This window comes from Scyliorhinus canicula, chromosome 2 (assembly GCF_902713615.1).
Source record: "Scyliorhinus canicula chromosome 2, sScyCan1.1, whole genome shotgun sequence".
Lineage (NCBI taxonomy): Eukaryota > Metazoa > Chordata > Chondrichthyes > Carcharhiniformes > Scyliorhinidae > Scyliorhinus > Scyliorhinus canicula.
This window is the reverse complement of record NC_052147.1, coordinates 267,207,518-267,351,696: the sequence shown is the minus strand read 5'-3', so window position 1 is coordinate 267,351,696 and position 144,179 is coordinate 267,207,518. Positions and strand designations below refer to the sequence as shown.

Here is a 144,179-nt window from a genome sequence, read left to right as displayed (position 1 = left end):
ACTACTTGTAATTATGTACACAAATAAAAGGTGAAGTCACCATAATGTCTGATAACCAGAGGCATCCCTTTGAAGGACAGAGCTGACTGGTGATGATTTAACCTGAGGATCACCACACATCAGGTGAGAGGCAAAGTTGAGAAGGCAGGCCTTCCAAAATAACCTCAGCTGGTATAGGAATTGAACCTGCGCTGCTGGCTATCACAGACCAGCTGAGTGAGCTAAAGGGCTTCACCAAATGACATCAAATTATATAGCATGGCAAGAGGTCATTCAGTAAAACCAGTACGTGTTTGTGATTATACTTCACAGAGGCTTCCTCCTAGTCTACCTAACTCATTCATATTTTTAACAGAAGATGTAGAAATAACTTTAATTTAAACTGCAAAATAGGTTTTAATACTGTGTTCATGGTAACAAGCAATTAAAGTAGAAGAATACTGCAATTAACACAGAAAAAAGAAATGGAAAAATAAACTTCATTCAACAGAATTCTTGTTTGTACAGCTGTTTTGTGTCTGAAAGTTACTTGAGGTGAATGGAGCTAACGACACTTTTATGCAACTACGTTTCTCATGGGTGGCACAGTGGTTAGCACTGTTGTCTCACAGCTTTAAGGACCCAGGTTCAATTCCGGCCTCAGGTGACCATCTGTGTGGAGTTTGCACATTCTTCTTGTGTCTGCGTGGGTTTCCTCCAGGTGCTCCGGTTTCCTCCCACAATCCAAAGATGTGCAGGTTGTGGTGATCCACTGTGTGCACCTGTATTAGGGGATGTAAGGTAGGACTTGCACTACAGGTTCGCCAGTAGCCCCTGCCGGCTAGCTCCGCCCACAAGGAGCCGTATAAATATGCATGACCTCGTCCTGATCTGAATGGGCGTGGACTACAGCCAGACCATCAAACGGTACACGCAGCTCAATGCTTACCCCCTCCCTTGCATATCTGGTCAATCAGATTGCACAGTACCGGGTCTTCTCAACGATTGACCTTAAGTCCGCCTACCACCAGCTCCCCATCCCTAAATCTGACCGTCCATACACCGCCTTCGAGGCAGACGGTCGCCTCTATCAATTTCTTAGGGTTTCCTTCGGCGTCACTAACGGGGTCTCGGTATTCCAAAGAGAAATGGACCGAATGGTTAACCGGTACGGACTGCGGGCCATGTTTCCGTGCCTGGACAACGTCACCATCTGCGGCCACGATCAGAAGGACCACGACGCCAACCTTGCCAAATTTCCCCACACCGCCAATCTCCTCAACCTCACCTACAATAAGGAGAAGTGCGTGATCAGCACCAATCGCTTAGCCATCCTCGGCTACGTAGTCCAAAATGGACTCCTGGGGCCCGATCCCGACCGCATGCGCCCCCTCATGGAGCTCCCCCTTCCCCACTGCCCCATGGCCCTCAAACGCTGCCTTGGGTTCTTCTCCTACTACGCCCAGTGGGTCCCAAACTACGCAGACAAGGCCCGCCTACTTATACAGTCCACTCAATTTCCCCTCACGGCCGAGGCACAACATGCCTTCGCCCGTGTTAGAGCAGACATAGCCAAGGCTGGGATGCACGCAGTAGATGAGACACTGCCCTTTCAAGTAGAGAGCGACACTTCAGATGTCGCCTTTGCCGCCAATCTAAACCAGGCAGGTAGACCCGTGGCATTCTTTTCCCGCACTCTTCATGCCTCTTAAATTCGACACTTGTCTGTTGAAAAAGAGGCCCAGGCTATCGTTGAAGCTGTGCGGCATTGGAGGCATTACCTGGTCAGCAGGAGATTCACTCTCCTCACTGACCAACGGTCGGTAGCTTTCATGTTCAACAACACGCAGCGGGGCAAGGTCAAAAATGATAAAATCTTGTGGTGGAGAATCGAGCTCTCCACCTACAATTACGAGATTTTGTATCGCCCCGGCAAGCTCAACGAACCCCCAGACGCCCTCTCCCGAGGTACATGTGCCAGCGCACAAGTAGACCAGCTTCGTGCCCTGCACGACAGCCTTTGGGGGTCACTCGGTTGTACCACCTCGTCAAAGCCCGCAATCTGCCCTACTCCGTCAAGGAAGTACGGACAGTCACCAGGTACTGCCAGGTCTGTGCAGAGTGCAAGCCGCACTTCTACCGGCCGGTCCGTGTGCGCCTGGTGAAAGCGTCCCGCCCCTTTAAACGCCTCAGCGTGGGTTTCAAAGGGCCCCTCCCCTCCACTGACCGCAACACACATATCCTCAGTGTGGTCGATGAATTCTCCAGGTTCCCCTTCCCATCCCATGCTCCGATATGACATCTGCCACCGTCATCAAGGCCTTCAACTCCATCTTCGCTCTGTTCGGTTTCCCCGACAACATCCACAGCGACAGGGGATCCTCATTCATGAGCGATGAGCTGCGTCAGTTCCTGTTCAGCAGGGGTATCGCCTCCAGCAGGACGACCAGCTATAATCCCCGGGGAAACGGGCAGGTAGAGAGGGAGAACGGGACGGTTTAGAGGGCCGTCCAGCTGGCCCTACTGTCCAGTGGCAGCAGGTCCTCCCAGATGCACTGCACTCCATCCGGTCTCTACTGTGCAGCACCATAAAAAACACACCCCATGAACGTGTTTTTACCTTCCTTAGGAAGTCCACATCTTCCCGACTTGGCTCGCAGCTCCAGGACCGGTTGTTCTACGTAGGCATGTCTAACTCCACAAGGCGGGACCCTTGGTGGACAGGGTGCACCTGCTCCACGCCAACCCCCAGTATGCCTATGTGGAGTTCCCCGATGGCCGCCAGGATACGGTCTCACTCAGGGACCTGGCTCCCTCAGGTTCCACTCCCACACACCTCCCCACCCACGTGCCACCCTCCCCTCCCCCGGCGCTCCCAGCATTAGCCCCACCAGGTCCATCTCTCCTTCCCCTGCCCACGCTAGAGGACGATGAAGATTTCGGCACGCTCCCGGAGTCACCCAACTACTGGCCAGCACTAACACCGCCAGCACTGACATCGTCGACGCCGACACCGTCAGCACCAACATTGCCGCCACCGTTACGTCGCTCCCAGCGAACCATCAAATCACCGGACAGACTTAACCTCTGACGGACACCAGACTACAAGATGGACATATATTTTTCCCCCTCCCCTCTGTAAATTATTTATAAATCTGTATATAGTTCCATGCCACCCCCGCCGGACTCATTTTTAACAGGGGGTGAATGTGGTGATCCACTGTGTGCACCTGTATTAGGGGATGTAAGGTAGGACCTGCACTACAGGTTCACCGGTAGCCCCTGCCGGCTAGCTCTGCCCACCTCTGACCTCCTCCTGATCAGCCATTTCGCCAGCTGCAGCAGGAGGCCACGCATCTGACTGTAATAAAGCCACAGTTGGACCAATCTGAGTCTTTCGTGCAATTGATCATGCATCACAGGTTAGGTGAATTTCCCATACCAAATTGCACCCGAGTGTCCAAAAGGTTAAGTAGGGTCACTAGGATGGAGCGTGGGCCTAGGCAGGGTGTTCTTTCAGAGGGTCGGTGCAGACTTGATGGGCTGAATGGCCTCCTTCTGCGCTGTAGGGATTCTGTCTTGCTTTAGCCTTGTTCAGGCAGGTGTATCTAATCTGGACGAGTATGGCGAACAATCTGCTGATTATGTCCACGTTGAGACTTACCCTGGTATGCTGTCTCTAGGGGAAGATATATTCTGTTCTTCAGCACAGAAGCAAGCTTATTCGGCCCATTGTGTCTGTGCTAGCTGTGTGCAAGTGCAATTCTAAACTAATCCCACACTCTCTCATGATCATCCTCCGTCATTCTCTGATTCAAATACTTATCCTAATTTTTCCAAAAGACAAGAATCTGCCTCAACAACTCCCTGTGCCAAATTATTTAGTGCACCAATGATATGTTGTTAAAGAAAATTTCCCATAACCTTCCTCCTCACTCAAATATTGATTATATTAAGATGATGGCCCCTTAGCACCAACACCAATCATTCAATTTTTTTATTTTATCAAAACATTTTATAATATTAAAAATGTCATTTAATCTCCTCTTCGCTTCCATTGCCCCAGTAACAACAGTCCCAGTATTTCCAGTCTCTATTCATAATCATATTTTTTCGATCTTTTGTTTTTAAATAATTTAAAAGTACCCAATTTTTTCTTTCCAATTAAGGGGCAATTTAGAGTGGCCAATCCACCTACCCTGCACATCTTTGTGTTGTGGGGTGAGACCCACTCAAACAGGGGGAGAATGTGCAAACTCCCCACGGACAGTGACCCAGGGCCGGGATCGAACCCTGGTCCTCAGTGCCACTGTGCTGCCCTGTAGTTTTTCCAAATATGACACGCCCTTGTGAATCTAGCTGAATTGCCAAAGTATTTGCAGGCCATCAGCCCATGTCAACATTCATGCTCTACTGCGACTACCGTCCAGTGGCCTTGACATCTATCATGATGCAGTGCTTCGGGTGGGCGGCACGCTGTCTCACGGCGCTGAGGAGCGGGTTTCGGGTCACTGTCCATGTGAAGTTTGCACATTCTCCCTGTGTCTGCGTGTGTCTCATTCCCAAAAGATGTGCGGGGTAGGTGAATTGGCCACTCCAAATTGCCCCTTAATTGGAAAAAAAAAGAATTGCATACTCTAAATTTATTTGTAAAAATGAAGTGCTCCGAGAGGTTTGTCATGATGAGACACATCAACTCCATACTCCCAGAATGCTTTGCTGTAATGAAATTTGCATACTGCCACAGCTGGTCCACAGCAGACGCCATCTCCCTGGCCCTACACTATTCCTGGAGCATCTCGACAACAAGGATTCCTACACCAGTCTCCTATTCATTGACTACAGCTCCGCCTTCAACACCATAATCCCAGCCAAGCACATATCAAAACTCCAAATCCTCGAACTTGGTTCCTCCCTCTGCAGTTGGATCCTCGACTTCCTGACCAACAGACCACAATCAGTAAGTATAAACAACAACAACTCCTCCACAATACTCATCAATACCGGGGCCCCGCAAGGCTGCGTACTTAGCCCCTTACTATATTCCCCATAGAAAAACAATTGTGTGGCAAAACGTGGCTCCAACTCCATCTACTAGAACATAGAGTGCAGAAGGAGGCCATTCAGCCCATCGAGTCTGCACCGACGTACTTAAGCACTCACTTCCACCCTATCGCCTTAACCCAATAACCCCTTTTGGCCACTAAGAGCAATTTATCATGACAAATCCACATAACCTTTGGACTGTGGGCACCTGGGGAATCTCATGCAGACACGGGGAGAACATGCAGACGCCACACAGATAGTAACCCAGCAAGGAATTGAACCTGGGACCCAGGCGCTGTGAAGCCACAGTGCTAGCCATTTGGGCTACCGTGCTGCCCAGTTTGCTGATGACACGACCGTAGTGGGTCGGATCTCAAACAATGGTGAGTCAGAGTACAGGAGGGAGATATAGAACCAACAACAATCTCTTCCGCAATGTCAGCAAAACCAAGGAGCTGGTCATTGGCTTCAGGAAGCAATGTATCATACACACCTCTCTGCATCAATGGTGCTGAGGTGGAGATGGTTGACAGCTTCAAATTCTTACGTGTGCATATCATCAACAATCTCTCCTGGTCCACCGCGTCAATGCTACGACCAAGAAAGCACAACAGCACCTATACTTCCTCAGGAAACTAAGGAAATTCGGCATGTCCACATTGACTCTGACCAATTTTTACAGATGCACCATAGAAAGCATCCAATCTGGCTGCATCACAGCATGGTATGGCAACTGCTCGGCCCAAGACCGTAAGAAACTACAGAGTCGTGAACATAGCCCAATCCATCACGCGAGCCCACCTCCCACCCATTAACTTTGTCTACACCTCCCGCTGCCTTCGGAAAGTGGGCAGCATAGCCACAGACCCGTCCCACCCGGGTTTTTCTCTCTTCCAACTTCCTCCATCAGGCAGGAGATATAAAAGTCTGAGAACACGACTAACAAATTCAAAAGCAGCTTCTTCCCCGCTGTTACCAAACTCCTGAATGACCTTCTTATGGACTGAACTGATCTCTTCACACATCTTTTCTATCGAGTAGCATTACGCTCCGTATGCCTGTGTCTATGTATTTACATTGTGTATTTATGTATGTCCTATGTTTTCTCATGTATGGAATGATCTGTCTGGACTGAACGCAGGACAATACCTTTCACTGTACTTCAATACACGTGACAATGAATCAAATCCAATCCAATCCAACTTCTTGTTCATTGAACCCTATAAATAAATCCCTCTATTTTATTCTTCTTCATTTATTTATCCATCTTCCCCTTAAACATATCCATATCATTTGCATCACACTGTTCTATGCTGTCTCACATTCAACCACTCTCAAAGCAGGAAAGACTCTCCTGAACTCCCTACTGGACTTAGCAGTGACTATTTTATTTTCAAGACCTTGAGCTCCCACATCAATCCTTTCGTCATCTTAAAGACCTCTGTCAGATCATCTCTCAGATTTCTCCTTTCTGGAGGAATATTCTCCACGCCTTCCTGGATTTCATTCAATAACGGGGTGTCCAAAGTGGTCACCTCCTTGAGACCTAAGCAACATTTTGTATGAACTCAACATCATCATCATACTTTTATATGCTATGGCCCTATTTGCAACCAAAGTTTTTTTGGCCTTTTTTAATAACCTTTTTTATATGCATCCTAATTTGCAAGGAATTAAATGCTCAAATCACTGAAACTTTCTGTTCAACCATGCCCTACAGTATTTCTATTATGCGTTCACATAATTCTTTGTTTTTCCACCCAAATATGTCAGGCCAGGGTTCCTCCATCAGCGCAATTAGGAAATTGTGGCCATGCCGAGGTGAAATTATAGCCAGGTTTCTGTACAAGGCCAAGAAAAATCCACCTGAATGTTCAAATTCTCGTGAATCAGTGGAATTTTTAAAAATTCTCTCATGTGACGTTTACAAGGCACCGTTTGTTGCCCATTCCTAATTGCCCTTGAACTGAGTGGCTTTGCACTCAGAGGACAGTATAACGTCATCCACCTTGCTGTGGGTCTGGAGTCACATGTAGGCCAGACCAGGTAAGGATGGCAAATTTCCTTCCCTTAAGGGCATTAGTGAACCAGATGAGTTCTTGCAACAATCAATGACAGTTTCATAGAACATAGAACATACAGTGCAGAAGGAGGCCATTCGGCCCAGCGAGTCTGCACCGACCCACTTAAGCCCTCACTTCCAACTTATCCCCGTAACCCAATAACCCTTCCTTACCTTTTTGGTCACTAAGGACAATTTATCATGACCAATCCACCTAACCTGCACGTCTTTGGACTGTGGGAGGAAACCGGAGCATCCGGAGGAAACCCACGCAGACATGGGGAGAACGTGCAGACTCCTCACAGACAGTGACCCAGCAGGGAATCGAACCTGGGACCCTGGCACTGTCAAGCCACAGTGCTATCCACTTGTGCTACCGTGCTGCCATGTTTCTTTTCTCCCAATTCCATATCATTTATTAATTGAACTTAAATTCCACCCACGTGGGAATTGAACCTGTGTCCCCAGAGAATTACTAGTCCAGTGCACTACCACTACCCCCCCACCATCTCCACCTAAATCAACCCAAAAAGTTGATTTGTGAATGGAACTGGACAAATTCAGCCTCACTGTGCGAACATGGCGTAATGGAGAAAGTGAGGGGAATAAATATCCTCTTTCAGTTTGGGGCTATAGACCACAAGGTAAGCAGCACCTATCGCCCCTGTCACTGTAATTTTACAGTAATAAATATAATAACCTTTCATTATCACAAGTGTGAAGTTACTGTGAAAAGCCCCTAGTCACCACATCCCGGCACCTGTTCGGATAAGCTGGTACAGGAATTGAATGCGCGCTGCTAGCTTTGTTTTGCATCACAAACCAGCTGTCTAGCCCACTGAGCTAAACCAGCTAACTAATTTAACTTTCTTCTCCCTGCAGAGGAATAGCCAGAAAATGGGCAAAACTTTCAGATATGTGATTTCTATAAGTGCAAGGCAGGTCAGGTGTCTTTAATTCACCGTCACCCACTGATTTGCATTAGAGTCATGTGATCACTGATGACTGCTTACCCATGAATATGAGTGCAAAGAGTTAATAAACATCCTGAATAAGTGGAATTAGAGAAAACCATGTTTTAGTGGTGGGGCAGTGGCCAATTTTGTAGGTGGGAACACATGCAGGTACTGGGCTTAACGAACTTTCTAAAATCACCATGGATACTTGGGAGCATACTGTAGCTATGGCCATAACTCATTTGCGCCCAAATTTCAGCAAATCTTTTGTTCTAACTGATCTATTTGTGCCCAGAATAAGCTTGCTCTTTCAGAATCATTACCTCATGCTTACCCACTTTAAATTGCATTCACATGTGTCCATTCCACTGCCGTCCTGAAATATGTTATAATTCCCCTCGCTGCTCGTCAAACCTCTTACTTTTTTTTGTGGTTGTATTCCCTATTTTCCAATCTAAATCGTATATACACCCTAAGTGCAGAAGTGGACATAGATTTGACGGTCTAGTTCCAATCCTTGTTCTGTTTGATTACACCCATTCGCTTCAATTCCCTTGTTTCTCTGTGGCAACCAATTTTCTATCCTTGCTGTATGTTCTCCCCGTGTCTGCGTGGGGGATTGGGAATGGTGGGTACTCTCTCAGAGGGTTGGTCCTTGCTGCTACACTCCCTCTTATGCTACATGATAGTTTTTTCTCCAATGAGCCTTTTGTAAGGTACTTTATTGAACCCCTTCACAAAATTCATATGCCTTACACCTGTTGCATTTCTTTTATCCATCTAGTAGATCACTTCTTCATAAAAATTACAAGTAAATTTGGCAAGTATGGGGTGGAATTCTCCGCAAGGCCCGACGCCGTCGTGAAACCTGGAGAGGTTCACGACGGCGTCGGAAACCTCTCCCGGCCCCCGATCCTCCCCTACCCGGGGGGATAGGCGGGCCGTACCGGGAAACTCGGCGGCCGGGCCTTGTCCCTGGCTTCAAGGCCCGGCGCGCCAAGAATGATGCGGAGCCTAATGACGTCAGCCGCGCATGCGCGGGTTAGACAGCTCAAACCCGCGCATGCGCGGTTGCCATCTTTCCCCTCAGCCGCCCCGCAAGACGTGACGGCTTGATCTTGCAGGGCAGCGGAGGGAAAGAGTGCGTCCCCTTGAGACGCCGGCCCGACGATCGGTGGGCACCGATCGCGGGCCAGTCCCCTCCAGTGCACGGTCGTAGTGCTCGATCCCCGATCCGCCCCCCCAGGCCCCACACTTACCTGGCGCGCCATGTTCACGACGGCAGTGACCAGGTGTGGTTGTCGCCATCGTGAACAGGTCGGGAACGGCAGGCCGATCGGCCCATCCGGGTCGGAGAAGCGCCGGTCGCCGTGAAAAACGGCCGCCCGCATTTCTCCGAGCGGCATGTCGGAAAACCGGACACGCCATTTTGGCGGGGGGGGGGGGGGGGGGAGAATAGCGGGAGGTGCTGGAGCGGACCTCCCACTATTCTCCCACCCATCGTGATTGCGGAGAATCGCTGTCATGATTTTTCCTTAAAAATCCATTCTGGTTATTTGCTAACTTACAATCTCTACAGTGCAGAAGGAGGCCGTTCGGTCCATCGTGTCTACACTGGTCCTCTGAGAGAGCACCCCACGATGCCCCATCCTCCACTCTATCCCTGTAACCCACCTAGCCTTTGGACATCAACATGAAATTTATCATGCCCAATCAATCTAACCTGCACATCTTTGGACTGTGGGAGGAGATCGGAGCACCCGGAGGAAACCTGCGCAGACATGGGGCGAACATGCAAATTCCACACAGACAGTCACCCAAAGTCAGATGCGAACCCCGGTCCGTGGCGCTGTGAGGCAGCAGTGCTAAACACTGTGCTACCCTGCTCACTATTCCACACATTTCTAAATGCTTATTCTGCTTATCCTGAATTATGTATTCTATGAATTTTCCCTCACCTGACGTTAAACTAATTAATCTTCAGTTACCTAGTTTATCCTTTTCTTCCCCCTTGAACAAGTATGTTCCATCAATTCCTCTCCAGTCCCAGATCATAATTCAAATACCTCAGATGATTAAAAGAGTGTGATCATTAGGCCTTGATACCTACTCACGGACTCCGCCCAACAGCCTAGATTGTTACTATTGCATACCACGCCGGCCTGGAACTTATCTGTCTTGAGTATCTTGAAAACTGATTTTTTTTTTAAGGTTAGCCTTCTCATTTATCAGTAAGTAAAGTATACGTTCTGTACCTGCCCAAAACAGCCTGGAAAAAAAATCACAGTAATATATATTACAATACATGTATGCGTGGTGGGGGGCGGGGGGGTGGGGGGGGGGGGGGGGCGGTGGGGGGTGTATATAGATAGATATATAAAGCTACTTTGATATAGGAATTAGGAGCAGATGTAGGAAATTCAGCCCTTAGAATCTGCTCCGCCATTCAATCAGATCATGGCTGATCTCTTCCTGGTCTCAAATCCACCTCCCCACCGGTTCCCCATATCCTTTTAACCCAGAGATATATCTATCTCCTTCTTGAAACCACTTAATGACTCAGATTCCACCGCACTATGGAGCAGCGAGTTCCACAAAATCACCACCCTCTGCGAGAAGTAGTTCCTCCTCTTCACAGTTCTAAGTCTACCGCCTCTCAGCCTATATCTGTGACTCGACCTATATCTGTGACAAAGATATCGTTCCTCTATTACTGTATTTCCAATCTCTCGGCAGGTTACACAAATATATTTGTGACTATGGCTGAGAGCATTCTGCTTCTAAGGATGTGATTACATAGTTTTATCATAGAATTTACAGTGCAGAAGGAGGCCATTCGGCCCATCGAGTCTGCACCGGCTCTAGGAAAGAGCACCCTACCCAAGGTCAACACCTCCACCCTATCCCCATAACTCAGTAACCCCACCCAACACGAAGGGCAATTTTGGACACTAAGGGCAATTTAGCATGGCCAATCCACCTAACTTTCCTTCCACACATCTTTGGACTGTGGGAGGAAACCGGAGCACCTGGAGGAAACCCACGCAGACACGGGGAGGATGCGCAGACTCCGCACAGACAGTGACCCAAACTTGAATCGAACCTGGGACCCTGGAGCTGTGAAGCAATTGTGCTATTCACAATGATACCGTGCTGCCCTACATCATATTGGCTGCCACTTTAATATAATATTACGGGGATACTACATTATGAGAGGCTTCCAAACAGATGATGAATGCAGGCCATGTCAGTCACAGCAATGAACATAAAAGATCCTGTGGGACTACACTTTAGTCTTAATGATTTCAATTACTTTGTACAAAGAGAATTAACTAACTAGTAGTTTGAATCAAGATGCTTAAATAACAATGGAAATAAGAATGCATCAACATAAGAAATGGGAACAGAAGCAGAAATTGGAGATAGAAATATTCAATTATTGGAACGTTTGATGTAAGTGTGAAGTAGGCGGCGACATATTGGCAACACGACTCGATTAGTAATCCAGAGGCCCGGAAAAATGTTCTGAGGCCCAAAACGTTTAAATCCCACCCCGGCAGTTGGTGGAATTTAACTTCAATGAATAATCTGGAATTGTAAAACTAGTCTAATGATGACCATGAAACCGATGTTGATTGTTCTAAAAACCCATTTGGTTCACAAAATGGAAATCTGCCATCCTTACCTGGTCTGGCGTACATATGACTCCAGACCCACAGCAAAGTGGTTGACTATGAAATGGCTGAGCAGTCCAAGGGCAATTAGGGATGAGCAGCAGCACATGCTGGCCCTCTCCAGTGAAGACCACATCCCACGAAAGGATAAGAAAGAAGTAAGTGATCTTGGGAGATTAACTTTAATCCAAAGATCGGTGAAGTGATTCATTTTTAGGTTGGAATTTTTTTTTTTAAATATATTTTCTGACCAACATGTATCAAAACTGGTAACACATAAACACCCCAGGAAACATACTCCCCAGCAATAAACGATATTGTCTGTTCAACTTTTTCCCCTTTTTTATCCTACCCCTTCCCCCCCCGTTTACCCCCCCCCCCCCCATGACGAACAGCTCTTCAAATACGGTCACAAAATTCCCCCACATTTTCTCAAACCCTTCTGCAGAACCACTTAACTCAGATTTTATCTTCTCCAACCGCAGGAAGTCATACAGGTCACCCAGCCATGCCACTCCCCCCGGTGGCAATGCAGACCACCAGTCCAGCAAAATGAGCCGCCGAGAGGTGAAGGATATGGCATTGACCTTCCTCCTCTACATGAGCTCCGGATTCTCTGAAACCACAAATATCGCCACCAAAGGGTCCAGGTCCACCTCATTTCCCACTATCCTGGCTAAGACCGCGAACACTCCCACCCAGAATCTTCCCAATTTTTTGCAACCACAAAACATGTGCCTGAGTTTCGCTGGCCCACACCTCTCACACTCATCTGCTACCCCCTGAAAGAACCCACTCCCTGGGCCTGCCTCTAGCCCATTCGGCGCGCCTCCATTGGCCCGCCTCCTGGCAGCCCCCATCCGCGACCTCCTCTCTGTCTGAAACCTAAGTCCCTCCCTCGTCAGCAGAGAATTTCCCCCCCCTCCCAACACCACTTTGCAACCTTTGCAGCACGGTAGCATTGTGGATAGCACAATTGCTTTACAGCTCCAGGGTCCGAAGTTCGATTCCGGCTTGGGTCACTGTCTGTGTGGAGTCTGTGCGGGGTTTCCTCCGGGTGCTCCGGTTTCCTCCCACAGTCCAAAGATGTGCATATTAGGGGGATTGGCCATGTTAAATTGCCCTTAGTGTCCAAAATTGCCCTTAGTGTTGGGTGGGGTTACTGGGTTATAGGGATATTGTGGAGGTGTTGACCTTGGGTAGGGTGCTCTTTCCAAGAGCCGATGCAGACTCGATGGGCTGAATGGCCTCCTTCTGCACTGTAAATTCTATGAAACCCCGGCCATATATTGAACATATATAGGGCAGCGCGGTAGCACAAGTGGATAGCACTATGGCTTCACAGCGCCAGGGTCCCAGGTTCGATTCCCCGCTGGGTCACTGTCTGTGTGGAGTCTGCACGTGGTCGGTGCAGATTCGATGGGCTGAATGGCCTCCTTCTACACTGTATGTTCTATGTTCATTCTCACACAAGTGCATCCTGTGCAAACTGGATCAGGCTCATCCTTGCTCAGGAGGAGGTCCCGTTTACCCTATGCAGTGCCACACTCCATACTCCCAAATTGATCTCTCCATCCAACTCATTTTGGTTGGAAAAATAAGCCGAGGCAGCATAAACTAAATGGTACAATTTTAAAAGGGGACACAGGAACATGTAGAGAGTCCTGGGATTGTAGGTAGACACATCTTTGAGGAAGACAGGAGAAGATGAAAAGTCTGAGAAAAATGCATTTAGGATCCTTGACTTTTAAGACTAGAGTCCTGTGTAGAACACAGAAGCAAGGACGTTTTGCTAGTTCTATCGAGATACTGGTTAGGCCCCTTGCTGAAGTATTAGAACCAGTTCTGGGCATCACAAGTTAGGAAAGATTGCAGGGTCTTGGAGATGGTGCAAAGGAGATATGTTATGGTAGCAGGGATGTGAAATTTCAGTCGGGGAGAGTAGAGGAACTGGGATTGTTCTTCTTAGAACAGAGGGGGTCAATGGGAGATTTAATAGAGGTTATTCAAAATCATCAATGGTATTGATAGAATAAATGGGGAGAAGCTACTTACAGTGGCAGCATGACTGGTAACCAAAGGACACAGATTTAAGGTAATTGACAAATGATCAAACCAGAGGTAACATGAGAAAAAAATATCGTATGCAGCGAGATGGTCAGGCCTACACACCCTGAAAGGGTTGTTGGGTAAGGTTCAATTGGAGCTTTCATGTTAGGTGGATTGGCCGTGATCAATGTGCGGGGTTACAGGGATAGGACAGGGGAGCGGGCTGAGGTAGATTGCTCTTCCGGAGTGTCAGTGCAGACTCGAAAGGCCAAATGGCTTCTTTCTGCACTGTAGGGATTCTGTGGAATTGGACAAATGTTGGAAAGGGAAAAAATTGAAAGGGTCAAAGTGAAAGAGCTTAGGAGACAAATGAATTGTTCAGCTCTTATAAATAACCAGCAGAGTCACGGCGGGCTGAATAACCTCATTCTATTGTTTTATCATTCTCTAATTCTTCAGGAAGAGGAGATTGTATTCCAATATCCTCCCCTCACTTCATTACACCAAAATAACTCATCATTCATTAACAAAAAAAATTTAGAGTGCCCAATTCATTTTTTCCAATTAAGGGGCAATTTAGCGTGGCCAATCCACCTACCCTACACATCTTTGGGTTGTGGGGGCGAAACCCACGCAAACATGGGGAGAATGTGCAAACCCCACAAGGGCAGTGACCCAGAGCCGGGATCAAACCGGGGACCTCGGCGCCTTGAGGCAGCAGTGCTAACCCACTGTGCCACCATACTGCCCGTCATTCATTAGTTAATGTTTCATTGGGTAGTTTCTTCAAAACTAACAGCCCATAAATTACACAAAAATATCAATCTTGTGAAATGAATTTCCTAGTTAAGTATATTTTCATACCCAACAGATTCTAATTAAACTATTATTGGATTCACACCAATAACTCCAAATTTCTTTGGAAATAGAATATTAGATTTCATTAAATATTTTGTCATTTTGGTTAGATTGATTCAAATGAATTAACAAATTCAAATGAAAGAAAGACTTGCATTTATTGAGCAATTTTCAGGACTTTAGGGTGTTCCAAAGTGTTGAGTAGTTATCAAAGTTAAGTTGAAAGTGTAGTTAATGGGCAGGATTCTCCATTTGGGAGACTAAGAGCTGAATTCTCCGGCGTCGGGATTCTCCTTTTTACAGGCAGCCCAGGGACTTCCCGACGGCAATGGGCTGCCCCACAATGGGAAAGCTCATTGACCAACTAAAAAAGCAAAAGGGGGGAGAAGATGAAGTATGAGTGCAAGGCAGTTAGTAATATAAAGGAAGATAGGAAGAGTTTTTTTCAATATCTAAAAGATAAGAGAGAGGCAAAAATAGACATTGGAACACGAGAAAATGTGGCTGGAGAAGTAATAATAGGAAACAAAGAAATGGCAGATGAACTGAATAGTTACTTTGCATTAGTCTTCACGGTGGAAGACACCAATGGGATGCCAGAGCTCCAGGAGAATCAGGAGGCAGAGGTGAGTGCAGTCACCATTACTAAGGAGAAGGTTGTGGGGAAACTGAAAGGTCTGAAGGTAGATAAGTCACCTGGACCAGATGGACTACATTTCAGGGTCCTAAAAGAGATAGCTGAGGAGATTGTGGAGGCATTGGTGATGGTCTTTCAGAATCACAGGAGGCAGGAAGGGTCCCAGAGGACTGGAAAGTGGCTAATGTAACACCACTGTTTAAGAAGGGAGGGAGGCAGAAGATGGGAAATTATGGGCCGGTTAGCCTGACTTCGGTCATTAGTAAGATTTTAGAGTTTGTTATTAAAGATGAGATCGCAAGGTACTTGGAAGTACATTGTAAAATAGGACTGAGTCAGCACGGCTTTGTCAAAGGGAGGTCACGTCTGAAAAATCTGTTTGAGTTCTTTGAGGAGGTACCAAGGAAGTTAGACAAAGGAGAACCAGTGGACGTGGTGTATTTAGATTTCCAGAAGACCTTTGACAAGGTGCCGCATAGGAGACTGCTAAATAAGTTAAAAGCCCATGGTGTTAAGGGTAAGATCCTGGCATGGATAGAGGACTGGCTGACTGGCAGAAGGCAGAGAGTGGGGATAAAGGGGTCTTTTTCAGGATGGCAGCCAGTGACTAGTGATGTGCCTCAGGAGTCTGTACTGTGACAATATACATTAATGATCTGGAAGAAGATACATTAATGATCTTTGCAGATGGTACAAAGATCTGTAGAGGGACAGGTAGTATTGAGGAAGCAAGCGGGCTGCAGAAGGATTTGGACAAGCTAGGAGAGTGGGCAATGGAGTGGCAAATGAAATCCAATACGGAAAAGTGTGAGGTTATTCGCTAAATGGGGAAATGCTTAGGAAATCAGAAACACAAAGGGACTTGGGAGTCCTTGTTCAAGATTCTCTTAAGGTTAATGTGCAGGTTCAGTCGGCAGTTAAGAAGGCAAATGCAATGTTAGCATTCATGTCAAGAGGGCTAAAATACAAGAACAGGGATGTACTTCTGAGGCTGTATAAGGCTCTGGTCAGACCATATTTGGAGTATTATGAGCAGTTTTGGGCCCCATATCTAAGGAAGGATGTGCTGGTCTTGGAAAGGTTCCAAAGGAGGTTCACAAGAATGATCCCTGGAATGAAGAACTTGTCATATGAGGTACGTTTGAGGACTCTGGGTCTGTACTCATTGGAGTTTAGAAGAATGAGGGGGATCTTATTGAAACTTACAAGATACTGCGAGGCCTGGATAGAGTGGATGTGGAGAGGATGTTTCCACTTATAAGAAAAACTAGAAACAGAGGACACCATCTCAGACTAAAGGGACGATCCTTTAAAACAGAGATGAGGAGGAATTTCTTCAGCCAGAGTGTGGTGAATCTGTGGAACTTTTTGCCGCAGAAGGCTGTGGAGATCAAATCACGGAGTGTCTTTCAGACAGAGATAGATAGGTTCTTGATTAATAAGGGGATCAGGGGTTATGGGGAGAAGGCAGGAGAATGGGGGATGAGAAAATATCAGCCGTGATTGAATGGCGGAGCAGACTCGATGGGCTGAGTGGCCCAATTCTACTCCTGTGTCTTATGGTCTGTGGTCTTGACTGGCCGGCGAAACGGAGCTGCAGCGGGACGGAGAAACCTGCCCTTTGTGTAGACACCAAGATGAAATTGCAGGCGGTTCATGTTCCCGTTGGGGGCGCTATCCGGGGAGCAGTTCAGGACATGCTAATGGGCCAGCACTCTGCCCACATGAATCTGGAGCAATTTAACCCCCCCACCCACCCACCCAGCTGTTTTACTGAGACTGACCTGCATAGGATGCTGGACGCAGCGAAGGAGAGACGGTAAACCCTCTTCCCCAGGGTGGGCAGGATGCTCCAGCCTGTAATGGTAACTGGGCCTGGACAGTGGTGTCCGAGGCACTCAGCATGGTGAGCCTCGTCAGGCAGACCAGCAGACAGTACCAGAGGAAGATGAATGGCCTCCTGAGGGCAGCCTTGCTGAGTCACCACCTCTGTTTCCCCTCGCATCACTCATGTCCTTCACTCCTCCCATCCACCACCACCCCAACCCCCCGCACTCCCATCGATCTCAACTAAAACCCACTTGCCTGCATTTCCCTTACATCCCACCCTCCACCAAACCCTACACCTGTATCCACCAGTTGCAGCCCCCCCCCACCCCCCCCCCCCCCCCCCCCCCCCCCCCACACACCCCCCCCCCCCCCCCCAGTAGAACTCCATGCATCTCACCATTTTCTTTATGTGTCCCCGAGGAAAAAGTGGCCCATAATCGAAGGTAGCCGGAGAAAACCGGAGGGGACATCTGGGACCTCAGCGCTCAAACCCCCACAGAGCAGAGGGCACAGGAGGTAGCCAGAGAATTCCACGAGAGAGCTGTCTCTGAGACGAAAGTCGGCATGTGTCAAACAAGTCAGGTCCTAATGCAAAATGATGTCCCTATAGCAAGTGAGGCACTCCTCCCCCATGGACCACTCTTTCCCAAGATCTCACCATGTCTCTTGTATTTAGTCTTGCAGGGTCACCATCAGACCATGCCAGGCAGTCTGGGGTTCCTTGCCCCCAGCCAGATTCCCAGCACACCCCAGAGCACCAGTCCGGGGACAGCACCAGTGTCTCGGCATTCACCATCGCACCCTCCACCATCGCAGAGACTATCACTTCGGTGGCTAATTTTAGTGATGAGGCTCATGGGTCACGTTCTGCCAAATTATGTATTTCCCTTTTCTTTTAACTAAATGATCTGTTTTGAGCTGCTTGCAGAAAAATATTTTTCACTGTACCTCGGTACACGTGACAATAAATAAATCCAATCCACTCCGGATGGGTATCGTGCTTCTGGAAAGTATGATTCCATCACTGGTGGAGATGCAGACGCAGGGCTGGATTTACAGGAAGGAGTGTCAGACGCATTCCAAGTGAAGCTGGAGGAGTCCAACTGCCTTCAGGTGCAGGAGATGGTGCCGACAATGCGTGGTACCCAGGCCAACACTGCACGGGTGACGTCTGCAGTGGAAGGCTTGGGGCGAGGTCAGAAGCATGGGTCAAGACGTCCAATCATAGATCATAGACTTAGGACAATCTATGCGGTTGACATCTGGGGTTCAGGACTGGGGAGTCCAGTGACAGGCAGACATGTACCGGGTCCCCATGGACATTGCTGCAGCACTCCGGTAATTGGCCCAGTCACAAAGGGTCAAGGATGAGGGCGTCAAGAGCATTGGCCGGGCCTAACAGACCTTGGCCAGTCTCAAAGGGACATTGCACAATGCCTGAGGGACACGAGCAAGGCAGTGAGGGAGATGGGTCACTCGCTGGGGGACTTGTCCCAGTCTCAGAGCTCCATTGTTGAGGGCATTGAGGCACTGGTTCAAATGAGGGCGGGCCTCCAGGACTGGCAGTGCCAGGTGATGGTGGAGCCTCCGGAGCTCACTCCGCTGTCACCTCCCTCCCTTGGAGTAGCCAAGGGGTCTTGAGCACCTCAAGGAAAGAGGAAGTGATGGGGCCATGCCTCCCACAGGGGAGGTGCTGAAACACATCAGCCCTTCTGAATCGCCCCCACCTGGCACTGTCGCATCTCATGAGTAGCAGGCAGATCAGGGTGGCACTTTGTCACCTGTGACACCTGAAACTCAGTTGGGCCCATCCAGGTACAGGCCACGCAGAGGACAGTGGCCAAAGACATCTCGGATCAGAGGATGAAAAATGCTCCATGTCTGATGTGCTGTCTGGGGTTACACCTAGAAGGAGCTCATAAGATAAGAAAGTTAGACACCAGTTAAATTGGCATGGATGCAGTACGTAGGTGAGAGTTAGGGGCTAGGGTACATCAATGTATATTGTAAACATTGAACACTTTGTCTACAGCAACAACAACTTACATTACACCTTCATATCACATTACATCTTCAACTTAGTGAAACACCTCCAGACACTTTGCAGAACCTTTATCAAAAAAACTCTCAGTCACTGGGCTGGAGATATTAGCCACATGGAGATATTAGAACAGTTGACAAAAAGTATGGTCAAAAAGGTAGGTTTTAAGAAATGCCTTAAAGTAGTGGGAGGGACAGAGAGAGAGAGAGATAGAGAGTTATAGGGACAGAATTCCAGGGCTTAAGGACTTGATAGCTGAAAGCACAGTGGGAAAGGAATGCATAAGAAGTCACAATTGGGTGGCACAATGGCACAGTGGTTAGCACTTCTGCCTCATAGCGTCGGAGACCCAGGTTTGATTCCAACCTTGGGTGACAGTGTGGAGATTTCATGTTCTACCCGACTCTGCATGGGTTTCCTCCAGGTGCTCCATTTCCTCCCACAGTTCAAAGATGTGCAGGTTAGGTGGATTGGCCCTGCTAAATTGCTCCTTCTCGTCCAAAGGTTAGGTGGGGTTACGGGGGTAGGGCGAGGGAGCAGACGTACGTAGGGTGCTCTTTCAGAGGGTTTGTACAGACTCGATGGGCCAAACGACCTCCTTCTGCACTCTAGGGAATTCTACGATTCTATGATTTCTATGAATTGGAGAGTGGATCGAGATGGCATTCTGCATCATCTTCCCGTTTAGAAATATTGCTACCCAAACACAGACACTGATCGGCTCGTTGATTTGAAGAGTATATAACTAGTTTTTCCTGCTTGATGCATGACAAAGGTTTGCAGCAATAATTTACATCTATAGACTTCCTCTTGGTCATCCAGTTCTGGAAGCAAGATGGCTCCGGAGCATGGCGACTCTCTGTGAGTTCTCTCACACAGATCCTCTTCTTACATCTCCTATAACTGTACTAATCTCTTAAAACTTAATTCTAACACCAGCACTACCACTAACCTTTCTCTTTTATGTTCTTTTGCCCTGCTGTTACCAGACCCCTAAACAACTCTCTTATTGGCTGATCTGATCTCTTCACATATCTTCTCTACCGAGTAGTACTACACTCCTGTATGCTTCACCCGATGCCTGTGTCTATGTATTTACATTGTGTATTTTATGTTTGCCCTATGTATTTTCTTTTTATGTATGGAATGATCTGTCTGAGCTGTACGCAGAACAATACTTTTCACTGTACCTCGGTACATTTGGCAATAAACAAATCCAATCCAACATGAAACAGAGCCTAGTTTTATGATCTATCTTCATTGTATGAACTTGAGGTTGAGGATTGATTGGCCTTGTGGCTTTCCTCTGAACCAACTTCAGGGTTTGAATGTTCCTCTTCCAACTTGGCTATGAAACCAGGTCACAACATTCAAGCTGTGGTCATGCTAAGGCTAGATATATAATTTTAGTGTAACCTCGTCGAACCTGTGTTCCATGGTTCAGTATTATGTTTGTTTGTTTCATTGAGAATACTAGTTCAGAATCTATTTCTGCCCAGTGAGTACAATGCCTTTTTTTATGCTCACTGTGGCTGGGTCAAATTCCTGAAACTCAGCAGTACCACCCGGGTGTTATGATCCCAGTTGGTTTTATAACTGGATGGGAAGATCCCAGAATGGAATCCCGACTCAAAAGACTGTAACTTTAACTTTTTAAAATAAAACATGGAGGAACAGTCACAGGCCCGCTGATTAGTTTAGCAACAAGAAAAAAAAACATTAATTAAACATAAAAATGGTGGATAATGATACAATATACTTTTACTCCCTCCTTATCTTGACAATTACACACAGATTTTAAGATTAAAATGGATTACAAAGCATATTAAACTACAATGGTCTCAATAACACCCAAAGTCCCTTTTAAGCACACAAGGTGACTGTGGTAAGACGCACTCTTCTCTGAACCCAAGTGAATGTCTGTGGATTTCTCCTCAACATCACTCCAGGTGATTCTTATACCGTGAGCCAGTTAGTCTCACTGAACTCCGGCTTCCACACGAGTGATTTCAAATTCCGCTTTCAAAAGTCACACTTTCAAATCTTCAGAACCATCACTAAGCATCCCCACCAGTGAGAAAACCAGGGTGATTCCTGTTGGCACTCGGAGTGATCTCGATGTGCCGTGCTATGGCACTTGGAAGTTTTTTTAAAATAAATAGATCGGCTTTTCTGTGCCATTCCACGGCAAACTGTGGTCTGCACACCTATCTCAAAAGACTGCTGCACCCCCTTTCCCGGATCACTGGCAGGGCACTCCCTACCGCCCTATTCACTGGCAAGGTCCCCCCCCCCTCAGAACCCCCCTTCAGCCCCCCCATTTCATAACCCCATTCAGCACCCTTCCCTCAGTACCCTTTCTAACACCGTCCCCCCCCCAGTCCACTCCTTCAGCCCCCCTCAATATCTCACTTTGAGGAAGTGAGCAAACGACAGCAAATGAAGAGGATGGACAGTAGGACCCTGAGGGTAATGTGTTCACAGACAGAAAAAAGGAGAGAGCAGAGCAAAGCATGGCTCGGGGGATGGGAGCCTCGTAGTGAGCATGCTGAAAAGGATGCTGGGCACAATGCAAAGTGACCAATTAGGATATAGGGCCAGGTCAGGAGGTATATAGAATGACCAATGGGAAGCTTATATGTGAATCTTACTGTGATTTTGAATATATCTATAGAAAGCTTTTGTCTCGCTCTCTCTTACTCCTGGATGTTGCAGAAGACAGTATGTGTGTCCTGTAGCTCTATGGATTGATGCAGCCTTGCAAGTTAGTTATTATTAAATGATATGATACCTGCAAATCCATCTCAGATTTTATTGAATCTAGACTGACAGCAAATTAATCAGGAATTAACACCTTCAGGCCCCGCCCCTTGATAATAATCTTTATTTGTGTCACAATTAGGCTTACATTAACATTGCAATGAGGTTACTGTGAAAATCCCCTGGTCACCACACTCTGGCACCTGTTCGGGTACGCTGAGGAAGAATTCAGAATGTCCAATTCACCTAGCAAGCACGTCTTTCGGGATTTGCGGGAGGAAACCGGAGAACCCGGAGGAAACCCATGCAGACACGGGGAGAACGTGCAGACTCCGCACAGACAGTGACCCAAGCCGGGAATCAAAGGGTGTCATGGTAGCACTGTGGATAGCACAATTGCTTCACAGCTCCAGGGTCCCAGGTTCGATTCCAGCTTGGGTCACAAGCTGCCCTAACCCTCCTCTCCCATGAAGGACTGACCTCGGCACCCTGGAGGCAATTGTTGGGAGTGTACTTAACCTCTTGCCACTTAACCTCTTGCCACTCCTCAGATTAAGAAGTCTTACAACACCAGGTTAAAGTCCAACAGGTTTGATTCAAACACGAGCTTTCGTGTTTGAAAGCTCGTGTTTGAAAGCTCGTGTTTGAATCAAACCTGTTGGACTTTAACCTGGTGTTGTAAGACTTCTTACTGTGCTCACCCCAGTCCAACGCCGGCATCTCCACATCATGACTCCTCAGATTGAAAGCTGTCAGGTCCAGGTTTCTCAATATTTGTACCAAATCATGCCCACGTGACTCCCAGTTGGCGGGGGGGGGGGGGGGGGGGGGTGTGTGGTGTGGTGCATCACGAGTTGAGGTAAATCGGTGCTTCCAGCTCATTGATCATATTCAAATGAATGCTTATTAGCACTTTGCATGTTCCCACTGGCGCAGGGTGGGAATCCCATATGGCTGAGGGGGCAAGCCTGAAACCATGCGATGGGTGTGACTTCCACTTTGAATTCAGATTTTGGCTCGACTAATTATTCTGTGGCCATTCATGAATCCCATTTCTAGGGTCGGACCTGGAAGATCATAGCCTGTGTCTCCAAAATTGTTGTAATTGTTGTAATAACTACTAAAGATATATTTCTGGCTTTCTATAATCCGTTGCCTTTTCAACTCTCTGTGACATTATTGAAAAGAAATCTGTTCTGGTTCCGTTAACACCAGGCTTCTTGGAAACTTCTCTATATTTCTCTAGTTTCCTTAACTTGCTGGACTTTTGGTTTCTGGCATCTGTATTCTAACGCATTTCTCCATAGTATGGCTTTTCTTCTAGCAAGGCTGAGAGAGATGTTCCTGCTTTAGCCTTCTAACAACTGATTCTCGGAAAGCTGTGATACCTGCTCTCTTTCTCACTGCCTATCTCCCACTGAAATCAAATTCAGCTAAACCAAAACTTGAACGTTTTGCTACTTTACAAGGCCCCAGTTGATAAGCAACCACTGCTGGTTTATTTACCTTTCATGCCATAGCCCTGTCTAAGCACAACAGAATCACAGTTGGAATTGGGCAGCGTGGTTGCACAGTGGTTAGCACTGCTGCCTCATAGCGCCAGGATCCCGGCTTCAATTCCGGCCTCGGATGACTGTCTGCATTGAGTTTGCACTTTCTCCCCGTGTCTGCGTCGGTTTCCTCCAGGTGCTCCAGTTTCCTCCCACAGTCCAAAGAAGTGCAAGTCACATGGATTGGCCATGCTAAATTGTCCCTTAGTGTCCAAAAGGTTAGGTGAGGCTACTGAGCTGTGGGGATAGGGTGGCAGTGTGGATTTAAGTCGGGTGCCCTTTTCCAAGGGCCGGTGCAGACCCAATGTGCAGAATGGCCTCCTTCTGCACTGTAAATTCTATGATTCTATGATTCTAATTGAAACCAACCCCCACACACGCAAATACCTTTGTCCAACATGAATATAAGGGGATCAGGAGTTATGGGGAGAGGGCAGGAGAATGGGGATGAGAGACATATCAGCCATGATTGAATGCGGAGCTGTCTTAATGGGGCCAAATAGTCTAATTCTGCTCGTATATCTTATGATCTTATAACTGTAGGTTTTCCCCTTTCAGGCACATAAACATTAAATTAAATCCACTCTATTTCTATACTCTATTTCGAATGTCTATCAATACAAATATAAATCCCTTAGTACTACATTTATTTCCCCAACTAGAGGACCATCTCCACCATAAAGACTGCTGTTATTGGATCAAGAAGACAGCCCACACCCATATTCTCATGACAACTAGGGACAGACAATAAATGCAGATGTCCAACATCTTTTTTAAATAAATTTAGATTTATATATATTTTTTTTAATGAAGGGGCAATTTAGCGTGGCCAATCCACCTACCCTGCACACCTTTGCGCTGTGGGGGTGAGACCCACGCAGACACAGGGAAAATGTGCAAACTCCACACGGACACTGACCCGGAGCCGGGATCGAACCTGGGTCCTCAGCGCCGCGAGGCAGCAGTGCTAACCACTGCGCCGCTGTGCTGCCCCTGCTGTCCGACATCTTTCAAATAACATTTTTTTAAATGCAGGAGAGATGGGGCGGAGGATCCCGCAACAGAAAACAGGTGCAGCAGGATGGAGAATCCCGCGCAAGGAATCGAGATAAGCAGCAAGTGATGTGTTGGCTTGTGTAGACTTGAGAGATGAACAGACACTTCCAACACTGATGAAGGTTCAACTCAATTTTATTAACTACTTCTAACTAACTAAGACATGATGACTGTGGGTCTAAATAATGCTAACTTGAACTAGAGACCTAAGCTTTGTCCGAACCAGTTGATTCTCTCAGCACGTGTTGTGAGTCTGTGCTGGGCTGAATGAGTTCCTGTTACACTCAGAGGCAGCACCCAGAATGAGCGGGAACAGTGGTGCCCTCTGTTTTTATAGTGTGTGTATTCTAACTGGTGATTGGCTGCGGTGTTTGTATATGTTGATTGGTCCCTGTGTGTGTCCATCAGTGTGTGTCTGCACCATGAAATATTGGTGTATATTATGACAGCAAGTGCTTTAAAGTGTTGTGCAACTCAGTAATTTGTTGAGACTTAAAAAGCTAAGAACCAATTTCAAAAATGTGGGTGCTCCTCCCCCCCCCCCCCCCCCCCCCCCCCCAGCAATTTTGGTGACGATGGGGGCATAATGGTAATGTGACCAGTATCTTTTTTAAATTCTTTCATTTGTTGCCCTTCCCAATTTTGCCCTTGAAGGGCCGTTTCGGACAATCACATTGCTATAGGTCTGGAGTCACATGTAGGTCAGACCAGGTAAGGATTGCAGATTTCCCTAAATGACATTCGTGAACCAGTGGGTATTTGCAACTATCGTCAAAGGTCCTCTTCAGACTTTTAATTCCAGATATTTATTGAATTCAAATTTCACCATCTTCCATTCTTTTAAGGAAATCTACCATCCTCACCTGGTCTGACCTACATGTGACTCCAGACCTATAGCAACGTCGTTGTCTGAACTAACCCTCAAGGGCAATTAGGAAAGGGCAACAAATGAAAGAATTTTAAAAAGGAGTGCTTAAAGAGTTCACGTGGTCGAGCTCACCATGTAAAGCCGAATTTCTATCACTATGCATTATGTTGAATCTCAACCCACAAATTGTAGGTTTGGGGTGAGTGAAGGGGTTAAGGTCGGGAATATCTGTTTCCTGACGCAAACCAAGACATTTCTGCCATAATATGAGCAGACAGCCTCCATTTCTACCTCCCGAATCCAGATTCCTGCCTGAGAAGCCAACGTGGTTGGACATCTGTGCACAACAATACCCCCCAGAGCTCCAATCCCCTTTTCCCCTCAGCTCTGGGGCTGGATTCTCCGCACCAAAATCGTGTTTGACGTGGGGGCGGAGAATGGGCATTCGCATGGAAATCGTGCCTGGCGCCGCTGAAGCGATTATCCGGTCCCCGGAGAATCGCACAGGAGTTGCGTGCACAATCTACGTGGCGCGGGTAGGAGGCCATTGATAGGGGCCACCCCCGCGATTCTTCATGCGCAACTGGCCGAGTTGCTGGCAGCGTGGTTCTAACCACGTATCGGCCGCCGGGATCCGTGGGAGTCTGCAGCCGCCATGGTGGGGGGTGGGTGAGGGGGTATCAAGTACCGGGGGGGGGGGCTTTTGGGCGGCCGGGGGGGTGGGTGATCCGGCAGGTAATATGGAGCGGCACGGGGCCGATCTTTCAGACTTTCTTTCCTGGTCCAGGTCCGCCGGCTGAGTCCGCCATATCACATGGGGTGGCCGCCGCAGGCCGTCGCCATGCGCATGCGCAGACTCCCGACAGGAAGTGCGGGGCCCCATATCCACAGCCAGAGTTGCGAGAAACACTCCAAGGCCCTGCTAGCCCCCTGCAGATGGGAGAATCACTCAGGACTTTCTCAAGGAAGGTTCAGAGTGAAACGCCAGCGTTTTGACATAGCCCCATTTTTGGAGAATCCAGCCCCTGATCTCTAACAGTCTTTGCTGGTGCTCAGGTGTTTTAGTATTCTAATGATTGTCTGGACTCTCAGCCAAGCATACATAATAAGGCTTGTGTCATGTGAGAGTACCTTTAAGAAATGTAGCAGCTCACATTACTGAAGTGATGTTAGAGGGTGGGGGTAGCTGAGTTGATCTCACTTCTGCTTTTAGTTTCAGTTTGAGAGAGCAGCTGAAAAGTGTCTGGCTGGTTTGCTGTGAGCTGTTTGAAAGGAGAAAGCCAGTTTTGAGAAAAAGAGCTTGGGTGTGTCTGTGTTTTGCAGTGAGCTGGATTCTGCTGTGATCTCTGCCACGAAAGACTATCTCTGAATCATTTGGGAGATTTAAACTCATAATAGTAATGTCTTTAACCTGATGTGTTTCTGTTTAAAGGTGTTAAGTCTTTTGGAGGTTTGAAGGAACATTTTGAGGGATTATTTAGCGTTGTATTATTTTCAGGGTTATCTTTGAAGTAAGGGGTGGTTAGGGATCCAATGTTTATTTAAAAAGGTTAATTTGAGTTCATGGAATAAACATTGTTTTGTGTTTAAAAACCCACGTGTTCATAATTGTAATACCACACCTGGAGACCAAGCCGTGTGCTTAAAAAACAACAATACATTAAAGGGAGAGGTTGGTTGAACTCTATGATACATTTTGGGATTCTGAATACGCCGCTCCCATAACACTTGTCTGATAGCCTAGACACACATTGAGCTTGTTAAAATAGCCACACCCCAGTGAAAACATTGGTTGATTGATAGTTCAGGTTCTCTGATCCCTGCTATCACTTTCACAATGTTTGTTTATACCAGTTTAAGTGATTTCAAGGGCTTGTGGTTTTTGTTATTGACACTTGAAAGGGTCGGGATGATTGGCACTTTTCTTAGCTTGTAGTGAAATTACTTTTCAACGTAGGAGTACGTTATGAACAAATTACTTTTCTCAATTGTTTTTTACACACCCTATTGTCACTGGTTTGACAGCGAATGGAAGTGCCATTGTTTGGCATGGGGGGTTAGAGAGTTCATGGGGTAGGTCGAAAGACAGAGGTTGGCATAGCAGGCATGAGGGTCCATAGATTTGAGTGGAGGCATGAGGTGGCATGGATAGAACATGGGGATTGTGAGGGACTGTGAAGCGTGAGAGCTGGAGGTCCTCAGTGTTTTTATTTTACCTGGGACAAAGTCCAATGGCACCAATGTGGGCCTGATAAGCAGCCTGACTCCATACCCAGCAGCCTCTGGAGCTGCCTCCAAACCCTTTCCCAGGTAGGCTGGCCTGACCCCAGCCCGCACCCACTCACAGGCAATGAAGATTGCACCTTTGCGGGTACTTCCTCCCGAGGCAGGCGGACTGAGGCGGGAATTTTCTTGTCTCCCGCTACCTTCTCCAGAATGAAAATCCAGGCTTATGGCTTGGTTTCGAACTGAACAACAATTGCATATGTACAAAAACAAACTCTGTCATTGTGATCAGGTGCCAGGGGTGATACTGTGGAACAGTGGTTTGCACTGCTGCCTCACAGAGCCAGGAACCCAGGTTCAATTCCAGCCTTGAGTGATTGCCTGCGTGGAGTCTGCACATTCTCCCCGTGTTTGCCTGGGTTTCCTCTGGATACATGGGTTTCCTGCCACAGTCCAAAGATTTGCAGTTGAGGTGGATTGGCCATGCTAACATTGACCCTTACTGTCCAAAGATATGCAGGTTGGGTGTGGTTGTGGGGAAGGAGTGTGGGAATGCACCAAGGTAGGGTACTCTTTCAGAGGGTCAGTGCAGACTCAATGGGCCAAATGGCCTCCTTCTGCATGACAGGATTCCATAATTCTATGACTTAGACAGACCTTGAATGGAAAGAAAAGGGAGGATTTCCCCCATGTGTCATGAATGCATTTTGTTTTGTCACAATTAATAATAAGAGTAAATCTCTCTACCTGGTGTAAAATGTGTGTCGGGATAATATGCAGACAAGGCCAACAGCACGGGTTAAATTCTCGTACCGGCTCTCAACCTTGCCCCTCGCCTGAGGTGTGTAGCCACCTGAGTTGGCCACTTCCTAGTTAAAATGGAGAAACACAAGGAACGCAGGGAAAATTGGACAATCCCAGAGAAACAAGCAGTTTGCAGACTCTTCCTGTGTATTCTGCCTGCAAAGAAAGCATACAGCACTGAAACCAGCAGCCATGCATATAAATGAGCGATTCCCGGGCACAATAGTAACAATCAAAGGTGATCGAAGTAAAGCTAGACTCCTCGGCGCCAGCAGGAGTCCAAGACAAAAGAAGCAAATGGGCACCCAAGGACCGCCCGGCGATCGGGAAACAGCCCCAGTATTGGGGAATTCAAACCAATCGATTGGTATGGGATCCAATCGATTGGAAGTAAGCTTGGGGTCCGCCCAAAAGGGCGTGAAGCCCTTGAGGACTATAAGATAGAGCCCCTAAGGTCAGTTCGCTCTTTTAGCTGGCCCTCCCAGCAGAACATCTTAGCAGCTCTCGAAGAACTTGATCGTAAGAAGGAGAGGCCTGGCCAACTGCTGCACCATCAAGTAAGTGTCCAGTCAATGCACGCTACGAGATAGATGCTCCTGCCCCTTAGTCCGTACCAGCTGGAAGCCTGCAGACTCAGGATCGAGCAAGAGGCCATTGTTCCCTGACCCAGCGGGTTCCCTTATCCAGATAAGTATTGGCCTGTTAGTGGTAGGAATAGCCTAGTCTTTTAGTATTGTATGCATGAGTAGCGATTAACTGCGTATTAATACATGTGTTGTGATCTGAACCTTACTAATTGGTGTATTGAGTCATTGATCTGAACTTGAACTTGAACCTCGTGGTGGTATCATAAGGATACCTGGCGACTCTAGAGCTAAGTAATAAAACAGAGCCAATTGAGTGTAAAGCACACTCACCAGAATGAGCAACATTTAGTGGCGACTCCGCCGGGACTCGACTAGAAGTGGCAGCACGGTAGCATGGTGGTTAGCATAAATGCTTCACAGCTCCAGGGTCCCAGGTTCGATTCCTGGCTGGGTCACTGTCTGTGCGGAGTCTGCACGTCCTCCCCGTGTGTGCGTGGGTTTCCTCCGGGTGCTCCGGTTTCCTCCCACAGTCCAAAGATGTGCGGGTTATGTGGATTGGCCATGCTAAAATGCCCGTAGTGTCCTCGGGTGTAGGGTGGATATGTGGGTTTGAGTAGGGTGATCATTGCTTGGCACAACATCGAGGGCCGAAGGGCCTGTTCTGTGCTGTACTGTTCTATGTTCTATGTTCTAAGTGGCACCCCCACTCCGAGAGAACCCAACAATTTGAAATTAGAAATCCAATTGGGAACAGAAACAATCACAAGTGTTCAAGCAGTTCTTATCAATCCTCATAATTCGGAAGTGTGTTTTTGCATGCGTAACTAACAGGGTTATAAGGTAAAACTGATAGATTTTGTTGCGAAAAACTGTCGGGAGTTTATATTCCGGAAAATAGCGAAAGCCGTACCCGTGTCTATAGCACCGCCTTAGTATCCCTCGTTCTAAATTTAAAGAGAGCACAGATAGAAACGATGGCCATGCAGCAATGGAACGCCTCATGAACCCTCAAGAGTTTGTGGTCGCAGCGACTAGCAGCAGAGTAGGACAGTGTCCCGTTTGGGAAGTCGAGATCAGAAAGTACCTCAAAGGGAAGGGATGGCCCCTTTGGAGCGAATTCTGTTCAAATGAGGAAACAGGTCCCGGGAGTATAGGACGTACTTGGTGGGAGAACCTGAGTGAGATTCATAAAAAGAGTTTAGGGAAAGCTCGTAAGCCGATGGCAATCGTGTCGTGTTTGGCACAATTGCGAGGCACAGAGGAGGTCGTTCGGATGCTCCGCGCAGAGTTAGAGGAAAGAAATAGGATGAGTAAGGTTGATGTCAGCGATGTAGAGAGAGAGAATATTGAATTGAGATGGAGGTTAACAGCAAAAGACGTAGAGGTGGATGATGCCAAGTGGGCACACCAGTCTTGTCTGGCGCACTTAAGCAGCTCCCAAACCCAGTATGAAAAGGCCTATCAGGACATGCAACGCGCATAAGAGAAGAATCCGAGAAGGAGGTAGAGGCATTGCAGAAGCAATGCAGCGACTTAAAGGCAGCTTTAAGAGCACTCCATGCTGCCACCACAGAGCAGAGGCAAAGCTCCGTGGACCACGCGAAATGCCGGAAGCAGATTGCAGAACTGTAGTCTCTGCTTTCCGTATAGAATGGGTTCCAAAGCACCTTTGGGACAAAGTTAGATGAGGAAAACGGCCCCCATTGGCAGAAATTAAATGAAACAACACAGAGATACATCAGGGAACATGTGCGCATGAGAAACCGCAGAAGAGGAAAGCACCCCAACCCCCCCACAGAGCAGATAGCACCAGCACCCATGAATCCAGTCACCACCCAACGCAAAGCATCCACAGACGGCGCACCAGATTTCACTTATACCACCCCCTTAACCGTGACCCAATTATGGGACGCGTGCGACAAAATCACACCGTCCCTCCCCACCTCAGACCCCCACCAATTATTTGCGAGAGTAAAGCAGCAGGCGACCATGTACGGCCTGGATGAGCGAGAGCAAGTGAAGCTCACGGTTTTAAGTTTAGACTCTTCAGTAGTAGCAGCCCTTCCAGACCCACAGAACGTTGGAGGAGGCACCCTAGAAGAGATGCACACATCGATCCTCGATGCGATCGGATATGATAGAGGTGACCCCGTAGAAGGCCTGAACAAGTGCAGGCAGAAAAAGACAGAACACCCCACAGCGTTTGCTGGACGCCTGTGGATCCATTTCACAGCAGTGTTTGGAAACTTAGACCGTGCCCATTTGTCCCCACAGAGGCAGGACAGAAAGCGTGCGCGAATTTGACTCGTGCAGTATTTTTCCTACATAACCGGACTGAACCCCATCACGATTCTGACCGAACACACCCCCACACAGCTTTTGTTAGACGGACGGCTAAAGGTCGGAACTGTTAGTCAAATTAGAGCAGCTAGATGGACCCTTCTTTTGCAGTGATGGGACAACACAGTAAAAAGGACAAAGACCCACACTTTTTTGGCAGATAACCTCCAATACCCAGGCACGTGGAATGTGAAATCATCTCCCCACTTAATAACACAGGCCCCTTTATCGCAAAAACGCCCCCCAGAAAGATAGGAATTTCACCCCAAAGCCCCAAGCACACAGACACGTGCGCACCTTTAAGGATTTATGTGGATGGTTCGTCCACCATTTTAAATGGAAAGCGCATTACAGGATGCGGCATCTATGTTGGGGACGTGCAGGGACGCACACTAGATGAGATTGCATTGAAATTACCAGGTCACTTAGGCGCACAGGCAGCAGAGCCCGCGGCCATTGAGTACATTGTTGAGCACCCAGATTCCTTCCCCAGCCCGGCAGACATCTACTCAGATAGCCTTTATGTCTGCAACAGCCTTACGGAATTCCTACCCCTGTGGAAAGCAAGAGGTTTTGTTTCCGCAGACGGTAAACCCCTTCCTTCAGCCGCATTGCTCCGCCACATTTTAGATAAAGCCACAGAGAGGACATTTGGAATTATAAAGGTAAGAAGTCATCACTGTTCATCCCCCACTGGAAATGTGAAAGCCGACACACTGGCTAAGGCAGGTTCCAGACATGGACATTTTTGAAATCCCCCCATAAGCGCCCCAGTGAATGCAGTTCAGGTCTCGCAAACTAATATTGAAGATTTAGTACAGGCCCAGAAGCAGGACAGCAATCTCAGGGAGATTTTAAACGGAAAATTCCCAGCCCCATTTGATAGGTTGAAGAGTGCACTGACCACACATGATGGTGTGGTTCTCAAAGACACCCTTTATGTGGTTCCTGAACATAGATAGGAATCAATTAATTTCCTTGTTCCATGACGGTCATGGACACCAGGGAATTGACCCCACCACAGCCCACCTGAGACAGCTCTGTTGGTGGCCAAATTTGAAAGAAGATGTTACACATTACATAGAGAATTGCCTTATCTGTGCCCAGAATAATCCGGACAGATATGCAAAGAAAGCGCAGCTTAGCCACACCCGCCCCATTAATGGCCCCTGGACTAACCTCCAAATTGTTTTTATAGGACCATTGCCCCCTTGCAGAAATGGTTATAAATATGTCTTAGTTGTGATTGACACTTTCACGAAATGGGTAGAAGCATTCCCATCTAGGACCAATACGGCAAAAACCATGGCAAAGATTTTGACACACCACATCTTTACGAGATGGGGACTCCCCCGAAGCATTGAATCGGACCAAGGTTCCCATTTTACGGGACGTATCATGAAGAACGTCCTCACGATATTTGGCATAACACAAAAATTCCACATTGCATACCACCCCCCAGTCGAGTGGTATTGTGGAGCGCATGAATCGGACTCTAAACGCTACCTTCCGTTAAATGGTCCAAGAAAATAACACGACTTGGGATTCAGTCCTCCCATTCGCGCTAATGTTTTTGAGAAACACTGTTTCGACTTCTACAGGTTCCACCCCACACGCACTCATGACCGGACGCCCCATGAAAAGTACAGAATTCCTTTTATAACTTGACTTGACCAACCCCGAAGTGACGGCACTCACCCATGAAAACACAGTTAAACAATTGGTTGAAAATGTAAAATCAGCTCAGCTAGCAGCCGCAGTAAAATTAGGCACGAAAAGGAAACAGAGCAAGGCCTGTTTCGATAGGACAGTACATGCGACTGAGTTTCAGGTAGGACAGCAGGTCATGCTGTATATCTACAACCCCAGCACATTTCTGTCGCCAAAGTATTCAGGTCCGTATTCAATTGCGGACAAAGTTAGCCCCTCAGTTTACAAAATTAAGTACCCCAACGGGAAGACTGCGTGGTTTCATATAAACCAGCTCAAGGCATATGGCTCGCAGTCTAACCACGCACACCACGTCATGCTTGACGCAGCACACCCCTCGCCGCCCACAAGAGACGTATTTCCACCCTCCCCCTGCCAGACCAGCACCTCCACAGACTCGACCCCGATTCCGCCCCTTGATTTGAGACTCCGCCTCGGAACGCCCACTAGCAGCAGCAGCAGAGACAGCAACTGTGACTCTAACGAAAGCTACTGCCCCGATACAACAGACCACACACACAGCGACTATGAACCTGACTCGAGTGATCCCTTTGAGATCACATACATTAAGGCCCCAGACCCAGATCCACCGCCCCACAATGAAGACCCCGACTTCATTCGCGAGTATGGCATCCGGGAGAAGAGGATGACAATGAGTCTGACTCCCAAAACCAGAACCCCTTTGCGACCCTCTTCGCAGAAAATGATAATTGAGGTGTCCAGATGATGTTAAAAAAAGAGGAACCGCTTGAGAGAGAAACGGTGTCCTTTCTGATGGAACCTGCACGATTTGTGTTACATGTTTGTTTGTTTTGTGTTTGGTTTTTGTTTCAGGTACAACAGCTCTGCGGCCACACGCCTCATTTGTCCGCAGATACCTCTGAGAACTTGCCAGCAGGATTCTCAGCAGAAACCACTGAGAGCTTGCCCGACCCCCGTTCATAACTGCTCTTCTGATTTGAGGGTACTCTTATCAGCAGAAACCTCTGGGAACTTGCCAGAGCCCCATTCGTAACTGCTCTTCTGGTTCGATGGTAGAACCATTACAGCAACCCCCACGATGACTACACTCTTGCCCGTTCTTGTCAGGTCACTCAGGCAGTGGAGTAACGGCAGTGGTTCCCGCCCTGTTTGAGGACCCCCCTCCGGTCAGCTAAGCTCAGGTACAGCACAGCATTCCCTACCCGGGGATTCCATCCAAATCTTACCCGTCGCGGCCCATACGCAACTCATTTCGGCACTCTTGTGGTATTGTGAGAAGCAAATAATTGCATGATGGGAAAAGTAGTCAAGTTTTCTTGGTACAAGTGAATTTAAACTGATTTCATATAACCTAAGGCACAGAATACACAGAGACAGCATGTCCTGGGAACTGGGTGACTCTGAGAGTCTAGCTAAGGCTTGAAACTAGAAGTAGTCTTAATACATAACAAGCTGAACAACTATTTCTTCCTGTTCCTAAACAACTTCTTCCCTTTCTTAAAACAAAGACAAGATAATGATATGAGACTCCAGTCCCCTAAAGGTCAGCAAGGTGACGCCATTGTAACGATTATTACTTATGTTTTACTTTCGATCAAATTCCTGACCAAGCTGTATTCATGTTATCTTGATCCTAAAATGTATAAGAATCGCCTTCTTTTTCTGTAATACCGCAGACTTGGGACGGACTCAGCAGTTTGTAATTGACTGCTTTCCGACTTCAAATCTCAGCCATACTGCTAGCAGTCAGTTCTAATTAGTGAATAAAGTTCAGTTTTGCTTACCTAATGAATGCTGTTTGATTTTCTCTATCACAGTCAAGACGCGGGGAAAATATAAAATACAACACTCTTGTTTTTAAAAGTTTGATTTTGTTTTGTTTTGTTTTCAGGTAACCGTTTGGTTGCCAACTCCCCATGCTATTTACATTCACGAACATTTGGATGGTAATACACACAGCCTGCGAGACGGCTCGCACTGGTACTATATTTTTGGAGTATGTCTGGGTCTGAAATTCGTTTTTTTTTAAATGAGGGAGTCACAGAGTGACCAATTATAAAGGGAAATTGGCATTAGAGGACAGACATGCTAACGTTCAAGATATTAAGCAAGATGGTCACAGACACTATGCTTGATCCCATAGATTTCCAGAATCGAGGGCCGAAGGGCCCGTACTGCACTGTAATATTCTATGTTCTATGTTCTAAGCTCCAAGGAGAGATCGAAAGAAGAGAAGAAGGAAGAGAAGAAAGAAGAAAGATGACGACAGCGACTGTATTTTTGATTACTGGTTTTGTATATTTGCGCACTAACGCGAACCCCCTTACCCCCACTCCACCAGCCGTTAATGTTTCACTTCCACACAACACACAGAGCCCAGTTACAAGTAGCAACACGCCGACCTGGTGTGACAAGTTCATCACCTGGTATTCCCTTTCCTATGTGGGAGAATCACTGTTAGCATTGGCAATAATCTGCAGCATCGTGCAGACTCTTCGTATGAAGAAATGGCAAAGGAGAGCCTACCGCTCCCGCACCCCAGTATATAGGATGAGATCCCCTATCTTCGGTTTCCACCAGGCCCCTGAGCCCCTCGAAATGTAATAAGAACTTTTTCGTTTGTCGTTCATTTGTAAATAAAGAAATGTGTTTTCTGAAAGATTGTATAACTCTGAGCTTGACTGCCAAGCCAGAGAAATGAAATATGAATGCTGCGATTGTTTTGTAATGTTAGGAAGTTAGTATGCTGGATGTTTTGAGTGAGTGTAGTTTATTGAGGACAGTTAGAGGTTCCAGTTTGTTGTTTGGTAATGCATGTCCCCTTATGACATAGCGCCACTTAGAAATTGTTAGGTAAAATTTTCCTGCATAGTTGAGGACAGTGTAGAGGCCATGGAACTCGCTGAGGTCAGGTAATGAAGACAACATAGTTGTGTGATCCTTCACACTTCGCGTTAGGATCACAAGGAGGGAGTGTAGTCACGTGAGTTGGCCACTTCCCAAGTTAAAATGGAGAAACACAAGGAACGCAGGGAAAATTGGACAATCCCAGAGAAACAAGCAGTTTGCAGGCTTTTCTTGTGTATTCTGCCTGCAAAGAAAGCAGGCAGCACTGAAACCAGCAGCCATGCATATAAATGAGCGATTCCCGGGCACAATAGTAACAATCAAAGGTGATCGAAGTAAAGCTAGATTCCTCGGCGCCAGCAGGAGTCCAAGACAAAATAAGCAAACGGGCACCCAAGGACCGCCCAGCGATCGGGAAACAGCCCCAGTATTGGGGAATTCAAACCAATCGATTGGTATGGGATCCAATCGATTGGAAGTAAGCTCGGGGTCTGCTCAAAAGGGCGGGAAGCCCATGAGGACTATAAGATAGAGCCCCCAAGGTCAGTTTGCTCTCTTAGCTGGCCCTTCCAGCAGAACATCTTAGCAGCTCTCAAAGAACTTGACCGTAAGAAGGAGAGGCCTGGCCAACTGCTGCACCATCAAGTAAGTGTCCAGTCAACGCACGCTACGAGATAGACGCTCCTGACCCCTTAGTCTGTACCAGCTGGAAGGTTGCAGGAACGAGCAACAGGTGCGGTGATCCTCAGGTTAAATCACTGTTGCTCGTTCTGGGTGAGTGTGCTTAACACTCAATTTGGCTCTGTTTCGTTACTTAGCTCTGGAGTCGCCAGGTATCGTTAAGATACCGCCACAAGTTTCAAGGTCAAGTTCAAAGCAATAAAACCATACACCAATTAGTAAGTTCAAACAACTGAGTTTATTATAATACGATTATAATACTACCCATGCACACGCTAAGAGGATTAAACTATTCCTACCACTATATAAACCAATACTTATCGTAAAGGAACTGCCGGAACAGGGGACAAGGCCTCTTGCTCTGCACTGGTCTGCAGACTTCAGGTTGGTACGGGTTAAAAAGGGGTCAGGAGTGTCTATCTCTGGTAGCGATCGTTGTGAGACACTTACTTGCTGGCGGCTGCTGTCCCAAACCTCTCCTCTCTCTCGTTCAAGGTGTCTTCTTTGGCAAAAGCTGGTCGAGATGCTGGTCCAGAGAGGAGGGCTGGTTAAGAAGAACGAACTAAGTGTGGGACCTGTCTTTTATAGGTCCTAGGGCTTCACGCCCTTTTGGGCGGACCCTTTACCTGCTGGGAATCGATTGGGTCTCTTCCCAATCGATTTGTTTGAATCCCCCCCAATACTGTGGCTATCTCTCGGCTACTGGGCGGGCCTTCAGGTGCTTTGTTTTCGAACCCCGCTGGTGCCGGGGTGTCTGGTTTCCCATACACTGTTGCAATCACTTCTCTATTTGTGTCCATTGTCCCTGGGATCGTTCCATTGCGATGTTAACTATCCCGGAGATTGCCTCATTAGTATGCGGAATGTTCGTTTTGGTGCTTTCTGCTCTCTTAGCAGACAGAATACACATTGGCTTGGTGCAGCCTGCCTGTGCTGCAAACATTGTCCATTTTAACCGGTAAGCTTTGTGTTCCTCCATTTTGTATTGAGGGAATGGCCAACTTCGGTGGCTACATCACCACCAGTCAGCCCTCCCCCCTCAAAGGAGAAAGCAGCCTGTGGTCATCTGAGACTATGGCGACTTTACGTTACTTTGCAACCATGCAGCATTTGCCTTGTATAAATGTATAAACACTGAAATGTGCAATTGAAAACAGGACAGCAATACTCAATGCAGTTTGACTTTGACACCAGACCAATGGAGTATGTATTACATTTATGTATTACAGAACTGTTCCCCGGTGACACTCTGCACCAATGACTCAGGGTACTGGTGTGAAAGAAACCACAGTATTTATTTTGGTCTCTGCCACAGACACTGGAACAATAGGGAAGTAAGATCTGTAAAGGTCAGTGAGAGCTATAACTTTCAGCTTGTCCACTCAGCCCACCATCAGTCAGAGAATGTGGCTACCTCTGCTTGAAATCTTTACAATGCTGTTCAAAACGGTGCACACAAATAGGGTACAGGATGCAGATTTTCATTCAGCAACAACTTGCATGTATCCGACCTCTTTAACCTCGTGAAATATTTTGAGGTGCTTTACCGGAGCATCAGCAGTGAAAATATGACATTGAGCCACATGAGGAGATGTTAGGGCAGACAACCAAAAGCTTGGTCAAAGTTTTCGATTTTAAATTGCACTTTGGAAGAAGAATAGAGAGGTGGCAAAGAAGTTCAAGGAAGAAATTCCTCAAGCTTAGGACCGATGAAGGCAGTGTTGGGGAAAAAGGAATCCAGAATTCACAGGCGGCCAGAATTGGAGGAATGCAGAGTTTTCAAGTGGAGGAGGTGATACTAATGGGCAGCGAAGATAGCTGTACCTTGATTTGAGGGTGGCGTCTATTCAAGGTCCCAAGTTTCTGTCATGGGTGTGTCCGTCATGTTACTGAACAGACAGATTCTCGATCTGCATATCTCTGGGCGCAGGATGTCCCATGAGGTGGTGGGGTTTAGAGCGCAGAATTTGCTTCCCTTTTATTCCCCCTTCTGCTACCACTCATCATTAAGACGTGTGATTCAAAGCTTGATGCAGTTTGATGGACAAGTTGACGTCATTTTGAATGATTGGCAGCGAGCTCCTCCCGGTCATTAATGTCAAGGCTGCCATGCTTCAAGGAGAGCCTCAGGGTGTCTTTGAAGTTTAAAAAAAAACACATTTTATTAAGGCATTTATAATTTTGTGACAGCAAACAATACAAATACAAATGTACACATAGTTCAGTGCATCACACATCCTTCCACCTCCCCTTGTTTCCGCCTACTCTAAACACAAAATAGCCTAACTCCCCCCCCCCCCCCTTATCGAATCTGCTGACAGTTTTCTTCGATGATGTCGATAAACGGCTGCCACCTCCGGCCGAGCCCTAACATTGATCCTCTCAGGGCAAAATAAATTTTCTCAAGTCTGAGAAACACCAGCCCTGTCACTAACCCAAAACCCTGATTTTGGAGGCTTCGAGTCCCTCCACGCTAATAAGATCCGTCTCCGGGCTACCAAGGAGGCAAAAGCCAAAGCATCAGTCTCTCTCACCCCCTGGTCTCCGGATCTTCCGACATTCCGAAAATCGCCACCTCTGGACTCGGCGACACCCTTGTTTTTAGTACCATGGACATGACATCTGCAAATCCCTGCCTGTATCCCCTAAGCTTTAAACATGCCCAAAACATATGGACATGGTTTGCTGGCCCTCCCGCACACCTCAACACTTGTCCTCTCTCCCAACAAACTTGCTCAAACGGGCCACCGACATGTGTGCCTGGTGAACCACCTTGAATTGTATCAGGCTGAGCCTTGCTGGTTTTCCCCGCCCACACAAAACCAGAGATCATCCTATTCACCCGCTTAAAAAAGGTCTTTGGTATGAAAATAGGGAGGCACTGGAAAACAGACAGAAACCTCAGGTGGATCGTCATTTTGTCTTTGAAGTTTTTGTTTTGCCCTCCCCTGGATTGTTTCCCATTTGAGAGTTGAGAAAACAGGATCAGATGATGTAGGCAGTTTTCAGTGTCTGGACATAGTGCCCAGTCCATCAAAGTTGATTTTGCAGGAGTATTTCCTGAATGTTCATGGAGCTGGCTTCAAGAAGCCTGTTCTGTTTATTAGACGGTCTTTGCATTTAATCCATAGGATGCAGCACACGGGTTGCTAATGAAACTTCTCCAGCATTCTTACGTCAAAGGTTTTACTAAGTAACTTCATTGCAGTGTTAATGTAAGCCTACTTATGACAATAAAGATTATTATTATACGAATACATTATTTCAAAACCATAGTCATTTTAACATAAAGACCTTTTATTGCCGAAAGCTGTTCTCTCCAGCTGTGTTCAGGATTTCAAGGGTACACTGTCAACCATTTAATCAACATGCTTTCTGTAAGAGCCCTATATTGTTGGATCGTAGTTTTCAACAACTATTCCTTAACAAACTAGTCAGTACAAATGTGTTGTATACTGCTTTGTCTTGTTTGTTTGCTTCAAATTAATGCAAATCAGAGCATTGTACTGATGGAAACTGTACCCAATGATAGCCCTACCTCTCTGTTAAGCTGCAAAAAGGAAGCCATTTTCTGTGCACTTATCTTGATGAACAAGTTCACAGCTGGAGGATAGAGCACTTTTTCATCCCGTGTCAGCATGTCTAAGTCAGGTACCGTGTTGGTTATGCTGATTTGTTCTATGCCAACACCAGTCTAGCGGTATATGCAAAAAGCCTTCATTAATCATCTTGATGCACTATAAATAGTGAAAGACAACATATGTTACCTTGATTTTGCTCTTCAACCCTCAGCTTGTGGAATCCACAAGCTGCTTACCATGTAGCACACAACAGCCCATCTCACACCTTTTTCATTTCATTTTTGTAGTCTGTGTGTGCTCACCAAAGTGAAGGAAAGATAGTGAACAATTTCATTATCAGCGACCAAGATCAGCATTGAAGCACTCCCGAGTCAGGTGAAAAGCACTGTCAAATGTAGATTAACATCCCCTCTACACTGCACATTTTAACCACAACTTTCCTCAGAAGTGCATGCTCCACTGCATCAGCATGACATCTCATGACCCACACGAGCCACCATTGTACTCTTCAGAACATTAAGACCTTTGTCATACATTTCAATTAAACGAGTGCCATTCTTGAAGAGGGTTCATTGAGAGCTTTCTGCAGTGACAATAATCGCAGACGATGCTGCTGCCATAAAATACCTGTTCACAAGGCGCATCTAAGAAGCCTAAGAAAAGGTGAAGGAGGAGCATTGGGATCCACCAAACCCAGGCAGGCCAGTTTGTCTAAAGTGCAGCGCAGATTCACCAGAATGATTCTGGGAGCAAATTCCAAAGACAAGTTGCACAATCAGGGTTGTGTGCCCTTGGGTGTAGAAGATTGAAGGGACATTTGTCAACTGCATTATCGGATGGAAGTGGGAGTATTGAAGCTGGGAGCAGTTTGTTGGCAAGGGATGAATTTAGTGTAGGTAGGTAGACCAAATGAATGTTTTTTTCTCTCCTCTTTGCTGTGTCTATTAAATATTGGGTGAAAGTATACACACACACAGACACACACACACACACAGGAGGAAAAAGCCCCAGTATGTGTTCTCAGCCTTTAAGTTAGAACAGGAACTACCAACAACAACGCGTGCGTACTTGGGACTTTATAAATTACAGCAACTGTAATGGTTTGAAGAGTGTTCCTTTGCCGAAGGGGGGAGGGGACTGCGACGTGCAATCATTATTCATTTGGAAATATAATGGGAGTACAGAAAGGACAGAGAGAGAGAGAGGGGGGTGGGTAACTTCTGAGCAGCAGTTCCTGTGAAAGAATCATTGTGAGGCTGGGGATACAAAGCAAACAGCTCCTCACCCTCAGTCCACCTGACTGCTCTCTGGAGCAGTCCATTTCCAAGTGTGTGTGTGTGAGAGAGAGTCTGTACTGTCAGCAGAAAGCCCAAGTGAGAAGGGGAGGGAGAGAGAGATTTAGCCAGGAACGGAAAGGCGAGGGTCTCCTTTGTCCATCGTCTCCTGACCCCCTCTGCCCGGGGCTCTGAGCATTGAGGGGGATGGACTCTGCCCCTTCTATTTTTAGCATCAGCTGCTGGAATCTAAAGCGTGGATTAGAGAGAGAGTAAAGTCAGGGCAGGTCTGTGCTGTAATAAGCGGGGGGAGGAGGAGAGAGGCTTCCTTTGTAGTTAAAAAGGGGAAGGAGGGATCTTCACAGCGGCTACACTTTCTGTTTTAGAGTGGCAAAACAGATCGCCGTCGGTGTGGGGGTGAGGTGTGTGTGTGTGTGTGAGAGAGAGAGAGAGAGGGGTGTGTGTGAGAGGGTGAGGGGTGTCTGTGTGTCAGAGGGGGGTCTGAGGGCTGTGTGTGAGTGTGTGTGGGGGTGTGTGTGAGGGTGGGGGGTCTGGGAGGGTGTGTGTGAGAGAGGGTGGGGGTCTGAGGGGGTGTGTGTGAGGGTGAGGGGTGTGTGTGGGGGGGCCTGAAGGGTGTGTGGGGGGGCCTGAGGGGTGTGTGTGGGGGGGCCTGAGGGGTGTGTGGGGGTCTGAGGGGTGGGTGTGTGTGGTGGTCTGAGGGGTGGGGGGGGGGTCTGAGGGGTGTGTGTGTGGGGGGGGGTCTGAGGGGTGTGTGTGTGGGGGGGGGGTCTGAGGGGTGTGTGTGGGGGGGTGTCTGAGGGGTGTGTGTGTGGGGGTGTCTGAGGGGTGTGTGTGTGTGGGGGGGTCTGAGGGGTGTGTGTGTGGGGGGGGTCTGAGGGGTGTGTGTGGGGGGGGGTCTGAGGGGTGTGTGTGTGGGGGGGGGTCTGAGGGGTGCGTGTGGGGGGTCTGAGGGGTGTGTGTGGGGGTAAGTGGGGGGTGTGTGGGGAGTGGGGGTAAGTGTGTGGGGGTGAGTGTGTGTGTTGTGTGTGTGGAGGGGGGGGGGGGGTGATGGCAGGGATGAGGTGAGAGACCATCCGAGAGGGGGGGGGGGGGGGGGGGGGGGGAGACTACAGTGTTGACATGTTGGCCAGTGCCGTGTAGGAAGAGGCAGCCACGACTTGAGGGTAAGTTCCTGAACAGCTCCCATGTCTTGTTCAATTTGGATTTAAACCATTTAATTTTTTTTTAATAGGGGGGGAGAAAACCGATTCTGCAAATTTCATTCCTTAACTTTGTCCCCTTAACCTCCCCATCCCCACTCTTTCCCTCTCTCCCCATGCCCTCGCTCTGCGCCCATGCCCTCGCTCTGCGCCCATGCCCTCGCTCTGCGCCCATGCCCTCGCTCTGCGCCCATGCCCTCGCTCTGCGCCCATGCCCTCGCTCTGCGCCCATGCCCTCGCTCTGCGCCCATGCCCTCGCTCTGCGCCCATGCCCTCGCTCTGCGCCCATGCCCTCGCTCTGCGCCCATGCCCTCGCTCTGCGCCCATGCCCTCGCTCTGCGCCCATGCCCTCGCTCTGCGCCCATGCCCTCGCTCTGCCCCCATGCCCTCGCTCTGCCCCCATGCCTCGCTCTGCCCCATGTCCTCGCTCTGGCGCCCATGCCCTCGCTCTGCGCCCATGCCCTCGCTCTGCGCCCATGCCCTCGCTCTGCCCCCATGCCCTCGCTCTGCCCCCATGCCCTCGCTCTGCCCCCATGCCCTCGCTCTGCCCCCATGCCCTCGCTCTGCCCCCATGCCCTCGCTCTGCCCCCATGCCCTCTCTCTGCCCCCATGCCCTCGCTCTGCCCCCATGCCCTCGCTCTGCCCCCATGCCCTCGCTCTGCCCCCATGCCCTCGCTCTGCCCCCATCCCCTCGCTCTGCCCCCATCCCCCTCGCTCTCCCCCATCCCCTCGCTCATCCCCCTCCCCCATCCCCTCGCTCTCCCCGATTCCCCTCCGCTCTCCCCCCCATCCACCTCGCTCTCCCCCGCATCCCCTCGCATCTCTCCCCCAATCCCATCGGCTCTCACTCCCCCATCCCCTCGCTCTTCATCCCATCCCTCGGCTCTCACCCCCATCTGCCCTCGATCTCTCCCCATCCCCTCGCGCATCCCCCATCCCCTCGCTCATCCCCATCCCTCCGCTCTCCCCGCCCCTCGGCTCCTCCCCCATCCCTCGCTCTCCCCCCATCCCTCGCTCTCTCCCCATCATTCCCCTCGCTCGATCCCCCCATCCCCTCGCTCTCGCCCCATCCCCTCGCTCTCCGCCCCATCCCTCGCCTCTCCCCCATCCCCGCGCTTCTCCCCCCATCCCCTCGCTCTCACCCCATCCCCTCGCTCTTCCCCCCATCCCTCGCTCTCCCATCCCCTCAGTCTCCCCCATCGCTCTCGCTCATCTCCCATCCGACGCTCTCCCCATCCCCTCGCTCTCCCCCATCCCCTCGCTCTCCCCCATCCCCTCGCTCTCCCCCCATCCCCTCGCTCTCCCCCCATCCCCTCGCTCTCCCCCCATCCCCCTCGCTCTCCCCCCATCCCCTCGCTCTCCCCCCATCCCCTCGCTCTCCCCCCATCCCCTCGCTCTCCCCCCATCCCCTCGCTCTCCCCCCCATCCCATCGCTCTCTCCCCCCATCCCCTCGCTCTCCCCCCATCCCCTCGCTCTCCCCCCATCCCCTCGCTCTCCCCCCATCCCCTCGCTCTCCCCCCTCCCCTCGCTCTCCCCCCCATCCCCTCGCTCTCCCCCCATCCCCTCGCTCTCCCCCCATCCCCTCGCTCTCCCCCCCATCCCCTCGCTCTCCCCCCATCCCCTCGCTCTCCCCCCATCCCCTCGCTCTCCCCCCCAGCCCTCGCTCTCCCCCCATCCCCTCTCTCTCCCCCCATCCCCTCTCTCTCCCCCCATCCCCTCTCTCTCTCCCCCCATCCCCTCTCTCTCCCCCCCATCCCCTCTCTCTCCCCCCATCCCCTCTCTCTCCCCCCCATCCCCTCTCCTTCCCCCATCCCCTCGCCTCCCCCATCCCCTCTCTCTCCCCCCATCCCCTCGCCTCCCCCCATCCCCTCACCTCCCCCCCATCCCCTCACCTCCCCCCCATCCCCTCACCTCCCCCCCATCCCCTCACCTCCCCCCCATCCCCTCACCTCCCCCCCATCCCCTCACCCCCCCCCCATCCCCTCACCTCCCCCCCATCCCCTCACCTCCCCCCCCATCCCCTCACCTCCCCCCCCATCCCCTCACCTCCCCCCCCCATCCCCTCACCTCCCCCCCCATCCCCTCACCTCCCCCCCCATCCCCTCACCTCCCCCCCCCATCCCCTCACCTCCCCCCCATCCCCTCACCTCCCCCCCATCCCCTCACCTCCCCCCCATCCCCTCACCTCCCCCCCATCCCCTCACCTCCCCCCCATCCCCTCACCTCCCCCCCATCCCCTCACCTCCCCCCCATCCCCTCACCTCCCCCCATCCCCTCACCTCCCCCCCATCCCCTCACCTCCCCACCCATCCCCTCACCTCCCCCCATCCCCTCACCTCCCCCTCCCATCCCCTCACCTCCCCCTCCCATCCCCTCACCTCCCCCTCCCATCCCCTCACCTCCCCCTCCCATCCCCTCACCTCCCCCTCCCATCCCCTCACCTCCCCCTCCCATCCCCTCACCTCCCCCTCCCATCCCCTCACCTCCCCCTCCCATCCCCTCACCTCCCCCTCCCATCCCCTCACCTCCCCCTCCCATCCCCTCACCTCCCCCTCCCATCCCCTCACCTCCCCCTCCCATCCCCTCACCTCCCCCTCCCATCCCCTCACCTCCCCCTCCCATCCCCTCACCTCCCCCTCCCATCCCCTCACCTCCCCCTCCCATCCCCTCACCTCCCCCTCCCATCCCCTCACCTCCCCCTCCCATCCCCTCACCTCCCCCCCCATCCCCTCATCTCCCCCCCCCATCCCCTCATCTCCCCCCCCCATCCCCTCATCTCCCCCCCCCATCCCCTCATCTCCCCCTCCCATCCCCTCATCTCCCATTTTATTTCATATCTTTAATAACAATATTTCACTCGAACCTGTCTCTCCTTTCAGCTGCCTGTTGTCATACTCAACCCAGACACGTTGTGTAATAAGTCGCGATGCTGCACATTTGCCAAGCTTAATAGCCACAGACTTGATCAACGAGCTATCTTGCAATTTATTTAATTTTTCAAAAACAACTACGCCTTTCAATGTCATGAAACTTATCTGAGAAGTCCTAGGGTCTTGAGTTTTGGTTTCTGGACGTTTATTTGATTGATTTTTTAAATTGCCTTTTGAGTATAATTACTACTTTTGAGGCGCTGAAGTAACTTGTTATTCAATCTTAACAAACCTGCTTCAGTGCGAGAGGATGGCTGGTTTAATGGAAGCAGGCACCCTTTAATTTCTGGTTGTGATAGTGTTAGTCTTCTCGGGCCTCAGCTTTCAGGCTTTGTGTAAAACAGCAATGTACTTTTCGCTTTTTAAACATTTTTTTTGCGAGTGTTTGATTGTGTTTTCCTTTTTGGCCAGCTCTAAACTTCATAACAGCTGGCTTGCTCACTAAGACCACCAACCCCCCCCCCCCCCCCCCCCAAAGCAGACCGAAGGACACTGAGATCATCATTGGCTGGTCGACTAAAGAATTTGAAAGCACTGCTTTAGAATTTACATTGAGGAAGTAACCCTGCACTAGCACTTTAAAGCAATTCAGATGTTCGATTTATTTATTGCAGGGTGATTGTCACTGTGAACAGTACTGAAATGCTGTGCCATCTTCCCAATACGCTTTCTGATCTTCTCAAAACATTGGTGATCCCCTATTTCTACCCCTCTCTAAGTTGTACGTGTGCAAGAGACTGATGTAATCTTGGGGTTCAGATAGCTGACCTGGGCTGCACAGGAATTACTCTCCTGCTTAATGGAGTTCTGAACCCCTTGATTAGATGATTATCATTGCTTCGAGCTTCCCATTCTATCATAGTCAAGGTAAGAGAGAGAGGGCTTACAATGAGGTTAACTTCGGTCAAGAGAAATTAACCCAGTTCTAAATTAGGTCAGGACAGTAATGGAGCAGGTGAATATTTGATTGATTTAAGTTAGGGGCTGGTTTAGCTCACTGGGCTAAATCACTGGCTTTTAAAGCAGACCAAGCAGGCCAGCAGCAAGGTTCGATTCCCGTACCAGCCTCCCCGGACAGGCGCCGGAATGTGGCGACTAGGGGCTTTTCACAGTAACTTAATTGAAGTCTACTCGTGACAATACGTGATTTTCATTTCATTTTTATTTTTCATTGTGCTAAAATAATAGCTAACCACCGCTTAAAACAGATTAACTTCATATTCAACAGGCTTCTACATTTTGGATCATTTAATTATTTTTCTCTGATTTTTTTTACAAGTCAGCCATTTGAAGTTACTTTAAGGTTAGTATATGCAGTTTAGTGTATGCAGTTTATTTATATTTTATGTAGAAGTTAATGAAATATATTCTCAATAAGATCCATACCTTCTTAGCTCCGGTCTATGTATCCTTTGTTTTGAAATAGAAAATCAATAGTAATTTTAAACGTTGCTTAAATGTATTGCAGCATTCTAAAACATCAAATTTTCCTGAGATGCAGTATGCATTAAATTACTCTTTCTCTACAGTCCATCCTGATCTCTGATTAAGTGAAATGTAACAAGTCAAGTTATCAATACAACTGTACTTCGGAGTTAATCTGTGCACAATGCCATCACCCTCTCTTATGTAGAGGGCCAAGACAAAGGGGAAAATTTTGAATGTAATAGGATTCGCCATAGCAGAAACAATTTAAACCCACCACTCTTGATGTCTGTCTATAATTTTATTTTTTATCAAACGTCTTGCTTATGCAGGATAGCATGTACGTATTATGTGAGTTTGGATTTGACTGCTGATAGAAATCAGAAATTGGCTGGCCTTGGCTTTCTGAAAGCAGGCCGCACTAGTTAACGGGTGTTGTTGATCTTTGGGAACATCTCTCCGAACTCAGGTTCTGGATTATCAATGTCGTGGCATTTTCGTTAAGAAAATAATTCGGATCTTGACAACTGAGAGGCAAAGTGTGAGATTGTTGACAATTGGTTGTAATGTGGAGAAGAGCAGGAAGCTGTCTTTTTCCGAGAATTGTTACAAGGAAGTGATTGTGCTATCCCTACTCTCCAGGCCAAATATCTTTTGTCTTTTTTAAAGACCTAACTGTTATAAGATATTCTCTTTTTTCTTGTTAAACATGGTGCTGCGAATCATATCAGACATGGAATTAAGCTTCAAGGCTGTTGTGAATCCTCAGCTGTTTCATAGTTGTTTTTGCTTGACCAGTGTCAGATTTCACTGTTTAAAACGATGACAGAGTATTGCTAGCTAAAAGCATACGGCATATATGTACAGAGGTTTAACAAAATAATGGAACAGCAGTCAAGAAAGAAAAACAATAGTCGCATTGTTAACTAAAAAATGATCTATTGGACAAATTCCAGTGTCTGCGGAGTTTTTGCACTTGAAAAGTTTCTGCAAATTCTGTGTCTTTCCCTCGATTAACATGGATTGCTAATTCGACACTCTTGTATGTTCCAAGTGAAATACTGCAGATTCTGAATGAAATAAAATCTGAAGATGCTGAGCTCAGGTTAGGCAGCATCTGTGGAGAGTGAACCAGAATTAATCTTTCAGACTGTGACCCTTCATCAGAACCCAGCCCCGAATTGAGTGCAAGTCACAGTAGGCTGACCAAAAATGAGTTTCAGCTCGATGCCTTCAATATTTACTCGGAATTTAAATCTAATACAGGGACCGGTCTAATAAGGGGCCGATTTAGCACAGTGGGCTAAACAGCCCACTGGCGCTGGTTTAGCACAATGGGCTAAATCGTTGGCTTTGAAAGCCGACCAAGGCAGGCCAGCAGCATGGTTTAATTCCCGTACCAGCCCCCCCAAACAGGCGCCGGTATGTGGCGACTAGGGGCTTTTCACAGTAACTTAATTGAAGCCTACTTGTGACAATAAGCGATTTTCATTTCATTTTCATTTCAGCTGGCTTGTAATGCAGAACAAGACCAGCAGCGCGGGTTCAATACCAGCAGCGCGGGTTCAATTCCCGTACCGGCCTCCCCGAACAGGTGCCGGAATTGGCGACTAGGGGCTTTCTTTTCACAGTAACTTAATTGAAGCCTACTTGTGACAAGCGATAAATATTATTATTAATGAAAATGGGATTTGGTTACTAATGTTGAATGTGGAGAGTTACGATTTTGTTTCCTGGCTTCCCTTAATATCCAATGTGCAAGAATTTATTCTAATTAAATCATAATAAGCAGAGCAAAACAAAAGTTGACTTTAACGTCTGTCAAGATTACTGAAACTAATTTAGTGGCCTTACAGATCCTTCTGTACAGCTATTTCCAACTTTAATGTTTTGTGAGACATTCTTACAAACTTTGGGTCCAATGTATTCCTGTAGAGCGATCATTTTCCTTTCTGTAGTCACCCCAGGTTCGCGTTTATGTTGGCCGGCCCTCATATGGCCTCTGCAGGATTCTGTGCCAAACTGGAAACAAGTGATTGTGAAACTATAGGAAATAAGGGCTCCTCTTTTTTTGGATTTAGCTACTATTTTGATCTTGAGATGCCTAGACATTGAATGTGACCAATCCACCAATTCCTCAAAACGGCCAATTGCCACCATTGCATTATTCTTCGTTTTACCCCAGAGTCATCCTAATCTAATGTCCCTTAAATATTTACGGTTGTGACAAGTAAATTCGGGCTGAAGCTGAAAGGAGAAGCCAACTAGGAATGAGCTTGAGACATTGGAGTGTCTTAAGTTTAAGTTTTAGTGCATTGGTTTCTAAATCTAATCTTCTCCACCACTTCTCCGCTAATAATGTCACTGGACTAGTAATCCAAAGATGCAGGCTAATGTCCTGAGGACGCTGGTTCAAATCCCACCACAGCAGCTGGCGCAATTTAAAGTCCCACCACAGCAGCTGGTGCAGTTGATTATTTTTTTAAAATCTGGAGTTGTAAGATGGCGAACATCGTGTTGTTAAAAACCCATCTGGTTCGTCAATTCCCTTAAGGGAAGGTAATCTGCTGCCCTTACCTGGTGTACCTGCGAGACAAGACCCACAACCATGTCACTGACTCTTTTAACGGCCCTCTGAAATTACCTAGCAAACCATTCTGTCCAAGGGCAATTCGGGATGGGTAACAAATGCTGACCTAACTAGTGATACCCACATCCCATGAATGAGGAAAGATTTTTTTTAAAATCCTCTCTCTTTACCTCTTCAACACACATTTGATCACCCGACATATGAGCACGATGTAACGCCCAAAAAAGTCCTGTTTTGGATGCGTACAGCGCCGAGAATGGCTATGCTATCAAATAAGACTTTTTTTTTTGACCTCCGCGAGAAATATTCCGCCGAGACAGCATTCGCCTCTCTTCCATTTTTAAATGCTGCCCCGATCTCTCGACCCCCACCCACCCCTGGCTCGGACACACCAATGTGGCCTCCAGACCCCCCACGCCCCAACTTACCTCTTCAGGGGTTCATGAGCTCCCCTCAACCCACCTCTTAAGGAGAGGGCACTCCCAGGCCGGATCCTGGCCACAAGCAACCTGGCACCTTGGTTGCTTGAGCCAGGGTGGCACTGCCAGGGTGCCCTGGTAGTGGTGCCAGACTGGGAGTGAATGCCTGGGTGCTACCCTTCCCCAGAGCCTGACCATCTCCGATGGCCTGGTAGCGCCTCCCTACAGGTGCTGTCACATCTGGTCCACATTTGTGTGGACTAGTGCTAAACGGCGCCATGTCGAGTTCTCCCAGGCATGGGCATTCGATTCCGGGCCTTGGGAGAATCGGGTGCCGACATATTTAAATTAAATATGTTCATCTGGATTTCACCCAGCGAGGGAGAGATCCAGATCACAACGTCACACAACATCTTGTGAGATCTCACAAGATGTTCTAGCGTCGCAAATCTGATGAGCAATCTCTCGTGAGATTTAATGGCCTCATCACTTCACCAAGTCGGGTGCGATGAAGCCACTCGCCCATGCTCATTATCTGTTTATTTGTCATAGTATCAAACCTTTGTCTGATATTGTCTGACAACACTGTCTTCTGAAGTGTCTCAAGCCATTTGTTGATTACATTAAAGGTGCTATATGAATGCAAGTTGGCTCTGGTGTGCGTGGGTACAATGCTTCTGGAATCTAGGAAAATCCTACTGGATTTAGTAGTGTCATTTCTGACTTGTTACTTGTGGTACAGACATCAGACTGCTTAGTTGTCCCTGTTTTAATTAGCATCACCTGATATTAAACATGGTTGCCATGGTTGCTGAGGCGGTAAATCTCATGAGACGCTCTGGATGCTTCACGAGATCTAACCTAGATGTCCCCCTCAATGGGTGGGATCCAGATTTGCTAAGTGTGCAGGAAAGCTCACTTAAATAAGTTTATCACCAAGGCCGGGGATCGAATGCCTGTGCCTCGGAGACATTGCCGTAGCGTCGTTCAGCACTTGTCCGTACAAACGTGAACCAGGCTTAATAGCATCTGGTGGGGTCTCCCCAGAGATTGGAGGCCGCCGGGTGGTCGGGCTCTGGGCAGGGTGGTAGCCTGCACTCGTGATGGCACCCTGGCAGTGCCAACTGAGCTCGTCAGTGCAGGAGATGAATGCAAGTGTGGCCTCAGCTGGCGTTCCTCGCCAAGGCTCTCCAAAAAACAGAGTCCCGTTTAATAGCGGGGTCATTCACGGTGCTGAAGATGCCAAGAAACACCCCCCTAAATGCGACCAAAACGGGGTTATTTTTCCATTAATCGTGCCCATGGTGTCCAATTAGAGTATTCCAATGATAGTTTTGGGGCAGATTTGTGTGTGAGGTATTAATCCTCCATTCTTAAATCCCAGTTACCTGGAGCAACAAGAACTTGCTTTTGTATAACCTCTCTTTTTTTTTAAAAAAGAAAGCTTAAGGAATACTGAGATCTTATTTAATTTTTATACATCAAAAAACTTGTGCGGTATTCTCCCCCCCCCCCCCCCCACCCCCCAATCCCCCCAATGCCGGGTGGCGGAATTGCCAGGGCACCGCGCGAATCGTGCCACGCCGTCCTGACACCCGCACGTGATTCTCCCACCCCGCCGAAACCAGTGGCGCAAGAATTGTGCCGGGCCGCTCGGAGAATCGCCGCGATGGGCTGAGCGGCCGCTCCGACACAACAGGTTGCCGCCGGCGCTGTCCACCCCTGGTCGCTGCTGGCGGGAACTCCGGGGGGGGGTGGCCTGTGGGGGGGGAGAGGGGGGCCTCCAATGGGGTCTAGCCTGCGATCTGGGTCCACCAGTCGGCTGCCCGGCCTCTTCCCCCCCCCCCGGGACCTACCTCCTTCCGTGGCCGGGCCCAGAACACCGGCGCCATGTTGGTGAGGCGCTGGCGCACGTAAGAAGTTCCCCGCGCATGCACAAGATGGCTTGGCCCAACTGCGCACGCACAGGAATGAGCTGCCCCAACTGCACATGCGTGAGTTGGCGTGGCGCCAAGGAGGCTGGCACGGCGCGAACCGCTCCAGCGCCGTGCTGGCCCCCTGTGTGGGCCAGAATAGGTCATGCCCAGGCCCTGTTCACGACAGTGCGGGCACATAGTCCCGGGAGTGGAGAATCTCGCCCCTTGTCTCTGCCTGTTGTGAAGTATTAGTTTTCTTCAAATTCAACCAAACGTGTGTTCAAACCCACCTCTATAACCAGGGTCGTAAAGGAAGTGGAGGAATTGGGACTGGTTTAGCTCACCAGGCTAAATCGCTGGCTTTTCAAGCAGGCCAGCAGCACGGTTCGATTCCCGGACCAGCCTCCTCGGACAGGCGCCGGAACGTGGCGACTAGGGGCTTTTCACAGTAACTTCATTGAAGCCTACTCGTGACTACAAGCGAGTTTCATTCATTTCATTTTCAATTTAGTGGCCGAATACCAAAGTGTGATACGTAAAATGAATGCGAGAGAGTGTTGCACGATGTTGTGCCGAACTTTTGTCCTAGGTTAATCATAGAATTTTGGACACTAAGGGCAATTTTTCATGGCCAATCCACCCAACCTGCTAATCTTTGGACTGTGGGAGGAAACCGGAGTACCCGGAGGAAACCCACGCAGTCACGGGGAGGATGTGCAGACTTCACACAGAAACAAGTCGAAATTGAACTTGGGACCCTGGAGCTGTGAAGCAATTGTGCTATCCACAATGCTACCATGCTGCCCTTAAGAAGAAATTAATCTACACTCCATTATTCTACCCTAATCCATGTACCTATCCAATAGCCGCTTGAAGATCCCTAACGTTTCCGACTCAACTACTTCCACAGGCAGTGCATTCCATGCCCCCACTACTCTCTCGGTAAAGAACCTACCTCTGACATCCCCTCTATATCTTCCACCATTTATCTTAAATTTATGTCCCCTTGTAATGATGTGTTCCACCCAGGGAAAAAGTCTCTGACTGTCTACTCTATCTATTCCCCTGATCATCTTATAAACCTCTATCAAGTCGCCCCTCATCCTTCTCCGTTCTAATGAGAAACGGCCTAGCACCCTCAACCTTTCCTCGTATGACCTACTCTCCATTCCAGGCAACATCCTGGTAAATCTCCTTTGCACCTTTTCCAAAGCTTCTACATCCTTCCTAAAATGAGGCGACCAGAGCTGCACACAGTACTCCAAATGTGGCCTGACCAAGGTTTTGTACAGCTGCACCATCACCTCACGGCTCTTAAATTCAATCCCTCTGCTAATGAACGCTAGCACACCATAGGCCTTCTTCACAGCTCTATCCACTTGAGTGGAAACTTTCAAAGATCTATGAACATAGACCCCAAGATCTCTCTGCTCCTCCACATTGCCAAGAACCCTGCCGTTAATCCTGTATTCCGCATTCATATTTGTCCTTCCAAAATGGACAACCTCACACTTGTCAGGGTTAAACTCCATCTGCCACTTCTCAGCCCAGCTCTGCATCCTATCTATGTCTCTTTGAAGCCAACAACAGCCCTCCTCACTATCCACAACTCCACCAATCTTCGTATCATCTTCAAATTTACTGACCCACCCTTCAACTCCCTCATCCAAGTCGTTAATGAAAATCACAAACAGCAGAGGACCCAGAACTGATCCCTGCGGTACGCCACTGATAACTGGGCTCCAGGCTGAATATTTGCCATCCACCACCACTCTCTGTCTTCTATCGGTTAGCCAGTTCATCATCCAACTGGCCACATTTCCCACTATCCCATGCCTCCTTACTTTCTGCACAAGCCTACAATGGGGAACCTTATCAAATGCCTTACTAAAATCCATGTACAATACTTCCACTGTTTTACCTTCATCCACATGCTTGGTCACCTCCTCAAACTAGTCAATAAGACTTGTAAGGCAAGACCTACCCCTCTCAAATCCATGCTGACTATCTCTAATCAAGCAGTGTCTTTCCAGATGCTCAGAAATCCTATCCCTCAGTACCCTTTCCATTACTTTGCCTACCACCGAAGTAAGACTAACTGGCCTGTAATTCCCAGGGTTATCCCTATTCCCTTTTTTGAACAGGGGCACGACATTCGCCACTCTCCAATCCTCTGGTACCACCCCTGTTGACAGCGAGGACGAAAAGATCATTGCCAACGGCTCTGCAATTTCATTTATTGCTTCCCATAGAATTCTTGGATATATCCCGTCAGGCCTGGGGAACTTGTCTATCCTCAAGTTTTTCAAAACGCGCAACACATCTGCCTTCCTGACAAGTATCTCCTCGAGCTTATCAGTCTGTTTCACACTGTCCTCTCCAACAATATGGCCCCTCTCGTTTGTAAATACTGAAGAAAAATACTTGTTCAAGACCTCTCCTATCTCTTCAGACTCCATACACAATCTCCAGCTACTGTCCTTGATCGGACCTACCCTCGCTCTAGTTAGTCTCATATTTCTCACATATGTGTAAAAGGCCTTGGGGTTTTCCTTGATCCTACCTGCCAAAGATTTTTCATGCCCTCTCTTAGCTCTCCTAATCCCTTTCTTCAGTTCCCTCCTGGCAATCTTGTATCCCTCCAGCACCCTGTCTGAACCTTGTTTCTTCAGCCTTACATAAGTCTCCTTCTTCCTCTTAACAAGACATTCAACCTCTCTTGTCAACCATGGTTCCCTCACTCGACCATCTCTTCCCTGTTCCCTGCCTGACCGGGACATACATATCAAAGACACGCAGTACCTGTTCCTTGAACAAGTTCCACATTTCATTTGTGTCCTTCCCTGACAGCCTATGTTCCCAACTTCTGCACTTCAATTCTTGTCTGACAGCATTGTATTTACCCTTCCCCCAATTGTAAACCTTGCCCTGTTGCACGCACCTATCCCTCTCCATAACTAAAGCGAAAGTCACAGAATTGTGGTCACTACCTCCAAAATGCTCCCCCACTAACAAATCTATCACCTGCCCTGGTTCATTACCAAGTACTAAATCCAATATGGCCTCCCTTCTGGTCGGACAATCTACATACTGTATTAGAAAAGCTTCCTGGACATACTGCACAAACACTACCCCATCCAAACTATTTGATCTAATGAGCTTCCACTCCATGTTTGGGAAGTTGAAGTCACCCATGACTACTACCCTGTGACTTCTGCACCTATCCAAAATCTGTTTCCCAATCTGTTCCTCCACATCTCTGCTGCTATTGGGGGGGCCTATAGAAAACTCCCAACAAGGTGACTGCTCCTTTCCTATTTCTGACTTCAACCCATATTACCTCAGTAGGCAGATCCCCCTCGAACTGCCTTTCTGCAGCTGTTAAACTATCTCTAATTAACAATGCCACCCCCCACCCCTTTTACCATCCTCCCTAATCTTGTTGAAACATCTATAACCAGGGACCTCCAACAACCATTTCTGCCCCTCTTCTATCCAAGTTTCCGTGATGGCCACCACATCGTAGTCCCAAGTACCGATCCATGCCTTAAGTTCACCCACCTTATTCCTGATGCTTCTTGCATTAAAGTATACACACTTCAACCCATCTACTTGCCTGCAAGTACTCTCCTTTGTCAGTGTTACCTTCCCCACTGCCTCACTACGTGCTTTGGCGTCCTGAATATCGGCTTCCTTTGTTGCTGGACTACAAATCCGGTTCCCATTCCCCTGCCAAATTAGTTTAAACCCTCCCGAAGAGTACTAGAAAACCTCCCCCCAGGATATTGGTGCCCCTCTGGTTCAGATGCAACCCGTCCTGCTTGTACAGGTCCCACCTTCCCCAGAATGCGCTCCAATTCTCCAAATACCTGAAGCCCTCCCTCCTACACCATTCCTGTAGCCACGTGTTCAACTGCACTCTCTCCCTATTCCTAGCTTCGCTATCACGTGGCACCGGCAACAAACCAGAGATGACAACTCTGTCTGTCCTGGCCTTTAACTTCCAGCCTAACTCCCTAAACTTGTTTATTACCTCCACACCCTTTTTCCTACCTACGTCGTTGGTACCAATGTACACCATGACTTCTGGCTGCTCACCCTCCCACTTCAGGATCCTGAAGACACGATCCGAGACATCCCTGGCCCTGGCACCCGGGAGGCAACATACCTTTCGGGAGTCTCGCTTGCGACCACAGAATCTCCTATCTATTCCCCTAACCATTGAATCTCCTATTACTATTGATTTTCTATGCACCCCCCTTCCCTTCTGAGCCCCAGAGCCAGACTCAGCGCCAGAGACCTGGCCACTGGGGCCTTCCCCTGGTAGGTCATCCCCCCCATAACAGCATCCAAAACAGTATACTTGTTTTGAAGGGGAACGGCCACGAGGGATCCCTGCACTGTCTGCCTGTTAGTTTTCATTCCCCTGACTGTAACCCAGCTACTCTTGTCCAATACCTTGGGTGTGGCTACCTCCCTGTAACTCTTCTCGATAACCCCCTCTGCCTCCCGGATGATCCGATGTTCATCCAGCTCCAGTTCCTTAACACGGTCTCTGAGGAGCTGGAGTTGGGTGCACTTCCCGCAGGTATAGTCAGCGGGGACACCAGTGGTATCCCTCACCACCCACATCCTACAGGAGGAGCATGCAACTGCCCTAGTCTCCATCCCCTCTTTCTTTACAGAATTAGCTGCCCCGTGGACCAACTGGACCTCCGCCCTCCGACTCTGCTTCCAGTCAGCTGTACTCTAAACTCCTTGCTCCCTTCTCACTCTTTGCGGAAATGAAATGTAAGGACCACCTTACTCACTCTTCACCTAACTCCCTCAGTCACGAAACTCTCACTGTAGCACGCAAATGCAACAAGCTCAGCACTCAGTGCAAAAAGAAAACAAAAAAAAACAAAAAAAACAAAAAACGAAGGTATCGAGTGTTCGGAAGGAAGGGCTTGTACCCCTGAACTGGGTTATACAGATGATGAGGGGTGAAACCAATCTCGGATTTTAAATGTGACCATGTTAAATTTTGAGGCGTATGGGGAGATGGGAAGCCATTGTAGATCAGCGTGGACATGGGTGATGAACCGAGTGGGAATTGATGCAGAATGGGATTCGGGCTGCAGATTATGGGATAAATTGAAGTTTGTGGAGGATGTTGAGGATGGGAGATGGACCAGACGATTGTCACTGTCAGACTCCATTACTCCAACAATGACAAGGGTGAAGGCTTAATATCAGATGGGCTGAGGTACGGGTGGAGTATTGTAAGCTGAAAGTAGGTGCTCTTTGTAATGGCGATGATATGGCTTCGGAAATTTCACCAAGGATCAAATGGGATGTCCAGGAAGGAGTCCTCGTATAACAGTCGGAATAGCAGGCCGATAAATTAATTTCTAATATATTCATATTTTAAAGCATTGCTCCTTCAACTTCAAGCTGAAGAACTGCAGAGATTGAGCTATGCTAATGTGCATTTTACTTTTAATTATAGAATTGAAGTGCAGAAGGAGGCTCTCTGGATCATGGTACCCATACCAAGCTCTTCACTTAGTCGTTTTCCTTGTATCCTTCAAATCTTTCAAATATTTATCCATTTCCATTTTGGAAGCAATTGTAGATTCTACTTTCCTTATCTGTATATGGTCGGGAATTCCATGCCCTAACTATAGTTAACCAAAACCCCTTAGTTCTGTCAGCTGTTCCAAGTGAAAAAAGCCCCAGTTTTACTTGTCCTCATAACTAAAATATTTCATCTTTGGTGCCATCTTAGTAAATCTCCTGGCCCTGACCTTGGCATCCTCCCAAAAGACTCTTCTGTCTGTTACCTTCCCAAAATACACTCATTGAGCTGAGCACAATATGTGGCATTACAATTAATATGTATAGCTTTAATATTCCATCTTTACTTTAGTACCAGTGCTCTTACATCTTGATTGTCTTCTTTCGCGACTTTCCTTCTCTCTTTGACAGATCTGACTATCCAAACTCCTAAAACCCGAGGCGGGTTTGAGCCAGTCAGGGTGCTCCTTGGACTCCTTGGTGTGACGTCTGATCCACCTGGGTGCCATTTTTCAATTTGGGTTGTGCGGTCTTCCATGCAAAGCCAACGGGACTGATGGTCCATGTTGGTAGGAAGGGAGTCAACCTCAACCAGGACCCGCGGAAATATTCCACCGCACAGGTTTAAGTGCTGGGGGGGGGGGGTTTCCGAAGGGCTGCAATGGTGGGTGGAAGGAAGTGGGAAGGCTGGGACTGAATATTCCCAATGGGGCCTGGTAAGATCGCAACCTTACTCACCGGGCATCCTCACAAAACATATGAACGTGCCTTGTTGCCCTTTTCTGGTTATTCTGGCCGAATGTTTTTTGGTTAAAATTGTGGCACAACCCAGTCACCTTACAACTTAACTTGGAATTTTGATTAGGCCCCGACCACCACACTGCCAAAATCCCAGTAAAACAGCAGGAATGCAGCTGTTGTATCATTTTTAAAGTAACGATACTTTCTGAGGATATGGGTGTAATAACTGTCAAGTGATCCACGGGGATGCACTGACCTTAATACTAATAATCTCTATTGTTGTCACAAATAGGCTCACATTAACACTGCAGTGAAGTTACTGTGAAAAGCCCCTAGTCTCCGCACTCTGGTGGCGCCGGAGAATTCAGAATGTCCAATTCACCTGTCTTTCGGGACTTGTGGGAGGAAACCGGAGCACCCGACGGAAACCCACGCAGACACGGGTAGAACGTGCAGACTGCGCACACAGTGACCCAAGCCGTAAATCGAACCCGGGTCCCTGGCGCTGTGAAGCAACAGTGCTAACCACGGTGCTATTGTTAAAGGACGGCCAGATTGGGACCGGCATGATCGATAGTCCCGGTTGTGCTGTAGGCCGAGTGCTGCTTTTTTTCTTTTGGGTGAAAATAAACTGCCCTTTTGATTCTCCTTCTCGGGTGTCATGGGCAAGACCAACATTTGTTGCCCATCCCTAATTGCCCTAGACTAATCAAATTGGCAAGTGTAGCCTCCAGGAAGATGAGGAATTTTTTTCTCAGAGCAATATGTTATGAGCAGGTTATTTCAGAATTAGTATTATGTCATGAAGAAGTGTTGATAAGTAGACTTATCATTAAGTATCCTCTTGGAAGGAGTGATCACAGCATGCTAAAATTTTAAATTCCGATTGAGCGAGAGAGTGCCATACTAGCATTGGGCGGTGGTAAATATACAGACCTGAGGAAAGAGTTGGCCCAAGTAGACTGGGCACATGAGGGTAGGAAAGTTGAGGAGCTATGGCAGATGTTCAGGGAGATGGTAAATACCTCTCAATTAAGAAGAAGAGGAATTGTAAAAGGGAGAAAAATGTTCCATGACTAAACAAGGAAGTCAAGGAAGACAAAGCCAAAAAACTAGGACATGCCATACTGCAAAAGCTAGTGGTAAGCTGGAGGATTGGGAGAACTTCCAAGGTTCAACAAAAGTAAACTAAAAGTAAAATCAAAAGAACTCCGAAAGGAAACGAGCAGAAAACATAAACACTGATACCAAGAGCTTCTATAAGTATATAAAGAGGAAGAGAGTAGCTAAAGTAAATATTTGCCCTTGGATAATACTGGTGAGGTAATAATGGGGAACATGGACAAACCAATATTTTGCCTCTAACTTCACAGTAGAAGATAATAATTTTGGTTAATGCAGAGGAACTTGGTGTAATAACCATCACTAGAGAGACGGTATTGAATAAACTAATGATTAAAGGCAGGTAAGTCTCCGGGACCAGATTGTCTGCACTCTAGGATATTAAGGGAGGCGGCAGCAGCGATAGTGGGTGCATTAGTTATGATATTTCCGAATTCCCTGGATTCTGGAAGTGTCCCAGTGGATTGGAATCCTGCTAACTATTCAAAACAGGAGAGAGGCAAAATCTAGGAAACTATAGGCCAGTTAGCTTGACCTCTGCGGTGCAGATCATTTTAATGAGGAGATGACCGAATATTTACAAATACCAAGCTGAATCCATCATTGTCGGCATGGTTTTATGGAAGGTAAGTCATGCTTGACAAACTTGCTTGAGTTCCTTTGAGGGCATAACCAGCAAGGTGGACAATGGGGAACCTGTGGATGTGGTATGTCTAGACTTCCAGAAGGTGTTTGACAAGGTGCCACATAAAATACTGATCCAGAAGGTGAGATCGCAGGGGATTGGGGGTAGAGTCCTAGATTGGATTGATGATTGGCTGACTGAGAGAAAGCAGAGTGTCGGTAGAGTTGGGTCCATCTCTGGCTGGTGAACTGTAAACAGCAGGGTGCCGCAGGGGTCAGTCGTCAGACCTAACTGTTTACAATCTATATAAATGAACTGCAAGCAGGGACAGTGTAAAATAGCAAAATTTTCAGATGATACTAAGATAGTTGGGAAAGCAGGCGGTGAAGGCAAGGTGAAGATTTCGCAGACGGATATTGAAAGGCGAGATTGGGCCAAAATTTGGTAGATGGAGTTTAATGTAGATAAGTGTGAGGTTATTCATTTTGGCCAAAAAAATAGAAATGCGAATTATTATCAACAACAAGGACGCCGCCTACATCAGACTCTTATTTATTGACGACAGCTCCGCTTTCAACACCATAATCTCAGCCAAGCTCATATCAAAGCTCCAAAACTTTGGCTCCTCACTCTGCAACTGGATTCTTGACTTTCTGACCCACCGACCACAATCAGTAAGAATAAACAACAACACCTCCTCCACGATAGTCCTCAATGCTGGGGCCCCGCAAGGGTGCGTACTTAGCCCCCTACTATACTTCCTATACACTCACGACTGATTGGCAAAATTTGGTTTCAACTCCATCTACAAGTTTGCTGACGACTCGACCATAGTGGGTCGGATCTCGCATAATGATGAGTCAGAATACAGGAGGGAGATAGAGCACCGAGTGAAGTGGTGTAACGATAACCATCTCTTCCTCAATGTCAACAAAACCAAGGAGCTAGTCATTGACTTCAGGAAGCAAAGTATCATACACACAACACGCACAAAGCAGATTCAAAAACGGCTTCTTCCCCGCTGTTACCAGACTCCTAAACGACCCTCTTGTGTACTGACCTGATTAATACTACACTCCTTATGCTTCATCCAATACCGGTGTCTATGTATTTACACAGTATCTTGTGTTGCCCTATTATGTATTTTCTTTTTATTTATTTTCATGTATTAAATGATCTGTTTGAGCCGGTCACAGAAAAATACTTTTCACTGTACCTCTGTACACGTGACAATAAACAAATCCAATCCTAAATGGAAAGTAGATTCAAAATGCATCTGGGCAGAGGGATCTGGGTGTCTTTGTTCACAGAAAGACGGTATGCAGGTACAGCATGTAATTGAAAAGGCAAATGGAATGTTAGTGTTTATTGCAAAAGGACTGGAGTATAAAAGCAGAGAAGTGTTGCTGCAATTGTATAGGGTGTTGGTGAGACCACATCTGGAGTATTGTGTCCAGTTGTGGTCTCCTTATTTGAGGAAGGATGTGGTGGCATTGGAAGCAGTTCAGAAGAGATTCACCGGATTGATTCCAGGATGAAAGAATTAACGCATGAGGAGAGATTAAACAGTTTTGGCTTATACTCACTGGAGTTTAGAAGGCTGAGAGGGGATCTGATCGCGGTATATAATATGCTAAAAGAGATTGATAAAATAAACGTAGATCAAATATTCCTCCTTGTAGGACAATGAGAGGTCGCAGATATAGGTTGAGAGGCGGTAGATGAGGAGGCACTACTTCTCGCAGTGGGTGTTGAATTTATGGAACTTGCTGCCCCATAGCACGGTGGAATCTGAGTCATTACATGGTTTCCAGAAGGAGATAGATATATTTCTGATTTTTAAAAAAAGAAAGGTTAAAGGGATATGGGGAACAGGTAAGGAGGTGAATTTGAGACCAGGAAGAGGTCAGCCATGATCTGATTGAATGGCGAAGTAGGCTTGAAGGGCTGAATTGCCTACTTCTGCTCCTAATTCCTATGTTCCTACATTGAAGACATGATGGTGAACTACCTTCTTGAATCCTTCCAGTCCATGTGGTGTAGGTACACCCACAATGCTGCTAGGAAGGGAGTGCCAGAATTCTGACGTTGGGAAAGTGAAGGAATGGTAATATAATTCCAAGTCAAGGTGGTGTGTGACTTAGAGAGGAACTTGCAGGTAGTGGTATTCCCATGCATCTGCTGCCCTTAATCCTTTGAAGCAGGAAAGTTTTTGAGGGCTGGAAGGGGCTGTTGACACAGCCTTAGTTAGTTGCTGCAGTACATATTAGATGGTGTACACCAGGGGTGGGCAAACTACGGCCCGCGGGCCGCATGCGGCCCGCCAAAGGTATTTCTGCGGCCCACCAAGTCATTAAAAAAAAAAAAAAAAATTTTTTTTTTTTAAAAATAATTTTTTTTTTATTTTTTAAAATTTTTTTTAAGGTTAATGGTGGGGGGGGGGCTGTTGGGTTACTTACTGGTATAGGGTGGATACGTTGACTTGAGTAGGGTGATCATTGCTCGGCACAACGTCGAGGGCCGAAGGGCCTGTTCTGTGCTGTACTGTTCTATGTTCTATATGAGGCGCCCAGAATCATAACCGGGTGAAGTAATTATTTTACTTAATATACTATGTGGCCCTTTGTGAATTGTGAATTTCTGAATGTGGCCCTTGCACGGAAAAGTTTGCCCACCCCTGGTGTACACTGTTGCCACTGTGCATCAGTTGTAGATGGAATGAATGTTCGAGATGGTGGATGAAGTGCCAATCATGCGAGCTGCTTTGTCCTGGATGGTGTTGAGCTTGTGTTGTTGGAGCCGCACTCATCCAGGCAAATCTTGCATCACATTCCTCCTCTGAGTTGTGCCTTGTAGATGGTGCGGGCAGGTTTGGGGGAGTCGGGAGGTGAGTTGCTCACCACAGAATTCCCAGCCTCTGACTTGCTCTGGAAGCCACAGTATTTATTAAATGGCTGGTCCAGCCTGACCCATTTTTAAAAGCCCACATCCCCAGTAGGCTGGGTTAAAATCAAGCTTTAAATCTAATCTCTCTGCTCTCTTTTTTTTGTGCTATTATATTCCTTACTTCTATGCTGGTTTAATTGAGTTATTGAGAAGCTCTATGGTTTTGACATTAAGTGCAGAAGCGCCATCACTATTCCTATCCCTCTCTTTGAAAAGTATTTGGTCACTCTTCCTGTCTCTTGACCAACTTCCGATTGATGCTGGCCATGTATAATTAATGTCTTTCAATTTCTCTCAAACGTTTCTGTTCTTTCCTCGAGTAACTTGGATAAATTTGTCAGCAACAAAATGTCATTTTCAAATCTGTTATCCTATGCCTTTTGTGTGTGTGTATTTTGTGTGTGTGTATGTGTGTGTGTATTAATGTCTCTGGTGGTTTACCCCACTACAGATGGTGGGTTGAAGAGCTGAAATGAAATGAAATGAAATTCGCTTATTGTCACGAGTAGGCTTCAATGAAGTTACTGTGAAAAGCCCCTAGTCGCCACATTCCGGCGCCTGTCCGGGGAGGCTGGTACGGGAATCGAACCGTGCTGCTGGCCTGCTTGGTCTGCTTTAAAAGCCAGCGATTTAGCCCAGTGAGCTAAACCAGCCCCATACAGCTATTGTGGCGCTAGATTTATTTCGATTTGGATGATGAGTGGTATATTGAATCAAATTACCTGAGGAAGTTTACCCCCACGGGAGGAAGTGAACATTGTGCTGCAGGCTGAGATATTGGGTTTCGAGAGGGAAGTGAATCAATAAAAGGTGATGTGGCACATGATGGAGACTAATACGGGGTTAGTGTATAACGGGTTCAGGTAGGCACTAAATAGTGAAGACCACAGTGGGTTAAGTGTGTCTCTATTCTTAGCTGTGCAACATGATCCTTTATTTTTATTTTTAAACGTGAAAGAATCTCACACTTGCATCCATTGTACATGTTATTGTAAAACCCTTTAGAAATTTCATGTGCGTGACCTTGGTTTGATGGTATAGTTTCTCCTCCGCACTGAATTGCCCAATCACGGCAGGCTCCCTCTGAGGGAGGGCAAAGTTGAAATCTATAAATTTGTATACTTCATGGTGGAATTGGCAATCAGAACTGTCGTGTCCAGAGGGAGGGGAAAGCTGATGTATCAATTTGTATATCGCTTAGTAGAATTGGCAAAGTTTTTGAGAAAACGGCCCCGCCGCCTCCCCTCTGCTTCCAAGTCGATGAGTTTGCGATTTAATGAGGCGGAAAATACGGACTTGCAAAATTAGGAAGGAAATGGAGACCAGTGACCTCACTGGTAATCAACACTTTGTGAAAGCTGTTTGCAACAACTGGGAGAACCAGGAACTACAGTGCGACCAACTCCTATCGAACTTGTATCTTTAGCAACAGTTGGGGAGTCATTGGTGATGAAGAACTGCTGCATTAAATTTTCTTTCCCCATTGCGAAGGACCTTCCAATTAAACAGTTGGTTCCTTAGCACATACCTCCGTTAACTGAGCAAAGATTGGCCAGGAGAGATCAGTGATCAAAACATTTTTCATTTAAAAATAAGTTCTTCATTCGGTAAATCCGAACATGAACTGCAATTGCTGGTCTCCTATATTGGTTGAATAAACTCGGTTTGTTCTCACTGGAACGACGGAGGTTGAGGGGCGACCTGATGGAGGTCTACAAAACTATGAGGGGCATAGACAGAGTGGATCGTCAGAGGCTTTTCCCCAGGGTAGAGGGGTCAATTACTAGAGGGCATAGGTTTAAGGTGCGAGGGGCAAGGTTTAGAGTAGATGTACAAGGCAAGTTTTTTTACACAGAGGGTAGTGGGTGCCTGGAACTCGCTGCCAGAGGAGGTGGTGGAAGCAGGGACTATGGTGACATTTAAGGGGCATCTTGATAAATACATGAATAGGATGGGAATAGAGGGATATGGACCCAGGAAGTGTAGAAGATTGTAGTTTAGTCGGTCAGCATGGTCGGCACGGGCTTGGAGGGCCGAATGGCCTGTTCCTGTGCTGTACTTTTCCTTGTTCTTTGTATAACCTTGCATTGTTAATGGGTCTCTTGTTTATATAGTAACAGTACAACACAGCCAACTGCATAGCACAATTTTTGCCGAGCTCACAGACACTATTATACGAAAGTTATCGAGTGTACTTCAGACTCCTCAGTAATACTGTGTTTCTCTCAAAGTTAGTCTAAATGCCAATTTTTGCTCGAGTCATGATTGTGATGCTGTGAGCCTTCTGAACTACTCTAATTTGTGTAAACTTTTTTGTCATTAATTTTAGATTAATGCCAAATGCTGAAAAGTGTAGATGGGTTGTTTTTGGTCTGTAATAGCACTGAGAAATTCCAAAGGAGTTTGCTCATTAAACCACTTTCTGAGGCCCATATTTCCCCAAACACTGCATCATTTCTCAATGTTTTCAAAAGTGCACATTCAACCCTGCCGGCGATCGCTCATTACCAGTAAGTCACTTGACATTTAAAAAGGGGCCTGCTTTATGTATGCAATCCTTTAAAAATGAAATGGCTTCAGATGTTCAAGTGGATTTGCAATCTTGTCTGAATCACAAATATTGCACCCAACCTTTCCCTAATATCGGTAACTCTTTAACATTTTCTTGTGCCCAGAAATGGTTGAACAGAATGTCATGGTTTAGTAGTTAAATATTTTTCCAATGTTCCTGTCGCCCAGAAGCTGAAGACTTTCCATATGGAGAAGGTAATTTATCTCTGCTGGAGATATCTTCTCCCAGTTCAACAGCATCAGTTGCTCTCCAAAGCGGTTCAAGCACCTTTTTCTTTTGTGCCTGTTGACCTTCATTTCCCAGTGTCTAAATTACCATAGTGTGACTTCAGTGTGTAACAATGGAATTTGCCACCTGAAATGAGAAAGGGTAGCCAAAAGCTTGATGGGGTTTTTAGAGAGAACCTTAACAAAAAAAATATATGAGTTAGGACTAGAAGTAGGCCATTCAGCCCCTCGAGCCTGCTCCACCATTCAATAAGGTCGTGCATTTCACATTCAGCCGACCCCCCGATAACCTTTTCCTCTCTCGTTAATCAAGGATCTGTCCACCCCTGACTGAAAAATATTGAAGACCCTGCCTCCACCGCTCTCCAGGGAAAAGTGTTCCAAAGGTCGAATTTTTCCAGCTAAGGGTGGGGGGGGGGGGGTACACGCAACAGAAAAAGCCATTGACGTCAGTAGAACTGGGATATTCTGCTGCTGGCCAATAGCGGGCTGCCTCTGCCACCGCACAATACCCCCCCGGTGGGGAGGGTGTGGAAGATTTTGTCTGTTGACTCTTGACCCTCTGAATCTTCTCATCTCTGATTTAAATGGGAGACCCCCTGGTTCTAGCCAAGTTGGTGAGAGAAGGAGTGGTTTTGGTAAGAAATTCCAGAGCCTGAAGCCAAGGCCACTGAAGGTATGGCAGTGCTCGGGCTGGGTGAAGAGGGTAGATAACTGGCCCCACCGGATAGAGTGGGCATTGCTGTCGATTATAAATAGGTAAGGGTTAAAACATGGATGATTGAAACATCAGGATGAAAACTTTTTTTTTAAATTGAGGAGCTGGATGGGAGAAAGATGGCGACGTTTCGGTATGTAATTTCGGGGTTCAGAAGGCAACTGAAAGCACAATTGCCAATTGTGGAGCAGTGAGAACTTGGAATGTTCAAGAGGCTAAAATTGGGGAGGGTGGGGAACAGGGCGGAGATGGGTGAGGTTTTGGAGGGACAGGGATGAGAATTTTAAAAGCTTTAGATGAATACAGATCACCCCTTGGCATCTTTTGCGTTCCCTTCCTAATGTTTGAACCCTTCAGCATTGTGATGAAACTGCCTGTAACAATTTCCTCTACAGTTTTTAAGTAATGATTTTAAGGCTGTTTTCTGTCCTTTTTTTATTTTACAGGTTGAATTAAGACATGGCAACAAGTGCGGTTCCAAGTGACAATCTCCCCACGTACAAACTGGTGGTGGTGGGCGATGGTGGCGTGGGGAAAAGTGCTCTCACCATCCAATTCTTCCAAAAGATTTTTGTGCCAGATTATGATCCAACAATTGAAGACTCTTACTTGAAGCACACTGAAATCGATGGGCAGTGGGCCATCCTGGACGGTAAGTTTATAGTCGGAGGAACAATATAATTTATCTATCTCCAAAAAGTGCAGTTTTCTACATGACAGAAAGATTATTGAAATAGTGACGCGGCGTGGAAACCAATTACATACACCAAAAGCTTTTTGTCAATGTGTTGAGTTATTTTTTTTTATAAACTTGTCTTTCGCATGGCTTATTGACATAATGCTACCTAAAAGATACTGTGAGTCAAACCATGAACGCACGAAATTGGTCAATGAGCTACTGGCAGAGAAAGTGTTTAGTGTTTGAAGATTTGTTCCACCATTCTCAATTCCGAAGCAGATCAATCTGCTTTTGCCCATTTCATTATATTCTGTTGTGATATCAAAGCACTCGGGGTTTTTTCTTTTTCTTTTTGCCTTCAGTGTTACAAGAAACTACTGCTCTATCCTCCCCTCAGTAACGCTGCGAATTAGAATCGTGCCAGCAGATGTGCTTTGGGTGATCCTTCTATTTTTGCAATCCAAGGACCTTCCTTTTTGCAATCCAAGGACCTTGTATCTCCTCTCTTACAGGCATTTTCTCATTTGGGTGGCACAGTGGTTGGCACAGCTGCCTCTCCGCTCCAGGGAGCCGGGTTCAATTCCGGCCTTGGGTCGCTGTCTGTGCGGAGTTTGCACATTCGCCCCGTCTGTGTAGGTTTCCTCCGGGTGTTCCGGTTTCCCCTCTCAGTCCAAAGATGTGCAGATTAGGTGGATTAACCATGATAAATTGCCCCTTAGTGTCCAGGGAGGTGCAGGTCGGAGTATGGGATGACGCCGATGGGGGGGGGGGGGGGGAGGGCATGGGGAAGTGAGCATGGGTAGGTGCAGACACGGATGGGCCAAATGGCCTCCTTCTGCACTGTAGGGATTCTATGATTTCTTCAAAATCATACCCTTGCTGTGGGAGTTTTAAAAGGGTTGTGCATTAAATTTTATGAGGGGTGGTTTCCTGGACATTGAAGCTATCGATGTTAACAAAAAAAAAATTCCTTTCCCTAAAAACCCACATGAATTATGATATGATGGATGATCAGCCATGATCTCCTTGAATGGAGCAGGCTCAACAGACCAAATAGACTATTTGTGCTCCTATTTCCCATGTTCCCAAGTGATCAACAATAGTTGTGGGGGAAGTCCAGAACTATGGGTCATAATTTAAGGATAAGGGGTAAACCTTTTAGGACTGAGGTGAGGAGAAATTCCTTCACCCAGAGAGTGGTGAATCTGTAGAATTCATGACCACAGAAAGGCGTTGAGGCCAAAACGTTGTGTAATTTCAAGAAGGAATTGGATATAGCTCTTGGGACTAAAGGGAAGGTGGGATCATAGTATTGAATTTGATGATCAGCCATAATCATAATGAATGGCAGAGCAGGCTCAAAAGAGCCAGATAGCCTCTTTCAATTCTATTTTCTATGTATGTTAGCATAAAAGTGCTGATAAAAGACTTTTTTTTTGTTGAGGTCTTTTGTCCTGCATTCATCAGGACATTGAAGACAAAAACCTTCAATAAAAAATGTCTCTTGTCAGCTATCCTATACCATCAAACCATTATTGTTGGTCACTAGGGATACTGAGTAAATAAAAATCTTCCTATTTAAAACCCAGGTTATTTCAGGGGATTTTGAAAGTTACGTTTTTAGAACAACAGCTTGAGAGCTTGGGAAATAGGAACACGAGTAGTCTATTCGGCCTGTTTTTCAAAGAACAAAGAAAAGTACAGCACAGGAACAGGCCCTTTGGCCCTCCAAGCCTGCGCCAACCATGCTGCCCGTCTAAACTAAAATCTTCTACACTTAGCCTGCTCCGCCATTTTAAGAAGACCATCTACTTTTTGCACCACTTTTCCCACTATCCCCATATTCCTTGTTATCCCCATTATTATCCAGACTTGTATTTATGTAGCATCTTTTATCATAACAAAAAGGGTCAAGGTCCTTCGCAGAGCATTATAATGCAAGATTACAGGCTTGGCCGCATACGGAGATATTGGGGCTCGTGGCCAAATATAGAGATAAGTTTCAAGGAGTGTCTTAGAGGAAAGTAAGATATTCCAGACTTAAGGGCCTCCGTAGCTGTAAGGTGCAGCTGCCAATGTTGAAGCAATTTAAAATCTGGTATGTTTGCTAGACCAGAATAAGAGGGGCACAGATATTTTGGAGGGTTGTCGGGCTGGAGGCGATTGCAGAGATGGGGAGGGCTGAGTGCATGGAGGGGTTTTGAGAAATTTTTTAAATCAAGACTTTGACCCCGTGTTTGTGTGGGTCTCACCCCCACAACCCAAAAAAGGTGTCAAAGGTAGGTAGATTAGCCACGCTAAATTGCCCCTTAATTGGAAATAAATAATTGGGTACTCTAAATTTATTTATAACAGAAAAAAAATACTTTTGAGCAGACGGCAGCAGGGCGGCATTGCTGCCTCACTGCGCTGAGGACCGGGTTCGATCCTGGCCCCGGGTCACTGTCCGTGCGGAGTTTGCACATTTTCCCCGTGTCTGCATGAGTCTCACCCCCGCAACTCATATGTGCAAGGTAGGTGAATTGGCCACCCTAAATTGCCTGGTAATGTGTGTGTGTGTGGGGGGGGGGGGGGGGGGGAATATTGGGGAGAAAAGAGAATTGGGTACTCTTAAGTTTTTATATTTAAAAATCTTTTTTAATACTTTGATTAATCAGGCGCCAACATGGCTCAGCAAGCACTGGGGGAATGGATGTCGGAACTTTGTACGAGTTAGGGCACTGGCACAGAGATTTGTATGATCTCCAGCTTGCATGTGGCAGATTGTGTGTGTGTGGGGGGGGGGTGCGGATGCGGACCAAGAACGTGTTGGAATAGTCCAGTCCAGAGGTAATAAATAAAGCATGGAGGTTTCAGCAGCAGATAATCCAATGCAGGCCAGTGTTACAGAGGTGAAAATAAGTGATCTTAGTGATGTGATCACTTATTTCTTGGACAAATTTGGCATCAAGGTTGCGGACAATCTGCTTCAGTCTCGAACCATTTCCAGGGAGAGGGATGAAGCCAGGAGCGAGAGAATGAGTTTATGGCGGGGACAAAAGTCCATACAAAAGTCCCACCCATCCAGCTGGATAATCGTGGAGAGGTGTTGGAGGAGGTTGGTGTGGTCAACGTGAAAAAGGACGCAGACAGTCAAAAAGGATTTAGAGGGAAAGTTTATCTTTATCATGGTCACATATTAGTAGAGTTGATCCGGAGAACCGGTGGTTGTGGTTCATTTAGACTTTCAGAAGGCTTTCAACGAGGTCCCACATAGCAGATTACTATGTAAAGTTAAAGCGCATGGGATTGAAGGTAGTGTCTTGGGATGGATAGAAAGCTGGTTAGCAGACAGGAATCAAGGAGTCTTTTTCCGATTGGCAGGCAGTGACTAGTGGGGTCCCGCATGGATCTGTGCTGGGACCCCCAACTGTTCAAATTATATATTAATGACTTGAACATTCATTACTCCAAATTTGTAGAAGATACAAAGTTGGGTGGGAGAGTGAGCTACGAGGAGGATGCAGAGATGCTTCAACGTAATTTGGACAGGCTGGGTGAGTGAGCATATGTGTAGCAGAAGCAGTATGATGTGGATAAATGTGAAGTTATCCACTTTGGTAGGAAAAGTAGAAAGGCGGATTATTATTTTAATTGAGGATACTCAGCGAGACCTTGGTGTCCTTGTCTATCAGTTGCTGAAAGTAAGCGCGCAGGTACAGAAGGCAGTAAAGAAGCCAAATTTGGTATGTTAGCCTTCATAGTGAGAGGATTTGAGTATTGGAATAGGGATGTTTTACTGCAATTGTATAGGGCATTGGTGAGGCCACACCTGGAGTATTGTGTGCAGTTTTGGTGTCCTAATCTGAGGAAGGGTGTTCTTGCTTTGGAGGGAGTGCCACAAACGAATACCAGGCTGATAGATGGCAGGACTACGGGACTAAATCGGTTAGGATTATATTCATTGGAATTTAGAAGAGTGAGAGGGGATAGGATCAGACTGAGTATATTCAGAAAGAATGTTCCCGATGGTGGGGGAGTCAAGAACTAGGGGTCATAGTTTGAGGATAAGGGATAAACCTTTTAGGACTGAGTTGAGAAATTTCTTCACCCAAAGAATGGTGAATCTTTGGAATTTACCACCACAGAGTCGTTGAGGTCAAAACGTTGTGCAATTTCAAGAAGGTAGATGAGGGCAGTGTAGTCGACGTTGTCTACGTAGACTTTAGCAAGGCCTTTGACAAGGTACCGGGTGGTAGGTTGTTGCAAAAGGTTTTAATCTCAAGGAATCTAGGGTGAGGTAACCAATTGGATACAAAATTGGCTTGGTGACCGAAGCCAAAGGGTGGTTGTGGAGGATGTTTTTTTCAAACTGGAGGCCTGTGACCAGCGGTGTGCCTCCGGATCGGTGCTGGGTCCACTGTTATTTGTTATATATATTAATGATTTGGATGAGAATGTAGGAGGCATGGTTAGTAAGTTTGCAGATGACACCCAAGATTGGTGGCATAGTGGATAGTGAAGAAGGTTCTATAAGATTTGCAACAGGATCTTGACCAATTGGGCCAGTGGGCCGATTTAAATGGCAGGTGGAGTTTAATTTGGATAAATATGAGGTGATGCATATTGGTAGATCAAATCAGGGCGGACCTACTCAGTTAATGGTTGGGGGTTGGGGAGAGTTACAGAACAAAGAGATCTAGGGATACAGGTTCATATTTCCTTGAAGGTTGAGTCACGGGTGGATAGGGTGGTGAAGAAGGCATTCAGCATGCTCGGTTTTATTGGTCAGAATATTGAATACAGGAGCTGGGACATCTTGTTGAAGATGTACAAGACATTAGTAAGACCATACATGGAATATTGTATTTAGTTCTGGTCACTCTATTATAGGAAGGATATTATTAAACTAGAAAGAATGCAGAAGAGATTTACGAGGATGCTACCAGGACTTGATGGTCTGAGTTATAAGGTGAGGCTGGATAGTGTGGGACTTTCTTCCTTGGAGTGTAGGAGCCTCAGGGGTGATTGATACAGGGCTATAAAATAATGAGGGGCATAGATAAGGTAGATAGTCAACATCTTTTCCCAAAGGGAGAGGAGTCTAGGACTAGAGGGCATAGGTTTCAGGTGAGAGAGGAGAGATACAAAAGAGACCAGAGGGGAAATTTGTTCACACAGAGGGTGGTGAGCATCTGGAATGAGCTGCCAGAGGCAATGGTAGAGCCGCGTACAATTCTTTCCTTTTTTACAAAAAAACAGTTGGACAGTTACATGGACAGGGTGGGTACAGAGGGATATGGGCCAAATGCAGGCAAGTGGGACTAGCTTAGTGATAGAAACTGGGCGGCATTGTCAAGCTGGGCCGAAGGGCCTGTTTCCATGCTGTAAACATCTACCGCAGTGGGACAAACACTGATTGGAGTGATACAAATGTGGAATTCCGGGCATGGGTTAGGGAAATGATAACATGTCCACTGAAATGGGAGAGGTTTTCGCACCCAAAATTAGGAGAAAATTAGTTTTGAAAAATCCCTTGTAAATGTGGAACAAATTAAAATTTTCTTTGCAACTTTTAAAACTCGATAAAAGTAGCAAGAGATTTAAAATGAGTCTGCTGAATCAAAATGACAGCCCACAATTATTGCAGCAGCTCATGGAGCACGGTTTTAGTGCCTGAAAAGAGTTACGCCATTAAAGGTTTTCATCTTGAGCTCCTCGGGACGGGTCTAGATATTGCCATGGTAAATGTATTGTACTTGGTGCTTTTGAAAGTTTATTCAAATGGCATAATGTTTGGATGTACTCCATTTGTCTGCAGGATAGCCCCCTGCATATGAATATATGTAGTTTCTAGCAAGCAGAAGTATCGACATTGCGAACCCAGCTGATCTTAAATTGGTTGTGAGTGTCGGTTTGGCACCCTCTGGCTTGTTCAGTAAGTGCTGCCCAATCGCAGAATCACACCTAATATTAAAAATCTGAGCAACATTTTCAAGCTAGTTCACGCTGCTATTATGTGGTGTTTTCCACTAACAGGGTGCTGGCAAAAGGATGCCCTGACTATGGGTAATGCAGTATATTAATTTGGGTGCTAGTGAATCACCCAATGCCAGGTATGCAGGCCGCCTTGCCCAAGTGAAGGCGAGGCAGATCATAGCAAACAGCATGTTGCTTCAGCTGTTCGCAATAGGCGTACTCCACCACCTTGTGCTCAGAACCTCCTAAGCTGTGATTCTATAATTGGGCAGTGCTTGCTGAACAATCTCAAATGCGCCAAGGATTACACTAACAACCACCTTGAGAAATTTGGCATTCTTGCTATCGCCATGAGTGCAGGATGAAAAGCTTCAATGGCATGTCTCTCCTTTTCTGTACCACCAAAATGGTTTTAATCTCGATGAGATGGCAGGTTTTTGAAAACTAAAGTTTTCAATTTAACTTTTTTTTAAAAAGGAACATGTGACTTGGAAGCAGACATGGGCTCAATTCAACTAAATGGGGACAAAGTTCCAAAGCGAGCGCACTTAGCGGCATGTTTCCTGGCGCTCGCAGTGCCTAGAATCATTTGACATTTAGCACGACTCGTGGTGTATAAGGGGTCTCAGTGGTGATGCACAGCCGAGGATGCACATAGACCCATTGGGGAACTCCGCTCGCCGGAACTCCCCAGTGTAGCGAGAGAAAATGGCATCCCGATTTCCGAGGCCCCTGAAGTAATCCATGCACCCTCCCTCTAATACCCATGCAGGGTACCCCTGGCCCAATTGTGCTCAGAAAATGCCAGCCTAGCAATGCCACATGGGCATCTTGCAAAGCTGGCACTGCCAGCATGCTTAACTGGCACCAACAGTGCCTGGGCACCACCCTGCCCTAAGGATATGAAGCTGGGGACCTCTGATCCCCTGGGAGACCCCACACACGTGCCATTCCATCTGGTCCCTGTTTGTGGGGGCCAGTGCTGAATGACGTTCGCCTGAGGTCGCCAAGGCAAAGAGGATGAATCCCAAACCTCAGCTACCTCAAGAATTGGCACATGAGAGTGCGATGAGCTGTCTTGCTCTAATATGCAGATTTGTAAAATGTGATCCCGTCCACAATGGGAAGAATTTCCTTCGCAACGTCTTGCGAGATTGTGTTGGATCTCGCGAGGCACTACGATAAGGTAGATCCCGGTAGCGGAGTCTCCCGTCTTTTATCAGTCACGTTGCGCCAAAGCGAGCTGCTTTTTTGATCGGCCCATAGGCTCATACAGCCCTTCCACCCTGCTCCACCATTCAGCAAGATTGTGGCTGACCTGGCTGTGATCTCAAATCTATTTTACTATAATAGCTATATACAATAACTCTTCACTCCTTGTCTATCAAAAATCTGTCTGACTCACCTTTGAATTAATTCACTGACCCAGCCTCCACTGCTCTCTGGGGAAGCGTACTCCACATACTCCATCTTAAATGGTAGACCTCGTATTCTTAAACTCTGCCACCCAGTTCTAGTCTCTCCCACAAGCGGAAGCACTCTCCTAATATCAACCTCATCAAATCCCCTCAAGACTGGGCAGGACTGGAACCGATGTCCTAGGGGGGGTGTTTTCTAGAGCTGTTGGGGAGGGTTTAAACTAATGTGGCAGGGGGATGGGAACCGATGCAGGAAGTTGGAAGGTAGTAAAACAGGGACAGAAGCAAAAGGAAGTAAGGGGAAAAGTGCAAGGCAGAGAAGACATAGTCAAAAATCTAAAAGGGCGACAGTACAAGGTACAGTGACTGAGGGGAGCTCAGTGAATAGGCCCAGTAATAACAAAAGGAATAAAACTGGAGATGTTAAGATTCAAAACAGAGGTAAAAAAACCAACATAAGTGTACTTTACCTGAATGCTCGTAGTATTCGGAATAAAGTAAATGAGTTGATGGCGCAAATCATCTTGAATGACTATGATTTAGTGGCCATTACTGAAACATGGTTAAAGGATGGTCACGACTGGGAGTTAAATATCCGAGGGTACCAAACTATTCGGAAGGACAGAGTGGATGGTAAGGGAGGTGGTGTTGCTCTGTTCTTTAAGGATGACATCCGGGCAATAGTAAGGGATGACATCGGTGCTATGGAGGATAAGGTTAAATCCATTTGGGTGGAAATCAGGAATAGTAAGGCGAAAAAGTCACTGATAGGAGTAGTCTATCGGCCACCAAATAGTAATGTTATGGTGGGGCAAGCAATAAACAAAGAAATAACTGATGCATGTAGAAATGGTACAGCAGTTATCATGGGGGATTTTAATCTACATGTCGATTGGTTTAACCAGGTCGGTCAAGGCAACCTTGAGGAGGAGTTTATAGAATGTATCCGCGATAGTTTCCTAGAACAGTATGTAATGGAACCTACGAGGGAACAAGCGGTCCTAGATCTTGTCCTGTGTAATGAGACAGGATTGATTCATGATCTCATAGTTAGGGATCCTCTCGGAAGGAGCGATCACAATATGGTGGAATTTAAAATACAGATGGAGGGTGAGAAAGTAAAATCAAATACTAGTGTTTTGTGTTTAAACAAAGGAGAGTACAGGGGGATGAGTTGAGGAACAGTGGAGAACCTTCCAAGCGATTTTTCACAGTGCTCAGCAAAGGTTTATACCAACAAAAAGGAAGGTCGGTAGAAAGAGGGAAAATCGACCGTGGATATCCAAGGAAATAAGGGAGAGTATCAAATTGAAGGAAAAAGCATATAAAGTGGCAAAGATTGCTGGGAGATTAGAGGACTGGGAAATCTTTAGGGGGCAACAGAAAGCTACTAAAAAAGCTATAAAGAAGAGTAAGGTAGAGTATGAGAGTAAACCTGCTCAGAATATAAAAACAGACAGTAAAAGTTTTTACAAATATATAAAACAAAAAAGAGTGGCTAAGGTAAATATTGGTCCTTTAGAGGATGAGAAGGGAGTTTTAATAATGGGAAATGAAGAAATGGCTGAGGAACTGAACAGGTTTTTTGGGTCGGTCTTCACAGTGGAAGACACAAATAACATGCCAGCGACTGGTAGAAATGAGGCTATGACAGGTGAGGACCTTGAGAGGATTGTTATCACTAAGGAGGCAGTGATGGGCAAGCTAATGGGGCTAAAGGTAGACAAGTCTCCTGGCCCTGATGGAATGCATCCCAGAGTGCTAAAAGAGATGGCTAGGGAAATTACAGATGCACTAATTATGATTTACCAAAATTCACTAGACTCTGGGGTGGTCCCAGTGGATTGGAAATGAGCAAACGTGACATCACTGTTTAAAATAGGAGGTAGGCAGAGAGCAGGAAATTATAGGCCAGTGAGCTTAACTTTGGTAGTAGGGAAGATGCTGGAATCTATCATCAAGGAAGAAATAGCGAGGCATCTGGATAGAAATTGTCCCATTGGGCAGACGCAGCATGGGTGCGTAAAGGGCAGGTCATGCCTAACTAATTTAGTGGAATTTTTTGAGGACATTACCAGTGCAGTAGATAACGGGGAGCCGATGGATGTGGTATATCTGGTTTTCCAGAAAGTCTTTGACAAGGTGCCACACAAAAGGTTGCTGCATAAGATAAAGATGCATGGCATTAAGGGTAAAATAGTAGCATGGATAGAGGATTGGTTAATTAATAGAAAGCAAAGAGTTGGGATTAATGGGTGTTTCTCTGGTTGGCAATCAGTAGCTAGTGGTGTCCCTCAGGAATCCGTGTTGGGCCCACAATTGTTCACAATTTACATAGATGATTTGGAGTTGGGGACCAAGGGCAATGTGTCCAAGTTTGCAGATGACACTAAGATGAGTGGTAAAGCGAAAAGTGCAGAGGATACTGGAAGTCTGCAGAGGGATTTGGATAGGCTAAGTGAATGGGCTAGGGTCTGGCAGATGGAATACAATGTTGACAAATGTGAGGTTATCCATTTTGGTAGGAATAACAGCAAACGGGATTATTATTTAAACGATAAAATATTAAAGCATGCCGCTGTTCAGAGAGACTTGGGTGTGCTAGTGCATGAGTCACAGAAGGTTGGTTTACAAGTGCAACAGGTGATTAAGAAGGCAAATGGAATTTTGTCCTTCATTGCTAGAGGGATGGAGTTTAAGACTAGGGAGGTTATGTTGCAATTGTATAAGGTGTTAGTGAGGCCACACCTGGAGTATTGTGTTCAATTTTGGTCTCCTTACTTGAGAAAGGACGTACTGGCACTGGAGGGTGTGCAGAGGAGATTCACTAGGTTAATCCCAGAGCTGAAGGGGTTGGATTATGAGGAGAGGTTGAGTAGACTGGGACTGTACTCATTGGAATTTAGAAGGATGAGGGGGGATCTTATAGAAACATTTAAAATTATGAAGGGAATAGATAGGATAGATGCGGGCAGGTTGTTTCCACTGGCGGGTGACAGCAGAACTAGGGGACATAGTCCTAAATCTACTTCCCCTTATTTTGAGGCTGAGTTTAGGAGGAACTTCTTCACCCAAAGGGTTGTGAATCTATGGAATTCCTTGCCCAGTGAAGCAGTTGAGGCTCCTTCATTACATGTTTTTAAGGTAAAGATAGATAGTTTTTTGAAGAATAAAGGGATTAAGGGTTATGGTGTTCGGGCCGGAAAGTGGAGCTGAGTCCACAAAAGATCAGCCATGATCTAATTGAATGGCGGAGCAGGCTCGAGGGGCCAGATGGCCTACTCCTGCTCCTAGTTCTTATGTTCTAAGACATTTTATAGGCAGGATTTACCAGGCAACCCGCCGTGTGTTTTTCGGAGGTGATGGGAGTTTCTGGTCACGCCATTGTCAACATGATTTCTCATTGACTGCACCCCTCGCCGCCGGGAAACCTGTGCGCTGTCGGTGGGACTGGAATATCTCACCGACGTGAACAGCCGGTGAATTTGGCCCACTTACGTTTCTTCTAAAAAGGCCCAACCTGTTCAACCTTTCTTCAAAAGATAAACTCCTCATTCCAGGAATAGGTCGACTAAAGCTTTCACTGAATTGCTTCAAATGCAATTATATCTTTTTTTAAATAAGGGGACTAAAACTGTACACAGCATTCCAGATGTAGACTGACCAACGCCACGTACAGATACAGTAAAACGTCCCCAGTTTTATGTTCCATTCCCTTGCAATAAATGTCAACAGTCAAATATTATTGTGGGCAAAACTGTGCGTTTTGAAGTCCAATTTGTACAAACCTGATGATTCTAATTTTTGTAATTGTAGCCAATTTTCATATTAAAGTCTGTTTTGGCTTGTATAGTAGTCCAAAGCATGTCAAATTATACATCTAATCAGCTGTAATCCAATTTTGTTTGAAACAAGTGAACAGAATAAATGTATACTTTGATGCATATTCGCATCTTACCAAAGGCTTGAGCTTGCTTCAGTGCAATTCTCAGTTGAATTTGGAGCTGAAAATTGTTATGAGGCCGGAAAATTGTTTTTGTGACTGAAGTAATATAATAATCGCTTAATGTCACAAGTAGGCTTCAATGAAGTTACTGTGAAAAACCCCTAGTCACCACATTCTGGCGCCTGTTGGGGAGGCCTGTACGGGAACTGAACCCACGCTGCTGCCTTGTTCTGCATTACAAGCCAGCTGTTTAGCCCACTCTGCTGAACGAGCCCCATGGTAAAGTTGCAAGCTTTACATATGTTTGCATCATGCATGCCATGTAGAAGCTGCATGCATACGATGGCATGACTGCAAGACAGCACATCTTTGGATGCAGTTTTTAAAGTGCAAAACAAGGATTTTTCTTTTCCCTCTTCCCCCCCCCCCCCCCCCCAACTAACTAAATTCTTTCCCCTTCACAAAGCAATCCAGGAACTGATTATACCATTTGTTATTGAAACTGCATTACTCCCAGTTCAGGCTCCCTCTACTTTGTTTTAAAAATGTGCCTGAACTCCCAACCCCAGGTTTACGAAAGTAGAATGCTTTATATCTCATACCAGCCTTCCTTGCACTTTCTCCAAGTAAGACAATAGGAGGCTTTGACTCACATACACTAGAACCTTGATAGAGGCTGTCCATAGGTTTTCGAACCAGAGGGGATCTATTAACATCAATAGTCTATGGTTGATCTGAACCGAAACCCCAGAAATAAAAGAACACAGTTCTGACCTGGTGAACTGTGCAATTCAAATACCACACCTTAAATCCTGATCTACATCCATTCCCGGCAAATTGTTTTATACGTGACTGCGATTGCTGGAATTATTATTTTATAGATCTGGTACAGGGTGAGGACCGTGGTCATTTTAATAGTGCAAACATTCTCACTAAACTTGCAAAGTATAGAAAGGGATCTGCCACTTTCAATGTTGTACATTTAATATGACAGACAGAAGATTTATTAAGGAAGCATTATGCTATTCCCCATTTGGACTATGTAACCTTCCCCATGTGACAGTTCCTGTAAGGAATTAATAAGGTCATGTTTGTCTCCTGGCAACCACCAGTGTGGCAATGCTTGTAAGAGCATAAGAAATATTGGGATGAGACTACCTTGCACCACCATCCACTCTAATCATAGCTCTTTGAAAGAGCCAATGGACTGATTGGCCTCTTGTACTGCATTATTCTAGGATTTTACATTCCTATTTTCTATCGCAGATGTCTTAATTCCCTTAAAATGCAAGAAAGTAAGACTACCTGAGAATGTAAAGAAGCTAATGTGCTACCTAAGATTCTTTATCTTGAAGCACAGTGGTTGAAAATTTAGCCTCCACCCCCCCCCCCCCCCCCCCCCCCCCCCCCCCCCCCCACAAACAAAAGGTGGTTTAGGTATCGACTTTTCATCTCGGTGGGCGATGTTTTTAAGTCCAGATTTGAAATGCGTTTTGAGTTGTCTTCATACAGCTCCTGATTGCCATGGGCTCATAGCACAATTGTACTTTTCATTCAGCAGCAAATGGCAGTGATGTCAGAGAAGCTACAGTGTACCTGGCGGAATGAGGGGCTCTTCATTCATTAATTGGGTATATAGTTGTAAAGTTGTTGGTCAGTCAGCTGTTAATTTTAAGAATCTAAACGGTTGTAAGAGTATGGAGCCGAGGTGGGTCACAGGTCAGCCATCATCTCACTGATTGGCGGAACTGACTTGTGGAGCTAAACGGCATACTCCTGTTGTTGCCTTTCTAAAACAAAAGGACCATGTGGCAACAAGAGTGGAACTAACTGGATAGTTCTTTCAAAGAGCTAGCACAAACGCCTTGGACCAAATGGCCTACTTCTGCCTTTGACCAAATGGCCTATTTGTGTGTTGAATGATTCTGTGAAAGGGACAGGAACACCATACCGCTGATATTTAACACTCATCAGAGCTAGATTAAGTTTGTTTCACTCATCAGAGCTAGATTAAGTTTGTTCTGCTAACTTTTTTTTCCCCCCCACAAACCTGATAATACAATTTGAGTTAAATTTTAAAATAGAATTGAGATTTAAGAAATAATTGTTGCAACAAGAAATTATCTCTAATTGCTGTATTGCAGATCTTGTCGTCTCCTCACCTAATACAGCGGTGTTGCAAGACACTTTTATGATGGTGACAGCGCTCCATTTAATGCAATGTTTTGCATTGACTTAAATCCAGAGGCAAAGTGTGGTTTCCTGAGTTCCAGTATTCAGGACTATAATTATAGAGCACTAAAGCAAGGAGGTCATGACGCACCGTTCAAAAATGCCGAGTTCAGCCTCCACGGGAGTATTGTGTCAAACTCTGGGTGGCACACTTTAGGAAAGATGTGAAGGCTTTGAAAAAGAATTGCAAGAAGGGTGCTGGGCCTGAAGCACCTCCGTTGTCAGTAATGTTTGGAGGAACTGGGGTTAGTGTGGAGAAGATGGGAGAGGAAATTTGATGGTGGTGCTCAAAATCATGATGGAGTCTGGGCAGCATAGACTGGGATGCGATGGGGGGAATGCAGAGAGGGGAAACGGAGAATACCTTGCAATTTTGAGATGATTGACAAAAGAACCATGAGTGACATGAGGAAAATCATTCTATCCACTGGAGTTTAGAAGGGTGAGAGGTGACTTAGTTGAAACTTTTTTTTTAAGTTCCTGTGGGTTCTTGATGGGGTGGATATGGCAATGATGTTCCCTCTTGTGGGAGAATCTGGAACGAGGGGTCGCTGTTTCAAAATAGGGGTTTGTCCATTTAAGACCGAGAGAAAGATAATTATTTTTCTGAGGATTGGGTTTTTGGAACTCTTCTAAAGGTGGTAGAAGCAGAGCCTTTGAATGTTTTTTCAGACGGCTAGGTAGATTCATGATTGAGGTTACAATCTGATCAGCCATGGTCCATTGAATGGCGGGTTAGGCTCGAGGGGGCTGAGTGGCCTACTATTTGTTTGAAAAACCTTTTTTACGCAGCGAATGTTTAGGATCTGGAATGCACTGACTAAAGGAGTATAGCGGAGACTGTCAATCATGGCTTTCAAGAGGGAATTCGACACGGTTACAGAAAAATGGCAGGAGAGTTGGACAAGCTGAGCTGCTCTTGCAGAGAGACATAATGGGCCAAATGGCATCTTATCTTGTATGTATGATTCTATTAACAGCCCTGAGAGATTTGGTGAGACAGTATTTTACACTGAACCTTTTTTTTACCTCTGCATTGATTCCATCAAAGGATAATGAGCTGATCAAGGTGAGGGCCCTCACGTGTTTAATCCCATTCCTAGCTGAGCATCAAATACCCATTTGTTATCTGACACAATTGGCAATCTTTCTCTGAAATTACTTTAGAATAGCTGGAATGTTAATTCCAGCATTGTGCTGCCGAATTGCAGTGTGTTTCCCTAAATTTGGGATTGAGCTGTGTTTCAGCAATGAACATTTCATATAAAAAGAGGAGGTTACTCTACTGATGAGCAGCAGATGTGAAGTTGTCACACGAGCATATGATATGAAAGCTCGTAATTTAGTTTTTAAAAACGTTTGTGTATGATCGATAATCGGGGCGGCACAGTGGTTAGCACTGCTGCATGACAGGGACCCGGGTTAAATTTCCGGCCTTGGGTCACTATCGGTGTGCGGAGTCTGCACGTTCTCCCTGTGTCTGTGTGGGTTTCCTCCAGTTTCCTCCCTCATTCCAAACATGTGCAGGTTGGGTGGATTGGCCGTGCTAAATAGCCCTTTAGTGTCCAAAGGTTAGGTGGGGTTGCGGTGGTCGGGCCTAGGTCGGGTGCTCTTTCGGAGGGTCAGTGCACACTCAGTTCCGAGGCAGCTGATGTGTGAAGGCTGCATCAGGAAGGCTTTATTTGATGACCTCAGTGAAGGCACATTAATAAAGCAATTGCCACGGGAATTCGGGCAAACAAACCTTTCGAACTTCACTTCCGTGTTCTTGTTTATATTGGCCACATGGTGACTTGAGCAAAGGAAATTACTATTTTAAATACATTTTATGAGGCATGGCGTGGGCACCATTGTTGTTGATATTAGTGACTGAACTAATGTGCTGCTATTCCCTCACTTCGAGGGGTGAACTTCCACTTGTATGCGAAGCTGTACCCCTCCCACCACAATAACTACATTGTCTGCCGACTAACTGACATCAAGTTATGGATGAACCATTTAAATACTAGGAAAGTCACACAGCCATTCTACTTGCTCCTGTCACCATCTCCCACTGACTCCCTCCTTGCCGTGCTCTCTCGGGCTGAACCGGATATCAACGACCTCAGCGCCCTGTTCAAATTTTCTGAGCTGAGTGGGTAATGTCTCCATTACCCACACTACCACCTCCACAACGTTGCTTACCTCTGCCCCTGCTCACTTCATCTGCCACAAACCCAATATCGGCACCCGTATTGCCTCTATAAATTCGACATTTGCAATAATTTCTTTCCATGGCCTCCCAAAGTCCATTCTGCAACCTTTAACTTGTGCCGAGCTTGTCTATGTGCATCCTGTACAAAACCCTACTTTGCAGGACCATGTTCTCTTCGACCTCCACCAGCTCTAAATCCCCCAGGGCACTGAAACCCTTGTTTACACATCATAAGGTCTAATTTCCCCCTATCCATTTTCAACGTCCTCTTCTGGTGCTGTGTCTCAGCTCATACCTTGCTGTGCTTCAACTCTGGCCATCTGTGCATCTATCCCTCCACAGAAACCTGCCTTTTTGTGCGTGGTATTAGCTCGACCTCTGAACCATTCCTGCAGAGATAGTGACAGGAACAAATAGAATGGCTGTGACTTTTCTAGTATTCAAATGGTTCATCCATAACTTGATGTCAGTTAAGTCGGCAAACAATGTAGTCACAGTGGGGCAAGGTAAAGTTGCTATATAAATACAAGGTGTCTATTTCTTTGTCCATTACTAATCAACATTAACCCATGTAGTGACGAGGGGTTAGATCAGTAAACTAGATGGCTAGAATGTGATGCAAATGGCACTGGTTAATTCCCGTACCGGTTGTGGGATCATAGAGACCTGCCTCCTCTCCTTGACCTACACTGTGGAGAAGTCCTCCTCGAGCGGTGTGTAACCAAGAACAATGCCTTGTCTTTAGTGGATTATGTTGGTGACCCATGCAGAACAAATGGCTAACTGCCTCTGCTAAATAACAACAAAAAAAAAAGGTTATATAATTGTTAACTGAGAGTCAACCACGTTGTTGTGGATCTGGAGTCTCATCTGGGCCAGATCGGGTATGGAGAGCAGATTTCCTTCCCTAAAGGGCATTAGTGAACCGGATGGGTTCACACAGGCTTTCCACCAATAGACTACCTCGGTGCTTTTACAATCAATAAATTAAGTGTAGCCACTTGCTGTAAAGTAGGAAATGGGACTGAGTAAACTGTCCACAAACAATAGTGCGATAATCTGCTTTGGTTATGTTGATTGACGGAGAAACATTGACCAAGACATCGAAGATAACTCCCTGATCAGGATCAAATAGAGCTATTGGATCTTTTACATCTACCAGAGCATGCTGGCTGGGCCGCGTCATCTGAAAGTCCCAGCTCCCAACAGTGTAGCACAGCACTGGAATAATGCAGCACTGCACTCGAGTGGCAGCCTTGATTTTTGTGTTTGGGTCACTGATGCATCTTGATGATGTATTAACCGTTCCACCATCAATAATGCAAATAGTAAGAATGCGAGTTGAGAAATCTGCCAATGGTTCTCTATTACTGTCTACCACAAGCCCGCCTACATAGATCACCTCATCTGGGAGGGGAAAAACACCGCAGGCAACCACCCCATGTGGAAGCAAGCACTGAAATTTGGTTCAGCAAGTTTTGAGGACCATCCACTTACCAAAAGCACAGCATCAAATGTGTACCAGAGGAAGGGTAGAGATGACACGGCTGCAGAAGTTGTGCGCACGCAAGCACGCACGCGCGCGCACGCACACACACACACACACACACACACCCGCCAATCTTCTATCATATAAACCTAAGAGCCCTCCAAATTGGGGCAGGATCTGCCATTTGGCAAGACTGTGGCGTCTACTTTCCTGTCTACCTGGCATACTCTTAGAAGATTCTTGACCGACGAGGGAGTCAATCTAACTCGACCTTAAAAATATTCAATGACCCTGCTTCCACTGCCCTCTGGGGAAGAGAATTCCACAGACTAATAACCCTCTGAGACAATAAGTTTCTATTCCTCTGTCATAAGCTGGAGGCCCCTTGTGTCCCCTCGTTCTAGCCTCTCCTGTCAGGAGAAACATCCTTTCAACATTCGCACTGTCAAGCCCCCTCAGAATCTTCAATATTTCAATAAGATCTCTTTCATTCTTCTAACCTCTTTGGATACACAGCTAACCTTTCCTCCGTGAGCCAACTCCTCTGTCCCAGGAATTAACCAAGTGAATCTTCTCTGCACTGCTTCTAATGCAATTATATCCTTTTTTTTTTAAATGAGGAGACAAAACTACACTGTACTACAGATGTGGTCTCACCAACGCCCTGAACAACTAAAATTAAATAATCTTTATTGTCACACGTAGGCTTACATTAGCACTGCAATGAAGTTAGTGAAAAGCCCCTAGTCACCACATTCATCAGTATTCACGCAGAAAAAAGACAATGTTGTCGAGGAGAATACTGAGATACAGGCTACGAGACGAGAAGGGCTTGAGTTTCATAAGGAGGAGGTGTTAGCAATTCTGGAAAGTGTGAAAATAGATAAGACCCCTGGGCCGGATGGGATTTATCCTAGGATTCTCTGGGAAGCTAAGGAGGAGATTGCTGAGCCTTTGGCTTTGATCTTTATGTCGTCATTGTCTACAGGAATAGTGCCAGAGGACTGGAGGATAGCAAATGCTGTCCTCTTGTTCAAGAAGGGGAGTAGAGACAATCCCGGTAACGATAGACCAGTGAGCCTTACTTCTGTTGTGGGCAAAGTCTTGGAAAGGTTTATAAGAGATAGGATTTATAATCATCTGGAAAGGAATAATTTGATTAGGGATAGTCAACACGGTTTTGTGAAGGGTAGGCCGTGCCTCACAAACCTTATTGAGTTCTTTGAGAAGGTGATCAAACAGGTGGACGAGGGTAAAGCAGTTGATGTGGTGTATATGGATTTCAGTAAAGCGTTTGTTAAGGTTCCCCACGGTAGGCTATTGCAGAAAATACAAAGCATGGGATTCGGGGTGATTTAGCAGTTTGGATCAGAAATTGGATAGCTGTAAGAAGTCAGAGGGTGGTGGTTGATGGGAAATGTTCAGCCTGAAGTTCAGTTACTAGTGGTGTACCACAAGGATCTGTTTTGGGGCCACTGCTGTTTGTCATTTTTATAAATGACCTGGAGGAGGGCGTAGAAGGATGGGCGAGTAAATTTGCAGATGACACTAAAATCGGTGGAGTTGTGGACATTGCGGAAGGATATTGCAGGTTACAGAGGGAATAGATAAGCTGCAGAACTGGGCTGAGAGGTGGCAAATGGAGTTTAATGCAGAAAAGTGTGAGGTGATTCATTTTGGAAGGAGTAACCGGAAGATAGAGTACTGGGCTAATGGTAAGATTCTTGGAGTGTGGATGAGCAGAGAGATCTCGGTGTCCATGTACATAGATCCCTGAAAGTTGCCACCCAGGTTGATAGGGTTGTTAAGGTGTACGGCATGTTAGCTTTTATTGGCAGAGGGATTGAGTTTCGGAGCCATGAGGTCACGTTGCAGCTGCACAAAACTCTGGTGCGGCCACATTTGGAGTATTGCGTGCAGTTCTGATCGCCACATTATAGGAAGGATGTGGAAGCATTGGAAAGGATGCAGAGGAGATTTACCAGGATGTTGCCTGGTATGGAGGGAAGATCTTATGAGGAAAGGCTGAGGGACTTGAGGCTGTTTTCGTTAGAGAGAAGAAGGTTAAGAGGTGACTTAATAGAGGCATACATGATGATCAGAGGATTAGATAGGGTGGACAGTGAGAGCCTTTTCCCTCGGATGGTGATGGCTAGCACGAGGGGACATAGCTTTAAATTGAGGGGAGATAGATATAGGACAGATGTCAGAGGTAGATTCTTTACTCAGAGAGTGGTAAGGGCGTGGAATGCCCTGCCTGCAACAGTAGATGACTCGCCAACGTTAAGGGCATTTAAATGGTAATTGGATAAACATATGGATGATAAGGGAATAGTGTAGATGGGCTTTAGAATGGTTTCACAGGTCGGCGCAACATCGAGGGCCGAAGGGTCTGCACTGCGCTGTAATGTCCTATGTTCTATTCGGGCGCCTGTTTTGGTGCAGCTGGTACGGGAATTGAACCCACGCTGCTGGCCTTGCATTGATTGGTGGTGGGGATCCCATCAGCGCTCTCCCTAAAAATGAACTTTAGAAAGTTTTCAAGAGAATCATGCCCTATTTTCCATTCGCCAAATTATTGTCCACTCACTTAACCTATCAATATCACAAATTAGCTGTCTAGCCCACTGAGCTAAACCAGCCTGAACTGACTGTAGCAGAACATTCCGATTCCACTCCCTTTGCCATAAATGACATTCCATTTGGCTTCCTAATCTCTTGCAGTACCTGCATACTAGCTTTGGTGATTCATGTACGGCACCCAGATCCCTTTACCTCAAGGAGTTCTGCAATCTCTCTACATTTAAATAACATGCTGCGCTTCTATTTTTCCTGTCAAAGTGGAGAAGTTCCTATTTTCCCGCATTATGGGTGCGATCCACCGGCTGCATTGCACTCTCCCTTGAGCGTGATGCGACCAATTAATGCCAGGGGAGCCCTCTCCAGGAGAGCTTCCCAATAGTCTTCACGCCGCGCAGGATTCACCCAAGTCCCGCGAGGCTTCAGAGTCCGAATCCCGCCCACAGAGAACGGGACCAAACTGTTTTAAACCAGCTTCAGCAAACTTACCCGGCATCCGCCAGCCTCCCTCCACCGGCCACAAACATGGACCAGGCGGAAGAGCATCCAGTAGGTCTCCTAGCCCATCTGATCAGAGATGGTGCAGGGTGGTCCTCCGGCATGTGGGCACCCTGGCACTGCCAAGGTGCTGAGATGGCACTGCCAAGGGTCAGGGGCTAAAGAGGGCCATGCCTATCTAAGGAGGGTGGAGAGGGAGTTTGATGGATGGGGTGTGCAGGGCGGGTGAGTAGGGGCTTCGCGGGAGGTTGGGGGGTGACGAGTGGGGGTCCTGGAACGGAAAGTGTGCTGTAAGGGGGCTTGGGGGTGGCCCCCAGGGACCCCATAGTGGGGTGTCCTCACTTGGAGCATGTGGGGTAGTGCCCATGTGATTGGGGGTGACATTGCCCATGGGTGGGGGTGTGGGGGACCCACAAGCTCAATCAGAGATCGGGGCACCCTTTCAAGATGGCGGCCTGAGCTCTGAGTTCAGCTCCTAGTGCTACAAATATGTGCTCAAACCAGTGAGCAACTCCCCAAGGCCTCAAAAAATGACTAAGCGTCATTGATTGGTGGTGGGGAACCCATCAGCGCTCTCCCTGAAAATGAACTTTAGAAAGTTTTCAAGAGAATCACGCCCTATTTTCCATCTGCCAAATTATTGTCCACTCGCTTAACCTATCAATATCCCTTTTATATCCTCTTCAAAGCCCATTCTTCCACCTGCCTCTGAGCCATCAGCAATTTTAGCAATCATATATTCAGTCCTTTCATCCAAGTCATGAATATAGTTTGCAAATAGGGAGGCTCTGGCGCTTATCCCTGTTATACTAGTTACTGCTTGCCAGCCTGAAAATGGCCTATTTATCCCTACTCTGCTTCCCGTCAGCTAGCCAATCTGCTAACAATGTTAATATATATTCCACTGCACCGTGAGCTCTTAATTGGTGTATTAACCTTCGATGTAGGACCTTGTCAAATGTCTGTTGGAAATCCGAGTTCGCCACATCTACGGCTGCTCGTTACATTCTCAAAGAGCTCTAATAGTTTAGTCAAGCATGATTTCCCTTACCAAAATTATTAAGATTTTCTAAATGCTCTGCGATAACCTCCTTAATAATAGCTTCCAGCATTTTCCCTCTGAATGGTGTTCGGCTGTAGCTTCAGGGATTCTGTCCCTCTCCTTGAATAGAGAAATTGCATTAACTATTTTCACATCTGATAGGACCTTTCCAAAATCTGGGGATATTGGAAAATTAAAACCAATGCATCTGCTGTCTTAGCAGCCACTTCTCGCTTAAGACCCTCGGATGAAGTCTATCAGGACCTGGAGCTTTGTCAGCCTTGTCCGAGTAATTTTATCAGTACCCTCTCCCTGGTGATTGTCGTTGTTTGTTGAAGCTCCTCCCTCTCTTTCACCTTGATTCACCATTATTTATGGGATGTTATTTATGTCTGCTACAGTGAAGACACACACACTATCTGTTCAATGCATCTGCCATGCCCTTCCCATTGTTCATTCCCCTGACACTCGCACACGATAGCACCCATGCTCACTTACTAGTTTAGCATCAGACTCTTGGTCACTGAGGAGCCGTGGAAAATGATGAAGTCACTTTCAGCTTGGACGTACTCGAATATTGAATCTCTCAATAGATTTGGATAACGAAAGTCTTATCAACAATCTCCGATTTCAAAACGAACAAGTATTCTAAGTAATAAATGCCACTTGCGTAGAGCATTCCAAATTCTGCCATCCTTTTGCATGAACGGATGTTTCCTAATTTCACTCCTGAGGGGTCTGACTTTAACTTTAGACTATGCCCTTTTGTCGAAGAAATTATAAGTCAGCACTTTGAGTTTTCGCCAAAGGTCCTTGAATTAAACACAAAGTTCATGGGGGGGTGGGGGGGGGGTGGGTTGGAGAGACCACAATCATTCCAATTGTCCCCCCTTTACAGAGGTAAAGGCAAGCAATTTATATGATACAGTAAGCAATATCTAGGACAGAAAGTATTCTTTAGATTAGCAAGAGACAGAAAACCGCGCAGGCCAGGAGTTAGGTTTTAATAACAGGCCTTGGGTTCCTTGCCTAAGAAAAATAATAATTGTAGCAAAACAATGTGCAGCTGTATGCTTGTTTACATTGTATGACCTTCTGACTATTTCATACAGAACTCAACTGAAATAAGGCTAAATATCCATCATGCTTTACGAATTACCTATTTCCATGAACTATAGGCAAGCAGCTGGTTAAAATGAATACAGGGTATTAAGGCAACTAATCCGCCAACTATGACCCTCTTATGGACTGACCTCATTAACACGACACCCTGTATGCTTCATCCGATGCCAGTGCTTATGTAGTTAAATTGTATATGTTGTGTTGCCCTATTATGTATTTTCTTTTATTCCCTTTTCTTCCTATGTACTTAATGAGCTGCTCGCAGAAAAATACGTTTCACTGTATCTCGGTACACGTGACAATAAACAAAACCAATCCAATCCAATCCAATAAAGTCCTTTCGATGCCCTTTGTTCTTGGCTCCCTAACTGTCAAAAATAGTTTCTCCCAATATACCCGGTCTGTTCCCCTTAATACCTTGAAAACTCGAGGTAGCCATTATCAGTGGCCTGAAACTCCAACACCTATTAGTTTATTTAAAAAGGAGCTTGTCATAATGCAGGTTTTGGATTATTAGTGGTCCATCTGAGTGGAAACCATCCAGTGAGCAGGGACTTATTTGAAGCAGTGGAATTAATTTCACTGCGAAGTTCGGGGCCGCACGGTTAGCACTGCTGCCTCACTACGCCGAGGACCCAGGTTTGATCCCAGCCCTGGGTCACTGTCTGTGTGGAGTTTGCACATTCCCCCCTGTGTCTGCGTGGGTCTCACCCCCGCAGCCCAAAAAGATGTGCAAGGTAGGTGGATTGGCCACACTAACTTGCCCCTTAATTGGGAAAAAAATCATTGGGTACAACAAAGTTTGTTTTTTTAAATTAACTATGAAGCAGGTTGACCATTAAGCTGATCCTTTGGGTGATATTGAAAATGAAAGATTCTCCTCGCTGACGAGCTTCTTCAGCAGAGGTAACAAAACTAGAGCCTCACCCACCCCCCCCCTAAGTTTCGAATGGCTATATTTGTGCAGAGTTCTTGTTGATATACTACTTGATGCAAAGGGAATGTTCCAATTGCTTTTTCCATCAAGTGTTTCACATGAGGAGAAGCACACTGCGGAGTTTAAACATTCATTTTAAATGGATGGAATGGACTTTCCACCCTCATTTCCCAAGTGTGGCTTCCTGCCAAGGGTGCCTGATTGAGCAATTATCATCTCGTATCTCGCGATATAAATCTTGAATGCGAAAAGGTTTCAGCTAGCTCGTAAGATTGCCGCGATTAACTCCTGACATTTTTATAATGCCGTGTTTTGTTTTTAATTTAAAAAAAAATGTCATTTAGATTTTATTTTAATGGAAAGTAACGTGAGACCGAATTGGTAACTGACATTCTGGATTTGTCTGACCAGTTGATGCTTTGATAGTGACACAACACCTTTTAAACTACTTAAGTTATCCTGTCTACTTGTAAGCAACAGCAGAATTGGTTCAAATGAAATATTTGTGAAGGGGGTGTATTTCAGTCATACACTTTTTAAAGAGACTCCACTCTCAAGAGCAGCTTAATGCACAGTACACAACATGGTATTTCCATCCTTATGAAACCTCATCCAAGTTATGTAGAGCAGTACTGGGAGATTTGCTTGTGTTGTTCTGATATAATTTGCACTTGCTTTTTTTCTTTAATTTAGTGTTTGATGTTGCTTTGTTCCGTGAAATGAAATGAAAATCGCTTATTGTCACAAGTAGGCTTCAAATGAAGTTACTGTGAAAAGCCCCTCGTCGCCACATTCCGGCGCCTGTTCGGGGAGGCTGGTACGGGAATTGAACCGTGCTGCTGGCCTGCCTTGGTCTGCTTTAAAAGCCAGCGATTTAGCCCAGTGTGCTAAACCATGGAGAGTCTGGCATAGATTGTTGGGTCTGTTTTCGGTGTGAGACACATGAGAACAAATTGCTTTTTTAAAATGAAAATAGAATGGGTTTATCTCGAGATTTTCTGATCTGCAAGTCGGGCTAGCCTGAAGTTGGGAGACGTGGGCAGGTAGTGAGAATTTCATCTTTCCGTAAGGGAATTCAAGAACTCTCCCACCTCTTCTCGAACTCTCCCAAAAAAATCTGTTGACGTTAAGGTCAGTTGAACATTTTTAAAGCAGAGATTGATCATTTTTTTTTGAACCATGGAGTTAACGTTGGCACAGACTTAAGGGGCTGAATGGCCACCCTCTGGTCCTCGCTGTACAATTTGCCGCCGACTTGGCCTGGGCAAGTAACGGGCTGGGCAAGTCACCTCTGAGAAAGAATCTCATGGTAGCTCGATATGAGCTTTCTCCTGAAATAAGGGAAATTGCACTGATGTATCCTGCTCTTCATTACTTTTTCAAACATCATCAGGAGCCTGTCGTGTCAACGTTCAACGGCGGATGTTATTTAAAGAAAATACATATCCAAAAAGCTGCAGTTGTAAAATGCAGTTGTACAAACAATATAATAATATAATCTTCATTATTTTCACAAATGGGCTTGCATTAACACCACAATAAATTTACTGTGAAACTCCACTAGTCGCCACACTCTGGTGCCTGTTCGGGTCACAAGAGAAAATTCCGAATGTTTAATTCACCTAACAGCACGTCCTTCGGGACTTGTAGGAGGAAACTGGAGCACCCGGAGGAAACCCACCCAGACATGAGGGGAAGGTGCAGACTCCACACAGACAGTGGCCCAAGCCAGGAATCAAACCTGGGACCCTGGCGCTGTGAAGCAACAGTGCTAACCACTGTGCTACCATGCTGCCATTCATTTCAATGTACTAACATTTATCCAGATTTTTACATAAATATTCAAAAAAAAGTTACAAATTTATTCACATTAAAACTGTGGATGAAGTAATTCCCATGTTCAGATGTTTAGATCTCAGACAGAACTTGATAAAAAAATTAAGTGCAACTGTTATTTTTAGAATGAAAGAATTTATTTTAGGATCTTCGTTTCTCGAGGGGCAAAACCTTCACTTTTGGGTGTGAAAGTTAATCTCTGTTTCTCGCCAGTCTTAACACATCTGACTGGGTTTCTGAGTGACAGCACAAACTTTGTTTCAAGGCTTGTTGCCAAGTTTCTCTACACATTTTTTTCATGCTTTTTTAAAAAAATATTTGGAAGGTTGCATATTCTGTGTCTTTTGAACTTTTCTACTGACGTCACCGGAGTTACCAAAACAGATCAGAGGCCTCATTCTGTGCGGCAACTATATTAATAACTTGAAGTTGAAGACACTTTAAATTTGGTGGCAAACAACATTGGAGCTATTGAGACATTGGCTCAAGGCTGAATCGTGGATTTACAATATAGAAAGTCTGAAGTAAGGCTTTCACAAATTGCTGTAATTCCAGTTACGTGTGATTCACCAATAATCGCTTTTGTGTTCTCTTGCCATCACTGTAGTGCTTGATACTGCGGGTCAAGAAGAGTTCAGTGCCATGAGGGAGCAGTACATGAGGACGGGCGATGGGTTTCTCATAGTCTACTCAGTCACTGACAAGGCCAGCTTTGAACATGTGGACAGGTTTCACCAGCTGATCCTGCGGGTCAAAGACAGGTGAGTGTCTGCAGAATTGCTGTTCTAAATTAAGTACTGTGAGCTGCTCTTCCTCAAACACTTCCTCCATTCTCTCTCTCTCTTTTAAGGCTTGAATTTTTGCATTTGAATACTTGATACACATTGATCTTCTAAAGGTGTTAACCCACTCACTTTAAACTGATTAATTCTTCCTTTAAAATGCAGGAGAATGTTAGACATGTATGATAAACACAGCAGTAGAGATCATAACTGGAAGCAGGAAGTAGGTTTTTGGCCCTTTGAGCTTTCTCTGCCATTCAATAATATCATTGCTGATCGAGGAAGTAGTTTCACTCGTGTAGCTTTGGGCATGCCACACAGCCTTGTGATCAGAAGCAGCTATTATGTGCACAGATCTCACACATGACACTTAAATAAATGACCAGTAGTAATCTGTTTTTGTGATGCATGTCTGCAGCTAAATGTTGACCAGGATGACCTGAGAGTGTCTCTGCTGACCCTCGCGCAGTTCCACAGGACCTTTTTACATCCACCTTGGGCAGACAGGGTTTTGCTTTAATCTCACATCTGAGAGGCAGCGTTTCTGACAGTGCTCAAGTCACTGGAGTAGGGCTTGAAACCACGGGATGGGTGTGGGGAGTTGTGGGGTAAGGGAGGGATTGAGTCGGGAGGGCATGGGGGATGTTATTGGGTAGTGACAGTCACAGCTGGTAAATACACCAGCATTGCAAACTGGGCTATAGTCTTGTCATGGTCCCTTTGTGGAGACCAATAAAGTGAGAGAGAGAACTGAACTTCTAAATGACCCTTCCTGAAATCTCAACAGATAAGATTTCACTTTGATACCTATTGCTGTAACACTTGAGCCCAAAATTGGGATAAATTCAACATGAATTATGAGCAATTTGCATTCAACTATAAAGTATAAATTACACACCTAAATGTCAGAGGCAATCCCACAAATTTACTCCGCAGTCCACTCAAAGATATGTCATTAACTTGAGTGCCAAAGCCCTCCAAAATCTGTCTTTATCATGGAAGAATTTCAGCTCCCCTTCTCCCAGGATCTACCCCGATCCCGAAGCAGCAGTAGAGCACCAACCAGTCTGAAATCCACGGCAGCACTCCACCAAAATGCCATCAAGGAAATGGCAAAACCGAAACCTCGGTGACATTCCTTTACCACCAGAACTTGCTTACAATAATCTTCAAGGTACAGATACCGCTGCACCTACTATATTTGCCTATGCCCAGCTACTATATCCAGTCTCTTGTCTTCTTCGCCTGACCTCAGAGGGATCATTGTCTGAGCTCGGTTAGATGTGTCCTTTTTAAAAAATCTGCTTTCAACCAGTTTCAGTTGTTTCCAATCTCCGTTTCAGTCTTACTTTCCCTAGAAACCTAAAGTTTTGGTTTCCCTATTTTCCTGGCTCGTGTCTGTCTCCAAAAATAATAAGCCTTGAAACCATGGATTTCATTGCTGTCCAAATGCTACATTTGGCAGAAACCTCAGCAATGTTTTTTTAAATTTGTTTGTCTTCTTGTGGAGGGCAATGTCACTGGTTTGTGTCTGGTTTTCACTCTGCAGCAGAGTTTATGACCTTCTCTGCAATGCTGATATTAGGGGCTAAACATTTTCACTCTTCGATGACATTCCTTATTAATGCGGTCGTTAATCTGATTTTTAAATTGGCTATGCCTCCATGTTAAGTAGCAGACAGTGACGTTATGACACGTCAAGTGTTCTCGTCTATTATTAATACGAACATGTTTTAATCTTTTGTCCTGTCGAGCCCTTTTTTTTAATAAAAGAACAGGTGAGTCTTGGTCTGAAATTACTGGCTTGAAGGAGTTGATAATGTAGCTTGCACAGACCTGAATTCATCTTTTTGCAGCAATGCAGTCAGGGAACCGGAATGACACCACATCAGTTGTGCTTGTGTTAATCCAGCTTTCCTGCGCTGTCTGGTTCAGGCTTAAGGCTAACCTAAACACAAAAGTGAACAACAGGGTTAGTCTTCATTTGACAGGGTAAAGATAAATTGGCAGTAGAGGTGGGGACCATTATCAAAATCTGCATTTTATTTTGGATTTCTAGGCAGCAGTAGGACATCTGACAGCTCGGACCTGCTCTGCCATTTAGCTGATCTTCTACCTCAGTGCCCTTTTCCCTGCACTATCTTCAAATCCTTTGATATCGGTCTTGACTGTACTCGGAACTCCTAAGATTCAGCACCCTCTTGAGTGAATAAAGTCCTCCTTGTCACTGTCCTAAATGGCCTGCCGCTTTACTATGAGACTACTGGTTCATGACTCCTCCAACCAGGGGAAACACCTTCCAACATCTCTTCACCGCGCCAGGGAGCCAGGTTCGATTCTCAGCTTGGGTCACTGACTGTATAGAGTCTGCACGTTCTCCCCGTGTCTGTGTGGGTTTCCTCCGGGTGCTCCGGTTTCCTTCCACAAGTCCCGAAATGCGTGCTTGTTCAATGAATTGGACATTCTGAATTCTCCCTCGGTGTACCCGAACAGGCACAGTAGTGTGACGACTAGGGGATTTTCACAGTAACTTCATTGCAGTGTTGTGTAAGCCTACTTGTGACACTAATAAAGATAATACCTTGTCGAACCCTGTAATAATTTTGTTATCTTCAATGAGATCATCTCTTTCTACTAAACACTAGATAATATAGGCGCTCTCCCCTCATTTGGACAATTGCACCATCTCATGGATTAGTCTAGTAAACCCTAGTTGCGCTTGCTCTATGGCAAGTGTGTCTTCTGGTTAGGAGGTTAAAAATGGCATACAATATCCCAGGTGTGACCTCACAAAGGCTTCATACAATTGCAGCAAATCTGATTTACTTCTGCACTCAAATCCTCTGCAATAAAAGCCAACATACCATTTGCCTTCCGAATTGCTTGTTGCACCTGCATGTTGCATTTCAGTGATTTATGACACCAAGTCCTTTTCAACATCAAGACATTCCAATCTCGCACACTTAAGAAATACTCTGCTCTTCTGTTATTCCTGCCAAAATGAATAACTTCACATTTTTTGAAATAATAAGTACATTGGCAGAATTACTGTTCTTAAAACATAAAAGTTCACAGAGAGCAATAGGTGACCATTCAGCCCATCTTCTCTGTGCCCAGTTCTCTGAAAGAGACATCCACCTAATCCCAATTTTCAGTCCTGTATTTTGCATTTTTCAGATAGTTAGCCCAACTTTCTTTGCATTGAGTTTCGAGGTTTGTTTTCATTCTCCGCATACAGCTCGATTTTCAAAAAGAAATATCCCAACTGGATGATTGCTGTTTTTGTGCGTTCTTGGGATGTGGCAAGGCCGACATTTATTGTCCGTCACAAGTTGCCCTTGAGACGTTGGTGGTGGGCTGCCACCTTAAACACATTGCAGATTGTGGTTTGATATAGCTGGTGGCTTCAGGTGTTAATATCTTGGTCAGTTACATTGTTACGGTTCAGAGAAACAGGTGATGGGTATTAATTGCTTTTTTGAGCACCTATAAATAGGGGATGGTTGGGACACTGGGGGCGGGATTCTCTCAGCCCATGGATGGGCCGAAGAATCCCCGCGACCGCGCCAAACTGGCATGCGATTCCGCAGAGCAGAGAATCGGCGGCATTTGGTGCCGGCGTGTTTGGCGCCCCGCCGTTCGCGGGCTGCTCTACGCGGCCGGCCCACCGATTCTCGGCCCGGGATGGGCCAAGCGGCCGCAGTTAAAAAGTTGAGTCCCGCTGGCGCCGTCGACACCTGCTCGCAGCCAGCAGGAACTCTGCGTGCAAGGGTCGGGTTGCGGCCCGTGGGTGGGGGAGGGGGGGCTCCGTCCCCGCGGGGTGGGGGGGGTCTCCGATGCAGCCTGCCCCTGTACTCCTGCACCATGTTTGTCGGGGCCGACACGTTGAAGGAGGCCATCGTCAGAATTACGTTTGTCGGGGCCAGAATTACTCCTGCCAGCAGCCCGTTCACGCTGTCGTAAAACGCGATGGCGTTTACGACCGTGTGGACATTTTGCCGCGGGATGGGAGAATCCCGCGTAGGGTGTGTGAGAAGTCAATAAACTCAACAAAATAAAGCACAGTGTCTTGGTTTCAGCTTCCCCAATCGGCTTGGATCATATTGACATGCTGAGCCACATCAGGGGGCATCTGACAGTCATTCTCATTAGAACGTGAGTGGAGTCGCGTACATGTCAGACTGGATAATTTCATTCATCAAAGGACATTAATGAACCAATTTTATGTTTTTACAGCAATCTGTCAGATTTAGCATTCCGCTAACAGCTATCAGCTTTTATTACTAGTTTTTACAATTGGAATTTAAATTTTCGAGCTTCCTATCTAATAGCATTGTGAGAATCCCTTCATCGCACACAGTACAGCAGTCAAGAGGACAGCTGATCATCATGTCCCCAAAGGCAATGATAGGCAATATATGCTGGCCTTGCAAAGGGGGCCCATATTTCAAAAATGAAGAACAACTATTCTACTGTACGCACCAATGTCTGTTTTTATTCAAATGTCTCTTTTTCAGTCGGTAATCTAAATGTACTGGTTTTTAAAATGACTATTCCTGTCACTCTCTTGTCTAAACTAATCTACTGGGTGATAACACTGGTTGAATAGAAGGTGTGAGGAGAATGTCTGATGCTGGGACTGCAGCAGACATTGTGAACTAAATAATCCTTCCAGAATATTCCAAAATTAATGTGGACTGAAAATGAAGTGCAGCATCTCATTATAAACCTCGGCAGCCCGCTGAGAATTTTCCAGACAGTGAATTACTTTCAAGTAAGTGATTGTCAGAATCTTGTTTTGCCATATTTAGAATATGGTTTGAGGATCTTGAACGCGAGATTTTAATGCAATAGTCATTAACTGGTACAGTAGCCATATTTTTTTTGGCGGGGTGGGGGGGGGGGGTGGGGTGGGATATGGATGTCACTGGCATTCCCTGTGCCCAAGCTTCTTTGCTGTTGAGAATTTATAAAATCCCTATAGGACAGAAGGAGGCCATTCATCCATCGGGTCTGCACCGACCCGTAAGGGCACCCCACCCGAACCCACTTCCCTCACTCTACCCCTGTAACCCCACCTAACCTCCTGATCTTTGGACTTTGGACGGGAAACCGGAACACCTAGAGGAAACCCACGGAGAGAACGTGCAAACTCCACAGAGACAGTCACCTGAGGCCAGAATTGAATCCGGGTCCCTGACGCTGGGAGCCAGCGGTGTTAACCACTGCCCACCGTGCCTAGAAGGTAGAAGGAAGCTGCCTTTTAGCATGACAATATGAAGAAGGTACTTCCATAATGTTGTTAGGCAGGAATTCAAGTTGTTAGATTACAGGACTAATTATCCAGAGAGCAGAAATTTAATTTATGAACAATTCAATGTATATTTTACTTTTATAGAAAATTCTAATATTGTTGCATAGTCCTTGATGTGAATGATCGTATGATCTTAAGTGTGCGATCTCTGAGCAGAGAAGGCAGACCATGGAACGTGCCAGTTCTCGCAAACTGTTGTAACCATTGGCAGATGGTTTCTGTACGAGCTGAAGCTACCCTCTTGGTGTTGCTTCTGCCCAGAAAAGCCTCAGTCATCCAAGAGGTATGGCTTTGATCAGCTCTGCTCTTCACTGGCAAACCAGACTTGGCTCCACTTTTTGCACCCTTAAGAGGCCCGCTCTCCTGGCCAGACCATGAAAATGACTCCATCAATCAAGCTGTATGGTCTGGGCCATCAAATATCAGGACCTTGGGACCACAAATACTTCATTCTGTGTAGGATTAATGTATTGTTTTTTGTTTATTTGACTTCCGTTCTTGCCCACATTTGTTTCCAAGATGAAATTTAATTCCCTTTGTGTTTCAGAAATTTCACGGGACTTCACTTTCCTACTTAAGTAAAATCCCTTCCAAATTCCTTTTTTTTTTCTCAAGTTGCTTAACATAGAATTAGCAAAAGCCTGCGTTTTGTTGACCCTGTAATATTCTGACTTGTTTGTGTAAATTTATAGAAGCTCAGGTCAGTCTCTCTAGCTCAGCAAGTTTTGACGAGCTTCGCAGTCAAATTTCAATAAAGTTGTTTTTAATTTGCAGATGTTTTTAATTTGTATGTGATGTGTTAGGCAGGTTGGTTCAACGATGACTGCAAATGGATGCAGGGAAGCTAGAAACAAACGTCTTAACACCAGAGATGATCCAACACTGTTTTATTTAAACTATGAACTGCTGTACATGTTCAGCTGTGGGTTGACACTCTACTAATCCTACTGACAACCTCTTACTAACTCGACCAGATCTACTAGCTACCACATGGCAATAATGTCCACTGACTTGTGCACTCTGACTGTCTCAGTGTCAGGGTCCCGAAAAGAGCGGGAGTCTTAATGCCCTGTGGGCTTTATAGTGGTGATGTCTTGTCTGGTGATTGGTTGTTCTGTGTTGTGCGTTCATTGGCCATCCTATGTGTCAATCACTGCCTGTCTGCATCTCATTATATACATGAGTGGATATTATGACAGTATGTTGCTCAAACTAGCTTTCAGTAAAGTGCGAGAAAACTTCTTTAGATCCTTTTAACTTGAGAAACGTTCCTTGCTCAGAGTTGGAATCAAGTGGCAGCATTGATTCCAGTGTCTATTGGCTTTGAATTAGAAGGTTGTGGGTTTGAGCCCTGGTCCAGAGTCTAGAGCACTTAATCTAGGCTGGCAATTCAGTGCCCAATCGCACAGTCAGATGCTGGTTTTCCGAGGTCCTGTCCGCCTTATCAGTTAAACATAGAATATCTGGTGCTACTATTTGAAGAAAAGCAGGAGAGTTCTCCTGGTGTCTTGACCACTGTTTGTCCCAAAACCAACAACTTCACCCAAACAGATGAGAATCATTGGTGTGGGCACTCACTGTATAAATATTAATTGACATATTTCCCATATTACAACAGCGTCTACACTTCAGATGTATATTATTGACAGTGAAGCATTTTCAGACATCATGAAGTTGTGAAAGGCTCTGTTAAATCCAAGTGTATTTGTTCTTGCATTGTTGCATTTTCTTTTATAAATTTAGTGTATTCAATTAATTTTTTCCAATTAAGGGGCAATTTGGTGTGGCCAGTCCACCTACCCTGCACATCTTTTTGAGTTGTATGGGCAAACCCACGCAAACACAGGGAGAATGTGCAAACTCCACACGGACAATGACCCAGAGCCGGGATCAAACCTGGGACCTCGGCGCCGTGAGGCAACTGTGCTAACCACTTGCGTCACCGTGCTGCCCTGACCACCTGCTTATCTGATGGGTAAATGGACAACTATCCTGGTGTGGCACCAAGACATACCCACCAGAACAAATGCATGTTTCATTCACAATCTGTGCTGAGCTAGCTGATATCAACTACACAGCAATTAGTCATTGCATTCAATCTCGACTTTCCATGGAATAATTCAACAAAACCGAATGAATAGGAGCAGGAGTAGAATGTATGGTCTGGCGAGTCTGTACTACCATTCAATGAGATCATGGCTGATATTCTACCTCCACTTCAATTTCCTGCTCTATCCCTATGTTCCTTGATTCTCTTAGATGTCCCCAATGTTATTGATCTCTGTCTCGGATAGACTCGATGGCCAAGTATCCCATTGATTTCTGGGATGGGGAATTCCAAAGATTTACAACCCTCTGAGTGAAGAAATCTGTCATCTTCGCAGTCCCAAATGGCCAATCAGATATCATGAGACCATGACCTTTTAGTTCTGGACCCGTTGTCCAGGGGAAATGTTAAAATCAAGTGGCCACAGCTAATGCTTTACATGCAGTCTTCAAGTCAGGATAGTATTAACTTGGCTATGGTGTTCCACATGGTCAAATAGACAACACTCAATTGTCCAGGATTATCCACCAAGAAAAATGAGTATGTACTTATCAGTCTGCTTCGGGGGAAGAGGGGAGAAAAATGAGGATATAAAGAAGCCATAGAACAGGAGAATTGAAGCCTGTCAACTAGAAATTCCATCTGGAAATAATTGAGGTCAATAATACAAAGAAAATTTTCAACCAACACAAACGACCCTTTAAGTCTGTTCATCGTTTTAGTTGAAACGTTGGGAATCCATGGGGTATTGTTTGTTTCCCATTGATGACGCCGGCCACATTACAGGGCCACTTGATTGAAAGCAGAGCGATGCCAACACCGATCTCCGCCTGTTCACCTGCAAGGTGATTTGACAACAAGCTAACTAAATTGCTTTGACAATTTGGGAGCTGTGCTGATGATTTAATATTTTGGCATTAGTGCTCCAGGTCCTGCCCTACAGATCCTGCTTGGCCAGTGGTATTTTCGAAGATAAATGCATGGCCATGAAGGCAGCAGAACCAGAAGTTCAACATATTTCTCGGATTTGGCCAGTTAAACAAATAGAATTTTTAAAAATGATGCTCGGCTGGTTAATTGTAAATGATGCTCAATTTTATCTTTTGGTTTTAGTTTGAAAGACCATATTAAACTGTTTTGATAGCACTTTTAAACAAAGTAAATGCTGTCAAAAGGGTACTGTTGAACTTTTATGCTCAGACCAGTGATTCCAAATAGAAAGCATGTTCATAGAATCCTTACAGTGCAGAAAGAAGGAGGCCATTTGAGTCTGCTGTGACTCTCTGAAAAACCGCTCTACCTAGGCACACTCCCCGCCCTATCGCTGTAACCGCACCTAACCTACACATCTCTGCGCTGTGGGAGAAAACCAGAGGAAACCCATGCAGACACTGGGAGAACGTGCAAACTCCACACAGTCACCCAATGCCGGAATCGAACCCAGGTCCCCGAGGGGCAGCAGTGCTAACCACAGTGTCATGTGAGAGTACCTTTAAGAAATGGATGTTTAAGCAATGTACCTTTTAAGCTCATATTACTGAAGTGATGTCAGAGGGTGGGGGGGGGGGGGGGGAGCTGCTGAGCTCACTTCTGCTTTTTGGGAGTTTTAGTTTCAGTTTTGAAAAAAGCTTGGGTGTGTCTGCATTTGCAGTAAGCTGGATCTGCTGTGATCTCTACCAGGAAAGAATATCTCTGAATCATTTGGGTGATTTAAACTCATAATAGTAATGTCTTTAACCTGATGTGTTTCTGTTTAAAGGTGTTAAGTCTTTTGGAGGTTTGAAGGAACATTTTGAGGGATTATTTAGTGTTGTATTATTTTCAGGATTATCTTTGAAGTAAGGGGTGTTAGGGATCCTATGTTTATTTAAAAAGGTTAAGTTGAATTCATGGAATAAACATTGTTTTGTGTTTAAAAACCCACGTGTCCATAATTGTAATACCACACCTGGAGACCAAGCCGTGTGCTCCAAAAGCAATAATACATTGGTTGAACTCCATGATACATTTTGGGGTTCTGAAGACGCCGCTCCCATAACCACAGTGCCACCGTTGTGATATTTAGTATTGTATGACTATTTAGTTTATGTAAATTTCTCGAACCCCATGTTGTGGTCTGCTGTGAAGGTGCATGGTTTTACTGATGTGCAAACATTTTTTCCCCTCCTTCTGGTTGTCCCTCTTTATTCGTTCTCCCCTCACGGTTGTGGTTTGTGCTGATTGTGGTTCCATGTATGGCATCTGATACTTCACTATGTATTCTTGCTGGTGGCTTGAGAATGGAAGGGAAAGGTTCATGGATTAGTCCCCCATGTTCCAGAAGAACAGCTTCCAGTTCGGATCACTAAACAGCAGGAGAATTGGCATTAATTATCATATTCTTCTCAAATAGAAAATAGCGCCACCAATGGTAGACACCCCCTCCCCCCCCCTCAACAACCTCCCGGCCTGCATGGCGCAGTTGCCGATGGTGAATTAAGCTGTTGTTTGGAGGAAGTGCTGAACTAGTTTTATTGATTCTTTGTTTTTTTCCAGACTGGATTTAGATCTGGAACTGATTTTTGCCTACGTACGTGTTTCCCATACTTTTCATTTTGTTAAATGTTTTCCAGGTATTTTTATGGCAAACGGGTTCCATGAGAACAGGAGTAGGCCTTTCAGCCCTTCGAGCCTATTCCGCCATTTAATACAATCATGGCTGATTTTGCATGTCAATGCCTTTTATACCCATTATCCCAATGAAATGCATCGGTTGTGATGCTATTGCTTGGTTTAATCTCTGTTTCTATTTGATTTGTTGCAGAGAGTCTTTCCCCATGATTCTGGTGGCCAATAAGGTTGATCTGATGCACTTGCGAAAAGTCACAAGTGAACAAGGGCGAGAGATGGCTGCTAAGTACAATGTAAGTTTCCAATATATCAAGGGAGGGGCTTCACGTCCAAATTCTTCCCAACTTAGAAAATATATTTTTTATTGGTATTAAATTGCTACTATCTCATTCTGCATGAGAGGTTCTTTCTGTCATGAAGCCAAGTGATATATTTTCCAGCTCTGACCACCTTCTGTTATTGTTTGTGAACACTTGTTTCAATGCGGAGGCGGAATTGGTCCTTGCGCTCTAGATCGCTGGTATTTCTTTCTCCGGCTCCTGTTCCGGGCCTCCTCTTGCCATCGGGTGTCCTCGAAGAATTGTGTCCCTTCAATCAGGAATTTCCTCAAAGTAGATCTCTCTGAGCACCCAGGCGTTGGCAGCACGGGAGCATTGTGGATAGCACAAATGCTTCACAGCGCCAGGGTCCCAGGTTCGATTCCCCGCTGGGTCACTGTCTGTGTGGAGTCTGCACATTCTCCCAGTGTGTGCGTGGGTTTCCTCCGGGTGCTCCGGTTTCCTCCCACAGTCCAAAGATGTGCAGGTTAGGTGGATTGGCCATGATAAATTGCCCTCAGTGTCCAAATTGCCCCTTAGTGTTAGGTGGGATTTCTGGGTTATGGGGATAGGGTGGAGGTGTGGGCTTGGGTAGGGTGCTCTTTCCAAGAGCCAGTGCAGACTCGATGGGCCGAATGGCCTCCTTCTGCACTGGAAATTCTATTAAATTCTATGTTGTATTTCTTGAGGCAAATCGGGTGTTTGGGGGATTTCCTCAAACATGTCCTCTGCTCTGATTATGGTTTAGGAGTTCTTTGAAGTGTTCCCTCCATTGAAGGCTGATTGTTCCACAAGATTTCTGTCCTGACTCTGGACTGGTTTGAGGCCGAGACTCCCGACGGCATTGCTCTCTGGATCAATGAAACTTTCGAACCTCTCCACATTGGCACGGTGGCAATCCAAGGAAGGAAGAGAACACCAACATTGCTTTGTACCTTTTTGAGTAGACTAAATGGGATGCTACCTGAATGATACCATATTGTTTTGATTTGCAGCAGGCTGAGTTCCCAGTCTGCTTGTTCAGCACAGCAATCGTGACTTACTGACATCCAGGAAGGCCCACGGCATTGAGTGACCATTGCAAAACTACTGTGCAGCTTTATGTTGTTCGAGTGTTGCTGCCAGTTCTTTATGTCTCCCTCGCAGCACAAGTAGGGTGAATTTAATACACAGGCAACTTCATCTGCATTGAAATAATACACCCACACTCAGCACTATTTTACTGAACAAAGGATCACTTAATTAGTGCCGTGCAATAGATTCAGCATGCGAATTATTACAAGTTTCATCACATCGATGTTGCATTGTTGCCATGGCCACCGATTTATTTCAACACCATGCTATTTTTAGCTGCCTAGCTCAGTCATTTCACTTGTACTCCTCCTCCCTATTTGAATGCAAATCCATCTTGTGGTCGCAAAAGTTTGAACTTGACTAGAATTAGCCTGCTTTCCTGTTCATTTCATTAACTATATATGGTTGCTAAACAGAAATATTCTCATGTCTTGGGCACCCTGATCTCTACAAGTGTCTCAGATTCGTGTGTAACAAATAGATCTCTTTCTGCTTTTGGTGAGTCTGTGCAGTTACCAAATGTCACTGCTGAAATTTGGAGCACCGACCACCAGTGTGCATATAAAGTACTTCCAGGTCGGGTATAGCATGGCTTAGATGGTTTAGTAGCCATGGAAGAGTCCAGAAACGAGAGTCGAAAATGGTTTATTTACAGAAGAAATGTATTTACAAGTAACAGTCCCAGTCTGGACTGCACTACAGCTCCGCTCCTCTCCGGCCCAGCTTTTATAGTACTGTTAACTAGCCCCTGATGGGCTCCGTCCTTCACCAGGGAGCTCGTACTCTATAAGGCCCATGGGGAAGTTAATACTGTAGGGTCATCCCCGTGGGTCTCCTGGGGGATACAACAGATGCAGAGTAATATGTTCCTCTTTTGTACCAATGTACATTATTTCACTTGCCTGTTTTGCCTCCATGGGCTACTCCCCATGGAATTGCTAATTACGTTCTCTCCGCCAGTTAAAGCAGCCACCGGTGTGGCCATGGCAGCAGTTAATCATTTTCCAACAAAATCAAGCTGAGAGTTGGTGAATCGCTTCAATTCTGATGCTGGGAGAAAGCTCCCCAAGGACTGTTCTCCTCGTTTCTCCACACCTTTGCTTGTTGCGCTTTCCTCCTCAGTTGCTCGCAGGACCCTCCAATATTCAATTTCAAATTGTCTGCCATCATCGTTCTCTTTCTCCCTCTTGACTTACACCCCTCTGATCTTCCTTCAGCAAATGGTCAGTCTCACTTCGTGGTCTTTTCTTGCTGATATTGACGACTGTAATGACCTCTCTGCCTCTACCATCCTGAGAACTCCTTCAATGCTCTTGGCATTCTCTCCAACTGATAATAAGAACTAGGAGCAGGAGTAGGCCATCTGGCCCCTCAAGCCTGCTCCGCCATTCAATTAGATCATGGCTGATCTTTTGTGGACTCAGCTCCACTTTCCGGCCCGAACACCATAACCCTTAATCCCTTTATTCTTCAAAAAACTATCTATCTTTACCTTAAAAACATGTAATGAAGGAGCCTCAACTGCTTCACTGGGCAAGGAATTCCATAGATTCACAACCCTTTGGGTGAAGAAGTTCCTCCTAAACTCAGTCCTAAATCTACTTCCCCTTATTTTGAGGCTATGTCCCCTAGTTCTGCTGTCACCCGCCAGTGGAAACAACCTGCCCGCATCTATCCTATCTATTCCCTTCATAATTTTAAATGTTTCTATAAGATCCCCCCTCATCCATCTAAATTCCAACGAGTACAGTCCCAGTCTACTCAACCTCTCCTCATAATCCAACCCCTTCAACTCTGGGATTAACCTAGTGAATCTCCTCTGCACACCCTCCAGCGCCAGTACGTCCTTTCTCAAGTAAGGAGACCAAAACTGAACACAATACCCCAGGTGTGGCCGCACTAACACCTTATACAATTGCAACATAACCTCCCTAGTCTTAAACTCCATCCCTCTAGCAATGAAGGACAAAATTCCATTTGCCTTCTTAATCACCTGTTGCACTTGTAAACCAACCTTCTGTGACTCATGCACTAGCACACCCAAGTCTCTCTGAACAGCGTCATGCTTCAATATTTTATCGTTTAAATAATAATCCCGTTTGCTGTTATTCCTACCAAAATGGATAACCTCACATTTGTCAACATTGTATTCCATCTGCCAGACCCGAGCCCATTCACTTAACCTATCCAAATCCCTCTGCAGACTTCCAGCATCCTCTGCACTTTTCGCTTTACCACTCATCTTAGTGTCATCTGCAAACTTGGACACATTGCCCTTGGTCCCCAACTCCAAATCATCTATGTAAATTCTGAACAATTGTGGGCCCAACACGGATCCCTGAGGGACACCACTAGCTACTGATTGCCAACCAGAGAAACACCCATTTATCCCAACTCTTTGCTTTCTATTAATTAACCAATCCTCTATCCATGCTACTACTTTACCCTTAATGCAATGCATCTTTATCTTATGCAGCAACCTTTTGTGTGGCACCTTGTCAAAGGCTTTCTGGAAATCCAGATATACCACATCCATCGGCTCCCCGTTATCTACTGCACTGGTAATGTCCTCAAAAAATTCCACTAAATTAGTTAGGCATGACCTGCCTTTTACGAACCCATGCTGCGTCTGCCCATGGCATCTTCTAACTTCACCCTGTTTATGCTCAGAGGCAATTTGGTACCATGGGACATTTCATTACTTTAACGGCCCGACAGAGATTGTTAGGTAAGCTGCCTGTATTGATAAATAGCACTAACCATTTGCCGTTTCAAGTGAAGTCCAGTTCCAAATGCATTGCTTATCAGACGTTGACTATGTCTATCAACCGTGGATGAAGGTTGTCATATTGTACAGTATACCAAACCACACACCTGAACCAGGAGTTTCAAAATTGTCATTGAGTAATCTTTTTTTCTTTTGATGGGATCCAACTGTTTGAGACCCACCAACCAACCCTTATCTGTGACATTGGTAAATAGGCCTTGCGGTCCACTTAGATGGGTGCAGTCACAAGACCATTCTAGAAAGAGTTGACCATGCAATGTTCCTCTCAGTAACATCTTGGTGTTACTCACAGGATTTCGGCCGGCACTGCAGACTCCTCAATAATAGTCGGTATGACCTGACCCACTAGGTAGATAGCCTACATGCCCATTTCTGACGGGCCAATAATTCCTTGTCTCTGAATTCCATATAAGGTTCTTTGGGTGGGTTTGGAATTGGAATCAGGCTGGGAGTTTTAGATGCAGCAGTCTTCGGAGTTTCAAAAAGGCATAGATCTTGTTGCCTTTGGCTGCTGCTAATGTTCTTTTGTCGACTGCCCAGATTTCTCACTCGTTCTTGGAATAATAGTTTTGTTATCTGAAGACTGTTTGTTATCTGAAGATGAGGTGCAATACCTTTTCTGGTCAGCTTGGGTCTTGTATGTCTCTTGTGGGGACCATTAATTTGAATTGTTTTTTGTGGTTAGCACTTTTCTCCCTCAGGGCCGGGACCCCAGTTTGATTCCAGCCTTGGGTGACTGTATAGAGTTTCTCCCCTTATCTGGGTGGGTTTCCTCTGGGTGCTCCGGTTTCCTCCCACAGTCCAAAGATGTGCATGTCAGTTGGAATGGTCATGCTAAATTGCTCCTTGGTGTCCAGGGATGTGTAGGTTAGGTTAGGGCGGGGTGGACGGGGAGTGGGCCTGGGGCTCTTTCGGAGAGTTGGTGCAGACTTGATGGGCTGAATAGCTTCCTTGTGCACTGTAGGGATACTATACTACTATACTATACGAGAAAGAGATGCAGCAGAACATGCTGTTGAATCTCTTTGGCAGGCGCCAAATTTTCTTTTGTAGTTCCCTACTTCCCACAATGTGCATTGCCTCCCTCCAGCTACCAAAATGTTGCCATTAGAATAACCAATGGTAAATATTCTAGCATTACCGTCTGCCTCCGTGTTATGGGAAAATCAGCATTGACCCCACACCAATTATAAGTGGCGGGACGGTATATCAAACTAAAAGCTGTTCTGTTTTGCACGTCCCTATTTATTGCAAACTGGATAGAGGTGTGTTTTGAAATTCTATCTTGAATGTCATCCGTAACCCTGGAAGGCATCAAATAGCTTGTGTTCACATAAGAGTTGAATTCAATACCATCCTCCTTGTTGATATTTGACCCCAGTGCACCAGCTGGCTGAGAATTCTCGATAAGATACAGGGTTTGAATCCCAATAATTATGTTCTTGCTTTGTTCCTCACTGGTAATAAACACTTTTTTTTGCTCCAGATCCCTTACATAGAAACTAGTGCCAAGGATCCACCTCTGAATGTTGACAAAGCCTTTCATGATCTTGTGCGAGTCATAAGGTAGGTACTTGAAATTTGTTCAGGCTGCACTAATATTCATCTGTTCCGTATTCAGTGTGATTTTCTGGAATCTCTCTAATGCAGAGACATCTTTAATGATGTGTAAATAAAAAGATTGTATGTGAACTTGGGTGAATGGTGTCACATGATTGTTAGTGACCAGTTACAATGAAATATTCCTTTTTGGAGCGTGTTTTTTTTTAATTCTTCAACCTGAAATTGGGGCAGAACAGTATAGCAGTGGTTAGCACTGTTGCCTCATGGAGACGAGAACCCGGGTTCGGCCCCCGCCCCGGGTCACTGTCCATGTGGAGTTTGTACATTCTCCCCCATGTCTGCATGGGTCTCACTCCCACAATCCAAAAAGATGTGTAGGGTACGTGGATTGGCCACGCTAAATTGCCCCTTAATGGAGGGAGGGGGGAAGAATTGGGTCCTCTAAATTTAAAAATAAAATAAAATCACAGGAATCATCAAAGGTTTACGACACAGAAAGAGGCCATTCGGTGGATTTTACCAGTCAATGAAGAGCCACCCAGTCTAATCCCTCCTCTCTGCACTGGGTCTGTCGCCCTACAGATCACAGCTCGTTAAGTAGACATGCAAGGACGTTTTTTAAAAAATGAAATGAAATGAAAATCGCTTAGTGTCACAAGTAGGCTTGAAATGAAGTTACTGTGAAAAGCCCCTAGTCGCCACATTCCGGCGCCTGTTCGGGGAGGCTGGTACGGGAATCGAACCGTCCTGCTGGCCTGCCTTGGTCTGCTTTAAAAGCCAGCGATTTAGCCCAGTGTGCTAAACCAGAGCTTCTACCTTGATCATGCTTTCGGTCAGACAGTTCCAGGTCCCTGCCATCCTCTGACTGAAAATGTGTTTCCTCTTGCCTCCCCCACCCCCGGCAAAAAAAAAAATCTGCCACTTACTTTAAACCCATTGTACCCTGTTTTGTGACCCTCCTGCTAAGGTGAATGGAATAAATAGGGTTGGCCCATCTCAGCCCCTCCATTTCATACACAATATTAATCTAGGAATGCTGTGTACTTTCACTGGATGCTTGACAGTAAAAGCACTTCAGGACAATAAAGTTTACCTTAAAAATATTTGTTGCTATGGTGATAAAAACTTTCACAGTTTGAATTGTCCATTCGATTTTAAAAAAATGTTTTAAAAATGAAACCGAGTAATTCCACTGCCTGGTTACTCTTATTGCCTCATCTGTATCTTCTCCCACCCACCCCCCACCCCACCCTACCCTGCTCATTTAAATCTGTTTTCCAATCCGTCTATTGTTTTTTTTTTCCCCCACATTCATCCAGGAACTGAACTGACCATCCACTTAAATAGTGTTGCTCCAAGGCCTGGTCCGAGGCTGGGAATTCTGTGTAGTGTAACTCGCTACCTGACCGGGCGGGCGGCATGTGGTGCAGTGGTTAGCACTTGGGACTGCGGCGCTGAGGACCCCGGGTTCGAATCCCGGTCCTGGGTCACTGTCCGTGTGGACTTTGCGCATTTTCTCCCCGTGTCTGCGAGGGTTTTACCCCCGCAACCCAAAAGATGTGAAGGTTAAGTGGATTGGCCACGCTAAATTGCCTCTTAATTGGAACAAAAAAAAAATGTTTTTTTTTAAAAAGAACTCTACCTAAAGCCTGCCCACCATCTACAAGGCACATGTCAGGGGTATGATGGAAAACTCCACTTGTCTGGTTGAGTGCAGCTCCAACAACACTCTCTAAGTGTTTTACCACCAGGACACGTCTGCCTGCTTGATTGGCCTCCGTTGCACTGTAGAGATTCTGATACTATTCGAACAGCAGGAACCAAATTTTCTCTTCCACCCCCCCCCCCCCCCTCCCCAATAAGAAAACAAAGCAGTCCATTGACCTAAAGTGTGAGAATAATGAAACATTTGGCAAAGCCAGGGCATTAACTCGAGATGTGCTGTTTCTTTTTGCATCTCATTCCAAACAGGCAACAAATACCAGAGAAGAGCCAGAAAAAGAAGAAAGCAAAATGGCGTGGAGACAGGACAGCTGGCTCGAACAAACTGCAATGCTCAGTCATGTGACCAGCCTCTCTGCCTCCTTGAAAGCTGCTATTGTTCAATTCAATAGGAACGTTGAACCCAGTGCTAAGTTATGTACCGCTTGTGTGCTACACAGGGACCTTTCATACTGTGCGCAGTAAACTGTAGCAGTGTTATGTATGGGACAGGGGGTGGGGGGAGGGGGTTTTGTGGGAAACCCTCTCTCCCTCCATGGAACACGTTTGCACTCTGGATAAGGACCTGCCTTCTGAAATGCAAAGGCACCTCGTCTGGCTTCACTCGAACCGAAGTTGGCAGAGAAGCCACTTTTTTTTTTCACTTCTAACTGTAAGTCGTGCGTCAAACTGTACTGCTGCACTGCACTGAGCTGTCATGTGTCCAACCCGGCGAGCGACATGGCACCTTGTCTCATTTTCCAAGATGCAGGAGAGCGTTTCAAAAACCCACCTGGTGGAGAGAGGAGAGAGTGGAATGGTAAAGGAGAGAATTGAATTGCATCTATCTGCAGTTGCTTCAAACTTGGCTCGCAGCAGACTCAGTCCATAAATTGAACAACTGCAGTTCACTTCCTCTCTTCCCAAACCCATTCACAATCTTTTTTTTTAAATGTATAAAGAAAAGCTTCATGTTACTCGCCCCATTCAATTGTGGCTGCACATAGCTCACAGTCTGCAAATACTCATTGCAAAAGGGAAGAACGTCGCAGAAAAGGAGGGGTTCAAAAACAACTCTTTTTGTCTTGGGGTTTTCTTGTTGTAATTGTTAAAATATCTGCACTTTTTTGATGGGTTTACAACCCCATTTTATACACTTGGTTGTTAAAACTGCACTGCAATTTGATTTGTTTAAACAAAGTTTTTGTATAAATGGCACCTTTTCTGGTACCAGACATGTGAAAAGAATATTGCTGTAACTGACCAAGAACAAAGTGCTCCCTTTCCCGAGCGAGCCAGCAAACAACTGAAACCTAACCTTTTGTTCTCGTGCCGTTTCCCTCTGGCATGCTGTTTTCTGCAGCCAGGGAAAGGGAACATTAAGTCACAGGCTTGTTTCTCATTTATCCAGCTGGAGCTTGAGCTCATAGGCAAAGTGGAATTCTCATGGCAAAGTGGGCTGAGCATGGGTGGAGGGAACTTGCAAGCTGTGTTTTAAAATTCTATTTCAATTGCTGCAACGGAAGCAGGAACATTTGATGTTCCTGGGAGCATGCAGGAGCTAACTTACATACAGAAAAGCCGAATCGCCCTCTAGGTGATCTTTACAGTGGCCTCTTAAGTGAAATGGGACTTTCTAACTTTTAAGGGTTTTTTTCAGCACCTTGTGGCGTTCACACTATTATTTAGGTCCATGCTTTGGTTATTTTCTCCTCCCCCCCCGCCCCTCCACCCATCGCAGTTAATGTTCTGTTGCCATAGTGAGTGACTTTACTAAGAGCTTGGGGCATTGCTCTAGATGTCACTACATCCAGAGTATGTCACTACATCTAGAGTAATGTCACTACATCTAGAGTAATGTCACGTGACCAGGGCTGTGTGAAACCCTATAGTTGGCGTCATTCCAGCAATGCTGAGCCTTTGGCCATGCAGTCATTGATGACCAATTGGGAAATCATGCAGTTGCTCCTGAACAGGTCTGAGCAACTATAGAATTAAAAGTGTCATTGCCCACGCTGTGGCAGATTTTCCTCCCCACATGGGTTCAGCATCAGCTCCAGGGGCTCAGCCCTTGCAACCTGAAGATTCTGCCAGTAGACAGCTGGAAAAATTCACACTGCTGCTTTCGACTGAACAACTGTTTATAAGCCTTGCAAGAGAGCACATACTATGGTTGACTGTTTAATGCCCATAATAAACATGCAAATGTGGGAGGGAGTGCCCCAGAGTGCCTCTGTTAATGAAGTATTTAGATGTGCAGCCACCGATGTGTAAATAAACATGGCAGCCAATTTGTGCCCAGAGAGAACAGCAACAAAATGAAATAAATGATGAGCTAATCTATTAATGGCGTAGTGGGATAACTATTTGCCACAAGACTCCCCCCACCTCTGTGTCGAATCTCTTCATCCACAAGAAGGAAGTACTATGTTTAGCATTTCATCTGAAAGGTGGCATCAGTGACCACGCCTCGCAGTCCCCCGCAGTACCTCACTGGGCTGTCAGCTGAGCTTGTGTTCTACCGTTCACTGGCATAGGTCCTTTAGTCTGTGATGTGAGTGCAGTGTCTGCATCAGGTCTGCCACTGTACTGGCCTTTCACCTCCTGACAGCAGCTCAAATCCAGCCCAGACCAGCAAGAGGAAGATCGCTTCACGTTGGCTGGAAGGATTTTGATCGAAATAGGCTTGAGCAGACTAACCACCAGCACAAAACCATCCCTAACTTGTTAACCATCGGCTATCGTCCTCCCTCCGCGAGCCTGCAGGAGGGTTGTCATGGGGGAAATGTAAAATGATGGCTCACAGAAAGCTGTCTTGATGTTGGGGTCGAGCTGTGTTGCTGGGCCACAGTAGAGTTGACTTGCTCCACAATTATAAATATGGTAATTGGATCCTCCTGCTCAGTTGGTGCTTAGCTGCCAGAATAATTTATTAAGACTCATGACGTTGTGGCATATTTCTGTTGACACAGTTTCCGTTTTACATAGTAGGATTGGAAAAGTTGTCCACAGATGGCGTGATCGCAACCAAGCTTTTCCTTGTATTTCGTAATGCTGCATAGTTACCTAGTGACATGAATTGTTGGCACCGGCTAATTGCTGGTTGCAATATACCAGTGAATTTAGTAAATGACAGTGATGTCAGAGTATCTCGACCTTCTGTTTTTGAAAGTGCAATTTGGTATCTATATCCATTCGTTAAATTGTTTACACAGCAGTCTGAAGGGATGACGACACCCCTTCAGTGTCTGGTACCAGAGAGGAAAAAGGGCTTGGAACTTTGGACTGCACCTTTTAAACTGTACGAATACCACACCCGTGGAAAACCCGCAGAAGGCCATGTTTCCAACTCAACTGCCATACCTGTTCCTAATAGCGGACTATCGTTCTAGTGAAAAGTAAACTGGTGACGTTTAAGGGTTAACCATGGCACTGTGTGAATAGCATTAATCTGCAAGATGAACTTGAGCAGTTACAAAGACAGCAGCCATCTGAATCTCTTGGCACCTGCTGCACTTCAAGTTAGAGGTTTTGTGTGGTAAATTGTATAATGTGACCTTAATTGCAAAAAAACAAAATGAGGAAAAAAGATTCTAAACAAGCGATGTAATATTTTAATAAAATTCTAACTGGAGAACTGTTATCTGTGAAATTGTTTTGAGGAATGCTTGCACATGCAGCAATGGATAGACTGAATTAACCAATTCTCATTCCTCCCAAACTCGTTTTTGGATTTTAACGTAGGATGTGAAAAATATCCCAAGTGAATTTAATCACCTGCCTAACGAGTGGTCTAAACTGAAATTCTGCTGGAGTCGTATGAGCAGGAAGAGACCATTCGGCCCATTGAACCTTGTGCGTTATTTGAACAGATCGTGGCTGACCATTTACCTCTGACACCAATTCCTGCCTCCCCCACGATCCCAAAATCCTATGATGCAATTTCGTATCCAGAAATCTATTTATTTGTTTTGGATGTACTCAATGAGCATCTGGGGTAGAGAATTCCACCCTCCTGAGTTAAGAAATTCCTCCTCATCTCCCTCTTAAATGGCTTTCCCTTTTGTTCTTCGACTGTGTCCTGCAACGGTTGGCTAAAGCATTGGCGGTTTAGCTCAATGGGCTAGGCAGCTGGTTTGTGATGCGGAGCGAGGCCAGCAGCGCGGGTTCAATTCCTGTACCGGCTGAGGTTACAACCTTCCCCTCGCCTGAGGTCAGGTGATCCTCAGGTTTAAAATACCGACGGTCAGTGCTCCCCCCACCCCCTCAAAAGGGGGAAGCAACCAACTTCCTGCAAAGGGAAGGAGTTCTCCTCGTGGCTATCTGTTCTAGGGGTCGATGGAAATACATTCAAAGAGAGAAAAGATAAGAAAACTCTGTTGCCCAAATTCAAAATATACGCCCTGGAGTCTAATAAATGCAAAGTTCAGTTGTTTGTCTTTCATTCTGTTTCCTTTGGCACCAAGCGCCTGCTGTGACTGGAAAAGATCCACTTTTAATGGCACGTGGCAGACCTGCCTTCACTCTTGAGCAAGTGAGAGTAACACTTTGTTTAGTTTGAAAGCGGCACTCTGCAAAATATTTCCTAGTTTGAAATAAAGACTGAGCTGCCCATTGCTTAAAGCTTGCAGGTGATTTTACTTTTTGGTTGACCTTTTATCACTGTTACCCAGTTAACGCCTACATGGTCCAGGCAAATTGCCAATGTAGACGGCTGACTGTCACATCTGTTCCTGCATTGCTCACAGCCTGGGAAACCAGCCCAGATTCCAAAGTGTGCCGGACCGGGGAAGCTGCTGTTTCAGCTGCATTTAAAACAATGGGCTGAGCCGGGTAGCAAAAAGACTTCCCAGTTTGTTGTTAGAATTTGTAGCGCTTTTGACTATCATTGAGCCACTTCAGTTAGAGTTTGAGCTGTAACTGCAAATGGCGTGAAGTAGGAAATTCCTTCCTGTCTGGCATTTCCTCCTCTACCTGCCAGTATTTGCCAGGAGCTCTCTCTATTTTCACCACCAGTTTCTCATTCGTGCTGGCACTGAAACAAAAGAGCACGAGACTGGCAAAGGCATTTCCTCGCCCGTTTTAAAAATTTAGAAATTTTGGTGAATGTGAAATCTTAAATTCTCTGAGGTTGGTGGGAGTACGCTGGTTCTTTTAGCAGCATGTATTGCATGGATCCATTACCAGAGCAGGAATGAATGTTGCTTTATTATGATCATTAGCTTTTTTTCACATCAAGATTAAAATGATAGTTAATTGAGTTAAAATGACATGGCGACAGTCTGCTGAACATGGAGTAGTGATGTAGTTGGAATCCAGTCAAATCTATGACCTTCACATGCTCGTGTTAGCTAATAGTGGGCAGACCAAATGGAGGAAGAATGTAACGAGAAGTGGACAGTTGAATGTAGAGGATACGTTTCCTGCTTCTCCCCATTGACTCTGCAGGGGCGGAAGTGGGTCAAGAAACTGTGCTTCCCTCGTGGCTCATAAGAGGTATGATTTGTTGATAGGATGTGAATTCGCGCCATGCTTTACAGCTTAAGTACAAACCTTAAAATGCACAATGCTGAGGCCCCGTCTTGGGATCGATGGGTGAAAGGTTGATTTTCTTTTTTTGTCCCCTGGCTTCCTCTCGAATAAGGTGGTTGGGGGTTGAATATCTTTAGTCCGCAGCCTGTTTTAAGCACAAATGTGGTATCTGAATGGAATGTGCCTAAATAGACCATTGAACATGACTAACAACCTCGTGTCTCCTGCTGTCTGGAGTTCTCAGCAGCCTTTCCAAAAAGGGCGTACACTGTCAACTTTTTTTTTTGCTGCAGGTCCAGCATAATTAACTCATGATCTTGGGCAGTATTCCTGCACCACATGCAAAATAAAATACTGCATGATAACAAAGAACAAAGAAAAGTACAGCACAGGAACAGGCCCTTCAGCCCTCCAAGCCTGCGCCAACCATGCTGTCCGTCTAAACTAAAATCTTCTACACTTCTGGGGTCCGTATCCCTCTATTCCCATCCTATTCATGTATTTGTCAAGATGCCCCTTAAACGTCACTATCGTCCCTGCTTCCACCACCTCCTCCGTCACCGAGTTCCAGGCACCCACTACCCTGTGTAAAAAAAAAACTTGCCTCTTACATCTCCTCTAAACCTTGCCCCTCGCACCTTAAACCTATGCCCCCTAGTAATTGACCCTTCTACCCTGGGAAAAAGTCTCTGACTATCCACTCTATCTATGCCCCTCATAATTTTTTAGACCTCTGTCAGGTCGCCCCTCAACCTTCTTCGTTCCAGTGAGAACAAACCAAGTTTATTCAACCTCTCATAGCTAATGCCCTCCATACGAGGCAACATCCTGGTAAATCTCTTCTGCACCCTCTCTAAAGCCTCCACATCCTTCTGGTAGTGTGGCGACCAGAATTGAACACTATACTCCAAGTGTGGCCTAACTAAGGTTCTATACTGCTGCAACATCACTTGCCAATTTTTATACTCAATGCCCCGGCCAATGAAGGCAAGCATGCCGTATGCTTTCTTGACTACCTTCTCCATCTATGTTGCCCGTTTCAGTGACCTTTGGACCTGTACACCAAGATCTCTCTGACTGTCAATACTCTTGAAGGTTCTACCATTCACTGCATATTCCCTACCTGTATTAGACCTTCCAAAATGCATCACGTCACATGGTTTAGCTCACTGAGCTAAATCGCTGGCTTTTCAAGCAGGCCAGCAGCACGGTTCGATTCCCGTACCAGCCTCCCCGGACAGGCGCCGGAATGTGGCGACTAGGGGCTTTTCACAGTAACTTCATTGAAGCCTACTGGTGACAATAAGCGATTTTCATTTTCATTTCATTTGCCCGAATTAAACTCCATCTGCCATCTCGCCGCCCAAGTCTCCAAACGATCTAGTTTCTTTTTACATTCTTAAGTAAATGTATATTTAAATAAATGTATGTTTGCCTACATTTGTTCAGTGAATATTTTAAGCCTGTTTAAATTCTGTCAGCGTATCCAATTTTGTTTAATTAAGGCCCTTCAGTGTTGTTTCCGCCACATGGTACACGCAAAGACAGTGATTCAAAATAGGGCAGCAATGGGCAGGGATTCCACATTGGTAGAGCAAACTTGGAAATTTCATGCCAATATTCCAGTGTTACCTCCTTGTATAAAATTTCATAGAGTAGTTGCAGCACAGAAGCAGGGCCATTCAGCCTCTCACGCCCATGCTGGCTCTTTGCAAGAGCTGGTCCTACTCCCTTACCCTTTCCCTTAGAGCGGCAAATATTTTCTCTTGGGGTGCTTATTCAATTCTCTTTTGGACGCCGCGATCGAAGGTGCCTCCACCACCCTCTCAGGCAGTGTGTTCCAGGCCCAATCCACTCGCTGCATGGAAATTTTTCTCATCACGTCACTGTTTGTTCTTTCACCATTCACCTTAACTGGGTGCCCTCTGATTCTCTCCCCTTCCGTCAGTGGGAATAGTTTATGTCTACCCGCTCTGTCCAGACCATTGAAGATTTGAAAACCTCCCTTTCCATCAAATCTCCTCTCCGCCCTCTTCTCAGGCGAACAACCCCAAATTCTCTCATGTACCCGTGTAACTGAAGCATTTCTTCTCCGGAATCATGCTAATTTCTGAAGCCTCTATCTAAGGCATTGACCTCCTCGCTATTGTGTTGTGACCAGAAATGGACACCGTACCCCAATTGAGGCCAAACCACAAAAAATGTTATGGTTATTAATATAAACATTCCTGACTATTGATTTTCTTGGCTACATCTTGCCAAGGGGTGGAAGGTTGTGGGTCTAGTCTTCACTGGCGTCCAGTACGGTATCCCACTGACCATCACATAACTTCCACCTGGGTCCTTCACTTCCTGGGTGCTCGCAAACCCCATTTTCTTGCTCATCAAAATTGCCACCACGCCCCGTGACTTTGAATCAAACCCAAGTAGAAAACTTTTGTTTTTATAAATTGAGAGTACCCAATTCATTTTTTCCAATCAAGGGGCAATTTAGCGTGGCCAATCACCTAGTCTGCACATCTTTTTGGTTGTGCGAAACCCACGTAAACACTGGAAGAACGTGCAAACTCCACACGGACAGTGACCCAGAGCCGGGACCGAACCTGGGACCTCGACGCCGTGAGGCTGCAGGGCTAACCCACTGCGCCACAGTGCTGCACTCCGAGTGGAAAACCTGACCACCCCCCCCCCCAACCTGACCCATCCTTAGCCCAACCTGGTCCTTCATACGGAAGTGCAGCTCCTGCAGAAAGACCAGAGGGGCTAGTTTAGCTCAGGGGCTGCTTTAGCTCACTCGGCTAAATCGCTGGCTTTTAAAGCAGGCCAGCAGCACGGTTCGATTCCCGTATCAGCCTCCCCGGACAGGCGCCGGAATGTGGCGACTAGGGGCTTTTCACAGTAACTTCATTGAACCCTACTCGTGACAATAAGCGATTTTCATTTTTCATTTCAAGACCACCTTCGCTTTTAAACTCCTGAGGAGCACAAACACCCAAGATCTTTTCACCAGTCCATTGAGCCCTCGCACGTTCCATGTTATCGGCCATACCGGGAGCATGCGCCTCCATTCCCCTCTACCATCCGCCATCCCCGCTTTTGGCTCCAGCCCCGTTAACATCACCCTGTACCTGGCCCATCCAAGATGGCCCCTTTCTCCCCCCTGACCATATTTCTTCTCCAACCTCGCCGCGTTACATCACCCTCCCTTCTACCCCCCCTCCCGCCAAGGCCACCTCTCTCTGCTCTCTCCCATTAGCATTACCTGCCAGCATGGCAACTCCTGCCCAAAGACAACTCCCACTGACCCCCTGTATTCTGTGAAGAAGGCTCCCCGCAGACCGCATCCTCCCCCACCCAAACAAAGGCTCTTCTCAAACCACAGGTCACCTTCCCCAATAACAAACAAAAAGAAAAAAAATCACCAGCCACAGGTGCTGGAGTGTAGCGAGTAGGGATTTTCGAAGTAACTTCATTGCAGTGTTAATATAAGCCTATTTGTGACAATAATAGATTATTATTATTATGTGCCAGCACTTCTGTCTCCCAAAATTGGTCAGTTCTCCTCCAATTTATGCTGCATGATAAAGTCATTGACCGCTTCTGGGGTCTCAAAATAGTATTCCCGGCCTTCATAAGTCACCCATAGTTTCGCCGGGTAGAGCACCCCAAACCTAATCCCATGGCTATACTGCACCGCCTTGGCCCTGTTGAACACCACACGCCTTTTTGCCAGCTGAGCTCCAATGGCCTGGTATATTCGGACCTTGTTCCCCTCCCTTTGCAGTTGCACTTCTCCCTGTCTCACTGCAGAATATTCTTTCTCCACAAACTTGTGGAGCCTCACGATCACTGCCCGCGGTGGCTCCACTGCTCTAGGCTTCTGCCTCGGAGACCCGTGTGCTTTGACCACCTCAGGGGCCTTGACCAACACCCCCTCCACCAACAGCCCCACCAGCATCCTCAATGTACCTCGTGGCGCTCGTATCTTTTATTCCTTCAGGCAGGCCAACTATTCGCAGATTCTGCCTTTTCAACCTATTTTCCTGCTCCTCCACCTTTGCTCTCAACGTCTTGCAAAGGACTCCTAAGAGCCCCACCTCTACCTCCAGTGCCACCACCTGATCACTGTGGTTGGACATCACCCTCTCAATCCCTCGGGTCTGTGACCCCAGTGCCTCAAGCATTTCTCCACCCTCTCCATCGATCCCTTCAGGGGTGCCACAACCCCTTTAATGGCCTTTGAACGATCCTCCTGCATCTCCCTCCTCTGCTGGCAAAACTCATCCCTAATGAAGGCCATCAACTGTTCCATCTGGGGCTTTGCTACTTGCACTGACCCTTCCCCCTCTGCCGTCTTTCCAGTAGCTGCAATGCCACAGGATCCCTTCCAACTCCTTGGCCAAGTCCTTCACCTTCTGCCAGGTTTGGTAACAGCAGACGTACCACTCCCGGGGAGGAACATTTCCTCCGACCTTCAGTTGCACTTTTCCGTCGAAGTCACACCCAATTTCGGGTAAAAATAAGTATTTTCTATGCCTCCTAGCAGGAACTGCTCTTTGTGCGACTATATGACTTCCACCAGAATAAGGATTAATAAGGATTTCCTTCAGTTCCTCCTTCGTGCTACACCCTCTGTCCCCTAGTATTTCCGGAAGGTTATTTGTGCCCTCCTCAGTGAAGCCAGATCCAAAGTAATTGTTCAGCTGGTCTGCCATCTCTTTGTTGCCCATTATGAATTCACCTGATTCTAACTGTAAAGGACCTACATTTGTCTTCACCAGCCTTTTTCTCTTCACACATCTATATGTGCTGTATTGTTCTTTGTTCTTTGAAGCTTTTGCAGTCAGTTCACATGTTTCCTTCAAGCTTACTCTTGTATTCTATTTTCCCCTTCCGAATTAAACCCTTTGTCCTCCTCTGCGGAATTTTTAATTTCTCACAGTTCTCAGGCTTGCTGCTTTTTCTGGCCAATGAATATGCTTCCTCTTTGGCTGTAACGCTATACCTGATTTCCCTTGTTAGTCACGGTTGAGCCATCTTACCCGTCTTACTCTTCTGCCAGACAGGGGAAAATGAAATTAAATGAAAATCGCTTATTGTCAGGAGTAGGCTTCAATGAAGTTACTGTGAAAAGCCCCTAGTCGCCACATTCCGGCGCCTGTCCGGGGAGGCTGGTATGGGAATCGAACCATGCTGCTGGCCTGCTTGGTCTGCTTTAAAAGCCAGCGATTTAGCCGAGTGAGCTAAACCAGCCCCTAGTGAGCTAAACCAGCCCCTAGTGAGCTAAACCAGCCCCTAGTGAGCTAAACCAGCCCCTGTACAATTGTTGAAGTTCATCCATGCATTCTTTAAATGTCTGCCATTGCCTATCCACCGTCAACCCCCTTAAGTATTCTTTGACAGCTTATCCTAGCCAATGCATGTCTCATACCATCAAAGTTAGCTTTCTTTAAGTTCAGGACCCTAATCTCACCCTTAACTGTGTCACTCTCCATCTTAATGAAGAATTCTACCATATTATGGTCACTCTTCCCTAAAGGATCACGCACCACAATGTTGCTAATTAATCCTCTCTCATTGCAAAATACCCAGTTTAGGATGCCCTGCTCGCTAGTTCGTTCCTAGACATATTGGTCAAGAAAACCATACCTTATACAATCCATGATGTGGAGATGCCGGCGTTGGACTGGTGTGAGCACAGTAAGAAGTCTTACAACACCTGGTTAAAGTCCAACATGTTTGTTTCAAACACTAGCTTTCAGAGCACTACTCCTTCATCTGAGGAAGGAGCAGTGCTCCGAAAGCTAGTGTTTGAAACAAACATGTTGGACTCTAACCTGCTGTTATCCAATCCAGGCCATCCATCGCATTGCTACCTGTTTGAATATGCAGATTGAAGTCATCCATAATAACTGCTGTACCCTTACTGCACGCATCTCTAATTTCCTGTTTGATGCCATTTCCAACCTCAACTACTGTTTGATGGTCTGTGCACAACTCCCACTAACGATTTTTGCCCTTTGGTGTCCCGCAGCTTCACCCATACAGATTCCACATTGTTCAGGTTCATGTCCTTCCTTACTGTTACGTTACTCAAAAACTATCTTCAGTTTCATCAAAAGCACAATCCTCTTGATTCAAGTTTTGTATCTTAACCAACTGCCCGTTTAGCAGTAACTTGTTTTTGGGAGACGGTTTCTGCAGCTAGGTGTGGCTATAATGAAAGCCACTATTGTGTCTCCTTTCTCCAGCTATTGTACTAAAGATACACCATTTTTTACGTTTGACATTATTCACCCTGTTGTGCTTTTTAGCACATGTGTCAATTTCTGTATTTCTCCACTTTGAAGTTACAAAGAACAAGAACAAAGACAATTACAGCACAGGAACAGGCCCTTCGGCCCTGCCAGCCTGCGCCGATCCAGATCCTTTATCTAAACCTCTCGCCTATTTTCCAAGGATCTACTTCCCTCTGTTCCCCGCCCGTTCATATATCTGTCCAGATGCATCTTAAATGATGCTATCGTACCTGCCTCTACCACCTCCACTGGCAAAGCGTTCCAGGCACCCACCACCCTCTGCATAAAAAACCCACGCACATCTCCCTTAAACTTTCCCCCTCTCACCTTGAAATCGTGACCCCTTGACATCCCCACTCTTGGAAAAAACTTGTTGCGATCCACCCTGTCCATACCTCTCATAATTTTGTAGACCTCAATCAGGTCCCCCTCTGTCTTTCCAATGAAAACAATCCTAATCTACTCAACCTTTCTTAAAAGCTAGCACCCTCCATACCAGGCAACATCCTGGTGAACCTCCTCTGCACCCTCTCCTAAGCATCCACATCCTTCTGGTAATGTGGCGACCAGAACTGCACACAGTATTCCCAATGTGGCCTAACCAATGTCCTATACAACTGTAACATGACCTGCCGACTCTTGTACTCAATACCCCATCCGATGAAGGCAAGCATGCTGTATGCCTTCTTGACCACTCTATCGCCCTGCGTTGCCACCTTCAGGGTACAATGGACCTTAACTCCCAGATCTCTCTGCACATCAATTTTCCCCAGGACTCTTCCATTGACCATATCGTCCGCTCTTGAATTAGATCTTCCAAAATGTATCACCTCGCATTTGTCTGGATTGAACTCCATCTGCCATTTCTCTGCCCAACTCTCCAATCTATCTATATTTTGCTGTATTCTCTGACAGTCCTCCTCGCTATCTGCAACTCCACCAATCTTAGTATCATCTGCAAACTTGCGAATCAGACTACCTATGCCTTCGTCCAGATCAGTTATGTATATCACAAACAACAGTGGTCCAAGCCCGGATCCCTGTGGAACACCACTAGTCACCTTTCTCCATTTTGAGACACTCCCTTCCACCACTACTCTCTGTCTCCTGTTGCCCAGCCAGTTCTTTATCCATCTAGCTAGTACACCCTGAACCCCATACGACTTCACTTTTTCCATCAACCTGCCATGGGAAACTTTATCAAACATCTTACTGAAGTCCATGTATATGACATATACAGCCCTTCCCTCATCAATTAACTTTCTCAAAGTTACCTCTTCTATACCCATTTTTTTCTCTAGTCACATAGGTTAAAAACTTGTTTTTCTGACTGATATGCTAATTTGCAACTCAAAACCTCTTCAGGCTGATTATGATGATCAACTTCCTTTTTAAAAATATAATGTTACCAATTTCTTTTCTTTAATCTTAATTTTCCCCACTTCTTAACATTTACCAACAATGACGTCACTCCAAAGTTATAATGTATGCAGGATAGCACAGTGGTTAGCACTGTTACTTCACAGCGCCAGGGTCCCAGGTTCAATTCCCAGATTTTCTTTAATAATCTTTATTATCACAAGTAGGATGAAATTACTGTGAAAAGCCCCTAGTCACCACATTCCGGCACCTGTTTAGGATAACAGAGGGAGAATTCAAAATGTCCAATTCATCTAACAGCATGGGCGAGATTCTCCGCAAATGCGGAGAATCGTAAAGGCTGCCGTGGGACAGGCCGTGACCCACGGCAGCCTTCACGCCCACTTCCGGGGCCGATTCTCCCCCCCGGGCGGGGCTAGGAGCATGGCCCCGTAAGGCACGGCAGCGCGGCCTTGACGACCGTCGTCAAGGCCGCACGTCAAGCGACACGCCGGCTGACGAGGCCGATGATGTCGGCCGCACATGCGCAGTTGGCGTCTTTTCACTCAGCTACCCCTCAAGACGTGGCGGCTTGATCTTGCGGGGCGGCGGAGGGAAAAGAGTGCGTCCGTGGTACTGCCGTGCCAATCTGGCCTCCAGATGCCCCAAACGGGCATCTGGCGCCCGTTTCACGATGGCAGCGAGCAGGTGTGTTTGCTGCCGTGTTGAAACGGGCGTGAAGGCTCAGCCGCTCGGCCCATCGGCCTCGGAGAATCGCCGCTCGCCGTAAAAAATAGCGAGCGCCGATACGTGCCGTGGGTCGGGCGTGGGGGGGGAGAATAGCGGGAGGGCGTGAAAAATGTCGGGAGGCCCTCCCGCTATTCTCCCACCCGGCGTGGGGGGGGGGGTGGAGAATCGCGCCCCACATCTTTCAGGACTTGTTGAAGGAAACAAGAGCATCCGGAGGAAACTCACGCAGACACAGGGGAGAACGTGCGGACTCTGTACAGACAGTGACCCAAGCCGGGAATCGAACATGGGACCCTGGTGCTGTGAAGCAACAGTGCTAACCAGTGTGCTACCGTGCCGCCCACGGTAGTTATGAGGCTTGGGCCACTGTCTGTGCGGACTCTGCACGTTCTCCCCCTGTCTGTGTGGGTTTCCTCCGGGTGCTCCGGTTTCCTCCCACAAATCCCGAAAGACGTGCTGTTAGGTGAATTGGACTGAATTCTTCCTCCGTGTACCCGAGCAGACGCCGGAATGTGGCGACTAGGGGTTTCTCGCAGTAACTTCATTGCAGTGTTAATGTAAGCCTACTTGTGACAATCAAGATTATTTTTATTATGTAATGATTCTGAGAGATGTATTAATGTCCTAGTCAAGTAAATGCAACTCTCTCTTGTTTCAAAGTATTCATTCCTGATCTATGCAAGGTAGGCCACAATGCAATATTTAATCTCCTCAAAGTATACTGAACTGCACAGTATGGTATGTCTTCTACAGCTGATGAAAGTTCCTTGATCCAAATGCTGACTCTTAGAGAAGATGCCCCTTTATTTTCAAACAATACTTCCTGGAGCCCATTTACCTATGTTTTGATTGCGGTGGCATGCCAGAATATTTTTATAAAGACTTCCTCCATAACAAATAAAATCCCTCAGGACTTGTTGGTAGCAGAAACTAAATGCTTTTCAAACCTGTATCAAAGAAGCAGTAAAGAATGAGTGATAGATTTTAGAAGAATTAAGATTCCCACTATTTCCACAAAACGAAGAATCTAAGGAAGGTCAGTTCCCAAAAGCACTGTAAAAGAAACCATAGGAACTTCTGCTTTCTGTTGAGCCTTACATCTGCTTGCCACAAATGAGCTATGGACAGCCTATGGATCACTACCTCTGAAAAGTTATTGCCTTACTTATGGCTGCTCCCATAAATAAATGGAAGTTTGACCTTTTGAAGACCTACATTGAACTGTAAGGGGTAGAATTACATTGCATTTTTAATCCCCTTCCCCCCCTCCCACACCCAAATGTGCATGGGATTTAAAATGTAGGCAGACTGCAGGTTTGTGCTTAATTGGCCTTAAGGTTAAGAAGTGCTGGGCTGATAGTGATGGATGAGCCTTATAATTGTCTTATCGATTGGCCGATCAGCTGAGCTTTACCCCAGACTGGCAAAAATTAAATAAATGAATCACAACGGTCCAGCCTAAAGTCTCCTTTCACAATCGTTGATGGTCTGTAATAAATAAAGACCTTTACAGAGTGCAATTCGCCAAGTGAGAAGAACTGTCTGCATCATAATGGGAATAGGACAAATAGAAGAGTATCAAGCTTTGTAACTATAAAGATGGTGTAGATACAGGCAGAATAAGCTGACGGTTGCAGAGCTGGTGTTTGATAAGCCAATGCGGAACAGTTAATCTGCCTTTCCCTGGAGAGCTGAACGATGGAGGAGGTTAATGGAATTAGTGCTTCTGGTATGCAGTTGAAAACGGCCATGCATAACCTCACCGCCTTGTGCTTTCAGACACTGAAGACGTGAATATTATATAAAGTTGGATCTCAAATCAATTAAACTCCTGACCCCCTGCCCCAATGTTGGTGGGGTGTAAGTGTTTCATCTCATACACCTGAACCAACGCCTTCCTCGTCTCTGCTTCTACCTCCAGAGAGCGGCGATTGATATTCCAGATGGGCTATTTTCAACTGGGTCATGACCTATATTTCTATTTTGTTGGATCCTTTATTTTTCCAGCTTTAGAGCAGGTTTATCCCTTTTGATGATGCCCATGTTAATGCAAAAAGAGCCATAACCTCAGCTCAACACGCAAATCCTCATGCATGGATTAACTGGAGCTGCCACCTTTTAAATTACTCACTCAGTGATATAGCTCTGTGCTCATAAGGCTGTTAACGCATCCATACTTATTTTCTCACATGTATAGAAATAGAACATTTTTTTTTAATAGACATCTTCTAAAAAGAAATACATTTCCACAGTGTCCATGTGCAATGTGGGGCAGGATCATAGTGATTTAAATGGGATTGCTGCCTTTGAGATTGATTGAGGAGTGTTCATGCGAGAATGGATAATTTTCCTGGAGTTTGCCTTCAAAACCCATTGAGGGTCAGGAGGTTTTTACAGAGGGCTGATTCTCTGGAAAATAAATGACGGAAGGCAAATGTAATCAATGTGCATTTACAGGGGTCAGATTTTGCCAAACAACCCTGTGAGGACATTACAGATGAGCTAGACAGCGGACCTCCTTACGACAAGAGTTTATTTTGACTTTCAGAAAGCTTTTTACAAGGATCAGTGGGAAGGCCTTATGCTTAAACAAAATGCTATGAGAACCGGGGTGAGAATACGGAGCTGGATTACACAAAGGTTACGATGTAGGAAACAAAAAATGGCTCATAAATATGAAGGACAGGGGGAGAATTGAATATTCCATCGGGAATAGCATAAAGAAGACTCCTACCATTTTCAATCTATTCTTATGGGTGACCTGGACACTGAAATTATGTGAATACTAAATTTCCTGACGACATAACACTGGGAAAAGAATTTGAAATGGAGGTCAAGATTTGCAGAAAGAATTGCTCAGCTATGCAATGAATAGATTAAATGTAATACTCACTCATACACAGGTCGCAAAAGTTAGAGTTTGCAGTGAATATCATTGAATTGGAACAAGGAAATTTAGAAAGCGGCCGGAGTGTAGTAGTGTACACTTGTGTGGGATGGGGAGATGGGTCGTGAAGGTTAACCAAAGCAGGGCTTTGCTGTGATCAGGTGAGAGCCACATATGAGCAATGTGGCCTTATGCATTCGGTCATTGTCTATGTCTTTTGCAATGCTTATTCTTGGATGGGATGGAGCAGTGGGATTGAATGGTGAGAGGAAGTTCTTGTCTTGTTATGCTCTTGGCGTAACATAAGCGGATTCCTTGATGTGCACTCTGACAAAGGAAGGTGCAGATGTGCAGATAACTTCAACACAGTTATTAAAATATTTACAATTCTCTTACTTAGGTCCGCCTCTACTGTTGATCCTTCTATAGCTACTCAGACTGACAAACTAGTCTGCTACAATCCACGTGGTGGGTGTGATGTTCAATCAACCCTGTGTCTGTATTCACTGAGTGTCTCCACTGGAAAGAGGAAGATCATGTGTGCTGTTTATATATGGGTTGGTGTAATGCCCCCCTGTGGTAGTGTCACCTCTGTGTGTATCGTGAATGCCCATTGGTCGTGTCCTATCTTACTGACCTATTGGTTGAGTGTGTGTGTGTCATGTCGCTGGTGCTCCCTCTAGTGCCTAGCTAGTCTACATGTATTTACATTAACCCCTTGTGTATTTACAGTGATGCATATCACCACAGTCCTGTTCCTAGAATGCAAAAAATTTATTTAAATGGCATCCATTATGAATTTTACATTTTAGTTTGAGCCTCAAACCACAGCTGAAATCCCTTTGATAAAACATACTGGGCTTATGAATAAATCCTGGGACCGGTCAAACTCAGAAAGTGTCTTCCAGAAGAAAGATGGTGCTTTTCATTGCTAGCAAAGATATTTTCACAGTAACTTCATTGCAGTGTTAATGTCAGCCTACTTGTGACACTAATAAAGATTATTTATTATTATTATTAATTGGTTCCTTGACATTGTCTTCCATTTTTGGCCACTCTTTTGTTTCCTGCTCTATTCTTAGTTTAATTTGTCATAGTTGCTTCTGGCATTTCAATGATACCTTGCAGAGTCATGAGAATGGATATTAGTTTGGATGTGAACAAGCTCCCTGAGCAACATGTCAGGAAGCCTATTTAAAACAGTGGGATGGGGACTTCAAACATACCATCCACCACAGGCCTGAGCTGCTGGAACATGTAGATCACAAACCAATGGGGTAATTTTAACCTAATTCGCCCAAGGAGGAAACGGGCTGGATTGGATGAACCATTGGTTTTAAGTTCGGTAAAGGAGGTGTGTTGGTCTGATTCCAGGGCTTTTAATCCGGGGCTGAAACCTCATTCGGGCTCCAGAATGCCTATAAAATTACTGAAAACGTCACAGCATGGTGATTGTTCGTGTTTCGATTGCGTTTTTTGCCTTCAAAGGCCATCTCAATAAACACAATAAAATCTTCATATTATCATATAATCTTTCTCAAAGTCACCGTGCGGCATCCATGCCACGTCCTCATGGACTTGGCTCCCCGTGGAGGGGAAGGACAGCTGCTCTTGCTGGCCGTGAAGGTCACCGCAGCCGTGAATTTTTACGCAACCATTTTGTTCCCGGGCTCAAACGGGGACTTGTGCTACATTTCACAAGCTGTTTAGCACAGGGCTAAATTGCTGGCTTTGAAAGCAGACCAAGGCAGGCCAGCAGCATGGTTCAATTCCCGTACCAGCCTCCCCGAACAGACGCCGGAATGTGGCGACTAGGGGCTTTTCACAGTAACTTCATTTGAAGCCTACTTGTGGCAATAAGCGATTTTCATTTCATTTCATTTCAAGTGCATCCGTGAGGTCATGGATGCCCTGTATGCTCGGGCAGCAGACTATATCAACTCTGAGATGTACCAGGTCCACCAACGTGCCTGGGCTGCAGGATTCTCCACCATTGCCGGGTTGCTCCAGATCCGGGGGTAACTGATGACACATATCAGGGAGTGCCCTTCATTAACAGGAAGGGCTTCCACTCTCTGAATGTTCAGCTCGTGTGCAACCACAACTGCCTGATCATGCACGTTTGTGCACGCTTCCCAGAGAGTGTGCATGACCGCTACATTCTGGGTCACTTGCAGATCCCTGGTATCTTCGAGGACCACCCTAGAATGACAGGTTGGATCTTGGAGGATAAGGAATACTAGCTGAGGTCCTACTGATGGCAGCAGTGTGGAGGCTGGATATTGAGGCGGAGACCCGATATGACAATGTCCATGTTCCCACCCGTGCTGTCATTGAGCGGCGCATCGGATTGCTTAAAATGTGGTTCCGGTGCCTGGGCCGCTCTGGTGGTGCCCAGCATTACATCCCCCCCCCCACCCCCCCCCCCCACCCCCCAGAGGGTCTCCCGCTTGTGGTGCTCTGCTGTGCTTTCCTCAATCTGGCACAGCAGTGGGAGGACCTCCTGGAGGGAGGAGGATGAGGGACATGCTGCCTCATCTGAGGAGGAACAGCCAGAGCAGGAGGGGCTGGAGGACGAGCCGGGGGAGGAGCAGCAGGAGGAGACGGAGGATGGAGAACAGGCAGCGGCAAGGGTCCAGCAGGCCTGGAGGACCAGGGAGCCCCTCATCCTCACCCGCTTCTCATAAAACAACGCTCTGTCCTTCAGCTCCCCCTTCCAGTCTCCTCCCACGCTCCCATTCCTCCCCTTCCATCTCATTCCCCTCCTTCCCTCCCATTCCCCTCCTTCCCCGATTCCACTCCTTCCCTCCCATTCCCCTCCTTCCCTCTCATTCCCCTCCTTCCCTCCCATTCCCCTCCTTCCCATAATTCTCCTCCTTCTCCCCCATTCCCCTCCTTCCCCCCATTCCCCTCCTTCCCTCCCATTCCCCTCCATCTCTCCCATTCCCCTCCTTCCCCCGATTCCCCTCCTTCCCTCCCATTTTCCTCCTTCCCTACCATTTCCCTCCTTCCCCCATTCCCCTCCTTCCCACCCATACCCCTCCTTCCCCCGATTCCCCTCCTTCCCCCGATTCCACTCCTTCCCCCGATTCCCCTTCTTCCCCCCATTCCCCTCCTTCCCTCCCATTCCCCTCCATCTCTCCCATTCCCCTCCTTCCCCCCATTCCCCTCCTTCCCTCCCATTCCCCTCCTTCCCCCCATTCCCCTCCTTCCCCCCATTCCCCTCCTTCCCCCCATTCCCCTCCTTCCCTCCCATTCCCCTCCATCTCTCCCATTCCCCTCCTTCCCGCCATTCCCCTCCTTCCCTCCCATTTTCCTCCTTCCCCCCATTCCCCTCCTTCCCCCATTCCACTCCTTCCCCCCATTCTCCTCCTTCCCCTGATTCCCCTCCTTCCCTCCCATTCCCCTCCTTCCCCCATTCCCCTCCTTCCCCCCATTCCCCTCCTTCCCCCCATTCCCCTCCTTCCCCCATTCCCCTCCTTCCCCCCATTCCCCTCCTTCCTTCCCATTCCCCTCCTTCCCCCCATTCCCCTCCTTCCCCCATTCCCCTCCTTCCCTCCAATTCCCCTACTTCCCTCTCATTCCCCTCCTTCCCTCCCATTCCCCTCCTCCCCCCCCATTCTCCTTCCCCTGATTCCCCTCCTTCCCTCCCATTCCCCTCCTTCCCCCCATTCCCCTCCTTCCCCCCATTCCCCTCCTTCCCCCCTATTCCCCTCCTTCCCCCCATTCCCCTCCTTCCCCCATTCCCCTCCTTCCCCCCATTCCCCTCCTTCCTTCCCATTCCCCTCCTTCCCCCATTCCCCTCCTTCCCTCCAATTCCCCTACTTCCCTCTCATTCCCCTCCTTCCCCCGATTCCCCTACTTCCCTCCCATTCCCCTGCTTCCCTCGATTCCCCTCCTTCCTTCCTATTCCCCACAATCTCTCCCATTCCCCTCCTACCCCTGATTCCCCTCCTTCCCCCCATTCCCCTCCTTCCCTCCCATTCCCCTCCTTCCCCCCATTCCCCTCTTTCTCTCCCATTCCCCTCCTTCCCCCCCATTCCCCTCCTTCCCCCCCCATTCCACTCCTTCCCTCCCATTCCCTTCCTTCCCCCCCATTCCCCTCCTTCCCCCATTCCCCTCCTTCCCTCCCATTCCCCTCCTTCCCCCCATTCCCCTCCTTCCCCCCATTCCCCTCCTTCCCCCACATTCCCCTCTTTCCCTCCCATTCCCCTGCTTCCCTCTCATTCCCCTCCTTCCCTCCCATTCCCCTCCTTCCCTCCCATTCCGCTCCTTCCCCCCCATTCCCCTCCTTCCCCCGATTCCACTCCCATTCCCCTCCTTCCCTCCCATTCCCCCCCTTCCCTCCCATTCCCCTCTTTTCCTCCCATTCCCCTCCTTCCCCCCATTCCACTCTTTCCCAGATGTTGGTCCCACCCACAACCAGTGAGCCAGTCCTGCAGAAGGAGTGCAGTGTACGCCCTGACCACACTAGGTGAAAATGTTGGCCAGAAGCTACATATGGTGGCCGGGGATTGCCGAAGACATTGTGAACCCGGTTCATCAGCGTGACTTCTGCGGCTCATCTGCAACCATGAGAGTGGCGCAGACACCTGTGGACAAGGTTACATATTGATTTAGCTGGTCCCTTCCTGGGAGAATGTTTTTGATACTGTTGGATGCCCAGTCTTGGATGTCCAGGAGATGGGATCCACAGCCTTAGCAATCCACCATCAAAATCCGAAGGCGCATTTTCACCATTCATGACCTTCCAGTGGTTGGTTTCCAATAATGGCACGGCTTTCCTTGGGGAGGCGTTTCAACAATTCCTGCAGACAAATGGCATCCGCCAGATCCAGACAGCCTCTTATCACGCAGCCTTGAATGGCCTGGCAGAAAGAGCAGGAGAAACATTTAAATCTGCCATGTAAAAAACAACCAACTCGGCCGTTGTGCCTCAAACTGTAGCGAAATCTGGACCTGCCTCATGCCTGGTGGACCTACGTGGAAGATAACCATATCAGGAGGCTGCCACTGCAATGACTGAACAGGAGGCTCTGGTGGGCACGACCAATGCCCCTTTAGTGGAGCCTGAAGCAAGGGAACTGAAGAGTTCAGAAGAAGCCCCCTGAACTCTTCCTGAGGGGATCAGAGACAGGTGCATCCCCAATGCACCTGTCAAGACCTCGAAGCAATCTCCCGCTGTTGATGAAGACACTACTTCACTGCTGGAGGCACCAGTCAGGGAACTGAGGCGTTCCACCAGGCTTAAAAAGTACCCTGACAGATTGACTTTGAGAAGGTATCAGTGATACCTTGTGCTGTGGGTTGGTGGGTAAGGGATAGGTGGGTCAGTGGGTTAGGTGACTGGCAGGTTAGGTAGGTAATAAGGTAGCCAGGTCGAGTGGGGGGGGGGGGTAGGGGTAGTGGTAGGGTTGGGTAGGGAGGTTAATTGGCTTGCACTGGGAGGGTAGTCGGGTCAGTGGGGGCAGGTGGGTGGGGTGTGTTAGCTAAGGGGTCAGTTGTGTATTTACCCAGGTGTTAGACTAGGTTTTAACCTGTCCCTCATTTCCTGGGTAGCTAGCCAGGTCAATACCAAAGCCTCCAACCCTAACTCACAGTCAGAGACATTTGCGGAGGATCCTTGGGAGCAAGGCAATTGCCCATCAAAATTTGAAGCTCCCTAGGCAATTCCTATATAGGCCTTGTTACGACACCCTGGAATAGTCAATTCCAGCCCCCCATTGACCCGGAGTTGCAACGCAATTGAATTAACCAATAATTCTTTTAAAAATAATTACACTAATCAGATTTGTAAGTTTAAACACAATAATTTCTTATTTATTTATTTATTTCTAATTTAGAGTAACTAATTATCTTTTTCCAATTAAGGGGCAATTTAGCGTGGCCAATCCATCGAACCTGCGCGTCGTTGGGTTGTGGGGGTGCAACCCACACAGACACAGGGAGAATGTGCAATCCAAACAGACAGTAACCCTATACATTTTATTTGTAACAAGGACTAGAATGAAATAGGCGGTAAATACAACTGGTTAATTATTATCTAATTCCTAATTTCTTACTTTAACTTGTCCCTCTACACACACATACACAAGGCAGACTAACACAGAGGGGAGGAGAGGGGTGAAAATAATAAGTAAAAGGAAACAGAGCCTTTGTTTCAGATGGTAGTCTTTAAGAAGACCGTCCTCCAATGTAAGCTTTCGGATCCAGGTCTCTGTTTGCAGCCTGTAATGATTTGACGGTAGATTCATTCATTCAGGTATTCAGGTTCTCCATAGGTTCAGGAATGCATCAACTCACAGCCTTTCTAGACACTCATCCCACTCAAGCAGGACCCAATCACCACCAGTTACCAGGCCGAATATGGCCTTCTGGCAAATTCATTGGCCACCACCCAACGAATCGAACCGAGTGTCTCCCCCCCCCCCCCCCCCCCCCCCCATCTCTCGAGTGCCACAGAGCCTGGGTGCTTCTGCTCGAACACTGGCAGCACAATATGCAATGTTGTAACTTCTAGAATTCCTCATTCTCTCCGCTGCTTGACTTAAAGATACATGTCCATTAAGCATCCATGGATCAAAACTGATCCTGGAAAAAATAAAGAAACGGAAATAAGGGAATCAAAAGGAAGGACCCTAACAGCCTGCTGGTCAGAGCTTCCACTGGATCCTGAAGCACATATTTGATTGTACGTCCAACAATCCAAAGAGCAGAAGATTTGGCCCTATATTTTAAATGTGAAGTTTTGCAAAGATGTGAGTGTGTCAAAGTCATCAGTTGTCAATTGTATCTTGAACAAGTGCCCTGTTGCAGAACAAGTAAAGTAAAAAAGGAAGTCTTGCATTTATATAGTTGCTTCATGACCTCAGGATGTGCCAAGTACTTCACAGCCTATTAAGTAATTTTTAAGTGTGGGATCTTTGCAATGTAGGAAATACAGCAGCCAACTTCTACACAGCAAGCTCCCACAAACAGCAATGTCATATGACCAGATATCCTTCCTGTAGCTGTTGGTTGAGGAAACAATATTGCCCAGGAAACCCGTGAAAGCAGATGTTTAGTGTTCAATCCAAAAAAGAGTACCTCCAAACAGTGAGTATTCCCTCAGTTAGGCACTGCAGACTCAGCCAAGACTTTATGCTCACTTTCACATTATGGGGCTTGAACCCATCATGGAAGGACTCCCCATGGGCCGGCAGTAAATCTGGAACATGCTGAATGGCAGCATTCACTTCGTGTAATCTAGATATCAAATTGGCTAGCCTTAATTTTGCGTCTTCCTTACGTATGCCATCTATTTTGGCATTTCTTCTCCAGGTCCTGTGGAGACTGCTACACTGCTGACCTATCGAAAGGGTGCCTTACATATGGCCCACTGTGCATTAACCTCATAAAGCAGCATCTCATGTATCAGACGGGAGGGGGTAGGGAATGGGTGTTCAATAACCTTTCGGCTGATTTTGTTTCCTGCTTTCACGTTTAATTTTTCTAGGTACTGATTTTTATTGCTCATATAGTTTTGGGAACTTTTTAAATCTTTGCGATTTTTAAAAACCTCACAAAGGTCATGAATAGACACAGCTGCTTTTTAAGGGCCGGTGGCTTGAATCACTTCCCAGCAACCCCACCTGTGGTTTGTTCCTAACAGCCAGGCCAATGTGGGCAAGGGGTATACTAGGCCTTAAAGTAATTATGAGGAAGGTGCAAAAACTTGGCCTATAAACCCTTGAGTTTAGAAGGTTACTCACTTGTCCAAGCAACTTGTAGAACAAATAAAGTACTAAGAAAGGTGCAGAACAGGAACAGGCCCTTCGGCCCTCCAAGCCTACACTGACCATGTTGCCCGTCTAACCTAAAACCTTCTACACTTCTGGGTCCGTATCCCTCTATTCCCTCTATTCCCATCCTATTCATGTATTTGTCAGGACGCCCCTTAAATGTCACTATCGTACCATGGGCAGCATGGTAGCATGTTGGTTAGCATAAATGCTTCACAGCTCCAGGGTCCCAGGTTTGATTCCCGGCTGGGTCACTGTCTGTGCGGAGTCTGCACGTCCTCCCCATGTGTGCGTGGGTTTCCTCCGGGTGCTCCGGTTTCCTCCCACATTCCAAAGATGTGCGGGTTAGGTGGATTGGCCATGCTAAATTGACCGTAGTGTCCTAAAAAGTAAGGTTAAGGGGGAGGGGTTGTTGGGTTACGGGTATAGGGTGGATACGCGGGTTTGAGTAGGGTGATCATGCTCGGCACAACATTGAGGGCCGAAGGATCTGTTCTGTGCTGTACTGTTCTAAGTCTAAGTACCTGCTTCGACCACCTCCTCCGGCAGCAAGTTCCAGGTACCCACTACCCTCTGTGTAACAATATTACCTCATACATCTCCTCTAAACCTTGCCCCTCGCACCTTAAACTTATGTTCCCTAATAATTGACTATTCCACCTGGGTAAAAGCTTCTGACTATCCACTGAGCCCATGTCCCTCATAATTTTGTAGACTTTGATCAGGTTGTCCCTCAGCCTCTGTCATTCCATTGAGAACAAACCGAGTGTATCTAACTTTTCCTCATAGCTAATTCGCTCCATACCAGGCCACATCCTGGTAAACCTCTTCTGTATCCTCTCCAAAGCTTCCACATCCTTCTGGTAGTTTAGTGACCAGAATTGAACACTATACTCCAAGTGTGGCCGAACTAAGGTTCGATGCAGCTGCAACATGACTTGCCAATTTTTATACTCAATGCCCCGGCCAATGAAGGCAAGCATGGTGTTAAAGACAGAGCTGAAGACTACCTTCTCCAAAGATAGTAAAAATATTTGATAGGGTGAATATTTGCTTAGGTAGGATTACCCAGTCCAAGTGGACATCATCTTAAAAGTAGAGCTTGGCATTTCAAGAGTGGAGTCAGGGAGCATTTTCTCACACAAAAAGACAGTGAAAACCTGAAAAGTCTATGGATGAGAGGTCAGTTGAAATGTTCAAGGTTAAGATCAATATACCGAGGTCCTCCCAATCTTTGTAACCTCCACTGCAATTCTCCAAAATATCTCCAACTCTGACATTCTGTGCACGCCACTTCTTTCACTCCACCATTGCCGCTACGGGTGGCAAGGTAGCACAGTGGGTAGCACAGTTGTTTCACAGCTCCAGAGTCCCAGGTTCTATTCCTGGCTTGGGTCAATGTCTGTGCGGAGTGTGCACGTTCTGCCCGTGTCTGCGTGGATTTCCTTCCACAAGTCCCGAAAGACGTGCTGTTAGGTGAATTGGACATTCTGAATTCTCCTTCTGTGTACCCGAACAGGCGCCTGAGTGTGGCGACTAGGGGCTTTTCACAGTAACTCCATTGCAGTGTTAATGTAAGCCTACTAATGACGCTAAAGATTATTATTACTATTATTACATTATTATTGTGTTTTCACCCATCTGGACCCCAAAGTCTGAAATTCCCCCTCTAAACCTCACCACCTCTATATCACTCTCTCCCCCATTAAAACATTGCTTAAAACCTGCCACTTTAACCAAGCTGTTTGTCGCCCACTCTATTACCTCCTTGTTTGATGTAATGTTAACTTTTATCTGATTACGTTCCTGGAAAATGCCTTGGAATTATTTTTTGCTACATTAAAGGCACTATATAAATAGAAGTAATTGACGGAATGAGAGACGAGTCATTCAATGTTTTTATTTTAAAAATAAGAAAAGGTGTTTTTGCTCAAAATCACTCGGGCTGAAGGTTTGCCGATCCTTATCCTGCAACTGATCCTTCAAAGGAAGCACAACACAGTGAAAAACATCAAATTACTTTCTCACCTCTTGATGCTCTCCTGTCATTCTCAATCCCACAGCCCCCATTTGAGAGCAATTTCTTATCCAATCTCGTGCATCAATGACATTGCGAATGTTCGGCAATACGTTTGCTAAGTCTGTTTTACTAGACAAATTTTCCAAAAGAAAAGGTTAACAGAATTGGAGCAGAAGAACGCAAGCTGTTAAATATTCAGTGACAATTTCAAACAAAATGTTCTGAACTAACAGTTTCCAAAAACTGGAGCCAGTTGGGCAGCTGTATCTCCATGGCAACATTAGCAAAGCCGATGTTTGCACGACTAGGTTGAGATCAGGATTTATTTCTGTTAAGACTCTTTAAAAATTGACCTTGTAATCCAAGGGTGGGAACAAAATCCAACATCAGAATGAACTGTTTGGTTTATGTCTTTGGAGTGTTCCAATTAATGGAAAATTTGGATGTTAATATATCTTCAGTTCTGAACAACTGGGTTTTAGCAATCCTTGATGTTAGACTCAGCGTATTACGGAATTCTCAAGGGTGCCTCCAAAGTACAGACCTCATATTCCCAGGGGCACAGTTGTTTTGACAATTTTGCAATGCCATCACAATTTGCTAACATTAAGCTGATACGCAAAGCCCGCAGAGCAGTGTACTACCCCATCACAGCAGTCAGAGAGAAAGCACAGCAGCTTATGATCAACAAATGCTTTGCACTTTCAAAGGCCTGTCTTGCTATGCGATGATATTAATCTTTATTATAGCCTCCTGAGGAATGGGGGAGTTGAAAAATAATGCCAAACGAACCTTTGAAAGGTAGCAACAAACTTGAAACTGTGCATTTAAAAGGTTAATGTTATGTGGAATCATCAATGGAGCTACTTAGAGAGTAGCCTAGACTGTAATGTTGTATTTGACATGTCCTTTGAGATTTTCAAGCACCTTTTTACTCCACAGCCAACCATAAATCAGTGATAATAGTTGAGGTTTGATCTCTCTCTCGCCCTTTCCCGATGTCCTTGCATTGAGAAACTGAAGAAAGTAAAGACATGAGAAATGTCCCTTGAGCCTATCCAGTTGATTCCTTCCTTTTTGAAGAATAAAGGGATTAAGGGTCATGGTGTTTGGGCCGGAAAGTGGAGCTGAGTCCACAAAAGATCAGCCATGATCTCATTGAATGGCGGAGCAGGCTCGAGGGGCCAGATGGCCTACTCCTGCTCCTAGTTCTTATGTTCTTATGTTCCACAAGCCATGGACAAACCACGCTGTTTCTCATTCCACTTGTTCTGGACAAGCTTCTCCCTCTGATGGTTCCTGACCACTCTTACATCCTGCATGGGTCATCTTAACCAGTTGCCTTCCTTGGTAGCCATGATGTGGAGATGCCGGCTTTGGACTGGGCTGAGCACAGTAAGAAGTCTTAAAACACCAAGTCTCACAACACCAGGTTAAGGTCCAACAGGATTATAGAATAGAACAGTACAGCACAGAACAGGCCCCTCGGCCCTCGATGCTGTGCCGAGCAATGATCACCCTACTCAAACCCACGTAACCCGTATACCCGTAACCCAACAATCCCCCCATTAACCTTACACTACGGGCAATTTAGCATGGCCAATCCACCTAACCCGCACATCTTTGGACTGTGGGAGGAAACCGGAGCACCCGGAGGAAACCCACGCACACAGGGGGAGGACGTGCAGACTCCACACAGAGAGTGACCCAGCCGGGAATCAAACCTGGGACCCTGGAGCTGTGAAGCATTGATGCTAACCACCATGCTACCGTGAGGATTGTTATAAACACTAGCTTTCAGAGCAGGTGGAATTTCCGAAAGCTAGTGTTTGTAACAAACCTGTTGGACTTTAACCTGGTGTTGTGAGACTTGGTGTTGTAAGACTTCTTACTTCCTTGGTAAGGCAGTGTCAATTCACCAATACTACACTGCCTGTGGAGCCTGACTTAACTGTGGATAGGGTTACAACATTGTTGTGCCAATTCTGCAGTCAATGCTTCTACAAGGACATGTTTCCTTCTGAGACTATGGAGGGGGCACAGTGGTTAGTACTGCTGCCTCACAGCTCCAGGGACCCGGGTTCCATTCCCACCTCGGGTGAGTGTGTGGAGTTTGCACATTCTCCCCCTGTTTGTGTGGGTTTGCTCCGGTTTCCTCCCACAGTCCAAGGATGTGCAGATTAGTTGGATTGGACAAGCTAAATTGCCCCATGGGTAAGGTTATAGGGGGGAGATGGGGCCAAGTGGTCTTTCAAAGGGTCGGTACAGACCCGATGGCTAAATGGCCTCTTTATGTACTGTAGGGATTCGATGATTCTACGATTGCTAATAAACCCAGAATATTTCAGTCGGGAGATGTCATGCCCCACAGTCTCCGGCGTGGAACATGACATCTTTGTTTTTGAAAACATTTTTATTTAATTTTCAACATTTATCGATAAACTTAAGGCAAAAAAAACCCCCGAAATACCTAAAGCAACTGCCCCCACCAACCAACACCCATGAACCAGGAACTAACCTCCTGCCCCGTCTCCAACAGCTGTCAGACGCCAGTTTGTTAAAGTGATAAATAAACTGGTGCCATCTCTCCTGAAACCTTTCCATACTCCCTCTCAAGGTGAACTTAACTTTCTCCAAACACAGAAACTCCATCAAGTCCCCCAACCACATCGAGGCTCAGGGTGGAAAAGCTGACCTCCACCCCAACAGGACCCGCCTCCCAGCCACCAGCGAGGTGAAGTCTAAAACATCTGCCCTCACCCCTGACGGCAGCTCCGGCAGGTCTGACACCCCGAATATGGTCCCCAGGGGACTAGGCTCTAAGTCCATTTGCAAGATCGGCGACATGGTGCTGAAGAAGGAGCCCCAGAACTCCCTCAACTTCAGGCACAACCAAAACATAGAACATAAAACATGTGTATGTGGTTAGCTGTTCCCTCTCCCACACCGCTCACAAACGTCCTCCAACCACTTAAACAACCCACTCATCCTCGATCTCGTCAGGTGCATCACCTTCAACCGTAGCAGCCCCAGCCACGCACGAGGGGTCGTGCATTCGCCCTCCGCACCACAACCCGTCCTCTAGCAGCCCCCAATTCCTCCTCCTAATTGGCCTTCACCCCCTCCAAAGACAATGGGCGCAATTCTCCCAACGGGAGACTAAGTGCCGACGCCGGAGTGAAAACCGGAGTGTTTCACTCTGGCGTTGGAGGCCGCTCCTCGCCCCCTATTCTCCCACCCCCAGGGGGCTAGGAGCGGGGCCGCATCATTTACGCGCGCCGGGCCTTGGCGCCACGTCAAAGTGGCGGCGCGTGAATGACGCGGCCGGCAGCGCTTAAATGACGTCATCCGCGCATGCTCAGGTTGGCAGGCGCCAACCCGCGCATGCGCATTTGCCGTCCTCCCCGCGGGCGCTCCACAAAACATGGAGCATTGATCTTGTGGGGCGGTGGAGGAAAAGAGTGCGTCCTTTAGAGACGCCGGCCCTCCGATCGGTGGGCACCGATCACGGGCCAGATCCCTACTGAGCACCCCCCTGGTGCTTGATCCTCCCTCCACCCCCCCCCCCCCCCCCCCCCACAGGCCGCACATGCAGCCTACACGCGCTGCTCACGCCGGCAGCGACCAGGTGTGGTTGGCGCTGGCGTGAACATGTCGGATTTGGCAGGCCGCTCGGCCCATCCGGGCCGGAGAATCGCCGCTCACCTGTTAGAAACGGCGAGCGGCGATTCTTCGAGCGGCCTGTCGTGAAACGTGGCACGCTGTTTTGGGGGGGGGGGGGTGGGAGAATCGCGTGCGGGTGCCAGGGCGGCATGGCGGGAATCGCCCGGCACTCCCGCGATTCTCCCATCCAGAGTGGGGGTCGGAGAATCGCGCCCCACATCCTCCTCCATAATCGTCCCATAAATAGCCGAGGTGACTCCCCCCTCCAACCCCATCTCCGACAGCACCCCGTCCAGCAACGAGCGGGGAGGCATCACTGGAAATATCGGGAAAGTCTTCTTGACAAAATCCCGCACCTGCATATGCCTAAAAGCCTCGGTCCACGGAATCCCAAACTTCTCCCGCAACTCTTCCAAACTTTTGCATTGTCCTCCCAGGAATAAATCCTTCAGTGTAACCACTCCCTTCTGGTCCCAACCCTGAAACCTTGCATTCAAACAAGTGATCCTGTCAGATCGGCATCCATTTCGACGCCACTCCAAATTAAAATGCTGCTGAAATTGCCTCTGTAGCTTCACCGGGCTACTCAAGTACTTCCCCAGTGTGAATGGGAGGGGTGCCGTAGCCAACCCCCACAGCCCCGACCCCCTCCATGAACCTGCTTCCACCCTCCCCCAAAATTGTTCTGGCTCTCTTTGAACCCCGCATCTTCTCTGCATTCACCTCCCATTAGTAATACATAAGATTCAGTAAAGCCAAGCCCCCAAACTGTCTGTCACTCTCTGATGGACCGTTTTACAACTCCTGCCCAAATAAATGACGAGATCAGCTGCTCCATTCCCATATAAACTTAGGCCCTATCCAGAACTGCGAACAAGTAGCTCCACTCAACCCTGTCAGACATCTTTTCCGCATCAAACACCCACTATGACCCCCTGCTCCTCCCCTTCTGCCAGGGACAGGACCACATTTAACAGGATTCTCACATTCAATGCTAACCACATCCCCATTACAAATCCTGTCTGGTCTTCACCAACCACCTGCCGGGGGCACTCCTTCAGCCTAAGCGCCAACACCCTGGCAAGTATCTTGCCTTCCTCATTTAACATGGATATTGGCCGATATGACCCACACTTCACTGGGTCCGAATCTTTCTTGAACAAAAGTGAAATAAACGCCTGTCCCACTGTCTCTGGAAGCACCCGCTTCGCCATCGCATCCTCGAACAGCCCCACCAGCAATGGTGCCAACTTGTCTATCAACTTCTTATAAAATTTCACCAGGAACCCATCCAATCCGGCTCCTTCCCCGTCTGCATTTTTCCAATCGTCGCCCTCATCTCCTCAATCACTACTGGCTCCACAAACCCGGGCCTTCCCTCCTCCCCCAGCGTGGGACACTTCAATCCCTCTAAAAGCTGCCACATATATGACTCATCCCCAGGGGGCTCTGATATATACAATTTCTTATAGAAGTCTGCAAGTACCCTTTTCACCTGCTCCAGCGCTGACAACCCCCCCCCCCCCCCCCCCCCCAACCCTCCCCCCAGTCCAATGCTAACCTGAACAATCTCCCAGGAGAACACCTGCCATCTGAGCTGGCCTGCCAACTAACAACTGGCTTTCTCTCCATACTCAAACCCCGCCACCTTTGCTCGCCTCATCTGACATACCGCTTTCCCCGTGGACCAAAGATCAAACCTCTCCTTCCTGCTAACCAACAAATCAGGCGTAGGATCCTATGCGTACTTCCCATCCACTTCCAAAATCACATCCACCAACCGCTGCCATTCCTCCCCAGTCTCCTTGTCAACCTGTGTCTTATACCAGATAATCTCACCCTGCACCACCGCTTTCAACGCTTCCCATCGACAGCGACACCTCCCCGTTGTTGTTCAATCTAACATAATCGTCCAAGACCCCTGCCATCCTTCCACAGAAACCCAACTCGGCAACCCATGTCCATCTGCCACGCCAGCCACTATACCAGCCCCCTCTCCAACACTACATCCACCAGGTCTGAGGCGTTCAAGTCAGGCGACCTTGACCTATACAAGAAATCCAGGTACGACCTCCGCAAAGCCATCCGAGATGCCAAGAGATAATATCAGACCTAGCTAGCGTCACAGACTAGCGTTACAGACTCTCAGCGGAAGTGGCAAGGCCTACTCAACGTAACGGGCTACAAAGCGAAGCCGAGCAGTATCCCCAGCAGCAGCGCACCCCTCCCCGATGAACTCAATGCAGCATGGTTCGAGCAGGAAACCAACGATCTGCTGTCGGGTGCCCCAGCAGTCCATAACTCACCTATGTCCACCACCACAGCTTCCCAAAGTCAGATCGGCATTCCTGAAGTGAACCCTCGGATGGCAACGGGCCTGGACGGGACCATTGGCCGTGCACTCAGAGCCTGCGCGGACCAGCTGGCAGAGGTATTCACAGGCATCGTTAACCTGAACGTACTCCGCTCCGAGGTCCCCAATGCTTCAAGAAGACCACCATCATACCGGTGCCAAAGAAGAACCAGGCAACATGCCTCAATGACTACCGTCCGGTGGCCCTGACTTCAGTCACAATGAAGTCCTTTGAGAGGTTGGTCATGAAGCGCACCAACTCCATAATCCCAGAATGCCTTGATCCACTGCAATTCGCATACCGCCGCAACCGGTCCACAGCAGACACCATCTCCCTGGCCCTACACTTTTTTTTTATTGCTTATTGTCACGAGTAGACTTCAATGAAGTTACTGTGAAAAGCCCCTAGTCGCCACATTCCGGCGCCTGTGCGGAGAGGCTGTTACGGGAATCGAACCGTGCTGCTGGCCTGCTTGGTCTGCTTTCAAAGCCAGCGATTTAGCCCAGTGTGCCAAACCACCCCTTATCCCTAGAGCATCGCAACAACACTGACTCCTACATCAGACTCCTATTTATTGACTACAGCTCCGCCTTCCACACCGCAATCCCAGGCAAGCTCATATCAAAGCTCCAAAACTAGGACTTGGCTCCTCACTCTGCAACTGGATCCTCGACTTTCTGACCCACAGACCACAATCAGTAAGAATAAACAACAACACTTATTCCACAATAGTCCTCAATACCAGGGCCCAGCAAGGCTGCATACTTAGCCCCCTACTCTACTCCCTGCACACACACAACTGCATGGCAAAACTTGGTTCAAACGCCATCTACAAGTTTGCTGATGATACGACCATAGTGGGCCGGATCTCGAATAACGATGAGTCAGAATACAGGAGGGAGATAAAGAACCTAGTGGAGTGGTGCAGCGACAACAATCTATCTGTCAATACCAGCAAAACTAAAGAGCTGGTCATTGACTTCAGGAAGTAAAGTACT

General features: G+C 46.6%; 1 protein-coding gene and 1 long non-coding RNA gene across 4 annotated transcripts; one reads left to right on the top strand and one right to left on the bottom strand.

Moving 5' to 3' along the window:
- Positions 1-37,814: 37,814 nt before the first annotated feature.
- LOC119962454 lies at positions 37,815-40,421 on the bottom strand. The gene is made up of 2 exons (XR_005459881.1): positions 40,311-40,421; positions 37,815-38,678 (listed from the first exon to the last, which is right to left on the bottom strand). It is a non-coding gene; the product is annotated as an uncharacterized LOC119962454 (long non-coding RNA).
- A 2,078-nt stretch (positions 40,422-42,499) lies between these two features.
- Positions 42,500-114,173, top strand: si:ch73-116o1.2 (ras-related protein M-Ras). 3 transcript variants are annotated; one of them, XM_038790059.1, is made up of 7 exons: positions 42,512-42,582; positions 46,829-46,852; positions 66,856-67,061; positions 92,948-93,101; positions 103,287-103,386; positions 108,759-108,838; positions 110,807-114,173. In XM_038790059.1, the coding sequence occupies exons 3-7, from the start codon at positions 66,869-66,871 to the stop codon at positions 110,901-110,903; spliced, it is 624 nt and encodes a 207-aa protein (XP_038645987.1). In that variant the 5' UTR covers positions 42,512-42,582; positions 46,829-46,852; positions 66,856-66,868; the 3' UTR covers positions 110,904-114,173. The 3 variants fall into 3 exon arrangements, with proteins under 3 accessions (XP_038645988.1, XP_038645987.1, XP_038645989.1); XM_038790061.1 differs by having other exon boundaries at positions 42,526-42,582; positions 46,833-46,852; XM_038790060.1 differs by lacking the exon at positions 46,829-46,852 and having other exon boundaries at positions 42,500-42,582.
- The last annotated feature ends 30,006 nt before the right edge of the window (positions 114,174-144,179 follow it).

Coding starts and splice junctions, on each gene's coding strand:
- si:ch73-116o1.2 (XM_038790060.1), top strand. CDS start 66,869: ATGGCAACAAGTGCGGTTCCAAGTGACAATCTCCCCACGTACAAACTG. Junction 67,062..92,947: donor GCAGTGGGCCATCCTGGACG/GTAAGTTTATAG, acceptor CCATCACTGTAG/TGCTTGATACTGCGGGTCAA. Junction 108,839..110,806: donor GATCTTGTGCGAGTCATAAG/GTAGGTACTTGA, acceptor CATTCCAAACAG/GCAACAAATACCAGAGAAGA.